General features: G+C 42.9%; 1 protein-coding gene and 2 long non-coding RNA genes across 4 annotated transcripts in view; 2 read left to right on the forward strand and 1 right to left on the reverse strand.

Annotated features, from left to right (window-relative positions):
* Positions 1-61,419: 61,419 nt before the first annotated feature.
* Positions 61,420-111,596, reverse strand: EMB (embigin). The gene is made up of 10 exons (XM_061617577.1): positions 111,371-111,596; positions 96,125-96,205; positions 91,406-91,468; positions 84,721-84,916; positions 83,857-83,945; positions 73,367-73,506; positions 67,526-67,805; positions 65,425-65,458; positions 64,438-64,513; positions 61,420-63,276 (listed from the first exon to the last, which is right to left on the reverse strand). Exons 1-9 carry the CDS (start codon positions 111,579-111,581, stop codon positions 64,456-64,458), a joined length of 1,152 nt encoding a protein of 383 aa, XP_061473561.1. The 5' UTR covers positions 111,582-111,596; the 3' UTR covers positions 61,420-63,276; positions 64,438-64,455.
* LOC133380397 (uncharacterized) lies at positions 111,051-116,458 on the forward strand. The gene is made up of 3 exons (XR_009761437.1): positions 111,051-111,117; positions 111,250-111,779; positions 115,046-116,458. It is a non-coding gene; the product is annotated as an uncharacterized LOC133380397 (long non-coding RNA).
* A 12,383-nt stretch (positions 116,459-128,841) lies between these two features.
* The window catches only part of LOC133375670 (uncharacterized), an 11,788-nt gene continuing 1,770 nt past the window's right edge, over positions 128,842-138,859 (forward strand). For both annotated transcript variants that reach the window (XR_009760294.1, XR_009760295.1), the window contains exons 1-4: positions 128,842-129,089; positions 129,871-130,103; positions 136,357-136,442; positions 136,981-137,085. This is a non-coding gene — a long non-coding RNA (uncharacterized LOC133375670). The remainder of the gene's footprint in view (positions 129,090-129,870; positions 130,104-136,356; positions 136,443-136,980; positions 137,086-138,859) is intronic.

Below are 138,859 nucleotides of genomic sequence, written 5' to 3' on the forward strand. Positions count from 1 at the left end.
GCCTCCTTCCCTACAATACCTTCTTGGGTATTGAGATCAGCAGAGGGGGGCATTTTGGTAGTTTCTGCACCCTCAGAAGCTCCGTGGGTGACCTGGGAGAGGGCATTCTCTATTATGGTTGTGGAACTCACTCCCCATTGAAGTGTGTCTGGCAATCACATTGTACAGTTTTAGGCGAATGCTGAACTCGCACATCTTCACTGTGGTCTTTGGCATTTGAGAAGCACATTTTTAGGACCACCGTATTTTGCGATTTCAAGTTGTTTTTAATTGTTTTTAATACTGTGTTTTAAAATTGTTGCAATCCACCCTGGGTCCTTTGGGTAAAGGGTGAGTAATAAATGATGAGGGTTATGGTGATGATGATGTCTGAAGGGAAGACTATGCATATATAACTTTTTCTATATAGGCAGCCTCCACTCTATCAGAAACTCTCCATGGTCAGGGTAGCTGACCCATTGAAATGAATGAACCTAAGTTAGTCATATCTATTGATAGGGTCTACTCTGAATAGAACTAGCTTTAACCAGGACTAGGACCACACAGTAAGTTTTAGGGCTAGTTGCCACACAGCTGGTTGTCTTGCCAATACCACTTCAGAATGAGGTGGCATCTCACATTATTTAATTTTGCTCCATAGGGGAAAAAAATCCCTTCCACATCGAAAACTAGATGTCAGGGAGGAGACTAGGCTAGTGTCCTTCACTTTCACATCTAGTTTTCGATGTGTGGACTGAATATTTTGCATGCACGTGCATGATTCAGTGGCATGAGGCCCACCTGAAGTCTGAATGGAGTCAGCCAAACAGATTTCTCACTTCAGTAAGAATGAGATCTTGGCTACCACAATATATTCCATAGGTGGAATCCAATTATTTCATCTGTAATATATTTTCAAATATGTTTCTTTGCTAAACATTTGGATACCTCTTAAAATATTGTAACCAAAGCTTGCATGATGGTTCCTGAGATGGAGCAGCATTTTGTCTATGTTTGGATGCCAATTTGAAAAGAGTGTGGACTAAACCTTTCAAAACCAAACTTTTAGCCACTGATTTAAAAACTACACTTTCTTTGGTGTCTTAGAATTCCCAGGCAATGCCAAGAAAAGGCTGCTGTTTTGCAACAGTCCTAAGTCCTAGATTACAGGATACAGAAACCCCATACTGAACTATATTGTTACAATATCTTTGGTCCCAACATCTCAGAGAGAGTGTGTAGTGATGCAAATTTAGAGGGGTGTGTGCGCTTGTGTGAGTGTATTTGTTTAACAATATAAAGATAACAACAATGGAAGAGGGCTTATTTCATTTATTATTTTATTATTATATTTACATCCATCTTTCCTCCAAGGAGTTTGAGGTTAATGGGAGGAAAGAGGTACAGAGCAAGGCTTTTCTCAAGACCAATAATAGAAAAGTTTGTTCTTCTTTTATGAGAAACAAAACATTGCACATGGAAGGAGGGAAGAGACATTGCTAAGAAGGGAAATAGATGACACATCACACGGTGTAGTGCAGATAATACCACCTCCTTTCAGACTTTTAGTAGCAGGTTGTGCATACAATCTGGCTGGCCTTTACATAAGCTAAGATGCATGCTTACATTCATCCAAACTTACATGGTGAATACATTGTAGTGCGCTTGCATTTTAGTAGGGATGGGGGGGAAATTTGATTTGGTTGATCAAATGCACACTTCCTGAAATTATATGAGAACCAAAACACAATCATCCTTCAAAATTTGCAAAATTTCTTCCCCATTTGGAGCTTGGATTATTCAAGGGAGGGAAAGGGAAAGAGAGAGAGAGAGAGAGAGAGAGAGAGAGAGAGAGCTGTACTGCTGTGCTGTGCTGTGCTGTGAGTAGAGGACAGCTACATGTGGTAATTTTTCAAATCACACGTAGTTCTTTTCTTAAAGAGCAGCTGAACCCAGGTACAGGGGGTTTATATCTGGGTAAAAAGTAACTTGTGAACACCCCCAAAAGAACAATGTATTCAAGGGGATATTAGAGGTGAAAAACCCAGTGTCAAGGGAAAGCTGCCGAAGTTTGGAGCAAACAGGATTGGTCTGCAAAGATGGAGAATATGCAGAGCATTGAAAAATCTGGTGCTAAATCCAAATTCAGTGGAATTCTTGCCCATCCCTATTTAGTAGGAGAAATTTGCACTAAAATGCTAAAGAAGTTTCATGAGGTTTTTTTTAACAAAATGCAAATTGTTAGAGAACTGAATTTAAGACTGTAAAAATAAGAAACTGAGAGAATTGAAATGGACAGATCTTTCAATCACTAATTGGGAGGCAAAGTAACATGGTTTAGTGCAGACGATGCCACAATCCTTCACAGTTTTTAGTAGCAGGTTGTGTGTAAAAACTGCCTGACCTTTATTTAAAGTAAGATGCATGCATACATTCATCCAAACTTAGGGTTATCCACAAAGAAGCATTACTTTGTACTAAAGACACTGTTTTTACCTCCATTTTCTATTTGCACCATCCACATTAAGGGCTCAATGCCAGCTGCACACAGTGTTTTCTATTCACACTTAGGGGAAGGATCACTCATGCAGTTTCCTAATGATGTGCCCTCTAATTATACATTTCCACTTCCTCTGGTTGCTAAAGTGATCAAGCATGCTCAGTCTATTCTACAGCTGCAGTAGGTTCCTTTAAAAAAAAACCCAGAAGTGTGAATATCTGTGCTTTCCCTGGTAGGATACAGCTGAAATACAAATCTTTGTTTGACCAGTGTTATGCTTTTGCACACAAGTTGAGGGAAAAATAAAATAAAGGCACTGTTTGCAGCAACATAAAAAAGGCCAGCAGAATGGAGGAGAGCAACTGGAAGTTGCTTGTCAGCCTATAGGAAATAAAATCAAAGGGAGTGGGTGTGGAAAGGGGAACAATTGACATACCCACCTAAAAGCAATGAAGCAAAGTGTCTGCAAGCACTAGAGAAAGGGAATGGGTTTTTTCTTCCCTTTTCATATTATCAGTGGGTTGGGATAGTACAGATTTACATGGGGGAAACAGCATGATAGCTTCTGTTTGCCGGTGTCATGTCCCCCTCAGAGGACTCATCCGAGGAGAAAGAGGAATGGGAGACTGCAGACTCAGGAGAGGGGACAAGCAGGGAGACAGCCCAGGACCCTTCACCAGACCAGAGATAAGCCCCTGAGGGAGCCTGCCTCTCAGAATCAGGAAGTGACCAGGAGGCTGCCTCTTCCCCAGCAGAAAGAAGACACTAATAGGTGTTGCAGCAAGGAAGGCAATCAGGGCAATTAAGGAGCAGGAGAGCTCACAAGAACACAGGCTGATTGAAAGCACCTGGGCCAGCACGCAGAGTACAAAAGGCTGGAAGGAAAGGGAGACTCCTTGCTAGAGTCAACATCAAGCCTTGCTACTATTATGCTTTTCCCATCACTTTGGGCTCCAAGGCTCCAAGTTCCTACTTTCCTGTCCCCTTCTTTGATGGTCATATCTGTGGTTTACAGAGACAGGTGGAATACCCTCAAGGCCACATAAATGAACCAGGCAAAACAGTGTTGGCAGATTTTTATTTTTTACATCTCAAGGCAAACAGAAATGTCATGTCACTTCACAGCCTACAACCTCTACGTTATAGGTCAGGGACCATCTTACTTTACTTTCTGTAGGACACAACTATATGTGAGGTTGTGGGGCATTATTTCTCACTGTGATATTCTTCTGCTCCAGTGACACCAGTCACCTCATTTGCCTCAGTATCTCGCACCACTCCACTAAATGGTGAATCTGCTCCTTTAATGAGTACATTTTAGTTTTTAAAAAGCTGGAATCCTCTTATTAAATCTTATTTTACAGAGATATATTAAGGACATAAGGAAAGACCTGCTGGATCAGGCCAAAGACCCATCTAGTTCAACATCCTGTTCTCATGGTGGCCAACCAGATGCTCATAGGAAGCATTTGTTTCCATAGTGGAAACAATTTTAAGAAGAAGAAGGAGAAGCAGAGGCAGAAGAAGAGTCCTTATGAAAATTCATCAGTGTTTTAGTGTGGATTTCTCCTAAGTAACTTTGCCCAATATACACATTTCCCCCCAGTAATTTCCCCTAAGATAATGCATTTTGTATGTTATTTTCAGTAATATATACATGTTAATGCACACTTTACCCCAGTATATGCAATTCTGTACACATTACTTGGCTGGAGAACTGCACCGCAAAATTCAAAGAAGTGCAAATTGCAAAGGATGATGGTTTTGGTTTGCATATTTTTTCAGAAAGTGTGGATTTGATAGATTCACTTTTAAATGCAAACTGAATCGAATTTCTACCCAATCCATAGCTGCAGAGCACAGTTTGAAAGCTATTTATGTTTCAATATACTGACAATTTTCTCTTAAGTGGGTTTTCGAGTCTGTGTGTTCATGTTCTGCTACCTGCAGTTCTCAATAGCTTTCCTTCATGACATAACCTCTGGCTGTTGCAGAGATGTGAATACAGTGGATTTCAGGTAATGCTTAGTCACATAAGATCCTCCGTGGCGCAGAGTGGTAAGCAGCGGTAACACAGCCGAAGCTCTGCTCATGACTGGAGTTCGATTCCAACTGAAGGAGGAAGTCGAATCTCCGGTAAAAGGGGTCGAGGTCCACTCAGCCTTCCATCCATCCGTGGTCGGTAAAACGAGTACCCGGCATATGCTGGGTGGTAAAGAAAGGCCGGGGAAGGAACTGGCAATCCCACCCCATATATATGGTCTGCCTAGTAAACGTCGCAAGACATCACCCTAAGAGTTGGAAACGACTCGCACTATAAGTGCAGGGACACCTTTACCTTCACTTTTTAGTCACATAGTAGCAGCATTTCCTCTTGTTCTCTGTTTTGAATCACTGGTAATCAGCTTGTTTGAGCTTTCAAGAAGAGAACAAATAGAATGACTCTTGACAATAACGGATGGCAGTGAGTGAAAATACAGGATGCATAGCGCTGGTGTGTTTGTTTATTAAGTATAGTTTGTATGTAAAACATTTCCTTTGAGGATCTGCTTTTTAGAGTTTTGCTCTATGAAAATTTTTACTGGGCTTGGTAAGAAGCCAGGTGTTCCCCCCCCCAAATTTCTTTAAATCCATGGTTTCCACCAGTGGGCACCAATGTGCCCACTACTACTTCCTGTAGAACCTACAAAAGTTTTCAGTAGATATATCCTTAAAAGTTCACAATATGTTTTCTGTTCCTGCTCAGTTCCTGCTTGCACTGGCTTGGTTTCTCCTACATTGAACACATCCCCTTAAACATGCCACATTTAATTGAATGCCAGGACTAGATGTCCACCCTCCCATTTGTTCTGAACATAGGAGAGGTGCAATGAGCTTCGCGTACAGAATCATAGAACAGTAGAGTTGGAAGAGGCCTATAAGGCCATCAATTCTAACCCCCTGCTCCATGCAGGAATCCAACTTCAGAGGTGGCTGTCCAGCTGCCTCTTGAATGCCTCCAGTGTTGGAGAGCCCACCACCTCCTTAGGTAATTGGTTCCATTGTTGTACCACTCGAACAGTTCGGAGGTTCTCCTGATGTTCAGTGGAAATTTGGCTTCTTTGTGATTGAGCGTGGTAGTGGCTGATGGAGGTGCCTGTTTTACCATTGATAGGGATGGCTGAAGGAAAAGCATGTCTGCAACGTTTTGTGGTCCTGGCCCTTTTTCTGCTCTTTCAGATGTGGCAGCTATTTTGTATTATGCAACACCCCACAGGAGTCATCTTGCATTATGCCTACCCCCTCCCCACCATGGCACCCATTTTGTGACTGATGCCCATGGTACTTTCTCAAAATTCCAAATGTGCCCACTGGCCCAAAAAGGTTAGCCACCCCTGCTTTAAAGTTTGTGTGTCTTACAGATTTCGATGGGACAGGAAAATGCTTGGCTCTCATTTCTCATATTCACATATGAATTTTTTTCTATATTACAGAGAGAGACTGATGAAGGTTGGTGAAGTATACTCAACTGGTTCTTTTGGACAGGTTATCTCTCTTTTGTAAGATTAAGAGCACAATTGAGTTTACTGGGGCTTACTCCTATGTAATTGGGAACAGGATTGAACTTGATGGCATCTAATTCTGAAAAGGCATGTGTAGGATTTCACTGTTAAATAGGTCCTTCGAAGAAGGACATGATGCACAGAGTGCTTATTATGGCTTGCTACAGCCCCCTTAGGCAGACAACTGTCAAGGCATTTTGGGGTGGGCTTGCTGAGAAAGTAGATGGATGGCATTGCTTAAGTGTCCACAATATCTTTGCAAGGGAGGAGGATGGGAAGAAAACCAGAACAAATTGATCTCCTCGGCTGCCCCACCAGGTCCAGTGTCCACTAGTGGTGGACATGACGAAAAGTAAGCAGAGTGTTCCCAGGTGCTTGTAGGTGATACAAGAAGCCTCTAGCCATACAACATCCCCACAGCCCTTCTACCAATGTACCGGTTTCCAAGCAGCCCTAAGCATGTGCCCAAGGACTACTGGTGACTACCTCCCTAGATGGTTGCTGGTGTCATCTGGTAACTCCAACAGACTGAAAATGGTCAGGCTGCAACCTCTGAGGATCATTTGAAGAAAATGCCACTTGCATGTGCATTCTGGAACCAAATTTTGTTGACTTTGAAAAACCTACCTCTTCCACTAGATGAAAAACCTACCTCTTCCACTAGACTTCTAATGCTGTGGAATCCTGAGGCTAGGTCACAGACACATGCATAAAGAAGAACACAATGTTTATGAAATTAGCTAGCTAGCTAGATAGTATAAGAACACACAAAAGCATGCTTAGGAACCTCACACTCCTTACACCTTAATTTTACATACATAAAATTCTCTCCTTATTTATCTTTTTACAAAATAGTTTCACAAGTGTTCTTACAGCTTTGATAATATAAAGAATGTTTGCATTCAGTTTTGCTGCCTTGAACCACTACCCTACTAGAAACAGTTTGTGCCAGAGTTTTTTGTGGGAACGTTGTCATATAAGATCATAGTATTTCAAAATCACATTTTATTTTCTTTTTAAGGAGAGAAAGGATTGTCCTAGTGTGATGTGTTTATCATTTGAGACTCGGGCTATTATCTCAATGGATATCTACTGTTTGCCTCTTCCTCTGACAACTGGTGGATAATCAAATCTTATTAAGATCATTCATGGCTTATCATTGCAGAAAATGGAAAACTGAAAAATTAAAGAGATTATTTAAAGTGACAGAGTACTGAAAAAGTGGTGGTGGTCCAACCAATTTCTGACCTTTTCCAGCTGGACTACAGCCCCACAAGGTATGAGGTAGGTATCAGGGAAATGACCTGGCAATCAAAGAGCAACCTGAAGCTCTGGTAGCAGGGATGTGATAGCAGGGATCAGGTCTTAAAGAGAGAAGAGAACTAAATCCAGTGCTTCAGTTAGATATTAGGAACCATAGGACCTGGGAGAGCTCTCTTGGATATGATTTCACAACATGCAGAACTCAATGAAGTCCTGTCACCTAGCAGGAGCTAATGAATGACCAGAACCCCAACCTGGATTGCCCCTAGGCAGGAAACCCTTCTCCTTGAGATTTAGTTTGCAATGTGCATGGAGGCTTTTGCTCTCTGTGGATGCATGTGTGGATTTATGATGGAGGAACATTTCTTTATGTCATTTTTCCACCCTGCACTCTGAAGTGATACGTAGGAACATAGGAAACTGCAGTATACCCCTCCCTCCAAAGCCAAAGCAGGGCAATAAGAGCTGAGCAAACTCAGCAGGCACAGAAAGTTGACTGATGGTTGGAGGTGTTGCAAATGGAAAAGCTGGGAGGAGAGTCCCAAGCGTTCTGTGTCACTTCCCCAAATGTTCCATCCCTGCAGACTCAGACACAGACTCTGACCTTGCCTACATTATCAGGATTTTCGACTGTAAGGAGGTAGGCTTCTGAGCAGAATATGATTAGAAACTCTCTTCAGGCATTTTTGCTCAATGTGGTTAAAGGGTGGAGTTGGCAGGCAGTGGAGACTGATGGCTCCAATATCAGTGGGGCAGTGAATCTGCTTCAGGTTCTAATCCAAACTTTTGAGGAGCTATCCAAGGTGCTGAAGCCTATTCCCCAAAAAACCACACACCCCACACCTCCTAAACAAGGCCCCACCTACACTAAACCTTTAACGCAGTATCATACCAATTTAAACAGTTATGGCTCCTCCCAAAGAATTCTGGGAAGTGTAGTTTGTTAAAGGTGCTAAGACTTGTTAGGAGACCCTTATTCCCCTCATAGAGCTACAATTCCCAGAGTTCCCTGGGAAGACGGATTGACTGTTAAACCACTCTGGGAATAGGGAACCCCTTGCAACTCTCAGCACCCTTAACAAACTACAGTTCCCAGGATTCTGTTTAAAGTGGCACAACACTGCTTTAAAAATATGGTGCAGATGTTATTTAAACACAGAATGATGCTTCAGCATGCCATGCCACTGAATTATTTTGAGGATGCTTTTGAGCCCTTCCCCATTTCAGTTGTTGGCTTCCCTACAGATTTTTTTGCACCTGTGTGTACCTTGGGCTTCCTCCATGTCTCTCAATGCCTTCTTAGCAGGTCTACAAATGTATTTGATCCTGCAGTTCTTTCAGCCCTGTAGCCTCCCCCCAAACCTGCCCCACCTAGAAATGTGGCTACCCCACCTAACAAGGAAGACCGGCTACAGGGCAGGGTTCTGTGTGCACTCACTGAAAAACTCAGACAAAGAGCTCATCATATAATAAAACTATTGCTTGACTATATCACTTTGAGGGAAGGCCCATAGCTCAGTGGTAGAGTATCTGTTTTGCACGCAGAAGGTCTCAGGTTCAAGCCCCAGCATCTTCAGCGCTGGGAGATAATCCTGTCTGTAATCTTGGAGAGTTGCTGCCAGTCAGTATAGGCAATACTGAGCTAGATCAGAGCTTGGAAAAGTTACTTTTTTGAACTACAACTCCCATCAGCCCCAGCCAGCATGGCCACTGGATAGGGCTGATGGGAGTTGTAGTTCAAAAAAAGTAACTTTTCCAAGCTCTGAGCTAGATGCACCAATAGTCTGAGTTGATATATGGCAGCTTCCTATGTACCACTTCAGAATGCAGATGAGAAAATCACATAATAAACTGTTCCTCCATAATAAACCCACATATACACCCACAAGAACAAAAAGCTCCATGTACATTGTCAGTATCATGGCTGAAATCCTGAGCAGCAGCTGTTCACACTGCAACGTTTTGTTGCAGTCCTTGCATGTAACATTCAAACAATGTTGTCAATTTACCCGGCCTTTCAACTGTGATGCAAAACACTGTGGGTGAAATTCCCAAGGAATGACTTTTGCACAATCCCACTGAAATGAATGTTCACTTACTCCTGTGCAAGGTATGAATACAGAGATGCTATAAGACTTTCCAAGCCATGGCTTCTCTGGCTAAATCTAAAGCAACCTTCCTAGTTTGATTGTATTTCAACAGAACCTGAAAGCTTGATTTCACCTATTTTGCTTTTATTCCCTCACCCCATCTGCCCTTAATTTATTTGTAGAACATTTAGAAGTCTAACTAGGAATGTACAGCAGATCAGACGTCATAACACAAGCAAGCCATTTGTATACGTAAAGATGTTCAAGCCCTCCTTTGGAACTATAAATACATTCAGACCTTATTATTCATTAATTGCCAGAAATTCTCCTATTACAGTTCTTGGCCACATGGTTATCTGTCAGACTACCTAATGAAAGTATATTTTTGTTTTGAACGAAAGGTGAATGTGCACGCACTAATCTTTGCTTAATTGAATGGCATGAATAGAATTGATCTAGAGCTACCTTATTTAACCCACTGAAAAACTTGTGTAATGTCTGAGGTCAGATTCATCCTCTTAATATCCACTTTGACCTTTGCAACACTAGTTAGCCTATACGGTTTCGGCCCAGTTTATCTGAAGGAGCGCCTCCAGCATCACCAATTATGCCGCCCGACGAGATCAGCCATACAAGACCTCCTCTCGGTCCCACCAGTTAAAATAGCTAGGCTGGTGCGGACCAGAAAGAGGGCATTTTCGATTGTGGCCCCCACCCTCTGGAATTCCCTTCCTTTCGATCTTCGCCATGCCCCCTCCCTGATAGGTTTCTGCCGGGCCTTGAAGACCTGGCTGTTCAGGCAGGCCTACGGGATCTCCGGGGTAGATTAGCTTTTAATGCTGTTATTAACTGGAAGGGTGGTGTTTAGATTAATTATTGATTGTGGTCCTCATTGTTTTTATATTGTATTTTACTGTGTTATGTACATCGCCTAGAGTGGCCATTTGGCCAGATAGGCGACTCATAAATATTTATTATTATTATTATTATGATTTAGTTCGCACAAGGTGTCCTCCCCTCCTCCTTGGAGGCACACACACACACACACACATTGTATAAGTGCTATTTAGGTACAAAAAGATATTTACAGTGAAATCCTAAGCAAGTTCACTTAACCGTAAATACTGCTGAGTTCAATGAAGCTTACTCCCAGGTAAGTATGTTGAGTACTGCAGCCTTGATCGACTGCTTTAGGACACTCCTTGGATAGAATGTATATTCCTCAAAAAGATTTATTTGTTTGTTTGTTTTGTATCTCTCCCTTCCTCCCAGAACTACCTACCTTTACAGGGAAAACTCTACAAAGATGGCACCACCAATGTCTAGAGGGCACCCTGTTGGCTACCCCTGCTATACCCTGAACAAATGTTATTGCTGCCAGCAGCCTACATAACCACACTGAGTAAACCAGTGGTACATTTAAACACTGGTCTGCAATCCTGCATATACATATGAAAATCCCAGCAATTTTAAATAGGATCTATACATATATATGTGCATATTGCAGATAATTTATGTGGCTATTACTATATGTATGTGGTATTTAAGAAAAATACTTTACTGTGTCAAACTCTTTAAGATCTTGCTCGGTCTACAAATAAAATGAGTTATTTTATTTTGATTAGGGCTCTCACGAAGAGATAAAGATTGTCTCTACTTTTCTAATTATTTTAATTATGAAAAATGGAAATGGACTGCCTTCAAGTTGATCCCGACTTATGGTGACCTTATGAATCGTGTTTTCATGGTAAGCGGTATTCAGAGGTGGTTTACCATTGCCTTCCTCTGAGGCTGAGAGACAGTGACTGGCCCAAGGTGAGCTTCATGGCTGTGTGGGGATTTGAACCCTGGTCTCCCTGGTCGTAGTCCAACACTCTAACCACTAAACTACATGGCTCTCATTCTAATTATAATTCTGCAAAATTATGTTGAGTGTTCTTCAGCATGGCAGTATGCAACACATTATTACTGTCTTTCTATATTTTTGCCGCTCTTATGGAAAAATCCCTCCTTATGTTAACTGAGAGAATCTGATCATTACTGATAAATATTGCATCATAATTTAACTGGACAATGATTGTGTTTCCTCAGGGTCAGTTATTCCAATCAATCAATAACTCAACCATAGATTTAACTGACAGACAGCACAATCCTATGCGCATCTATTTAGAAGTTAGTACCACTATGTGTAGTGGGGCTTACTCCCACGTGGGGATGGGTAAATCTGTCAATTTTGGTTACTCTCTGATTTTATTTTTTCCAATCTTAAGTTCGGTTCTTTTCCATATCAGTTTGCTTTTTTTAAGTCTTCATGAAAATTCACCAGCATTTCAGTGCAAATTTCTTCTAATATACACATTTTTTCTGTTTAATTTTGCCTAATTTTTATAAAGCATATTTTACCAATTATTTATATTTTCCCAAATATACTGCATTTTTGTATGTTAGTTTCACAACTATGTGAACTGTCATGCACATTTTACCCTAGTGTATGCATGTTTGTACACATTACTGGAAATCTGCATTGCAAATTTCAGAGAAATGGGAATTTTGAAGGATGGATATGTTTCAGTTGACATTTATGATGTTGTTAATCATGTTTTGGAAAAAAAATACTAAAAAATTTGCAAAATGATAACAAAAAAGGCCACTGACTATAGCCACTTGCTGTAAGGCTCTATGGAATCTGCAAGCACAGAGCAGGGGCATTCCAGAGAGGTCTCTGCTATATAAAAAAATAATGGTGAGACAGGGACCTGTGAGCTTTCCAGCTTACCAAATGGGGGTGGCAGTCAACCCTATAGAGACAGAAGTCGTATTTATCCTTTAAAGGAACACATGGAGACATAAAATGTGTAGGGAGCGGGGCACCATGAACGGAGGGGTCTTTCCTTAATGCTAAGGAGAAATGGCTTCAGGGATTGCTCACTAGCAGTGTTCTTCAACTTTGGGTCCCCAGATGTTGTTGGACTACAACTCCCATGATTCTTTGACCAGTGGCTAAACTGGTTGGGGATTATGGGAATTGTAATCCAAGAAGAACAGTGCACTAGAGAAAGCAGAGGCTTTATTTTTCTTGTTGTTAAATAGGTTTGTTGATATGTTTGCCACCCTGAGCTCATTTGATATATTCTCCGCATCATCCCAGCTTCCTGGTTACTCCTGTGTTATTTCTTGCTAGGGTGCATGGGATTTTCAGTTTCTTATGACTCCCTATTCTATTCTATTCTATTCTAGTCTATTCTAGTCTATTCTATTCTATTCTATTCTGGACTTCATCTGTTCCAAATTCTTCTCCATGACTAAACCAACTAAGAGGCTTCCTCACACTTATTCCTAGCTCAGTGAGGTGCTGCTTTTATGGAACAGCCCCAGTTCAGCTTCCAGAACTTTATGCACAGTCTTTCAGAAAGTCTGTGTTTGCAGAAATCAGCAAGCTGGATTTAGTCATACCCTCCTTGCCAAATAGCTGATTGGTGTGGCTGTACAAGTGTACAAACCCAGTAGTTGGAAGGGTGCACAGTTAGATATGGGCCATTCTTATTAGAAAATAGTACTAGCCATTTCTGCTATGTAGATAAGAGCTTGATTTTTTTTTAAATCTTACCATTGTAATTGCTTGCATTAGAATTAATATACTAATATTAGTATATTAATATTATTTCTCTCCATGCATTCTCTCCATGCATTCTCAATCACATGGAGAGAGAAAGTGGGGCCACATATGCTCATCTCCCCATTATGCCCCATGCTGGCCCTTCCCAATACTTCAGTATGTTGGAAGATCTGAAAGGGAGAAGCCTGTCTAACACACACAGACTGTCCCTGTGGACTAGAACCTTGAGCATGCAGGCTTCCAGGTCATGGACACAGCCTATGTGCATTTGATAGGCTGCTCCCTTCAGAACTTCCCTAACAGTGCAGGAGCATCTATGGTGTGGGCACACCAGCACAAGACACAAGAGTATGAATGGAGTGATCATGTACAGACCCACTGTCTCATGTTGAGATCACATGGGGAGAAATGCCTGAAGAGAGCTAAAGTCAATATAATTGGATTGCAAGAACCTGGTGTGTACTTTCAGTGTACCAGAAAGATATAAGACTGTATTGCATAACTTAAAAGTGAAAAAGTCCTCACTGTTTTGTGCTTATAAAAACAGCAATTATAGATCCTCTAGATCATGATATTGCTTGTTTTCTTACTTTTTAGCTCCAACTGTCCAAACAGGGAACAAAGAATCTGTCTCGGGTTTATTTCACGTAAGCAAGAAAGCTGGCAGTTTCAGAACTTGGCTGTCCACCGGAAACCTTTAATGTGCACACCCAGTTCTTAATAAGAAATTCTGTTTTTCTACTTCTCTTTTTTCAGGTCCACATGTTTACATGCTAGCTTCTCATCAGAGACAGAACTCATGCCATTCATGAATTTAGCATTTTAATCAGGTCAAGGCAGGATTCTTTTGATTTATCATGACTGTGTTTCAGTATGCAAACAGCTTCTTTCCATCAAGAGTCTGTTATTACTCCCTCTCATGTCGGAATGAGTGCTGTAGCTTATGTTGCCAAAATGGCATCACCCATATTGGGAGATGTCAGCAAGCTTGGGAAAATCCCAAAGTTTGCAAAGCATACTCAAGTGTCCCCCCCCAAAAAAAGCCCCTGCCCAATGAGGTCTGAGCATTCTCTGGGCTATATTCTAGGGACCCCAAGGTTTTTAGAAATATATCAGGGATCTTTCAATAATAAAATCAATAATGGCCAAGAAGCTCTCCTGAAAACCAGCTTGTTCAACATTAGTGATCTTTACTATAGATTTACAGCTACAAGGGCATACTGAGTATGTCCTAAGACACCTACCCCTATTCATAGAGTGATTAAAAGACCTAGCAAGGGTCCAGCATGACTTGTTAAGTGGATTACTGTGTTGCAGTGGTAAGTTTGAAGTGCAGGGGCTCATCTTGATAATCTCCATCATTATACCCCCAAGAAAAGTCCAAAAATACAACCAGTTGTGCTGAACCATTACTATACACACATACCAAGGAGGAAGGAGCAGCAGCGATTAATATCTACTTTATTCGGACCAGCATGGCTGTAACACAGTCTACAGTTTCCTGGGAGTAAGCTCCATAGTAGTGCTTACCTCTGACTGCATAGGTTCAACTTGTAAAACATACTAAGCTTTAGCAAAAGAACTTCAGACAGCTGAAACACCACCTTTAACTTTTAAGTTGAAATGAAAACAATCTTGCAAAGAAGTATTGCTATTTAAACTGCTAACATGAAATAGGGACCCTATCAAAGAAAAGAAATATCCAGCCTTTATTTAATTATTTTCCTCATCCTGTGACTTCCTCTATTCTAATCTGTCACCAGCAAATTGGAAAGACTTATTATTACCTCATTCACTTGCTGGGGCACAGAGGGTCTGTGAATTGCCCTGATATTCCAGCAGATGATGTCATCACTCTTGCTCTGAAAAAGGTCCCAGAGCTGGAAGCTGTGCTTCCCTGCGTTCCCCCTCCACTACACCACTCATGGATTATGCTTGGTAGCAATGAAAAGACTTGTGTGATGGTCTGTGTATGCCCCTTTTCCATCAACATGATTGGTGTACATCTCTAGAATGGCAACAGTGAGAGTCTCTCATATAATCTCAGAATGGACATACCAGATGCCAATGTAGTCAGAATGCTAAGAGAAAAAGAGGCCCTCTAGCCTGTAGTCTCAGTTGGAAACAAAACTGGAAATTCAGAACTCCAAAAGCAGTAGAGAAATTCTGAAGAGGAGAATTTTTGGGACATGCCTAATATATAGACAATTGAAAAATGAATAGCATTCTAGAAGGCTGCTGTATACTATGGTTACTGAGGATTTATGCATATTTAAAGTACCATTAATTTCTATGGGACACAGGTGCACCTAACAGTTTGCATCAAATCCTTATGGTTGCCAAGCAAGTTCTGATAATAGCCACTTTGAGCCTAGTAGTAGTAGTAATGTAGTGATTAGTATAAATTGGCACTGCAGTGGTGGCTTCAGAAACTTGTGGGCACCGTTTTGGCTCATTCATATCTGCATGCTTATCAACTGATGGCTTCAATAACTTCTTGTCACCATATTGGCTAGTTCATATCTGCAGGTTCATCAGTTAGTGGCTTCAACATCAAGTGATGACTTACATGTGTGAATGAACCATGACAGATGTGTATCATTGAACTTACATAGCACTCCATGCAATAGTTTTTGGTGGAGTCGGGTCACATATTTCTGTTCTGTGTTAGTTCTGCATGCACTCGATCATAGATCCATTCAATCCTGTTCTTTGCATTTAAAAAAAACACTAACAACAATTTAAATGGTATCCATTTTGTACTCATTCACCTCCTAAATACACATTTTATATGATGTTCAGTGCCTAAAATATGCATTTTTCTATGCATTTTCTCCATTAAATGCACAATTTTGAACCACAACTGCTTTGTAAATTCAGAGGAATGGATTTGAAAGCTGCATTCTTAACCACATATAAATCTGGGACTTGCGAATTAGGTTAGTTTGCTTTAAAGTGCAGACCAAACACATTTTTCCTTCATTCCCAGCCACAAAACATTGTGTGGATGGCAGACTTTATGCATTACTATGAAAAATATGAAAAGCAAGTAGGCCCTGTAACAAAATGTTGTAGTGTTAAGTACTTTGCTTAAGAGCTTCAGCCACTCCATCCCCTCCCCCTTCCTCCTCATTTTTGTCTCCCCCACCCATCCAAAAGTTAGTCAGCATTCTGTGCCACTGAGCATGCTCATAGGGGGGGGACTAACTTTTTTAAAAAAAACTTATACCAACCTTGGAGTTCCACATTGATACCTCCCTCTTATGCATGGCTGCTGCCATGTCGAAATTGACTTGAAGGCACATACCAACAACAACAAAGTAGTGAGTCAATGGCACTCACAGTTTGGACATAGGTAATCACATTTGTCACTCACATTTCAACATAATTTTATTTCTTACAGTTTGTCTGAATGCAGCCTGTAGGAAACCATCTTCATGCAGCAACCCAACACTGAAAATTAACAGCAGTCAGCAAGATCTTACAATGAAAACGTTTCCATGTAAGTGGGTTTCATGAATAATTTCAGCTGCCTACTGTGTGATTCATCAGCGACTCTTATCCAATTTATAGTGAGCAAAAGCATCTTTTAGAAAGCAAAATGCTATCTATCCCCACAGTCCAGATTCTGAAGGAAAGACAGCTAAAAATAAACTTTGTAGAAACCAGAACAATTCCCACCATTGTATTTGTATTACACAATCTGTATTGGCAAGGGTGTTGTTTTGGTGTACATTGGTATTTTACAATCGGGGTCAGCATGCAGCGAGTGTAGGACTCATAAGGAATTTGCTCACAGCCATGCCTGCTTTCAATATTAAACAAACTGAGTCAGCAATTGTTAGTGGTCTAATTGGGACACTGGTGAAACCTTAACAGGGATTCTGTACAAAGAAAATGATAAGTTTTTATTGGCTTATTCATTACCATTATCCACAAAGATCCACCATTATCCATTATCATCCATTATCCACAGAAGAAGGTGTTACACTGAAATTGTAGAATTTAGGGATGGGCCAAAGTTTCTCAGAAAAGAACATTCTGATACATTTTCTGAACATGCTTCTTTCCGCAAAATGGCCTTCCCTGTATCACTGCCCACAAACATAATTCCACCTTCCAGCCCTCCTTCCTTGGCCTGTTGCTTCCATCAACCACCAGTATGAACTAACAAGGGAGTTTTATGTAGCATTAACAGAGTCAAAATTGGTCTGATGAAGATAATTCTCTGAGATATTTTCTTTTCTACCTCTAGTTAAACTGTTGGAGAATTCTGCTTGTCTGCCTCCCCCCCCCCCGAGAATAGTCAGAGAAATGCTTCCCATCCTCAGTCTTGTCACCTGAAAATAGGATGGCGAATTTGGGGAGGCCACTTTTGTCACTCTGCCTCCATAGTCGGGCTAACTTAATTCTGATCAGACCACTTCGGTTTTCACGACATCAAAATCACCCTTAAAGAGGTGGAACTCTTCTCTCTCGCACCTGCTGCAAAGACTGCTGATGAAGTTCAACAGCCGCTTTTCTGGGCTGCACAGAAAGAAGCATATATTTTTCTGATATCAGCAACCTCTTTAATGCAGCTGTATGAATGTGGTCAGCTGACCTCCTTTTTGTTTAACTCTTTCATTTCATGCCTGACCTAACAGGAAGAATGTATGCTCTGTGGTAAGATGTAAAGAGAAGCAAAGTTTCAGCATGCACAACACCTGTTTGCTAAATAGTTTTGCTGCACTGTATATCTGTTTATTAAACCTGTTTAGGCTTCAATCTTATACATGCTTATATAGGAGTAAGCCCCAGTGAATTAAGTGAAGGTGCCACCAGACTGTTGCTCTTTTCAGGAGGGATTCAATTGCATACCATCAAATGCAGGATGCATAATTCATTGTTGTTGTTATGTGCCTTCAAGTCAATTACAACTTATGGTGACCCAATGAATCAGCAACCTCCAATAGTATCTGTTATAAACCACCCTGTTCAGCTCTTGTAAGTTCAGGTCTTTGCATTTGAGGACCTTTTCTAGTTCTCTCATAGCTGCCCTCCCCAGTCCTAGCCTTCTTCTAATTTCTTGACTATTGTCTCCATTTTGGTTAATGACTGTGCCAAGGAATTGATAATTCTTGACAAGTTCAATGTTCTCATTGTCAACCCCCTCACCATGTTAAGGTGTGCATCTTAGGGGGGGCATAATTCATGCTTCCCAAAAAAGCTTCCCCCAAAGATTGGACTTTTTACAATAGGGGAAGTGACAGGAAAATACACTGGAAAGTACTGGGAGACAGCAGTAGTTTTAACGCAACATCATCTAACCTCCTCACAAACAAATCAGACTGAATGCTCATGAAGGAGGTGACATCATGCATTCAATAAGCAGAGTGTCTGGAAGTACCCTGGGAATTTTTATTTCTGAGCAGATGCATCTTGGTTTGTACTGTTTAGTCACTCAGTTTCGTCTGCATGCTATGAATGTTGGCTTGGCACACTTACATTGCAAATAATGCTGTTATGTAATGTAACTTCATTTCCTGAATCATTTTTCCTTTCATTTTTAAGAGAACAGAGGGGCCAGTGAAGAGAAAGAAAGCCTTGGGAGTGAGTTCTTATGCATCAGTCAGTTACAGAAATGTTCAATTTATCAAGGATAAGTTGTCATTTTTTCACTATTAAGCTTGTTCCTGTTTGGGTGCATGCTCTGCAGTGCACTATAAGACAACCAGATGATGTTTTAATATAAGATTTATGATTGATACTCAAACTCTTAATGGTAGGACTGACAAACCTATGAGCCTCCAGATGTTGTTGGACCACAGCACCCATCATAACTGACCATTGGCCATGCTGCTTAGGACTATCTGGAAGTCCAATAACATCTGGAGGGTCACAAGTCCACACCCCCACTTCCTACTGTGGATCCTACTGTTGCATCTGCAGAGCTTAGCAAGATGGAGTGTCCCTAAAGCCTCAAGGTAAATTGTTTCCCACAGTTGGTAGCAATATACAAAATTAGTTTCCACTTCATTTCACTATTAGCACATTTGGTTATAACTCAGACTATCCTTATAACAAAGGTACTTCTTTCGGCGACTTCCGGGAAGGGTGACTTCGCTTGTGCCTGCTTTTGGGACGGGCTCCCGCCTCAAAAGAAGCTTATTCAGATATAAATCAGTCAGAACATTTTTTTTTTGACTGATGAAATTTCTCCCGGGCAGGGAGAAACGTAGAGATCAACCTCAAAAGCCTGTTTTTGTTGGGAGGACTGGATTTCATTAATTTATGAGATAAGGTCCAGCCAACAATGCCGGACGGACTTTCGAACAAGCTCTATCTGTTTAAGCGATACGTTTATCTTTTCTTTAAAGAGAGAATGGACTAACAGGCAAGCACCCTTCTTTCTATTATTTTTTTTACTTGGTTTAAATTGTTGCAACAAAAGGAGATTTGTCAGATTGATTGGCTTTGGACAACTTCTGGGTGAGCTATAACTCTTCTCTGTTATTCACGAAATTAACAGCTTATCTCTGTTTCTGTCGCAAAAAGCTGTCCTGGAAGTGCATTCTAAAGATATAAACAGAAGAGGGATTTCTATTCCTGATTTCTATTCCGAGGAATATTATATTGTCTGGGACTATTCTCTTTTTGGTCTATTTTATTTTGACGAATCTGCTTCTTTACGACGCCACTAACTGTTTTGATGCTGGGAACTAAATTTGTTTTGCATTCTTGAACATAGAGAGATAAGGCAGGCTGCTCTGTTTATACTGTGATGTCATCAAGCCTGGAATATTAACCCAATTGTTGCTGAAATAAGAAGTGGTTCTTCTTTATTTTTGTTTTGCTTTGTTTTCGTGGTTTTAAAAATGGCAATCAAGAAAGTGGCTGAGAATCTGGAAGTAACTATGTTTCAGAAAATAATGGACGAGATTGAGATAACGAAACAAACCCTGCGACAGGGTAGTAAGGAGCTGAAAATTGAACTGAGCAAAATGACGCAGGAGCTTAAAGAAATAGGGGATCCTGTGAGAGAGGAGAATGAGATCAGAGATGAGAAAAGAAAAAATAAAGGGAAGATACAAGCCCTGGAGATTGGAACAAATGTGGAATTGGAAAAAGATCTGGAGTTTATGGATTTTAGAAATAAAATCTACTGTTTGGAATTTAACGTTATCTCTGAAGAAATTAATGAAGATATTAGAGATAAAGTTATCAATGGCTTGGATAATCTTTTGGACTGGAATGACGTGATGGAGTTTGATATAGAGAAAATCTATGGAATTAACTGCAGCCATGTGACAATGGAAAAACTCTCAAGAGATGAGCCAGTGCATTTTGTAAAAAAGAAGAACAGAGATATGACTTTACAACAGTATTTCAGCAACTTATTCAGAATGGATGGCAAGAAAATATTTGGGATAGAGGAAATTCCCATCAGACTCTTATTATATGACTATGGCTACGACAGCAAGATTATTATGGAATACTGATAATGGAAGATTGGACACTGAAATTACTGGACTTAACAGGACTATTGAAGATGGAAGATGGAACTAATAGGGATAATGGAATAATGGCTATTGAAATTATTGAACCTAACAGATTTTGATGAGATGGATTAATCGAAATGTTTATTTGGACTATGGTTATGACAATAAGATTATTATAATTATTAACGAGATGGATTAATCGACATGTTTATTTGGAGAAAAATTGATAGATATATTTCTTAAAGAATTGAAACCTCTCTGACTTTTTGTGGAAAGAATAAAGTAATGTTTATGAGATTTGATGATTAATTAAGATAACTACTGGAGGAAAGTGATTTTATAATATGATTTAAGAGACAGGATTGTTATATATTGTAGACCTATAACTGATTTGATCTGTGACAAATGGGAAGTCAACATTTTATTTTTTTTTGTTTAATCATTTTTGTTTTGTTTTGTTTTTTGTCTTTGAATGTTTTATGATTTTGTTTTGTATGTTTTATGAAAATTTGAATAAAAATTATTGTAAAAAAAAAAACAAAGGTACTTCTTTCAAGCTAAGTGTGCATAGGATAACAGACTGTATTTGCATGCTAAATTATTATTATAGTGTTTAGTGGTTTATACACACACACGCGCTCGTGTGTGTGTACATGTTCCTCTTGCATTTTATTTCAAAAAGAATGAGCTCTTTTTCGCTTTGGACAATTCCTTTTGCAATAAAATGCAAGTTTGTATTTAGTTTTGCAAACATTTTATAAATGTTTAAATTTGGGTTTATTTTTTGAATTAAAAAAATGTGAGGGTGGGTGGAGGGAATGATACAATACCCTTCATTATAAATACAGATAGATAGATAAATGTACTGCCTTCAAGTCAATTCCAACTTATGGCGACCCTATGAATAGGGTTTTCATGAGGCTGAGAGGCAGTGACTGGCCCAAGGTCACCCCGTGGGCTTCATGGCTGTGTGGGGATTCGAACCCTGGTCTCAATAAAAGAATAAAGATACATAACAAAACAACAATACAATCAAAAGGGCAGCAGATAAAAGTAATAAAAAAACAGCACAGTGCAAAATAGAACACCTTGGGAAATGGAAACATCTTTGCCTGGCGTTGGAAAGACAGCAAAGTGGACACTAGGTGGAATTTTATTATTTATTACATTACTGTCCTAGCTTTCTGTCTAAAAGTTGAATGTGTCATATATGGTCCAACTCATTTTATGCTCATAGCATCCCTACTGGGTTACCCTACAGGGGTGTAGTTGTCTGGGGGGTGGGTTCTTAGACCCTTTCCTTTTGGGGGAGCAGGGCCCCAGCAGGGTCCCTATGTCTCCAGCATCCTGTGAGCCAATCAGCATGAAAGGTGAGTATGTTAGCCACTGAGAAGAGTCTTCTAACATGGTTCCTCGTCCTTTCCTGCTGATTGAAGCCAATCAGAGTGAAAGGTGGTGAGTCAGCCACAGAAAAGACTCTTCTGAGTAGCTTACACTCTCCCCTTTCATGCTTATTGGCTCCTAGGAATGATTGTTGTTGTGGAGAAGGCATTAACAAGGATCTCATTCTCAACTCAGCAGCATAAATATAAAAAATGGAGAGGGGGTATGGCTGTGACTAACAAGAAAGGACCCTGCACTTCTGAATTTGCCATTACACTACTGGTGGTCTAGTCAGAAAGGTGTTACTGATCCGAGGTTACCCTGTGGACTTCATGGGGTTTGAAGACAGGTATCCCCGGTCTCAAGTCCAACACTAACCTCTCTATCACCATCATCAAGTTTATTCCCCTCTGACCATCTGCATGACTTCAGATGATAAGTGAACAGGGAGGCAGGTCTCCAAAAATGGTCTCAGTGTTGGCTTGTGAAGATGGCTTATTGTAGAGAGAATGGGCTGAAGTACGTAGTTTGCAAACTGCAATCATCTATTTAAGGCACAATCCACATATTCTGCATGAATCCAATAGCCCTTATTTTATGAGGTCCATCAGAGCTCAAGTTATTCCCATGTCTTGTTACACTGTCAGGCTGCTGGCTGATAACCCGGGAAGGTTGGCTGATGTTTCCTTAATGGGAACTAATTAAGACATAAATTGGGAATCTCTCTTTGTGTTTGAATGAGATGACTATTGGAGCTTAGTGGCCTATCCACTTTTGGGAAGGCAGGTGTGTGTGTGTGTGAGAGAGAGAGACAGAGACAGAGAGAGCACAATTTGGCAGATATGCAGAAAGAACTGTGAATTGGATGATGTTCATCTCCTCTCCCTGGGCAGTTGATGTTGCCTAGTGGACCTGCTGTTTTGTAGGGATGCTTCTTTGCCTTTGTATGCAGACAATCTCAGGTTCAATCCCTGACATCTCCAGGTAGGACTGGGAATGTCCCTTGCCTGAAATTCTGGAGAGTCACTGTCAGTCAATATAGATAATACTGAGCTAGATGGACCCATAACCCAATGCGGTGTAAGGCAGCTTCCCATATTCTTCCCATATTGCAAAACCAGCTGTCACATAAATTTCCGCTTGTGTCACTTTCGTAATACCTCTTCAGGGTATTTTCAAGGACAAATCTTTAGCACTGGGGAACAAACAAGAACATGCAAGAATCACAACACTTAAAGCAGTACCCAGGCTCAGCCAAGAAGGCGAAAGCAGTGCATTAAAACTCTTTGCTGTCTTCACTAATGATCTTAATTCTATGACAGCAAATAAATAATTGGAATGAAGCATCCTGGCTGTAAGACTAATTCATTAATAGGCAAAAAACCTTGCAGTTTAAGAATGTACCCATAGCCCACAGATATTTCTATCAAACTTTAAAAAGCAGAGAAATTGGTGAATGCACCAGGTAAGAATTGGATCCTGTGCAAGTTTGCTAAGAATGAATTGATCATTTGCATGCTTATTGAGTTCAATGGGATTTACTGCTATCCAATCATGGTTAGGATAGGTAAAACTGACCATGGGGGAGGAGGAGGGGGAGGAGAAAGGGTAAGGAGTGGATTGGAGGGGGCAAAGAAAGGGGGAGGGCAGTTTTGATCATTTGCATGCTCATAGAGTTCAAGGGTATTTACTCCTGTGCAATCATGCTTAAGATAGGTAAAACTGACCATGGGGGGGAGGAAAAGGAGGGGGTGGAGGGTGGAGGGTGGAGGGGAAGGAGGGGATTGGAAGGGGAAGGGGAGGGGAGGGAAGGGGAGGGGAGGGAGGGGCAAAGGAAGGGGGAGGGAAGGAACATGAGGGAGGGGATAGGAGGGAGAAGAAGGGAGGGTGGGTTTGATCAGTTTATTTATTTATTTATTTATTTCAATTTATATACCGCCCTTAGCAGAATAGCTCTCAGGGCGGTGAACAAACAAGATAAAATACAATATATCATAATAAAAATCATAAAAACATATACAAACAAACAACAAAAAACACTACAAAAACACAATACGACAAAAATTAAAAAATACGGATTAAAAGATTAAAATGGTTAAGAAAATTAAAATGCCTGGGAGCATAAAAAGGTCTTTACCTGGCGCCAAAAAGATAGAAGTGTAGGCGCCAGGTGTACCTCTTCGGGGAGGCTGTTCCACAACTCAGGGGCCACCACAGAAAAGGCCCTAGATCTAGTAACCACCCTCCGGGCTTCCCGATGGGTTGGTACCTGGAGGAGGGCCTTAGATTCTGAACGAAGTGAACGGGTAGGTTCGTATCGAGAGAGGCGTTCCACAAGGTATTGAGGTCCCACGCCGTGTAAGGCTTTATAGGTAAGAACCAGCACCTTGAATCTCGCCTGGAAGCAAATAGGAAGCCAGTGCAGACGCGCCAAGACAGGTGTTATATGCGAAGACCGACTGGTCCTCGTCAGTAGTCTGGCAGCTGCGTTCTGCACCAGCTGAAGCTTCCGAATTGTCTTCAAGGGCAGCCCTACGTAGAGCGCATTACAGTAATCCAATCTTGAAGTTACCAGAGCGTGAACAACGGAGGCGAGGTCGTCCCTGTCCAGATAGGGGCGTAGTTGGGCTACCAGACGAAGATGGTAAAACGCATTCCGTGGTGCCACCGAGGCCACTTGGGCCTCGAGAGACAGGGAAGAGTCGAGAAGAACCCCCAAACTATGTACCTGTTCCTTCAGGGGGAGTGTAACCCCATCCAGAACAGGGTTAACATCCACCATCTGAGCAGGGAAGGCATTCACCAACAATGTCTCGGTCTTGTCTGGATTGAGTCTCAGTTTATTAGCTCTCATCCAGTCCATTATCGCGGTCAGGCAACGGTTCAGCACATCAACAGACTCATCTGAAGAAGATGAAAAGGAGAAATAGAGCTGCGTGTCATCAGCATACTGATGGCAACGCACTCCAAAACTCCTGATGACTGCACCCAGCGGCTGCATGTAGATGTTGAAAAGCATGGGGGACAAAACCGACCCCTGAGGGACTCCGCAATGGAGAGTCCAAGGTGTCGAGTGATGTTCCCCAAGCACTACCTTCTGGTGCCAATCCGCGAAGTAGGAGCGGAACCACTGCCAAGCAGTGCCCCCGACACCCAACTCCGTGAGTCTCCTCAGAAGGATACCATGGTCGATGGTATCAAACGCCGCTGAGAGATCAAGGAGAATCAACAGAGTCACACTCCCCCTGTCCCTCTCCCAACACAGGTCATCATACAGGGCGACCAAGGCTGTTTCGGTGCCAAAACCGGGCCTGAAACCAGATTGAAACGGATCTAGATAATCGGTTTCATCCAAGAGCGCCTGGAGTTGGCTGGCAACCACCCGCTCCAAAACCTTGCCCAAAAAAGGGACATTCGCCACCGGTCTATAGTTGTTTAAATTATCTGGGTCCAAGGAGGGTTTCTTTAAAAGAGGTCTCACTACTGCCTCCTTGAGGCTACCAGGGACCACTCCCTCCCTCAAGGAGGCATTAACCACCTCCTTGGCCCAACCGGTGGTTCCAGCCCTGCCAGCTTTCACTAGCCAAGATGGGCAAGGATCCAGAACAGACGTGGTCGCCCGAACCATTCCAAGCACCTTGTCCACTTCCTCGAGCTGCACCAACTGAAACTCATCCAATAAAGAAAGACAAGGCCGTGCTCCGGACACTTCAATGGATTCATCTGTCACAACATCAGAGTCAAGGTCCCTGCGGATACATGCAATCTTATCTTGAAAGTGTCCAGCAATTTCATTACAGTGGGTCTCAGATGTTTCCATAGTATCGTGGAAAGCTGCATACTTTTTGAGTTCAATGGGATTTATTTCTGTGCAATCATGTCTGAAAATGGAAATGGACTGCCTTCAAGTCGATCCCGTCTTATGGCGACCCTATGAATAGAGTTTTCGTGGTAAATGGTATTCAGAGGTGGTTTTACCATTGCCTTCCTCTGAGGCTGAGAGGCAGTGACTGGCCCAAAGTCACCCAGTGAGCTTCATGGCTGTGTGGGGATTCAAACCCTGGTCTCCCAGGTCGTAGTCCAACACTGACCCAGGGAAGGGGCAGGGAGGGGAGGAGATTGGGTGAGTGGGCACTGGGCAGAGGGGAAGCCCCTTTCTTTCCAAAAGGAAAACATTGTGAACAGTATCATTGCTTTTCACTGTTTCCCCCAACTTTTTATTCTACAGCAGGCACATGTAGCCTCCCACCCAAATTTAAACCAAAGCTGTCCCTGGCCACATCCATACCAGCCCTTTATTTCACTTTAGACAGTCATGGCTTCTCTCAAAGAACCCTGGGAAGTGTAGTTAGTGAAGCGTGCTGAGAGTTGCTAGGAGATGCCCGTTCTCCTCACAGAGCTTCAACCAGAGTGGCTGCCTGTTAAACCAGTCTGGCCACTTGAGCTCTGTCAGTGGAATAGGAGTCTCCTCTCAGCACCCTTCACAAACTACACTGTACGATCGTAACTATATGTATCTATCTTATCTGGAAGCCACCTTCAGTTCCAGTTTTGGGAAAAGGGTGGGATAAAAATAAAGATAATAAAGATAATAAAGATAATAAAGATAATAATAATAATAATAATAATAATAATAATAATAATAATAATAATAATAATAATAATAATAATAATAATAATAATAATAATAATAATACACTTCCCAGGATTCTTTGGGGAAAACCTTGACTGTCTAAAGTGAAATCAAAGTCTGGTGTGGGTGTGGCCCCCTGATTAGCCAAGTGAAGCAGCTGTGAGTCTGGCTTTCAGAACACCGAGCATGCCCAACACTCTCATTCACTATCATGCAAAATTTCTTAAATTAATTAAAAATCAGCCACGCATTTTTAAAACTTTTAAACTGCAGAACATGAAGGTCAGAGTATGGGGCAAGGTCAGTAATAGGATTACAGGTACTCTGTGAACTTGGATGATTTTTCACGAATTTCAACAGATTATGAGACCTCACAGAAAAAAGTCCAAAAGAGCTCTGAGGTTTTTTCCTCTCGTTTTAGACGTTGAACTCTTTATTCTCTCTGTTTTGTGTATCACCATGTAAATTTAGAGGATTGTAAAGCAAGTGTTTCTGAGTTCAGGACTGTAACTTTTGTAAGGTTTTATTTTGAAATGAGCTTATTGGAAGGATCAGAATGGCATGGGGGGTATTTTCAATTTAACATTGCGGAATGTGAAAAATCCATGCTGGCTATAGTATACAGCCACTCTCGGCTGTATAATAATATATTAGCCTTATTCATGCATTGCTACTGTGTAGTGTGGAAGTAAATGACCAAGACGTAGAGGATTCTGGGTATCTGAAGGAGTTAGTTCTGTCTGTGAATGTCTGGAGAGGGTGAAGACTCCAGAGTGTGGGAGGGCAAATGATGGAGTGGCTGGCTAAGTGAGCATGTCTTTGTGGTTTCTTGTATGCCCTTGAAGTGTATTGTTTATGACAGCATAACCAGCTTGAGGGTGTTGCATCCCTGGTTAGCAAGTGCTCCTTAACAAATGTCCTAGCTACTCCCTAGCAAATGTCCTAGCAATTTATAGATAATCAGGGTGCTTTGAACTAAAGGAATTTCCTGTGTTTACACATGCTCCAAATGTGAGAGTTTTTATCGCCTGAAGTTTGTGTTCCTTGAAGACTATCAAGGCCTGCACCATTTTCTAGAAAGACAGAGTCAGTTGCAGTTTTCTGCTTGGCTCTCCGGCATTGTATGCTTTGAATAAACTTGTAATCTGCTTCAGTTCAAATTGCCCACGAGTGAATTCCTCCACAGTAGGACAATCATGATTTGAGGCAAGGGTGAAGCTATGCTCCTGTCCCAGCCCAACATGATTAACACAGAGATGGGCTTTTTCACTGGCAACACCAGTGTTCTGGAATTTCCTCCCTGCTGAAATACAAGAGGCCCCATCAATACTGGCATTCCACCAGCTCGTAAAGACACACCTTTTTAGGCAAGCATTACACTGAGCTTGAACTTCCTGGCCTAATTGTTTTAATTGCTCTTTGAACACTTCTGATTGTCACACTTTTGAACAGGCTTGTTTTATTGTAAAATAAGTGTATTTTAATTATGTATTGATTTTCTAATTCATTTTTTTAAATTTGTAAGTCACTTAGAAGCCATTTAGGTATGTAAGCGGCATATTAATTAATTAATTAATTAATGACAATAATAATTTAATCATCATCAATGCCATCATCATTATTTATAAACTGCTTAACATCCAAAAATCTCAAAGTAGTGCACAAAGGATAAAAGGCATACAATGCCAGCAACCAAAACAACATACCGTAAGACATACCATTCAAACTTCACAATGACCAGTAAGATTAAGTAAAAATGCATGACCAACATATTATTGGCTGTCCTTGTGTATTTATTATATTGATTTTCCACTAAAAGTCCTTATGTATTATATATATATATAAGGTATAGGAGCCTGATTACATCAATATAAGCTAGTTTATGGAAATGGAAAAGGATGGCCTTCAAGTCGATCCCGATTTATTGGCATACAAGCATCTTATAGTAAAATTATTTTCTTCCTCCTTCCTCCCCCTTCCAGAGATTATGGGCAATCTGCCAGCTTGCCCGCTTTTGATAAACAAAATGGAATAAGGCTCAATACTGTCTGGGAGCTGTGCCAGGAGTAACAGCTTCATATTGAGTATTTGACACCTGCAGTTAGCTACACTAGTTGGTTCTCTCACAGAAGGCAGAGAGCAGGTCTCTCACAGAAAGCAAATGAGATGCCATCTCATGGAGAAGGCATTTGGACTGATGACCCTGATAGGCAAGGTTGGGTCACTGATAATAAATCCTAGAAAAGGAGAATTTGCACAGCAAGCTACCAATGCTTATTACCCTGGTCGAAGATGCTGCTGCCGCCGAGGACTGTCCCACACTGGGTGAGATAATTCCATTTCTCTCTGGATAAGATATAGAAATGTATTGAATTGTATTGATATAGATATGTACTAATATAGAACCGTACTGATATATACATATAACATAGCCTGACTGATTCTGACTTAATGGCCAAGACCACTCTATGCATTACTAGTAAACATGTTTAATGCTTAAAGAATAAATATTATCATAGTTATAAAGACAATCTGCTGTTGAACTCCCAGTTATTTTACTGATCCCTTCCAAGTCAGAAGACTTCTTGGGAGAGATCTCCAACCACTAGTCTGACTATTCAATCAACTGCTGTTGCTAAAAGTGTATGCTTAGGCACGGACAAAGTCTGACATATAAGGAATCTGAATACCCTCAGGGTAAAGGGAAGAATGTGAGAACCCTCGATCCTGTGTATTCATAGGAAAGAGGCTATCCAGAGGGTTTCAAACAGCTAATATAGGAAGGCTTGGGAAAAGACAAATTTCAGAATCATGCATCATCATGAAGAGGGCCTCTTCCATTGACTTCAAAGATTGGGAAGGTCTGTAAAGGAGAATGTGTATCTTAGGCAACCCCATCTCAAGTTACTTAGGGAGTTATATACTTGCAATAAAACCTTAAACTTGGCCCAGTAGCATATTGGCAGTCAGTGCAGTTCCTTTAACCGTACTGTTATTTGCTGGTGATAGCCAGCAATGTATCCACTGCATTCTACACCAGCTGAAGCTTAAGGGCAGCCCCACATTGACTGCATTGCAGCCATCTGATCTTCAGGTTAGAGTTGCCTAGCCAATGCCAAAGACTACCCTCCCCCTATGAACTCACTGAGTGTAGATGTCTGTAAAATAACCCCTATGCATGCCCAGGTGGTCATGTGTAGGTGCTCCATATAAATGGGATGTCTGCACAAATGGGTGTCCAGATTGCATGGAGCCCCTGTATGTAGACTCTTGAGTGGGGATTTCTTTACAGGCATGTGAACTCAACATGTGGATCTTAGGTGTGGGTCTAGCCCCAGGCTCCTGCTCATGATTGCCCTGCATATGAATAATACATAAATAGGGCAATTATTGTAGTATCTTTGTGGGAATTATTCAGTAGTTTTCAGTTGTTTTATACTGGGTTGAAGGATGTATTTTAAACTGTTGTAACCTGGCCTGGGACCTCCAGTGGAAGGGTGGGTAATAAATTAAAACAACAGTAATACAGCAAATTAATAGTGCAGATATTTAGCAATATGATGCCAGAAGAAAACTGGCATTCATTTCTGCTATAGCCTGTTAATCAACTCCTAATTTACTTATTGCAGATGATTTTTTGACAGAGTTACTGTCACCTAGATGGTAGTTGTGTAAGTTTAAAATTAATTCTGAGCCTCACACTGGCCGAAGCACCTGCTCGAAACCAGACTGTGTTATAACATGAAGTGGGATACAACATCAGTGCAATCACCTCTATAAACATCATCTGTTGCCTCAATAGTACAACAGAAGTGTGATCCAGTCATTTTATGAAATAATAACTGTATTGTTTTTAGTTTACTGAATTTGTAATCTTTTGTATTTTATCTTATTTTATTTTACTGTATACCATTTCGTTAACTTTTGGTTGTGAAGCGATTATAAATCTGCAAATAAATAAATAATGTCACACAGACACAAAAGGCTGTTTCCTTTCAAGAGAACAGAGTCGCTTTCCTAAATGCTGAGGTGCACATAAATCAAGGTGCCAGAATTTTTGAAAGCAACAGCTAACCTTATTTACCAGAGCAGCATATAGATCAGTTTTACTGCATATTATATGTGAGCTGTAGCAGATTACAGAACACAGCATAGATTGTTAAATCAGTAAATTCAGTAAATCAGTAAATTCCACTTAAAATATGATACCCATTGGCGTAAGTATTGGAGTGGAGGAGACAGATTGCCTGCCCTTCACAAAACACTTGTGAAGGGAGGAATGTGCAACATTTCCATTCTGAAACCTATGCCAAAAGGTTGCAATTTGCATGCCTCAAACAAAGGCCCTCACTCCATCTAAAGGCATGCAAAGGAAAGAGACCCCCCCTTTTTTTTTTTAGTTCCAAGCATAGATAGATGATTTGTGAGAGAAAGTCCGGCCACTTTTATGTAATGCTTCGACATGGAATTAAGGACATCAGGTTCGGCAACTAGATTAGAAAATGTGCATCCTCAAAGCTTTCAAAGCTCATTGCTGTAACACACTCTCAACGTAGGCTCAGGAATATCCCACTGCCTACATTTCAAGGGAAGAATGTGTCGCACAAATTATTTCAAAGAATAATGAATAGATAAAGGTATTGAATATTGGCTGTGGTACATGATACTGTTAAGAAAGATGTCTGGTTTTTTTGGTCTCTTCTTGATTACCTTGTGACAAAGGACAGGCCAGGTTCTAGAATTTTGTGGGCTGCTGTCTATTATAAAGGTCACTGAGCCAAAGGCTCTGTGCAGATCACAATATGTTAACAATAGAAACCCTATTACTGTTATTAAAACTAGGGCCGAGTTGAGCTGGGGGTGTACTTTTTGCAAGCATATTTGGTGGCATCTTTTCCTCTCAGTGATGTCTTGATGATTGCTTCAAAAGAGATTGCCTTTGGAATTGATTTTTCAGTGAATCCTTTAGGGCTAAATGGAATAAAGATATAAATGAAACTTATCAAATGAAGTATGGGCTTTTTTTTGTTTTCTAGAGAAATATGTTTCTCTGTGTCATTAAACATAACATGAGAATTGCTTACCAAATAGTCTATCAATGGTATGTTAGACCATGGAAAATGTGTGATACATATATATACACACAAATACACACACATACACACATACTGTATAAATCTTCCATGGTGTGATGTATCATTCATAGGCCATTTAATAGCAATTACATTTATTGTTATAAAAATACATAGTGTGTGTGTGTGTACACACAGATACATATATACAATCTTCATCAACTGGTGCCCTCCAGATGTTTTGGACTGCAACTCCCATCAGTCATGCTAACTAGGGCTGATGGGAGTTCAGAACATCTGGAGGGTTCCAAATTGTGAAAGGCTGATACACACACACACACACACACACAGATACACACACACAGTGGACACACAGTGGACACACAGTGCTTGTTTAAATTTTGGGAAACATATTCATCCCCAGCATATTCAGTTATGTATTTATTCATGGCGTCTAGGATTTCTTTTGCAATGTTTGACAGTTTTCTTACTGGTTAAGAAAAGTATGGTACTCATCATTACATTCACTCCATATCAGAAGTCTGGCAAAATGTGTCAACAAATTTGTGAAGTTTGGAGACCACTGACCAATTCTATTTCTAAAATATTCATCTGTGATGACTATTTAAACATAATGTGTATGGTGCTTCTGAATGAATTAGTAAACCAATTAATATAGTTTGACAATAATTAATGATTTTCAGGGTAAAAGACACTCTTGATTTTGAATTATTTAAATGTATATATAATCATTGGGCCTGTAAATTATATTTTAAAAAAAGCACTTTCCTTAATCTGGAAAATCTGCTTGGCTGCATAGTGTCACAGAGTCATCCTGTTTGCCATGTGACTGCCAGCTGATATTGCTTGTGTGACAGATCAGGGAAGGTTGTACTACAGTTGCATGCAGGAAGGTAAAACTGTTGTCGGACCAGGAGCAGACTGGGGAAACTGTGACAACCCTGTCCCTTAGGTGAGGGAGACCCAGGTTCAGAAACAAAGGTTACTGGGTGATCTTGATCCAGGAACTACCTCTCAGCATAATCTACCTTATAGTGTTCTGATGATAAAAGGAAGGCAACCATGTACCCTGACCGTTTTAGAGGAAAGGTAAGATATAATACTACATTTCTTATAATGAGCATTCATGTAGTTTTATATATTCACTAATAGGCAAAAAACCTTGTGGTTTAAGATGTAGCTATAGCCCACAGATATTTCTATCAAACTTTAAAAAGCAGGGAAATTGGGCAGCTATAGTGAATGCACCAGGAGAGCAGGAGACCTGCCCTCCTCTCTGATATATTGTACTGCCCTACAAATTTGTCAAAATGCAAACACAATTTGGGTTGGCCTTTCACAGCCAATATACTTCCTGTGTAGCCTGGAAGCCTCCCACCCAAATTTAAACCAAAGCTGTTCCTGCCCACATCCATAAAAGGTAAAGGTGAAGGTGTCCCCGCACTTGTAGTGCAAGCCGTTTCCAACTCTTAGGGTGACGTCTTGCGACGTTTACTTAGCAGACCGTATATATGGGGTGGGATTGCCAGTTCCTTCCCCGGCCTTTCTTTACCGCCCAGCATATGCTGGGTACTCATTTTACCGACCACGGATGGATGGAAGGCTGAGTGGACCTCTACCCCTTTTACCGGAGATTTGACTTCCTCCTTCAGTTGGAATCGAACTCCGGCCGTGAGCAGAGCTTTCGGCTGCGTTACCGCTGCTTACCACTCTGCGCCACGGAGGATCTTGGCACATCCATACCAGACCTATATTTCACTTTAGACAGTCATGGCTTCTCCCAAAGAATCCTGGGTAGTGTAGTTAGTGAAAGGTGCTGAGAGTTGCTAGGAGATGCCCTGTTCCACTCACAGAGCTTCAATCAGAGCAGCTGACTGTTAAATCACTCTGGCCACTGGACCTCTGTCAGGAGAATAGCAGTGTCCTCTCAGCACCCTTCACAATCTACAGTTCCCAGGTTTCTCTGAAGGTAGCCATGACTGTCTCACGTGAAATCAAAGTCTGGTGTGGGTGTGGCCCCCTGATTAGGCAAGCCAAGCAGCTGTGAGTCTGGCTTTTAGAACACTGACAGTTGGTTCTTACTGAGCATGCCCAACATTATCATTCAGTTCAATGCAAAATGTCTTAAATTAATTAAAAATCAGCCAGGCTTTTGTTTAACGTTTAAACTGCACAAGATGAAGGTCAGAGTTTGGGGCAAGTTCAGTATTAGGATTGCATGTCCTCTGTGAACATGGCTGATTTTTAATGAATTTCAACAGATTATGAGAACTCTCAGAGAAAAAAGTCCAAAAGGGCTCTGTGTTCTCTCTCTCTCTCTCTCTCTCTAGACTTTGAACTCTCTATTCTCTCTGACTGTTTTGTGTATTGCCATAAAAATTGAGAGGGTTGTTAAGCAAGCATTTCTGAGTTCAGGACTATAATTTTTGTAAGGTTTTGTTTTTAAATGAGCTTATGGAAAGCATCAGAAGGGCATGGGGGGTATTTTCAATTTACATTGCGGAATGTGAAAAATCCATACTGGCTATAGTATACAGCCACTCTCGTGACTGTATAATGTAGATTTCCTCAACTTTTTTTTTTGTGCTTTCACTAACACACCCTCCCTGATGACGATGGCCAATTGCACAGTTATTACCAAGCCAAGTGAGACAATTATCAACAAAGCTCCAAGTAGATATGCCAGAATGTTTATTAAAATGTTCACTACAAGACAGAAAAATATGTAAGTATGGGCTCCTACTGGGAGGAAGGGTGGGATCAAACAATAAACAAACAAACAAATAAAGATAAGTTGCATCATTTTCCTAGGTGGAAAGGAAAGCATTGCAAACATTAAATATGAACAGCAAGGAAAAAATACATAGATTCATCTCTAGCTTTTCTGAAGTACTTAGTATGTAGTTGCTTCAGCATTTGTTCTCACTGAATTTCTGCACTGCCTTTATTAAAAAAACCAGAAATATTTAAGTTTCAGAAGTGAGGAGGAAAAACAACATTTGTTCTTCAGTTGCTCTTAACAGATATGCTGTGACAATGAAAAATCTGTTTTACAAGAAGGCAAACACAATATGCTTTAACTGATGTGAGAAGTGAAATATGAAAATAAGGGAAAGAATTCTGTACTTCAGTTATGGTAGCTAAGGCTGTGTATACAGTTGAGTTTTCTCAATGCGGAATCATTCATAGTCATCCTCAACATACTGCTTTCAATCTAGATTTATTCTAGATCTGCCAACCACAAAGATGTGTCTGGTAACTTGATACATATTTGAAAACACTCCCCTTGATTAAGTTAACCACGCCTTTTCCTCCCTGCACGCGGAAAAGAAAGTAGTGATTAAGATGTTGGTATGCACCCACCCACAGTGTTGGGGAAGTGTTAATACCCCCCCATTCCTAGGACCACCTACATCTCATTTCAAATGTACACACTGTGAGGTAATGCAGAATCAATCTGCAATGAGCTTGTATTTTTGGAATGAAACCAGTTTCTCAAGAAGCACTTCTCAGGGGCAAGTTTATATAAAGTTTAATAAATAAATAAATAAATAAATAAATAAATAAATAAAGCTATCAATGGTTGCTAGATACTATGGCTAAGTTCTACCTCCGTTGTCAGAGGCAGTATGCCTGTGAATACCAGTTGCTGAGAATCACAAGTGGGGCGAGGGTTATTGCACTTGTGTGCTGCTTATAGGCATCCCACAGGCATCTGGTTGGCCCCTGTGAGAACAGGATGCTAGACTAGATGTGCCTCTGACCTGATTCAGCAGGGCTCTTGTGTTCTTTTGATGGACACACTGGCAGAGCACCTCAGATATGCCAGAAGGTGAAGTTCTAGTGATAAAAGCACACTAGCAATACAGTCCAAACTGGGCAGGGTCATGGGCAAGACATGGGTGGCAGAAGGAAGAAGCACTTGCACTGGATTCTGTACCTCTTCAATGGTGCAACTTTACACCAACAACCAGCCCCAGACCAGAAGTAAGAAACATCTTTCCAATTAGCTTCAAGTTGGAACAGGGAATTGTAAAAGCCTTCATGTTGACAACCACCTCACATTGTTGCCATAACAGAGCAGAGGATATTGGTGTAACTCAGCACTCGATCATAGCACACCACCACCAGAGACCGGAAGGCTTCCAAAAGCAGGTGGAAATATCAAGAATGCAATGATCTGTAGACCACACAGAAAATGAGCAATCGTTTTTTGCATGCACATTATGAACATTGTCGAGATGGATTAAAATCACATAGCAGGGCATTTATGTAAATAATTACAAGGTATAGATGCCTTGATCCAGCTAGGACTTCCACACACTCACATTCTAGAAGGAGGACAAACACATTGTGGAAAGAGATGCTGCACATATAACCTGCTCCATTCCAGCAGATGAGGCTGTAGGAGTGTTGCCCTCTGACAAATCACCTCTACCGTCAGTCATGGAGGGAAGTATGGGGGTCTGAATTTGGTACCTCCTCCTGGGCTCTCTCCCCCTCCCTTAGTGTGATAATCAGCTTCCTGAACATAAGAACATAAGAACATAAGAAGAGCCTGCTGGATCAGGCCAGTGGCCCATCTAGTCCAGCATCCTGTTCTCACAGTGGCCAACCAGGTGCCTGGGGGAAGCCCGCAAGCAGGACCTGAGTGCAAGAACACTCTCCCCTCCTGAGGCTTCCGGCAACTGGTTTTCAGAAGCATGCTGCCTCTGACTAGGGTGGCAGAGCACAGCCATCATGGCTAGTAGCCATTGATAGCCCTGTCCTCCATGAATTTGTCTAATCTTCTTTTAAAGCCATCCAAGCTGGTGGCTGTAACTGCATCTTGTGGGAGCAAATTCTGTAGTTTGACTATGCTCTGAGTAAAGAAGTACTTAATGCCACCTGTTTGTGGCTTCAACACAGCTCAAATAGTAAGTTCCCAGGTTCAAGCCCTGGCACTTCCACTTAGAAAGATCAGGTACCAAATGACGAGAAAGACCTCAGCATGAGATCCTGAAGGACCAGTCAGAGGTGGGCCATATGGGTATATAGTGTGTCCTATGTATGAATGTATGAAAGCTGCTTCATACGTTCTAGCTGGGTGTGCATACAGCTGGATCAGGGCCAAAGTATTCTTGAAGAGGCCACTGTTTGGAAGTACTAAAATGTTGCAAGATCTCAGCAGGAAGTTATGGGATGTGAGGAGGAGTAGGTGTGCAGTGTGATCACTTCAAAACTTTGACAGATGCAAACAGTATTGAGAGTGGGATCATGCATGACTGTCCTGATAGCATCATGAGCACACATCATCATGAATGTGCAGTAAAAAGGATGTATGGACTGGAGGGAACCTGATGCTCAATTTAAATTATTATTTATTAAATTTATATCCCGCCCATCCTCCCAGTAGGAGACCAGGATGGCAAACAACACCACCAAAACACTCTAAAACATCATAAAAACAGACATTCAAATATATCAAAACAAAACATCTTTAAAAACATCTTTTTAAAAAAAGCTTTAGAAACATGACATATAAATTCTCTGACCTCAGTCTAATTGCTGGAGTCCTGGGAAGTCAGTTCCTCCCCCCCCCCAACTGCAAATGTTCCCAGAGTGATACTCTTTATTATTATTATTATTATTGTTGTTGTTGTTGTTGTTGTTGTTGTTGTTGTTGTTGTTGTTGTCTTTATTTATACCCCGCCATCCTTCCAAAACTGGAACTTGTGGCAGCTTCTAGATAAAAAACACATATAATTAAAACATGCAGAGTCTAGATTAAAATAAAATTAAACTAATTCCAATATTAAAACCATTCATACTTATAGCTCATCCATTGCACTCTGGGTGCGTTGACTCCTGCAATTTCCCCAAATGCAGGAAACTGCATAATTTGTACAGGCTTCCCTGTCCAAATGTGCATACCTATTTCTGTGTCAGATACTGATGTTGTATTTGAAATACTCATTTCAGGAATGATTGAAACCCAAATATTCAGACTGTGGCAGAAAAATCCCTATATGAAATATCCAGCGTTTAAGTACCTTACCTCAATTTTATGTCAGTAGTTTACTTTCCCACCTCTTTCATTTCCTGTGTAATACATGTGAACTCATAGCTGTAAAATAAGTGCAGTTGCAGTTCATGTCAACATGCCTTTTAAGAAGAGACCTTACCCCACTCTGTACCTGTGTTGGAATTGTTAAGATGTTTGTAAAGATTTGTTTAGTTAGTGTTTTATCGCTTGTTTGTCATCCTGGGCTCATTCTGGGAGGGAGGGAGGGCAAGACATAAACAAAACAAACAAACAAATAGTTGGTGCTAGGGACAATATAGCTATATAAGATGTATTAAACCAAGTAAAGTGTTATTTGTTACTCACCTTGCTTTTACCTTGGATTACAGCTGAGGTGTCTTTCAGCACTCCTAAATTAGTAGTGGCATGAACATGATCTTTAATGTGACCACTTACAGCCCAACTATCCATCCTGGAGTTCCCTTCCATTTTATTAATACCGGCAGTGGTGCATTTCATGGAGCAGAAAAGCCACTTCATACTCTGTATGAGAAACGGGTGATGATCACAAAATGTCGTCTTGCTTTTGAAGGGCCAATATATTTCTTTCCAAGAAATAAGGGGCATGAGCTACAGTTGCAGATAATAAAAGTATACTGCCCTTGGGTGTTTGCAGAAGTATTTACTATCTGAGAAAAACTGAGACCTTGTCAACGCCTGATGATGGCAGCCAGCCTGTTGTGTGATTTTTTTTTTCATTTGGAAGCAATCACATTTCATCAGAATTTCCCCTCCTAATGGATTCAAGACTTTGTTTTGGTTTCTGTTAGATGGAACAGTGAGAAGACTGATTCGATTACACATCCGTTGTTTTTAATCCTGCTGCAGTTAAACGGGGCACCCACTCACACAGTTCTTGCCAATTATTTTTGGAGTCAGGGAAGGAGATGCTGATATGCTGGAAGGTCTGGAAGCGCCCATAGCTAGGTGGTAGAGCTCATGCTTTGCATACAAAGGTTCAATTCCAGACATCTCCAGCGAAGGCTGGGAAAGGCTCCTGTCTGAAATCCTGAGCCAGGATGGACCAAAACTGAGCTAGGCAGACAGGGGGTCTGACTTGATGTAAGACTGCCAATCTAGAGTGACCTTGTGCAAAGGACAGGAGAAGTCCAGCCTGTCCTTCTTCAGGCTGGAAAAATAGGAGATGTCAGTGACTGGTGTTGTCTCGCCAGCCAGAGTGATTGCCTGACTAAAGATTAGTTCTTATACCCCTCTCCAAGAAAATAAGCTGTTTTGCAGAAGACTTGGTATAGTAACCCATAGAAGACAGAAGCATAATTCAAAATGTAGCCCACTTTTATATTTCACTTAACTTGAGAGCCATACTATTTGCTAACCATGGAGGGGGGAAGGGGTTTGCCACGTTTCTAACACAAAAGGTGCTTCAGCAGTGGTGGCTGGTAGCTCCATGTCAGCAGAGCAGTGAAATCCGCTCTGGGTTTTAGTCCAAACTTTCAAGGAGCTTCAGACCTTGGACAGCTCCTCAAAAGTTCACACTAAAACCTGGAGCTGATTCCACTGCCCTGGTCACTGAAATATCGCAAACAAGTAATTGGCAACAACTTTTTGTAACTTATCAGATTTCCCTGAATTGGTAAATCTGGATCAAATGGGGCAAAACTACATACTGGCATTTTTATGACATTGCGTGGATGCTGCAAGAGTTTTCTTGTACCTGGTTCTCTGTCTCTTTTTTCCCTCTGAACTCCATAGAACGCTCTCCCTTCATAGGAAGCTGCCTTATACAGACTCAGACCGTTGCTTCATATAGTTCAATATTGTCTACACTGACTGGCAGTGGCTCTCCAGGGTTTCAGGCAGAATTCTCTCCCATCCCTACTTGGAGATGTTGGGGACTGAACCAGGGGCCTTCTGCACGCAAAGCAGAGGCTGCCCCACTGAGCTGCCTTCTTTCTCTGTTCCCCATCTCTGCTAACAGTCCCTGTTTGTCTCTGCATCTCATAGGACTCTTCTTTTTCTGCATCATTCTCATCATAGCACAAGCTCGCTGCCTCGCTCTCTCTGGGTAGAGACGCACTCGCTGCTCTGCCGCTTCTTGTGTGTCTCCACCTCTCTTATCTGAAAACAGGGGAACACAATGCTAGTTCAACCCTGACCCCTTCTCCTGTAAAACCTAGTAGGAACAGCTTGAGTGCTTTTTTTCAGCTTCAAAGAGATTTTGCAACTGATTGGCAGATCAACCCGTTCTCCCTCCAGGTGTGTGTTGGCGTGTGCGGTGATTTGCGTGTCAGCGCGTTACTACTGAAAAGCAAGACGTCCAGAAATCCACAGACAAAGAACTTGGTTAAGAGTCTTTTACTTCAGACATTATGGCTTACAGCATGCAAGTGGTTTCACTTTCCCCCACGACACCTCCTAACAAGAACCTCTCCACTCTGAAACAAAACCCCCACAGAAGGCTGGCAGAACTTTTCATAAGAACATAAGAACATAAGAACATAAGAACAGCCTGCTGGATCAGGCCAGTGGCCCATCTAGTCCAGCATCCTGTTCTCACAGTGGCCAACCAGGTGCCTGGGGGAAGCCCGCAAGCAGGACCCGAGTGCAAGAACACTCTCCCCTCCTGAGGCTTCCGGCAACTGGTTTTCAGAAGCATGCTGCCTCTGACTAGGGTGGCAGAGCACAGCCATCATGGCTAGTAGCCATTGATAGCCCTGTCCTCCATGAATTTGTCTAATCTTCTTTTAAAGCCATCCAAGCTGGTGGCCATTACTGCATCTTGTGGGAGCAAATTCCATAGTTTAACTATGCGCTAAGTAAAGAAGTACTTCCTTTTGTCTGTCCTGAATCTTCCAACATTCAGCTTCTTTGAATGTCCACGAGTTCGAGTATTATGAGAGAGGGAGAAGAACTTTTCTCTATCCACTTTCTCAATGCCATGCATAATTTTATACACTTCTATCATGTCTCCTCTGACCCGCCTTTTCTCTAAACTAAAAAGCCCCAAATGCTGCAACCTTTCCTCGTAAGGGAGTCGCTCCATCCCCTTGATCATTCTGGTTGCCCTCTTCTGAACCTTTTCCAACTCTATAATATCCTTTCTGAGATGAGGCGACCAGAACTGTACACAGTATTCCAAATGCGGCCGCACCATAGATTTATACAACGGCATTATGATATCGGCTGTTTTATTTTCAATACCTTTCCTAATTATTGCTAGCATGGAATTTGCCTTTTTCACAGCTGCCGCACACTGGGTCGACATTTTCATCGTGCTGTCCACTACAACCCCGAGGTCTCTCTCCTGGTCGGTCACCGCCAGTTCAGACCCCATGAGCGTATATGTGAAATTCAGATTTTTTGCTCCAATATGCATAATTTTACACTTCTTTATATTGAATTGCATTTGCCATTTTTCCGCCCATTCACTCAGTTTGGAGAGATCTTTTTGGAGCTCTTCGCAATCCCTTTTTGTTTTAACAACCCTGAACAATTTAGTGTCGTCAGCAAACTTGGCCACTTCACTGCTCACTCCTAATTCTAGGTCATTAATGAACAAGTTGAAAAGTACAGGTCCCAATACCGATCCTTGAGGGACTCCACTTTCTACAGCCCTCCATTGGGAGAACTGTCCGTTTATTCCTACTCTCTGCTTTCTGCTTCTTAACCAATTCCTTATCCACAAGAGGATCTCTCCTCTTATTCCATGACTGCTAAGCTTCCTCAGAAGCCTTTGGTGAGATACCTTGTCAAACGCTTTTTGAAAGTCTAAGTACACTATGTCCACTGGATCACCTCTATCTATATGCTTGTTGACACTCTCAAAGAATTCTAATAGGTTACTGAGACAGGACTTTCCCTTGCAGAAGCCATGCTGGCTCTGCTTCAGCAAGGCTTGTTCTTCTATGTGCTTAGTTAATCTAGCTTTAATCATACTTTCTACCAGTTTTCCAGGGACAGAAGTTAAGCTAACTGGCCTGTAATTTCTGGGATGCCCTCTGGATCCCTTTTTGAAGATTGGCGTTACATTTGCCACTTTCCAGTCCTCAGGCACGGAGGAGGACCCGAGGGACAAGTTACATATTTTAGTTAGCAGATCAGCAATTTCACTTTTGAGTTCTTTGAGAACTCTCGGGTGGATGCCATCCGGGCCCGGTGATTTGTCAGTTTTTATATTGTCCATTAAGCTTAGAACTTCCTTTCTCGTTACCACTATTTGTCTCAGTTCCTCAGAATCCCTTCCTGCAAATGTTAGTTCAGGTTCAGGGATCTGCCCTATATCTTCCACTGTGAAGACAGATGCAAAGAATTCATTTAGCTTCTCTGCAATCTCCTTATCGTTCTTTAGTACACCTTTGACTCCCTTATCATCCAAGGGTCCAATCGTCTCCCTAGATGGTCTCCTGCTTTGAATGTATTTATAGAATTTTTTGTTGTTGGTTTTTATGTTCTTAGTGATGTGCTCCTCAAATTCTTTTTTAGCATCCCTTATTGTCTTCTTGCATTTCTTTTGCCACAGTTTGTGTTCTTTTTTATTTTCTTCATTTGGACAAGACTTCCATTTTCTGAAGGAAGCCTTTTTGCCTCTAAGAGCTTCCTTGACTTTGCTCGTTAACCATGCTGGCATCTTCTTGGCCCTGGCGGTACCTTTTCTGATCTGCGGTATGCACTCCAGTTGAGCTTCTAATATAGTGTTTTTAAACAACTTCCAAGCATTTTCGAGTGATGTGACCCTCTGGACTTTGTTTTTCAGCTTTCTTTTTACCAATCCCCTCATTTTTGTGAAGTTTCCTCTTTTGAAGTCAAATATGACCGTGTTGGATTTTTGTGGTAATTGGCCAGTTACATGTATGTTTAATTTAATAGCACTGTGGTCACTGCTCCTAATCGGTTCAACAACACTTACATCTCGCACCAGGTCCCGGTCCCCACTGAGGATTAAGTCCAGGGTTGCCGTCCCTCTGGTCGGTTCCATGACCAACTGATCTAAGGAATAGTCATTTAGAATATCTAGAAACTTTGCTTCTTTGTCATGACTGGAACACATATGTAGCCAGTCTATGTCTGGGTAGTTGAAGTCACCCATTACTACCACATTTCCTAGTTTGGATGCTTCCTCAATTTCATATCTCATCTCAAGGTCTCCCTGAGCATTTTGATCAGGGGGACGATAGATCGTTCCCAGTATTAAGTCCCTCCTGGGGCACGGTATCACCACCCACAACGATTCTGTGGAGGAGTCTGCCCCTTTTGGGGTTTCAAGCTTGCTGGATTCAATACCTTCTTTCACGTATAGAGCGACTCCGCCACCAGCCTATATCTCCCTGGTTGCCTTGACAGCAGGTACTGGCCTTGATGGTCCGTGCCAAGGCTCTCTGCAAGGCCTTGCAAGCAGCTTAACCCCTGCCTTGCTCCCAGGCTTGATGGAAACTCTAGTGCCATCCATGCCTATGGGTCAACAGCCCCCACCTTTCCATCAAGACTTAAACACATTACATTACATTGCATTACATTACAGTTACATTTCATTTTGCAATTTCAGTACATTTTCAGTTCAATACATTATTTTTCCAGTTACATGTTTATTTACATTGAATATTAGACCACTGATTCCTTTCAAACTTTATTCAAACTTTGGCTGTACACAAGTTAGGTATAACGTTTCTGCATCCATTTCAAGTTCCTTGCACATACCCGGGCCGCTGACTAAACCCACTGTAAATCTGTCAGGCGGCTTCCCAATGTTAGCCCTCTCAGAACGCCTCAAGGCAACTGGAGCTTCGGCTCCCACTGCACCATCACCAGCCGCACTTGTACCTGGCATGGCTTGCCCATTTGCTGTCAGATCATCAGCCTTTCTTTTCTTTGTTTTACGTTTGCCCCAGATCAATTCATTTAAAGCATCTTTTAGTGGAATTTGTGTTTCTTCTGTTTTCACCCCTTGTGTTGGTGCATTGTCTGACCCATTGAGCATAACTGTTTGGTTCTGGTCCCAAGGCTTGTCTGAGACTTTAATGCTTCTGCTCAGCACAACCTGCTGTGTCTTAGGAACCCACACCCTGTAATAGGCATTCTGGAAACCCAGCACAAACCCTTCCTGTGCTCTGGGAGTCAGTTTGCCACGTCTTTTCCCCTGTGGAATGTGAACCCAGCAACGTGCTCCGAACCTCTCAATGTGGTGCACCCTCGGCTTTTTGCCTGAGAGTTTTTTCATATGGAGACATTCCAAGTGCACTGTGTAACACCCTGTTGTGTATGTAATTCGCATACAGAATACACTCTCTCCAAAAAGAGTTTCCCAAGCTGGAATCCCCCAACATGGCTCTCAATGCTTCCTGAAGGGATCTGTTTTTCCTCTCCGCAAGCCCATTACTGAACAGAGAAAATGGGTCTGTGAAATGCTGTTCTATTCCTTTATTTTCCAGGAACTCATGTAATGCTTTGCTCGTGAATTCCCCCCCCCTGGTCTGAACGTATGGCTTTCACAGTAACGTTATGCTGCGTTTCAACTCTCTTGATGAACAGACGCAGCTTCTGTTCTGCCTCATCCTTTCTCTTAAGCAAATAAACATGACAGAACCTTGAAAAATCATCCACCATGACCATAAAGTACCTCGCACCTCCTCGTGAACTCTTTATTGGCCCTGATAGATCTACATGAATGAGCTGGTAGGGAGCGGTTGTGGTGCTTTCCGCCTCCCTGTTTATGGGTGCAATTGTGGCTTTCGCTTCACGACAGGCATCACAATCAATCAACTGCCCACAATCTGTCAGTTTCAAGTTTTTGCTATGTGTAGGGGTTTTCTTAATGGTTTCATAGTTTGCATGCCCCAGCCTTCTGTGCCAATCATGCACGCAACCTTTGTGTGCTTGTCTCTCAGCACTCAACACAGCACACTCTGCATGATTGCTCTGAATGACGAACTGTGAATCAATAAGGCTCCCTTGCATGCAGACCTCACCCACTTTCAGCACAATACATTTGTCTCTTTCAAACAACACTTTAAACCCAATATTCACTAATTTCCGAACAGACAGAATATTATTGGCTAAGTCAGGTACACACAAAACATCCGTGAGAATGCCAATCTTACGTAATTTCACCGTTCCTCGTGCCATCACGGCTCTCCTGGAACCATCCGCTAATAACACAGAGTCCTGCACTGCTTTCGACGTGTGAAATAAATTGGGGTCTTTTATTAGACAATGGGATGCTCCACTGTCACACACCCAATCCGTCGCTTTAGTTGGAGGCTTCCCTTCGCTGACAAAGTTCACGCTTGCCTGCCTCCAGCCTCCGTCTCTGTCTTTCTGCTTGACTGCATAGTTCCTTTGGATATGCCCACGCGCTCCACAAAAATAACACGTTTTAAGACCCTGCTGCTCCTTGAAGCTTGCCTGCTTGCTTCTGATTACTTCTCTCAGCTCAGTCTGTTTCTTCTCTTGTCATCTCTGCCATTCCTGGTTAAGTTTTTCTTCAACAAAGTCCAAGTTTAAGCCTCCATCGGGCATCGCCTCCATGAACATCACAAGATTATTCCACGTCTCATCCAGTGAAGCCAACACCAAGTAGACTTTTTGAAGATCACTATGCTCCATATCTCTATCTGCTAATTCAGCAAATAAACGCCTGAATTCAGTGAGATGCTCAGCCATGGTGCATTCTTCCGTTAAACGCATCTGGTACAGCTTTCTTGCCAGACACAGTTTGGACCCTGCTGTCGTTTGAACATGAACATTCTGTAACACATCCCACATACCTCTTGCTGTGGTTTCGTCTCTGACATAAAGCAATTGAGAGTCAGAAAGTGCCAAAGTAATAAACGCCTGCGCCTTCTCATCTTTGCGCGTCTAAGCCGCCTGAGGAGCCGCCGGTGGGGTGGTGTCGATTACTTCAAATAAATCCTCTTTTATCAGGAAAGCTCTCATCCTCAGCTTCCAGCTGGCGTAATTAGTCCCTGTAAGCCTTTCCATCGGCATACCTGCAGACATATTAACAGCCATCTCTGCTCACCTCTGCCAGGCACGATCAAGCAGCCTTCCAGAGCTCTGGCTTAGTCCTGAACAGTCTTTACTCTGTTGTAGAGTGCGCTGGATCTGGGCCCATAACCCTGTTGGCGTGTGCGGTGATTTGCGTGTCAGCGCATTACTACTGAAGAGCAAGACGTCCAGAAATCCACATACAAAGAACTTGGTTAAGAGTCTTTTACTTCAGACATTATGGCTTACAGCATGCAAGCGGTTTCACTTTCCCCCATGACACCTCCTAACAAGAACCTCTCCACTCTGAAACAAACCCCCCACAGAAGGCTGGCAGAACTTTTCCCAGCCTATATCTCCCTGGTTGCCTTGACAGCAGGTGCTGGCCTTGATAGTCCGTGCCAAGGCTCTCTGCAAGGCCTTGCAAGCAGCTTAACCCCTGTCTTGCTCCCAGGCTTGATGGAAACTCTAGTGCCATCCATGCCTATGGGTCAACAGTTTGGCCAATGGAAATGCTTTGCTGTAGGCGAATAGTGTGCTTACAGCCTCTGTCTCTTGCTCCCTATCTCCCATCTTTTTCCCTTTCTCTTTCCACAGATCTCTCTGCACCCAACCTCTTGGTTGTTCAGTTTTTTTCCTGTAGCCTGTATGTACTGTATCTTTCTCTTTGTGCCACCAATTAGCTATTCTTCTCTTTTTTTTTTCCCAGGTCAGTCTTTGCACCCCAATTTCCTTTATTCATCCTTCAGCCTATTGTTCTGTTCTGCTTCTGTCAGCCTCCCCACCATCTGCTCTCCCTGTCCTCTATAGTATTTTATTTATTTATTTATTTTTATTACATTTATACCCCGCCTTTCTTTTCATGATTGAAACTCAAGGTGGCTTACATGTGGTTCCCAGGCAGTCTCCCATCCAGGCACTGACCAGACCTGATCCTGCTTAGCTTCAGCAGGGAGCTGGCCTTATGTAGCCTGGGACCATTTTGTGGTAACAACAAACAAGGATTTCACACTATCCCAGCAATTCATACATGAAGGACATCTCAGACAGAGATGTACCATGTATTGTACCTGGCTGGGGAAAAAATTGCATCAACTCCATCCCATGACTCAAAATTCATGGAGAGGTAGAGCAACATGCTCCCATCTCCATTGTTAACAGGCCAGTGAGGACTACAGATATTCCCACACATAGTACCAGAGCACAAACTATAGATCTTTGGAACTGGACCAGAGAGCCACCTAAGCCATTTTGACATATAAGTGGTGTGGAAGAAACAGAGCTTCCCATTGTGTATAAATCCAGATCTTGCCTGAGGCACTTTATTAAACAAAGGAAAGCAAAAACAAGCAAAACAAAACCAAGCAAGCGGCCCCTTGGAGAGAAATTCAGATAAGCATAACTCCAAAGTTCTCTGCCACAGAAAATATTCTGCTTACTCTTATAGCAAAATTTCTAGGGAGTACAGAAAGCAGATTTCTATCATTACTTAAATATTTCTCAATTACTTGCGAAAGGAACACCCGAGCTACTCACATGTGCTTATCTATTTTGTGGTTTTCTTAGGTCGAACATCAACAGTTTTCTTGGGACATTCTGAAACACACCTTGTACATGTTCTCTGCAGCATATTTCATGTCATTCTTCCCATCATTCCCTTCGTGTCTGCAAGGTTCTGACTAAAGTTTGAGGCCCGTAGAATTTTAATTCCACAGTGGTATAAATAAATAAATAAGACCCCCCCCAGGGTGTGAGGAAGTACTACAAATGCTAGTCCCCCGATGTTGCCACGGCCACTGGCCCATGCACAGCGATATGTGCACATAGGGCCGTTCCACATGATTGAAAACCTTGAGCCAACCAGGATTCCCATTTGTAAAGAATGGCCCCTAAGTTCATGCATCTGTACATGAACAGGACCCTTTCTTAGTTGAGCATATGATCATTAGAAGCCGTGCCTGGGGGCCAGTGGAGAGTGGCCCATAGGAACGGCTCCACTTCCCTCCATGTTTTTGGCGTAAATGTGGAGGAAGGAAATATTTGAATAGTTCCAGACTCACACAAAGGACGATATTGGCTAGTGGGCCTTATTCAGTTCAGTTCCAATTATTCAACTGATGTATCACTTCATACTCTCAAAGTGATTTACAGGGAAAGCAGCCTACAAAGTATACAGTACAAATCCATTAAAATGACACAAATATATTTAAAAGTGTTCCTTCACAAAAATTGTCCAACAACATCATATTCCTCCAAATTATGCGCAGGTCTGCCATACAATGATGGCTTCACCCCATATTGTGTAATTCTTATGACACTAGGTGTTTTTTTAGCATCCTAAATACAGCTCAAGCCCTCCAAGCTCTTTATGTGCAAAGAATTCCCACTGGACACATAAATGTGAGATATTCATGTAAACACAAAATACAAATGGCAAAGAATGGGGCTATTGGGCCTTATTTAGCCATGATTTGAAACCCTGTGGTGCTTTATCTCAAAGTAAAAAATAATTTCTTATAATGCTTCTTGTACTGGTCCAACAACTGCCTCTGCTTAGAAAGTTTCAGTAACAGGAATTAGACTTTCAGAGAGTGAAGATTTACTGCCCCCAGGTGACCATGCAGGGGTTTATTAGATTAGAAAATATAGTATTAGAATAGAAAAGATAGCAAATCCTTTTTAACTTTGGTTTAAAATGGGTGACACAAAGGCCATGATTAAGGATCATGAGCGTGGAATGTTGCTACTCTGTTTTTTGAATAAAGAAGTGAAGTACCCTTCAAACTGGATCCAAAAATGTTGACGGAGGAATTCAGTGTCCAGAGGGGAATTGCAGAGAAGAAACAGAAATAGAGAGCTATTCTCGGTCCTCAGATTTTCCAGTCTTGACATATTTATTTATTTATTTATTATTCATTATTTTATTTATACCCCGCCCTTCCTTCCAGCAGGAGTTTATCTAATTCCCCCAAATCAAAGAAATGTGTATATATTTTTGCTGATCTATTTGCAGTCGCCCTAATAGATGTGCATATTTTGCTGAGCTATTCCTCACTGCAGTATTAAATGTGTATATTTTGATGGTACGTGCATTCAGTAGATATTATCCCAATTTAAGGCCTGTGTGAGTGTAAATTACTGGCTAAATCTGTCAAGGCATGCGGTTGCTACTATCAAAAGTTCCTAATTCATAAGCCTCTTAGAACATATGTGTGTGAAGCACATATGTGACAGCCACCACCCTGGGTCCCGGGTCACCTGGAGAAGCGAGAATGGCCACGACCTAGTGTACTTCTCTCTTGTACCCTCCCTTTCCCTATTGGGGTACTTGCTGCTGTCAGACAAAGATTTAAATGTTCTCACAAGGGTGCCTCTTCTCAAAAATATGTTCTTATCTAGCTGTGATGGCTGTGCTCTGCCACCCTAGTCAGAGGCAGCATGCTTCTGAAAACCAGTTGCTGGAAGCCTCAGGAGGGGAGAGTGTTCTTGCACTCGGGTCCTGCTTGCGGGCTTCCCCCAGGCACCTGGTTGGCCACTGTGAGAACAGGATGCTGGACTAGATGGGCCACTGGCCTGATCCAGCAGGCTCTTCTTATGTTCTTAAACAGCCTACAAATTGTCCTGGGGTCTCTCTGAAGTGTTATGTCTCTTGAGTGTTAGGGCTTGGGACATGAGGGTGTTTAAAATAAGCAGAGATGACAGAGAACAGAAAGAAAACTATGAGGCTTCAGGAAAGATGCAATACAGAAAAAAAAAAGGAAATCAGTATATTCCCCTTTGGAGCAAATTAACAAGCAAACAAACAAAAAGGATTAAAACGTCATCTGCTATCCCTGTTCTGTAATAGTCTCTCCCTCAGTGGCGCAGAGTGGTAAGCGGCGGTAATGCAGCTGAAGCTCTGCTCACGGCCGGAGTTCGATTCCAACGGACGGAGGAAGGCGAATCTCCGGTAAAAGGGGTAGAGGTCCACTCAGCCTTCCATCCATCCGTGGTCGGTAAAATGAGTACCCGGCATATGCTGGGGGGTAAAGAAAGGCTGGGGACGGAACTGGCAAAACCACCCCATATATATGGTCTGCCTAGTAAACGTCGTAAGACGTCACCCTAAGAGTCGGAAACGACTCGCACTATAAGTGCGGGGACACCTTTACCTTTTACAGTAGGAGTTTCCTACAGTCAAGTAGCAGACCTTTCATTGCCTGTTTCCAGGCACCTTCTTTTTACAATGGGACCTGCCTTGATCAAAGGCTTTGTTATCTCGGGAATCCCACCTTGAACTGAAAAACTCCAGATGGACCACCCTGCAGTTATAGACTCCCCTTGTCAATCAGTACTCATCCTAGCATTATTCAACCAGCAGGAAATATTTATGCCCCAGTCACAGACAACAAGAAGTTTGGAGCTTTTAATTTTCCCATCCAAAGAATGTGCTGTTTATCACATACGCAATGGAGTTTTCACTGCCTTGATATTTGAGCCTCAGGATAGGTCATGTGATCAGCCAGACAATGTCACTCAAGCAGGTTAACTCTATAAACCCCAAACAAATAAACAAGGAAGATATGCAACAGACCATATAAATAGTTCATGTAAACAAAGCCCAGAAAGATATGTATTCCCATATAATATGCAGTGGTCCATTGAAAGCATTGCCCATATTAATGGTCCAGGACAGCAATGTCCAATTCCTTCACAACATCTCTACCAAGAAGCCTTATAAATACTATCACTCTTGCAACACAAACTCCAAGCACAGATCTGTTAGGAACAGGGAATACAAAACATCTCCTGCAATCCCTTTATTAACACCTTTGAAACAGCATCATGATACCCAGCAGAGACGTGTGAAACAGGACACAAGGCATCAGAGTGCACTGCTTGATAATCAATGAAAGAGCCACAACAAGGCCTTTTCGTCTTGGATGAAACCAAACAGTGGCCCTAAGTCAATAAAGATGACCCAAGCACACAACTCCTGCTTTCTTTCAATAAATTATGACCAGTTTGATATCTCTCTCTACCTGCCTCTAATTACTAGTGAGGGTGTTTGAATATTAATTGGCTTATTGGGGTAGACTGACACAGAAGACCCATCCCGACATTTGTTTGCAAGACTGCAGCTTGCTTTGCAAAGTAATCCTTCGGGGAGTCGGGCATATTGTTCTGAACCTCTGGGCAAATGGTATAAGTTAACCAAAGAAATCACTTTAATTTCTGCCGAGTCCACTGAAAGAGACGGTTTACAGGATCACAGATTCCTATGCTGCCTTCAGGTCTGTCAGCTAAAATTAACGACTAGATGCAAAATGACAAAAGATTGTTGTGGGCTGCTGCTGTCAGACAAAAGAAAGTACTATAAGGTCATCAAGGTTATCTCAGTTGACAACTTATACTTCATTAACCTCTGGCTAGACTATTCAAAAGGGCCATGTAAAGGTCAAGTACACTCAGCAAAGACTAAGCAGTACTGTATTAAATTATTTTTCAGGGCCAGTCCAAGGAGGGAGGAACTTTAAAAAAAAGGGGGTTTCAGTTATCTAATGAAATTTTGCCCTCCAAAACACTCAACATCTCTGTAAAACACAGGAATTATGTTTTATTTACTGTTGGATGAAAACCTTTAGCCCTGTGATCTTAGCTATGTCTAATGTGGTGTCTTTAAAGCTTAATTAGTTTCAGGAAGAAAATGCCCTGAACAACTGATTCACGACATGTTAATAACAGGGCTACAATGTTTAGTTGATTAAGGCTCCTGCAATTCAATATGATGTTTGTAATTTTAAGTTCTTTTTAATTGTTTTAATGATATTTTTTATACTGCTGTAAGAGCCAGTGTGGCGTAGCGGTTACAGTGTTGGACTACGACCTGGGAGTCCAGGGTTCAAATCCCATGAAGCCATGAAGCTCACTGGGTGACCTTGGGCCAGTCACTGCCTCCCAGCCTCAGAGGAAAGCAATGGTAAACCACCTCTGCATACCGCTTACCATGAAAACCCTATTCAAAGGGTTGCCATCAGTCAGGATTGACTTGAAGGCAGTCCGTTTCATTTTCAACCTGCTGTGGGACCTCAGGGTGAAAGGCGGGTAAATAAATAAATAAATACGTAATACACACTCAGTTGGGAGCAGGGATGGCTTGGAGGAGTAGCAGGAGGTTGTGGGTGCTCCCTGAAAATGTTTCCCAACATTTGTAACCAAGTTTGAGAGGAAAGTTGTAGTTCATCCCAATACAAGATGCTGCGAACTTTGCTCAGCCCAAGGGTGGGGAACCTCAAGCCCCCAAGGCTCTTGTCTTTGGCCTTTGGGAGTCTCCTTTTCTCCCCAGGCCACGCCCCCCACAACCATGCTTCAAGATCCTCCTTGAGTAGCTTTGTTGTTGAATTTGTTTATTGTATTTAGTTTAACAATTTATATACCACTCAGTTATAATCGTCTAAGCGGTGCGCAAGTAACTCAATGCAATAAGATAAAAAGAAGTTAAAACTATAAAATCAGAATTCAGTTAAATGCCTGTTGGGGGGGAAAAGTCTTCAGTAGATGGCAGAAGTTCAACGGGGAGGGGGCTATCTGACCTCAGCTGGAAAGGAGATCCATAAAATTATTCTTGAGCTCCGAAAATGACTTTTGCTTGCCTGGAATGGAGGACAGAGAAGGGTATGTGTGTGTAGAAACTAGCATACTGTTTGTTGTTGTTATGTGCCTTCAAGTCGATCACAACTTATGGCAACCCTATGAATCAGTGACCTCCAAGAGCATCTGTCATGAACCACGCTGTTCAGATCTTGTAAGTTCAGGTCAGTGGCTTCCTTTATGGAATCAATCCATCTCTTGTTTGGTCTTCCTCTTTTTCTGCTCCCTTCTGTTTTTCCCAACATTATTGTCTTGTCTAGTGAATCATGTCTTCTCATCATGTGTCCAAAGTATGATAACCTCAGTTTCATCATTTTAGCTTCTAGTGTTAGTTCTGGTTTAATTTGTTCTAACACCCAACTATTTGTCTTTTTCACAGTCCATGGTACCCGCAAAGCTCTCCTCCAACACCACATTTCAAATGAGTTGATTTTTCTCTTTTCCACCTTTTTCACTGTCCAACTTTCACATCCATACATAGACATTGGGAATACCATGGTCTGAATGATCCTGACTTTAGTGTTTAGTAATACATCTTTGCACTTGAGCATACTGTACAAAGGTAAAATTTACATTGATTTCCACCCACTTTTGCCTCTGCCTCTGCCCACCACTGGCCTGTGGCTCCCTAAAAGGAAAGCAGCCCTTAGTCTGAGAAAAGGCCTCTGACCCTACCTAACAGCTATTGCATAGTGTTTCTATATTGCATATGCCCATGCTACCTTACCCACTCGCCTCCATGTAATCATTGTATTTTATTCTTGCTTGCATACACTGTTCCTTATATTTGCCCCTTCCCCCAACATTCATTTGTGTATAATACACTTACATTCTTTGTGGATTATACTTAGGTCTTTTATAAACTGAAATGCCTCCACTGGATTTCTGTTAATGTATTCTGAATAAATCCTTAAAACTGATTTCAACCTCTGGTCTTTTTAGGTCTCAACCTTCTTGCTCAATGGGGCAAATTTAAGGACCAGGACCACGATTTTGAAGCACTTGATTGATTGATTACTTACTTAATTATATTTATATCCTGCCCTTCTTCCCAGAAGGAGCCCAGGGCAGCAAACAAAAACACTAAAACACTCTAAACATATTAAAACAAACATGTTTAAAACATTAAAACAAAACATCTTTTTTTTAATTAAAACAAAAAAGCTTGAAAAAGCAATTCCAATACAGCTGCCCAGGCAGGCAGGAGTCAATCAGAACTCCTAGTATTATAAAAGAGTAAAAAATGTAAAAGAGTAAAATTTAAATAGAGCACTCTAAATCATGGGAAGAGGGTGACATCTTCTGGTCAATGAGGAAATGGTATGGCACCTTAAATTCTCTATACTTGCTGCATACTAAACAGTACAAGATATAAACAGAAATTCTCCTAATTGTACAATAGACATACGCATTCACCCATATATATTTGTCAAGGATTATCATTCTTTACATAACTTTATTTTGGGGTTGAAGCAACATCCCTAAGGGACAAAGTATCTCTTCACCTAAGTTCCATCATGGATCCCATAGTTAAGGTCTTCTGTCCATCACTTTTAAAGCTTGCTTAGATAGATACATGAGCTGTACATACCATGCAGCATTGCAACTGAACAGTCCTCTCAGCCAGTTAATTTTCCAGCTTTATTGTGGGCCAATGTGGAGGTTTCTTTAAAACAGTGTAAGCAACATGCATTAATTTTATAATTTGTTAGAAGTATTGAATTAAAAGAATTAGACTGTCTGATAACGCAATCCCATACTTGTCTACTCAGAAGTAAGTCTCATTGTTTCCAGGGGCAGGTAAGTATGAATAAGAATGCAGCCTGACTCACCAGTTGTTGCAATTATTTAGGATTCTGGTTTTAATTAGAATGCTGCATTTTGTACTTTTAAACTGTGGGGAAATTATGATCTATATACATATGGAGAATTATTAAACGGAAGCCACATCTGAGTATTGAGACAGTTCTATGGTCTGAATTCTGACAAATTAAATCAGCCTTCTCCAATGTGGTGCTCTCCAGATGGTTTGGAGTTGAGATGTCCCCTCAGCCCTCATCATTGACCTTGTTGGCTGGGACTGATGGAAATTATAGTCCAAAATATCTGGAGGCAACAAATTGAGGAGGGCTGGATTAGGACCACAGGAAGCTGCCTTCTGCTGAGTCACACCATTAGTCCATCTTGCTCAGGAATATCTAGACTGGCAGTAGCTCTCGAGGATTTCAGACAGGAGTCTCTCCCAGCCGTACCTGGAGATGCCAGGAATTGAAACGGGGACCTTCTGTAGGCAAAGGAAATGCTCTCCCACTGAACTATGGCCCTTAAATCATATACAATGAGAGCAGGAGTGTAGTTGCGGGGAGTCATAGCCCCATTACTTTTTTGGGAGCATATTTCCAGCCAGGTCCCTATGTATGAGCCAATCAGCATGAAAAGGGGAGTATTTTAGCCACCGAGAAGCATGAAAAGGGGAGTATTTTAGCCACCAAGAAGAGTCTGCTTGGAGCCAATCAGAGTGAAAAGAGGTGAGTCAGCCACTGAGAGGACTCTTCTCAGTAGCTAACACACAGCCTCCCCTTTCATGCTGCTTGCCTCCTAGGGATGTCTGTTATAGTGGAGTGTGGACTCACAAGATGACAAGCAGAGCAAGGGAAATGAGGGAAAGTGGAATAGGGAGCGTGGCTGTGAGGGGGTGTGGCATGACTATCATGGAGGGACCCTGCACTTCTGAATTTGCCACGACACTGCTGAATGAGAGTAATGGATCAAGGTCACCAGCTCAGAACGTTAACTCTCTCTCTCTCTCTAATATATATATAATCGTCTCCAGAAGGTGATGCTTGGGGAACATTACTCGAGTCCCTGGGTGCTCCAGTATGGGGTCCCGCAGGGCTCAGTTCTGTCCCCCATGCTTTTTAATATCTATATGAAGCCGCTGGGTGAGGTCATCAGGAGTTATGGAGTGCGTTTCCAGCAATATGCTGATGATACGCAGCTCTATTTCTCCTTTTCATCTTCTTCAGGTGAGGCTGTTGCTGTACTGAACCGCTGCCTGGCCGCGATAATGGACTGGATGAGAGCGAACAAACTAAAACTCAATCCTGACAAGACTGAGATGCTGTTAGTTGGAGGGCCCTCTGCTCAGATGGTTGATGTCAGACCTGCCCTAGATGGGGTTACACTCCCCCTAAAGGAACAGGTCTGTAGTTTGGGGATCTTATTAGATCCGCTTCTGTCACTTGAGGCTCAGGTAGCCTCGGTGGCACGAAATGCGTTTTACCAGCTTCGGCTGGTAGCCCAACTACGACCCTATCTGAACCTAGCCTCAGTTATTCATGCTCTGGTAACCTCTAGATTGGATTACTGTAATGCTCTCTACGTAGGGTTACCTCTGAAAACGATTCGGAAACTTCAGCTAGTGCAGAATGCTGCGGCCAGAGTTCTTACTGGGACGAAGAAATTCGACCACATAACACCTATTCTGGCCCAACTGCACTGGCTTCCAATATGTTTCCAGGCCAGATTCAAAGTGTTGGTCCTTACCTATAAAGCCCTTAACGGCACTGGACCGCAATATCTGATGGAACGCCTCTCTCGCTATGTTCCTACCCGTTCACTCCGCTCGACATCTAAGGCCCTTCTCTGGGTCCCAACCCATACAGAGGCCCGGAGAACAGTAACAAGATCTAGGGCCTTTTCGGTGGTGGCCCCCGAATTATGGAATGCCCTCCCAGATGAGATACGCCTGGCGCCTTCCCTGTCATCTTTCCTGCGCCAGGTAAAAACCCACCTCTTCACCCAGGCATTTTAATGTATTTTATGCTTTTAATCTTACTTATTTTATTTCTAGTTTTCTTTTACTTTGTTTATATAATGTTTTATATTGTTTGCGCAATACACACTTGCTGTATTTTAAATATTGTGGTTTTATCATGTTGTACACCGCCCTGGGAGCTGCTAGCTATAGGGCGGTTTAGAAATGCAACTAAATAAAAATAATATTGTTTTAAGCAATCTCCTAAACTTCCATTGTAAAAATAAATAGATTTACATAGGACAGGACCTGTCACCCTCCAGATATTGCTGGACTCCAGTGCCCACCAGCCCCAACCAGCATGGCCAATGGTCAGAGATGATGGGAGCTGTAGTCCAACAACATTTGGATGCCCCACCGCTGGTATAGTAGGTTGAAGACTAGACCTTGACAGTCATTCACTTTGTCTTCTCAGATATGTCCCTGAATGTAAGTCATGATATTGCATCATTCACTGATCAAAGAGAAAACACTTCTAAATTAATGGCAAGCTGGTATACTACACCCAAATAAAAAAATAAGGTACACATAGTGCTTTACATTAGAAATGCCAAAGGGAATTTATTTCACATGCAGTAGACCTCTCTAGTAGCTGTGAAACTGAGCAAACCTCTTCCCCCCCCCCCCGTTATTATGAAGAGGACAAGTGGCTTTTTAAAATTTTGTCTTGATCCATGAATCTCTTTGCTAACTTACATAATGAGACACACTGGTTAAGTCTGCAATCCTGGGGTCCCTGGGAGGGCCATCGGATCTGTCATTTTGCCCTCTCCAAACTGCTGCCCCACCAATGTCTTTCAGCAAAGAGGAGTCCTGAGGGGATGCTTGAGGGGGAGTGCATATGAAGGATCCAAAGTCCTTCCCCAAGCTTGTCCCTATATACTATGCCAAACCCAGAGCTGATGTAATTTCTCTCCCACAAAACCAGTGGGAGGAAAACTAGTTGAGTTGGAAGGGGCCTAAAAGGCCACTAAGTCCAACCCCCTGCTCAGTGCAGGAATCTAGCTTAAAGCATACCTGACTGGTGGCTATCCAACTGCTTCTTGAATGCCCCCAGTGCTGGAGAGCCCATCACCTCCCTAGATCATTGGTACCATTGCTGTAAGGAGGACATTTTTCCTGATGTTCAGTTGGAATCTGGCTTCCTGCAACCAGTAGTGTAGTGGCAATTTCACAAGTGCAGGGACCCTTTATGATAGTCACAGCCATATCCCCCTTTTTTGCTGCTGGGTTGAGAATGAGATCCTTGTTAATGCCTGCTCCCACAACAGATGTTCCTAGGAGCCAATAAGCACAAAAGAGAGTGTTAGTTACTGAGAAGAGTTTTCTCAGTGGCTGACTCACTTCTTTTCACTCCGATTGGCTGCAGTCAGCAGGAAAGGACAAGGAAACATGTTAGAAGACTCTTCTCAATGGCTAGCACACTCCCATTTTATGCCGATTGGCTCGTAGGATGCTGGCGATATAGGGACCTTGCTGGGATCCTGCTTCCAAAGAAGTAAGGGGACTAAGACCCCAAGACCCCGGATGACTACACCCCTGCCTGCAACTTGAGTCCATTATTCTGTCCTGCACTCTGAGACGATTGAGAGATCCTGACCCTCCTGTGTGGCAACCTTTCAAGTGTTTGAAGAATGCTGTCATATTCCCCCCGTCTTCTCTTCTCAAGGCTAAACATGGCCATTTCTTTCAGTCACTGCTCACAGGGCCTTGTTTCCAGTCTTCTGATCATGTCCCCTTCCCTTCATGAACCCAGCAAAGCACAGGGAAGGTTCACCCACCTTTGGCAGGGCGACTGCAACACACTGTGCCACCTGAGGCAGGCAGGCAGGCAGACCACCTCACTTCCTGTTACACTAGCTTACCTTGTTCTTGCCACTGCATTACCGGTAGGAAACACGACAAGCTCAGTGCCATTCTCCGAGGAAGGGGTCAAGGTTAGGAGGCAGGAGAGAGGGACGGGAGGGACAGCAGTGGCAGCAACCAGCAAGAGGGAGCAGCCACAGTTGTGGGGGCAGCAGATGGGGAGGGGCAACATCCTCCCCCCTTTCAATTTGCCACCTGAGCCACATGGCTTCACGTGGCTCATGGTAGGGCCAGCGCTGCCCTTCAGTTCTCCTTTCAACCCACCCTCCCCTTTTGGATTAAAGTAATGCAATCTGGTTATTCATGTCACAGTACGTTACAGAACAATATAGAGGAACAAAGGAAGCGGCTTTATCCTGAGTCAGACCATTGGCTCATCTAGTTCAGTATTGCCTACACTGACTTGCAGCAACTCTCCATGGGCGTCTCTCTCAGCCGTACCTGGAGATGCTGGGATTGCACTTGGAACCTTCTGTATACTGAGCTATGGCCCTTCCCGTAACATAGAGCTGAACCAATTCCCCCCCCAAGACATTTGATGAAAGCATCCCACCCGTTTTTTGTTGCCACTGCTACGTTGCCGACAGCATTGGCGATGGGGCTCCCAGGAATCCCAGAGTCTGGGAGGCACCGTTCTTCCCTCAGCATCTTTTCCCCAGGAAGTCTTGGGCTAAGAGCCAGAAACAGGGTCCTGACTCTGATGGGTTTCATGTTGATGCCAATGGCATGCAATGGCAGATGCATGAAAAGCCCCATTGTAATGGCCCATTTGAAAAACTGTGGACTATTGAAATGGCCTGCTTTCATTTTGAAAAACCCGAGACACCATTTAATGGCATTCCCTCTCACTTAACACAGTTGTTTCAGCAATTTAGTTTGGCTTACCCATTTTCTTTGCCTTTTATCACACTCGAGAGAAAGCAGAGGCTTACCTAGTAGCCCCAACCCAGCCATTCTGGAAGAATACCGAGTGATATTTCTATCCTTGCAGCTAAAGCTCCCAAGACACAAAGAAAGCTCAAAGCTACAGAAAGGTAGAATTATACTTCAAAAGCCACTTCTTAAATCTGCAGGAGATTCAGGTTTATTTTATAGCTTGTTTTATATTCCATCATTATAGATGAACTTTGGCACTTTAGGATTAGATCTCACACACAGAGCTGCAACAAAATTTTGCAGTATTGAGTGCTTCTGTTCACTCTGCCATGATACCTGGTTTCCCCCCCCCATTTCTGCACGGCCAAGCCAGTCAGCATTCTGGGGCCACCCAGCATGCTCAGTCCTCACTGGGCTATTTTGGGGGTCCTCCTCTTAGGATTTGGGGGGCTGTTTTTTTGAAAAAATATGTTTTGTACTTCAGTAGACCGATTCCTCCTTCTTAAGTCTGGTTGATACCATTTTGACTCCATAAGTAATGGCACATACTTCCTAAATACAGGGGTGGTCATTTAAGCATCACTAGAAGAGAGAACAAAAATTACCAGAAGAAATCGAAAGAGGGCAAAGTTTTGCATAAAAGTTGCATATGCTAATTTGTATAGATGCAAATTTATAAAAAATCCTGTAATGTAAATGGGAATACAACACATCTCACCATTGTGGTGAAGACTGAAATGTGGTCTGTATGCTTGCTCAGTCTGCTGTCCAGGTTGATGGGCAGCATCAAGGCCTCTGCTACTCATGGTTCGTCCTTAAACTGGACAAAACTAGATAAAGTCTCTTTAAACTGTTTTTTATCTTCAAACTGGAATTGGAGAGGACAGTCCTTCAGACAAACAACTCCTCAAATAAAGGACTGTCCTCAGTAAAGTAGAACATTCACGCACCCTACTTGAACATCAGAAATGGTCTGAAGCCACAACACAGCAATCTTGCCAAGGCTAAACAAGTCTTAAGTATATGGAACAGCACAGATAGCTGCTTAGGAACTCAGTTATCTCTGCTGCCTTCAGTTCCATGGGGAGATTTTTATTTGGGATATTTATATACCATACATTAATATAACTATATACAAGCAGAAATATGGAATATAAATAAAAGACCTTCTTATACATTCTGGTCAACATAATCTACAGTATGTTTTTGATTTTATCCTTTGTAAAAGAAATGGCACTTTTGATGGTCCCTCCATGAACAGGATTGAGAAGCTGCAGCAACAATTATTTTTATAAAGGAAATCTGAATAAATCCATGTTTGGGGCTTTATCCATTTATTTGGTTCACATCTTCAGCTGTTTATTTCTTTTTACTTACATTTTCAACTACTGCAAATTCACCTAAAATCATTAAACCAATTTCCTTCTGTTTTATTAAAAACCGGTCTGATGGGAATATTTTCTCCTGCTGACATCACAATCAGCAGCTACCTTATCCAGCATGGATTGCAAACAAAATGTTATTCTTTTCTTGTTTGCTCCGGCTTGTAGACTTCATATCCCTCTTAAAGGCCAAAATAGCAATTTCCACCATCGCTATCAACAAAAGCATACTTGTCCTTTTCTTACGTTTCATGCAGTTGACATTTAAATCAAATGGTGTTTCTCCAAATACAGCAACATTATGCAGTTTATTCAAAATGTTACTATGAACAGCAAATTGTTTTAAATACGCTTGTAATTATAACTTTTCCTTATCAGTCATCAACATTGATTTGGTAAAGACAAGAAACTGATGGTTTGGGGACTTGTTTACACCTATGTGCCATCTCAGGCACAAAACCCAGTAATTTTTGGCCTTGATGCCAATGTACCCATGTAGCCCTGTTAAAAAGGCTCAACAATCATGTCAATCACATCTTTGGCAGGAGGGAGGGAGGAAGAGAGACTCCAATGCTTTGCTAACTTTCTACCAAGGTTGGGTATCCACAACAATGGCAGCTGGATGATGTCAGCTTACAAAGCATCATCTATGGACATGGGATTTTTATAAGGAATGGGTTCCCATTCCTACAACAGAAAAGGGGCAGGGGAGAAAATAGAGAAATGGTATACTGGGGTAGTATATAACTTAAATATACTTTGGTTTAATTATAAGATATAGGGAGCAGGAGGAATAGGGGAAGGGCCATGTGTTGCACTGTTTGTTGTACATTTTCTGTTCACGTTCCACATGTACACCTATCTCATACCACTTACATCAGCCTGCTCTTAGCTGGACTGGCATAATCCTAGCTAGATGGTTTTTATACAATCTCTCAGAATTTCAGACAGTATTAAGAGTTACTCTTATCTTTTTATAGGCCAATTGCCCAACTCATTTTTACAGCTTTGCTTACTTTGTTAGGAAATGATCAGTGCAATCTTTTAGAAACCTACTCAGAAGTGAGCTCAATGGGACTTACTCCTAGGTAAGTATATATAAGATTTATTCTTCTGCACTAAAATGCCATTATGTTGTCAGAATAATTTTCTGATTCTATGACATTTGTTAAACATGCATGAGAACTCATCCCTTTTAAAAACAGCATGGTGTAATCATTTTCTTTCTCTCTCTCACACACATACATACAAATTTGATGTACAGAAATTGCAAAGATGTTTAATAATCTTTGTATCACATATGTGTTTTAAGGCATCAATAAATATCTTGAATTCTACAGAGCTTACTTCCCATTTGTTCCTTAAAGCTCATGAAAACAAGATGACATCCTTTGCATTTCATAATACAAGTAGATTTTAAGACATTGATACATCTTTAGCAATATTTAGAATGAGAAAATATTGTCCTCCAACTTGATCTCTGCAGGATCTGGAAGACCTGAAGCTCGATATATATTGCAATTGTACAGGTATAGACAAGGAGCCCCTCACATCTGTTGGTTTCCCTTCCCAGAAGCATCCATATATACCCAGGCTTCTACGAAGTCTAGAACAATTGCATAACACTGGGCAACATGTTAGAATGGAAGGTTTTGGATAACTTGAATGTTCAAAGATGGCACAGTTACTGCCTCCACCTGTAGATGTCGCATCATTTGCAAAGATTCTATACATTGAGAAAAGCGTATGCATAAGCAGCTGCTCTTTGTGCATAGGCTCTCTCAATACTGATAGCCCATGCCAACATGTGGAAGCCCGGAAGTGGTCAGAAGCATGTCTAATGCTGTGGGGTGGGGCCACCTGCACAACTCCACTTCTGGAACTCCCGTTATGCTTCCTTTCATAAGATTCACAAGTGAAGGAGACTAAAGTCTCAAGAATGTACAATTATGGCTTGATTGTGTCAAGTGTTTGTGCAAGTTTGAGCACCTTGAACATTATTTGGCAGAGGCTGTCTTTTATTTGCTCAGGTTTAGGAAAGAAGTGGGTTTTAAAAATAATAGAACAGCTTTACAAAAACCTTGTGAGCATTAAAAGACAGACAATATGTGACAAATACAATGTCTGCATCAGTTTCAGTGGCGGCATTTACAACAAATCAGGCAAAGATTAATTTCAAGGTTCAGAGTTCTTCAACTATGCATCAGAATGGTGATTTTGTTTAAAATATTAGAAGTATTTTGACTATTCTTTTTTTAAACAGAGTGATACTTGTTCAGCTCTTTAATGAAGTCGTAAACTAATAATGTACTATAATTACCAGGGCTTACTGTTTGGCTGGCCAGCTCCTTGTTCACAGTCAGTAAACAATACTTCTCTAGCCAGCCAGACCTGTCAAGGACCCTGGAATTACTACAATGCAAATATTTGAAAGTACATATTACAATTGGTTAAAAGATCACAACTGAAAATTCTAAAAGCCAGGGACCTTTAATTACTATCAATTACTATCCTAACATAAATGATTTCTCCAAACATGATAACAAGTAATTTGGTTTGTTTTTTAAAAAAAGGGAGGGGGGATTCTTGCCATTCTAAGAGCAGTACTTGACCCACACAAACTTTTCTCAGTGGAATATGGCTATCAGACGGGCTGAAGAGCTAATATACTATTATAATTCTCAGTGTGAATGGTGAACCTGTTCTATCTTTTGCTCCATGGCTGGTATGGATTAGTCTGATGCTGCACTGCTTTCCTAGCTTAACAGAATCGATGGAGGCTGGAGTAAATTCTACAATTAGTGCTGGGCTTCATATACCAAAATAAAGCAAGACTCACAGCTAAAAGTTAAGGTTAGGTTATTGCTAACTGTAGCCAAAAGGCTCAAATTGGTATAACCAAAAGAAAACATACATCCACATGGGTCCAGTCCATACTTGTACGACGGCATGTGTAACAGAATCTTTTAATACATTCATTACTAAAAAGGCATTTTAAAGCAGTATTATTTTATACACACATCTAAAAGGCCATAATCAGAAGCCAAGTAGCTATGATTCCATGGTTTGAATCTCTCTGAAGTTTTTCTGATGTGTCTGATTGCCATACATTTCCTTCATCTAAATAAAACAAAACACACATGAATGCATTTAGCAGTACCCATCGATCCAAAAATAGCATCCTAATTTACCGATTAATGCCCATCACTTCTTAGAAGTCCTAGGTTTCAAGAGCCCAGATTCTATAGTCAAGGTATCCCTGCCAAAACATTTGGTGAGTTATAGTACGATAAACCTGCACAACTTGAGAAACAGTTTGCCAGCCTTGATTTTAAAAAGAAAAAATAATAATATTCTGACGTGTGTGTGTCATGTTTTATACTCACTTTTTTTTTTTTTAAATCAGAATACCATAGGAATAAAATGGGGGTTTCTGCTGCCTTAAATGTATTTACTTGGGAGTAAGCAGCATTTTTGTAGCAGAAAAGGATAATATAATTATCAAATGATGATCTCTTTATGCATGCCCAGCCAGCTGCCCCAACTATAAAATATTTTCAAGAAGTATGGTCACCTGTGTCAGCCCTAATGGGCCCTGGCATATCCACTCCAGGCCAGGTGTTGACACCAGGCCTGTTTTCCATTGCCCCACCCATTATCTGCCACTCTCTGTGGGTGTACATTGGGGGGCTGGGCTGTAAGACCCTGGACACCAAAGGTCCAGCCCCAGCTATACCAATGCATCTGACACCATATATTATTAAGAGAACTGAGACAGGTCTGACCTGTTGACGTGCTGTATTAAGCCTGACTCCACTCAAGCTGTCCCATCTTGATGACATCATCTAGCTGGACAGAAGGTAACTTTCTTCTATTACAGGAAGGATGGAGCAAGAAGACACCCTCCTACTTTCTCTCATTTTTTGGATATATGATTATAAAGGTTGGAAGAACGAGCTTTGCCTTCCTATCTTTGCCCCACTGCAAAGTTTCTCTGTTGAACTGCAAATGGTAACCAGCCTGAATCTCATGGTGACATCTCCTAAAATATCCTTGTCTTGTCAGAATAACTTCTTGTTTACAGAACATCCTATAAGTAATATTTGCCATCACAGGGTATCAACTTGTCCTCTTTTCCTTTTCAAAGCATTTTCTACTCATTTCAATGGGGCTGGGTGGAGTTGCACATTTTGAAACTGCAATGAAAACAGGCGGCCCTGATTTGCTTCTCCATTTCTTTACAGTACTCCCAAAATTCCCTCACATTCACTTTGAACTTACCGCCCTTCCACGAAGATCTTAAACTTTTCTGTGTCTGGTGGTACTATTTTCCACTCCATTGGTGTCTTCCGTTCTCCTGTACAAAAGAAACTTCTTTATATTTGCCCCTTTGGACATTACAAATAATAACTTTACATATGTTTGGAGCAGTCATCTCTGGGTAAGGCTTTTCTTTTGTTCACTCTCATGTGGGCCATCTTGGCTAGCAACCAGAGACAAGTAGGGTGCCCAGGAAGAACATCATGGCAAAGGGGAGACCAACCTGGTCCCATCTCTCAGCCTGTGAAAGTACATCCGCTCCCATGCTTTCCCCTCCACATTTGTTTTTCCTTTTGCAACATGGCTATTAGAGAGTGTGAGACTGCAGTTAATTCTGTATATTAACACTGTGTTGTAATAACTACTTGTCTGGAAAAGGATCATAGCTCAGCAGCAGAGCACACACTTTGCAGGGGATGAACAAGTAATCTGACCTGGGCACCTTCCTATGCCTGCTGGAGGCAGGATGCCTTTGAATACCAGTTGCTGGGAACTGCACATAGGGAGAGTGCCGTTGCACTTTTCTGGTTTGTGGGCTTCCCAAGGGTTGGCCACTGTGAGAACAGAATGCTGGACTAGATGGGCCTTTGGCTTGATTTAGCAGAGCTCTTATGTATTTACTTGGGAGTAAGCAGCATTTTTGTAGCAGAAAAGGATAATATAATTATTATGGTCCTGCATTTTCTGCCTAGCAATTTGATAGCCACTGTCATAAAAACACACAGCTAAATTTGGAATTCCTACATTTAGGTACTAATTGCCATCTATAAAGAACAGAGGTTGTTTTTCTCCCTTGAAAATGATTAGACACTGTTAATGGTTGCAATCCAACACCTACTGACCTCAATGGCCAAAGATGGGTGGCTTTTAGTGGAGCTGGTTTTCACCACATACTATTTAAACATTATAATGCTTTATCTAAAAATGCAGAATGAAGTGGTTACTTACAGTGTTTCTTCTTGATCAAATTCTTTTTCAACTTCTGTGAGACAAAGAAAATCCAATGATTATTGTGTTTTATCTAATGTATAAATAACTGCATTAATGGGAACATAAGAACAGCTGTGTCATGTTAAATCAGGCCAGTTCTAAATGGCTCCCATTGACATAAGAGAAGGGTGGCAGCTGGAGACACAGTTGAGAGACACAGCAAACCTTCTGGTAAGTTCCAAGTGATAATTCTTTTGTCTACTTTGGAAAATACCCAGTTTAGGTATTCAGAAGGTGAATCCTCTAACTGGAAGAAGATATTTTTCTACATAATGCTATGACTTGTCTAAAGAAGGAAAACATGTCCTCTAAGCTCTAGACAATACCACCTAGTTTGGCTTATGTCAGTTCTTTCCCCAGTGCAGGGATGGCCAACCACAGCCCTCTAGATGTTGTTGGACTTCAACTCCCATCAGCCCCAGCTGGCATGATCCATCGTCAGAGATGATGGGTGCTGTAGTTCAACAACTTCTGAGAGGCCATAGGTTAGCCACCTGTGCCATAGCAGCCCATCTAAAATTAATCTCCAATCTTGCAAATTTAAAGGCCACCACATTTCCGATTCCTTCTCTACCTTCCCACAGATCTCCAAGTTGCAATTAATGCTCGAGACAGTTTTTAGTTTGTAAAGGGAAGGCAGCCACTGCCATTACCAATTTTATCTTGGTTATCTTGGCAACCTGTGTACACAGGGCACAGTCTAACATCTGGAACCTGTGCCTTCCAGAAGTTGTTGGATGCCATCTCCCATCAGCTCAGCCAACATGGCCAATGGTCGGGGATAATGAGAGTCAGAGTCCAACAACTTCTGAAGGGCCACAGATTCCCTGTCCCTGCTCTTACCTAATAAGATTTATGTATTGCGATCCTAAATGTGCCTAGCCTGGGAGTAAGTCTCATTGAACTCAATGGGACTCACTAATCTGTGAAGAGCTTTCTGTATTACCATCCACACAGCCCACTCTGAAGTACATCTGTTTGGAGTCAAATTCCACTGACTGCAACGGGCTTATTCCCAAATGCGTATATATAGGACTGCAGCCTAACACTGTAACATACTAAAAACCGGGATTTCGAACAACACCACTCGCCCTTTTAAAAAAAAAGTATCATCAGACATAAGGAAGCGTCCTGAGAAACCTACTTCACTACTTTGCACTTTTATTAGACCCTAATGAAAATCACAATGTCACCAGTTGGAGTGTGGATTTGGATTTATATCATTTTGCCGTGAACTGATGTTATAGCTCAAATGAAAGGCTGACCCTAGCTGTACTGAGTCAGTTTAAAGCCAGATGTTCCTTGTTTGCCCATCAGATTAGGCTTACCAAATGCTGAATTTGGAATTTGTCAGTGATTGTACTGTTGTCAACATTTACTTTGGCAGAGGATACTACCTGCTACAGAGAAGATTATTCTAGCTGTTTTTGCAGAAGCTACTGTTTTGAAGAAACCAAAAAGTCTGCCTTAGATAGCAGGTTGACCAAATATATTTTTGGAGAAAAAAAATATTCACCTAAACCTGTGAATATCTTCTATCTTCAAATGAATATGTAAAGATGCTCGTCATTAAAAACCCATTGTTCAGACTCATTGATATGCTCCTTTTTTGTTATTTGACTGACTTTTCCTAAACTCTGCAAGAACCAACTTGAGGTAGAAGTGTGGAACTCTTCTCTTCCAGATAATCTCTGTGCTACCTATTACTGGTTAAACCAGCCTTCCCCAATGTATGCCTGTCAGATATTTGGACTGTAATTTCCATCAGTTCCACTCAGCATGACCAGTGGTCAGAGGTAATAAAAGCTATAGTCCACCAACCTCTGGATGAAACCAGGCTGGGGTAGTCTGGGTTTTCCCTCAGAATCATAGAGACCCCTGGAAAACGTAGTTGTACAGTGTAAGATTTGTAGCAAAAAAAAACTTTGCACCTGCACTAAACTACAGTTCCTGGGCCTGACTGGATTGGGAGGGGGAGGGAGAAGCCATGGCAACCTAGGAGAGAACGCATCACAAAAAGTAATGAAAAAAAGAACACATTATCCCTTCCATATCTTACCGTCAGGAGTTTCTTTCTTTTTGGAGCATGCTTCATAGATAAAAATAATAGCTACAAAAACGATGACTTCAGCAACGATTGCAAGAAATGGTTTGAGGGGTGTTATATAGGTGAGGACTTTGAGAGACACTTCCCCGCTGCTTTCCCCTAGTGGAAATATGGCTTCACACATATAAACACTAGTATCTTCTTCCAAGAGATCCAAGATCTTCAGTGATGTGTTGTAATATTCTTGGACAATGCTGTACTTCTCTGACATAAGAGTAGCATTAATAGCAACCTGATGCAAAAAAAAAAGCAAAACAAACAAGTTCAAAAGCTTTAGTAGGTTGTTATAAATGTATTACTACTACTGCCACTAATTGCTGTTAAATATTATATAATTAATACTTATTGCTGTTATATCCCATCTTTTCTCCAAGGAGCTCAAGGTGGCACACATGGTTCTCCCCATCCTCATTTAATCCCCACAACAACCCTATGAGGTAAATTAAGCTGAGGAGTGACTGGCCCAAGGTCACCCAGTGAGCTTCATGGCTGAGTGGAGATTCAGGTCCTAGTCCAACACTCTAACCATTACACCACACTAGCAATGAATTGTGCATCACTGGAAATTGATAAATGTAGAAATTTATATGAGGGAATGAAATGAAACACCCTGACAGGAAAATTAAATACGTAATGGAAATGCAGAAGGAAAAAGAAAATGGTGAGCAATTAACAAATACTTCATCAACAGCCAAGTGTCTGAATGTAAGCTTATATTCTCCTTGGCCACAATCTACATCTAGCCCACAGTTCTTTCAACAAGCCTTTTAAGTAGAGACCTGATCCCAGTCTGCATCTGTGTTGGAATTACTCTAAGATGTTTTTAAAGGTTTTTTTTTAAAAAAAGATGTTTTGTTTTAATATATCTTAAAGTCTTTTGTTTTTAAGATGTTTTAGAGTGCTTTCCCCACCCCTCCTTTAGGACCTTAACGTGGTGAAGGGGTTTGAGAGTGTCGAAGAAGCTGAGAGTAATGCCATCAGGAGTCTAGACCAAGAGACTAGATTCCTAGCAGGGGCACCCAAGGCAGAATGGTCAAAGCTGAGACACCAGACTAAGATGCATCCAAACTCAGAGGAAGGCAATGGTAAACCGCCTCTGAATACCTTTTACCATTAAAATATGAACAGAGTATCCAAAATGCAACACGAGATAGTGCTGGAAGATGAGACCCCCCCCAGGTCAGAAGGCACTCAATGAGCTACTGGGGAAGAACAAAGGACAAGTACGAGTAGCGCTGTGACTAATGACAAAGTTGGGTCAAAGCCGAAAGGAAGCCCAGAGGCTGATGCGCACAGATGTGAAAGGAGAGTCCGGAGTCGTACGACGTACACAAAAGGAACATGGAATGTGAGAAGCATGAACCAGGGAAAGTTATAAGTTGTCAAGCAAGAAATGGAACACATCAACATTACAATACTTGGCATAAGTGAATTAAAATGGACGAGTATGGGGCACTTTCAATCAGGCAACTACAAAATATTTTATGCAGGAAATGATAAATTAAGAAGAAATGGGGTTGTTTAATAGTGAGAAGTGATGTAGCAAAAGCAATTAGGAGCTATAACGCAAGGTCTGAGCGAGTGATATCAATGAGATTAAATGGGAAACCTATGTCGACGCTCCAATGGCAAACACAGGAGAGGAGGAATTGGAGAGATTTTATGCAGAAGTACAGGAAGAAATGATCACACACCAAAACAAGATCTTCTGATAATTATGGGGGACTGGAATGCAAAAGCAGAGAACAGAGAAGAACTAGAAATTGTGGGGAAATGGAGCTTAGGCGATAGAAATGAAGCAGGAGAAAGACACTGAATTCTGTGATGCCAATAATTTGTTTCTTGCAAACACATTTTTTGAACAACCGAAAAGATGACTGTACACGTGGACATCACCAAATGGTCAATACAGGAATCAAATTGATTATATAATTGGTAGGAGAAGATGAGAAATCCCATTCTTTCTGCGAAAACAAGACCAAGAGCAGACTGTGGTACAAATCATGAACTGGCAATACTGAAAATCAGAGAAAGAACAGAGAAATCAGAGAAAGAACAAAGCAATCATAATGCCAAAATACAATTTAAATAACATCCCAGAAGAATATAAAGATCAAATAAGGAACAGATTTAAGGCTTTAAACTTAGTTGATAGAGAACCAGAGGAACTATGGAGTGAAGTCAGAGACGTTATCAGGGAAGAATGCAAAAAGGCAATACCTCTTGTTAAAAAGAGAGAAAGACCTCAATGGATGACTGAAGAAACTCTAAAAATGGTTAAAGAGAGAAAGAAAGCAAAAGCAAAGGAGATAGAAACATGGTCAGAACCCTAAATGTAACACTACAGCAACTAGTACCTAGGGACAAAGACAACTATTACAATCGTTACTGTATAGAAATAAAAGAGGACAACAAAAAGGGTAGAACAAGAGCCCTCTTCAAAAAGATTAGAGAAATGAAAGGGAAATTTAAACCAAGAGTAGGGATGTTGAATAATCAACAGGGGAACACACTGACTGACTGAGATGAAATAAAAGGAAGATGGAAGCAATACACTGAAGAACTCTATGAAAGAGATGCAAGGATGACAGATTCATTCAAGGAAGAACCGGATGATGAAGAACCAGAAATTTTAGAATGTGAGGTGAAAGCTGCTCGTAAAATACTTGGAAGAAACAAATCACCAGGAACAGATGGCATACCAATAGAGTTGCTACAAGCTACTGAGACTGAATCAGTCCAAACGTTGACAAACATTTGTCAAGAAATATGGAAAACTAAACAATGGCCCACAGACTGGAAGCATTCAATATATATCCCAATTCCAAAGAAAGGGGATCCCAGGGAATGCAGTAATTATCGAACTATTGCCTTAATATGCTCAAGATTCTACAACAAAGGCTCTTACTATATATGGAGCAAGAAATGCCAATGTCCAAGCTGGATTTAGAAAAGGAAGAGGTACCAGAGATTATATTGCAAATATATGTTGGATAATGGAACGGACCAAGGAATTTCAGAAGAAAATCACCCTGTGCTTTATAGATTACAGTAAAGCCTTTGACTGTGTAGCTCATGAAAAACTATGGAATGCTTTAAAAGAAATGGGGGTGCCACAGCATCTGATTGTCCTGATACACAGCCTATACTCTTGACAAGAGGCTATATGAAGAAACCGATTGGTTCCCAGTCGGAAAGGGATGTATTTTTTCACCCTATTTGTTTAGTCTATATGCTGTATATTCTCTAAGATACACACCTTAACATGATGAGGGGGGTTGAGAGTGTCGAAGAAGACCCTGAGAGCAATGCTGTCAGGAGTCTAGAGACCAAGAGGCTAGACTCCTAGCAGGGGCACCCAAAGCAAGTGGTCAAAGCTGAGACACCAGACTAACTCAGAGGAAGGCAATGGTAAACCACCTCTGAATACCTCTTACCATGAAAACCCTATGGACAATGAGGACATTGAATTTGTCAAGGATTATCAATACCTTGGCACAGTCATTAACCACAATAGAGACAATAGTCAAGAAATTAGAAGAAGGCCAAGACTGAGGAAGGCAGCTATGAGATAACTAGAAAAGGTCCTCAAATGCAAAGATGTATCACTGAACACCAAAGTCAGGATCATTCAGACCATGGTATTCCTAATCTCTAGGTGTGGATATGAAAGCTGGACAGTGAAAAAAGTGGATAAGAGAAGAATCAACTCATTTGAAATGTAGTGTTGGAGGAAAGCTTTGTGCATACCATGGACTGCAATAATAATAATAATTGGGTGTTAGAACAAATTAAACCAGAACTATCACTAGAAGCTAAAATGATGAAACTGAGGTTATCATACTTTGGACACATAATGGGAAGACATGATTCACTAGAAAAGACAGTAACGCTGGGAAAAACAGAAGGGAGTAGAAAAAGAGGAAGAACAAACAAGAGATGGATCGATTCCATAAAGGAAGCCACAGACCTGAACTTACAAGATCTGAACAGGGTGGTTTACCACAGATGCTACTGGAGGTCGCCGATTCATAGGGTTGCCGTAAGTCATTGTTATGTGCCTTCAAGTTGATTACAACTGAGTGCTTTTAGTGTTTTTGTTTGCTGCCCTGGGCTCCTTTCTGGGAGGAAGGGCAGGATATAAATTTAATAAATAACAACAGCACACCACAAACTTAAATCTTGGGGTTAGAGACTTGTAGTGGTGGTAGTGGCTTCTTAAGATGAAAAAAAAGCTAAGCCGTCTCAAACTTACAGTGCCCAAGGCTCTTTAATAAACCAAAACAGTAAGCAAATGTGATTTACAAATGATTTAAGGTTAGGTGTGAATGTACCCACAGAGTGGGATTTTGCCACAATATGGGGGGCACTCAGTCTAATAATTACACACAGGTCATAAACAGCATAGGTTCATAGAAAAATGGGGAGCCTGGCACCTTACCTCTGATAGAAGCTAAAAACCACCACTGGGTAAAGAATGCCTCATGCATCTCTCCCTATGACATACCTTAATTCCTCAGATATTACAATTGTAGTCAACTTAATATGTTGGGAGGGGGGCTTCCATAAGTATAGGAGCCCCCCTGCTTTGGACAGTTGTGCTCTGAATGTTGGAGCGTGGCAAGAACAACAGCCAGGCTGTGGGAATGGAGGAAATGCTCACCCCCTACTGCTCCTCCTCAAATATTGGTTTACCTTAGGCTGTAATACCTCAAGAGAGCTTATGTGAATTTGGGAGCACATACCAACAGCCAATCACAGCAAACCTCCTGCTTCCAAGCAGTTGCACCGGCTAGTGATTCTGGGTTATTTTTTCAATGCACACACTTGCCCTTCCCACCTGCTAACTCCTCTTCTTGCCCCATGGGAAATGCCTCAGTATTAGGAAGTACAGATGGCTATCAAGTGGAGGAGGGCTCCAGTGACAAGAAGAGAAGCCCATTTTACCTTTCATCCAGCTGGAAATGATGATCTCTGAATGCCTTTTCCAGCAGGGAGTAATGGTTAGAATACAAGCACCATCACCCACCCACCCTTTCTGGGGTAGAACGATCAGGTCATTTCCAGCTGGAGAAGTGCCAGATAGGGCCTTCAACAATACAGCTAGGGACCAGGATAGCTGAAAGATCATCTCACCCCTTATATACCCAGTCAATCACTGAGCTCTGCAGGTGAGGGCCTCCTGCAGATACGATCTCACCACAAAGCCCATTCTGCATGACATAGGAATTGGGCCTAGTGTTGCTGCACCTACCGTTTGGAATTCACTCCCCTTAAATATTAGCCAGGCACCATCTCTATTGTCTTTCTGTTGCCTATTGAAGACCTGCTTTCAACAAGCCTTTTAAGTAGACACCTGTATCGCAAATTGCATCTGTGCTGAAATGGTTCAGTTTTTCTGTTTTTAGGATGCTTTCAGTGTTTTGTCACCCGGGTAGCTTTTGGGAGGAAGGGTGGGATAATTTTAACAAACGCATATGCGCACACACACACACACACACACACACACACAGGAAGACGCTTATTGCCTGCTAACCCTTTCTTCTTTCCCCAAGGTGAGATTTTTGTTTTCAGGAGAGAAGGAAGGGATGATCAAATGATTGAAGGGAGGCCTGATCATGGTTGGTTCTGCTTGCCATCATTTGAGAAGGAATGCCCACATGTACCAACACCCCTGCATCCAATGTTCACCCCATTTCTAGACTGCATTTGAATGACTTTACTAGAAAAGTACTATACAGCGTATGTTTTTGAGTTTATTGATTTTCCTTGATCAATGAAACAGAACTTTACCTGTTCACTTCCATTCTTTGTATACCAGACCCAAGATGATGAGAAATAACGGGAGGTTTCATTGCCAACTACACACGTCAGAACTACAAAATCAGCTACGTAACTGACTATTTGCTTAGATTTTCCATGTACTTCAGGCACTAAGAAAAAACAAATAACACGTATGTAATGACATATCCAACTGTCTACATTTCATATACACTGACAGTGCATATACAATTATTGAGTTAAGCACATAATAAGCAATCATTTCTTCATGGTATTTGTCATTGCACATACGATTTTTAATGTTTGCATCAAATTAGAAAATTGTTTCTGGCTGAATTGGCAGGTATAACTTGGCATCTAAAGTTCAAAGAGTTCTTCCCATTCACAATAATTCTCCTAATTCTGCAAGCAAAAAAGAAAGAGGTGGGGGGAGAGAATGGGAATGAATGCAATGGACACAACAAGTGTATGGTAAAGAAGGGCTGCAAAAATTGGAGTCGAAGGTGCCTGAGTCTTTGCCTACGTGTTACAGTTACAACTAGGAGAGCAGCCCAGTTCTGTGCATTTAGAACCTTGAAGCCTCCCTCTCTATAAGGTAGGAGTGAGAAACCTGTGCCTCTCCAGATGTTGCTGGGCTACAATGTTCATAATTCCCGACCACTCGCCATGCTGACTAGGACTGACGGGAGTTGGAGCACATCAACATCAGGAAGACCGCAGGTTCCCATCCCTGGCTCTAAGACAAAGAAAACTACAATTGCCCAGAAGAGAATGTGGCGCTTGGGCTCAAAAGGTTTCCCTACGCCTTATGTAGCTAACCAAGCCCAGCATAAACAACCAGTTACACAGAGGCCTGGTCTGTGATATTTCCAGGACTGGCACCAGACTGTAGCAGGCCCTCAAAGGTGGCAGCAGCACAGTGGCACTACAGCTGCTGTCATCAGCAGCTTAAATAGGCCTGGCTGCATCAGCGCACTGCTTGTGCATGCTTACCATCACCCAAGATGGCAGCAGGGGGGCTGTTGACACCACTGCTGTCTTGGGTGATGGCAAGCGTGTGCATACAGTGCACTGCAAGAAGTGGCATGGCCAGCCCATGTAGGCAGCTGGAGAGGTGTTGCCTAGGAGAGTGGCTAAAGAGATGCAATCCACGCTAGCATCAGGCATGTGCCCCGTGACCTGATTCTGGTGCGGATCGCATACCAGGAGCTACATCCACCCAGCCCCAGCCGTAGGGACCCTCAGCCAGTGCCCAACCTGGCCACCAACTGGTGCTGGGCCTGAGTATTTCTCACCTTGGACATTCACACGGATGACCCAGTTCACACTAGTGGTTAGCTACATGATGCTGAGAAGGAGCCTGTGCTAGTCCTTCACCTTGCTGTTAAAGCACTTTCCCCAGCTGAATGTATGGGCCAGGGCAACTGGACAAAAAAGGAAAAGAGAAAAGAATCTGGCTCGGAGAAGCCAAATATGATCTATGCATTCATTGCATTGAATCCTTACTGTACTTCCTTTGCTCACATAAATAGGGGATCAGCCAACGGAGAAGTAGAACATTGTCAAAACATATTGCTTGAAATTCAACAGCGTATTAGAGCTCGGCATACAAATCATGAAAAAATGTATGCGATTAGTATCGCCACTTGTCAGTCTGATTGATACTTGTCAGCAGGCCATGATCCCTTTTGTCATGGTTCTTTTATTTTAAATGAAATGTTCCTTCTCAGCATGCACCATTTTGCTGCTTAGAATGTATGACGACGCATAGCTCTGTGGAGGTGGCAGCCATAATGAGGTGGGATGGAGGGGGAACCATGACATGGGCAGAGCCACCCCTTCTAGTTTGAAATGGTGCAGCTAGGTACTGATCCCAGGGATGTGTGTGAAAGGCCTTCAACAGCCATATATGTTACGTCAGTTATGAAGCACACAATTTTTCTCTTCTGATCACCTCTCTTATTTCCGATTCTCCATGTCACAGGTAGCCAAGGTAGTGCCCTTCAGATGTTGTTGGACTATAACTCCCATGAGCCCCAGCCAGCATGGCCAATGGCCAGGGATGATGAGAGCTGGAGTCCAACAACCTCTGGAGGACACTCTTTTGGCTATCCTGTTCTATGCGATCATGAAGAAGTGGGCACATCTCTCAGCACGATGTCTGCTAGTTTCTTCTGGGAATAAGCAGGGCACATGAAGAATGCTCTGTGGGGTATTATTCAAGTCAGAATTTGCCTTGGTGCTGCAGTGTTATTAGAGTTAAGAATATGTTTGAACAGTACACAAATAAGTGGATGGAACCCAACGATTGAGTGCCATTTTATCACAGGTTAAATGAAACATTTGACTGGGCCATAATGAATTCCTAATCCTGTGAAACAGTCATCTTTCAGGAAGACAGTTAGGGGTGCTGCTTTCCACAGGCATCCATGCAACTAGCATAGAAAATGGATTTATTTACAGCCCAAGCACAAAACATATTTGCTTAACTCTGAAATAGTTAACTGCATATATAAAGGCAACACATCATTAATATTTAAGCAACATCCATCAATGTGCATCATCAGCTCTATATTTAGTCACGTCTTAATAATTCAGCAACTTGCATGTTCAGCAAAATATCATCTTATGTCCAGGTACCTTTCTTTACAATCCCATTTCAGTAAAAAGGGAAAGCATCAGTAAAAACTGTTGCCAATCCTGGGCAGTTTTGAAGGAGAGGGTAGAAACAGAAAACAAAACAAAAAGTCAGGACATTAGACAGAAGTCCAGGAACTAATATAAAATTTTAAAAACCACAAACAAAGGTTAAAAATTTTACATTCTTAACAGTATGCTCTCTCTTAATGAGAAAAAGATATTTATCTTTGAACATGGGCTTGCTGTTTGCTCTAAGTGGTATGCTTGCTTATTTGTTGTTATGTGCCTTCAAGTCGATTACAACTTATGGTGATCCTCTGAATCAGTGACCTCCAGTAGCACCATGCTTGCTTATAGGACTTGATATAATTGCTGTGCTGTTCTAATAAGATTGTTCTACTGCATATTTTTTATTATGGATGTTTATGTTTTAATGTTTGTGTCATTGGTTTGCATACTCGTAAACCACTTGGAAGCCTATTTTGGCATTAAGCAGTATAGAAATCAACTAACAACTGCTAGTCTGGATCTATTAGGACCCAGGTGATTTTTAACATATGCAGCTGCCTTCTTTGGGAACTGCATATGACTAATGCAATGTGGCCACTTAACTACCCTACTTGCACACTTACCTGGACCATTCTCTACAGGAAACCAACAACATTTGTACCTCTTTACCACATATACCTTTGCAGTGACCGATCATATATGTGAGAATAACAGTGCCAGTGACCTCAAGAGCCACTGTAACAGATGGGGTAGTGCAGATGAGTGAACTTGGATCTAACCACCATCCCTCAGCCTAATCCACTTCACAGGGTTGCAAGAACAAAATGTGCATGGGGTGGAGGGATAGGACTCTATGCATCCCAAGTACCTTGGAAGAAAGACTGGATACTCAAAGTAGAAAGGATAAAGGTCCCATCTGCACTATACATTTGAAGTACTATGATACCTCATTAAACAGTCATGGTTTCCCCCAAAGAATCCTGGGAACTGTAGCTTGTTAAGGGTGCCCAGAGTGGTTAGGAGTCCCCTATTCTCCTCACAGAGCTACAATTCCCAAAGTTCCCTGGGTAAAGGGATTAACTGTTAAACCACCCAGAGAACTGAAATAAAAAAGGGCAATAGATGAACAGGCAGGGTGTGAAATATGCAATTAAACCCTTAAAATAAGCAGGCTGCTTAAATAAGTGATCATTAGGGGAAATGTTTTCCAATACATTCACAATGGAAAGTCCAACACAGAGTTCTGCCTTTCAACAGGACATCACTACCTTTACATAGCAGAGTCTCACAAATAAGGATGAAAGCCCCACAGTTTGGTTTGGAGGGGTTTCAGAGTTGCCCTCCCTCCAAAAACCAGGACTGGGGGGAGACAGACTTGGAAAATTTCCATAAGCCAAAGTAAGCACTTATGTCACCCTGCCTGTCTTTTGACCTTTGACTCCAGATGCCCAAAGCTATTCCCGCCCCAGCATCAGCAGTCACTCTCTGCTTCCACTCTTACCCGCTTTCCAAAAGCAGCAGCAACAAAAAATGGGACGTTCCTCTTCCCAGTCTGTCTCTCTTTCCCCCTTTCTCCCACCACCGTTGCCTAGTGTTAGAAATGCTGCTGAGCGCAGTGCATTCTGGGAGAGTATTTCATTTAAGGCAGGGTCACCAACCTTTTTGGACCTGGAGCACATTTGGAAATCTAAGGAACTGTTGCGGGTACCACAAAATTCCTCTTTCACAGAAGACAAGCTGATGTTCAGAACTATTCCCCCCAACAGGCAAGACATCTACTGTCCCCCCAAAAAAAACCAGGCATCCCCCAACCCCCTCCATGAAACACTTTAAAAAAAGATTTTTTTAAAATATTAGTAAAGCCTTGGTAGATGCCATGTTATGCTCCCCACTCCAGGTTTAAGGCCTCCAAAATTTACTACTCTCAGAATCCCGTTCCGCGCCTGGTACCAGCCGGGCTAAGGGGCGAGTTTGCGGCTGCAGCCGAAGCCAAGGCCGCCATCGTGGGGGATATGTGTGTGCACGCAGCACACTGGTGCACCTGCGTGACACACAATAGGAGGCGGGGCTGCTGAAGGCCATTTAAGGCCGCTCCGCCAGCCTCCCGCCCTCCTTTGAATTTTGGCGGCGAGGCTTTCGGCGCGGCAAGGCCTGCGGCGCGGTGAGGCCTTGCAGCATCGGGCGAAGCATGCAGCTCGTCAGCCTTGCAACGGCGAGGCTCCGGCCGAGGGAGGCCTTACAATGGGGAGGTTTAACGGCGGCGGCAGCAGCAAGGCCTTCTGAGGGCGTGCGTGGCGCATTCAGCGCACGTGGAGCTCTCCGGCACACGTGGCTTCCCTTGTATTTTCTTGGGCGGCGTTGAGGCGGCGAGGCGCCTGGCTCGGCGGGGTTGAGGCTGCCAGCTCTTGGCTGTGGGAGGCCCTACAGCGATGGCAGCAGCGGAGCTCCTGGCCGGGGAGGCCTTCTGGAGGTATTGAGAGCGGCCCAGTGGGGCGTGGCGGTGGTGGCAGCAGCAGCTCCCTGGAGGTGGCAAGGCCTGGAGATGGCGGTGGCAAGGCCTGGAGACGGCGGCAGATCCAAGGCATTACGGGCGGCTCAAGAGCACAGGCGAGGCGACCTTTGGCTGCGTTCTTTCCTTGAGGGTTCCTCAAGGGGATCCCCGTGGGGGTGGGTGGGAAAGATCATCAGCCCCTCACCCCACCACATAGTAGGGGAATTGGGTGCTGGGCACCAGCTCCATCACACCCCCTATTTGGTCACTTGGTGGCCCAGGAGGCCTGGATTGTCTGGGGCTGGACAAGGGAGCCAATGGGTTGGTGACTGGGGGGGTGCAGGATGAGAAGAGGGCACAGTCCAGCCGGGCTGTGAAGGTGCTGGGTCTCCCTTTAGTGCTTCCTCACGCTTACCACCTTTCCTTTCTGGAGGAGGCACTCCCCTGGCTTCTGCAATGGGGCATAGGCCGGGGGGGGTTAGCGGAAGGGAATAGACCCGGCTACACGCTTAATCCCAGGATGCCACCCAAAAAGGGCCAAGTGGGCCAGAAGGGCAGGGCCCCCAGGGCGGAGGGTAGACGCCCACCCCCAGCTGTGGAGGAGTGAAACATAGCCAATGCACTTCATGTGTTTTATTGCTAGGATTATTCTACCATTTACAGGGGTCTCGGACCCTGGAGATGAAGGAGTGTAGCTCAGTAACAGATCACTTGCTTTGCATGCCGAGGGTCCTCAGGTTCAGCCCTCAGCACCTCCAGTTAGGGCCAGGAGATACTTCTATGGGGGCCCCCTCGCCCACTACAGAAAGTGAAATAGGAATAGACTCCTTTTCTTGATACTGAAGAGTATTTTTAGTTTAAACCGAATGTTCCTTTTCATCTGCCAATTACCTAGACTGGGGACATTCCAGAGGCAGCTGGACAGCCAGGGGTGGGGATGCTTTTGTTAGGGATGTACTGAAACGGCCATTCCACTTCCACACTGTCTTTGCAAACCAGGAAAATTTGGAGAAGGGGTTAGTCAATTAGGGAGAACTTGAAGATGAGAGGGGCAAAATTTACCTGTACCCTAGAAAGATGCTCTGTTATAACGTGGCAATATTCTGAGATATATTCTAAAAGATAATGGGGGTGATGTTTCATCCCAGAGCATTTGAGGAGAAACATATGGTGGCCATCAGTTGGAGGCCATTTGGATTGGATCAATGCAATGACATTACGAAGAGCAGATGCTTTTTTGGGGAGGGCAGGTGGCAGCTGGAGACAGAAAGGAGGCTGCAGGAGCCAGTAGGGATCCCAGTTAGTGCTGCAACCTCACCTCCAAAACTACCTCAACCCCGCTAACGCAAAGGGAGCTCATCCCCTCTTTTCACTGTCAAGCTTCCCCTCCCCAAATACGTTCTTCAAAACCCAGGTAAGAATATACAAACCTTTCCATTAGTTAAGTCCTATAAACCTCAGTCCAGAGACCCATTTAACCTGTGATATTCTGAGTAAACATACTTAGGATTCTGCTGTATGGGTGCAATCATGTGCACCCTTCCGTGGGAAGAAGTAACAATACACTCAGTGGGATTTTCTCATAAGTAAGTACGCATAGAATTGGTCCAAGTCATATTTCTCTGAGTAAATTATTTAAACATAATGGAATTCTTTTCAGTAATCATGTACAGGCTGCACATTTGCTTGCATCTTCTCTTTAGCTAGTTTGCAAACTGGCTGTGGATGAGATGGCCACCTTTTTGCAGGCCACTAGTCCTGTGCTTTTTGGGAGTTGTTTGATCTGCAGACATTGGAGGATGACATTGCTCAGCTCCATGCCATCTAATAACTGCTGCATATGAACCCGCAATTGAAGTCACAACAGCAAGCCAGAAGGATAGCAGAGGCTGCTCAAGGAAAGTGTCAATTTCCAGCTAAGCTCGAGGTGCTATGGACCTTGCTGGCAGACTGCCCAGTTTATGGGGAGACTCAATTTATGATGCGGTTTTTCTTTATTAGGTGGTTCTTCTGGATCCTATACTGTGGCCCCTGGCTTGCCCTTATGGCCGGCAATCTTAAATCAATCTTAGGTACAGACGCACTGGTCCAGGGGACGATTGATAAAGACATACAATTGGGCAGGGTTATTGGCCCCTTCCCATCATCCCCTACCTCTGCTCTCACAATGCCCCCCCCATAGGGTCCAATGTGGCAGTGGGCGGAGTCTACCTGATTCATCATCCATCATACAAGTGGGGTCAGTCAGTAATGGCTTCATACCAGATAGACTATGCACAGTGCACTACACTGCATTCCATATGGTGCGCGCCTGTGGCAGAGGTGCCTTATGGGCAAGGGTGGCAGCTAATCTGCCTGCATTGCCGGATGTTGAGTTTTGCCTTTTAGGTCAACTATGCAGCAAAGCATTACCTATGGGCTGCTGTATTCTTGTATGGAGCACTTCAGCTCCTTCTTGGAAGGGACAGTCAGGAGACGAGAGGGCTCAGAAGCAGTGGGGCACTATGTTCATGATTTACGGTTCACGGGTAGGGCAGACTTTGGGTGCATGTTAGCACCTGATGGCACCGTTTATGACGTGGCTATGAACTGGGGGGTTCCTTTGGCAGCTGGGAAAATGGAGGATCCTGCCCTAGGGTTCACCTTCCAGGGTATTAAGATTGTCTCTTGGACCCAGAGCTGCAGACTGCCCGAGAAAAGGGCTTGAACCATTGCAGATCAAGATCCTGGAGTTTTCAGGGGCTGGGAAAGTGTTGGCTTTCTGCCCTTCAGGTGTTGGGGGCCTTCGACGGTGGGGTTTATGGTGCCATAACAGGGATGTCACAGCCTTACCACAGCTTCAGGGTTTGTTTTGTTTTTGGCTGCCTTATGCGCCAACCTGAGGCGTGCCCCCCCCCCTTTCCGACAGTGTGTCAATGGTGTTTTTAGTTAGAGGAGGGAACGACTCTGGGGAAGAGAACTGCTAGTCCCATACCACACACTGGGAGATGAGGGAGGGGAGTCAGATATGGCCATATGCCTATCTGTTGCCCCAGCATGCTCACCAGCTATCAGAGGGCAGGAGGGGATTTCTGGGAGTTAGGGGCCGGCAGGGGCTATGCAAAGTGTGGCCTATTCCTATGAATCACGCGCAGGAATTCATCATGGATGGTAGGAGTAAAGCCTGTCCATCAGAGTGTTGCAAGGTAGGCTGGCAGGGGGCCTTTGGGACCATTCAGATGGTTTGGGATATGTCATGTGCTGGCCGGCTTGCCCATGCACACCACCGTACCCTTTATCCTCATCCTCCGTGTTCACCTGACCCGCCAGGGATTGTTGTTCAGGGAGGTGCCCTGTGACCAGCAGTTGCGGGCAGCGGCCCTCACACTTAACTTTGGAGCCTTCCGGATGGAGGGCGGGAGTGTTTGGGTCCAGGTCAGACTTCCCTATGAGCCATCCTGCTGTCCGAAGTTTGTTTCCAGGCAGACCAGGGGCACAAGAGGCACACCATTATTTTATCCTGCCCGGGACTGGACACTTGTCCTGTGAGGGTGTCACAGTGTTTTTTGGCCTGTAGCTACAGGCCCGGTTGTCTGATACTCAGGGGAAGGGATCTTTCCTCATAAAAGTTTTGGTCTAGCGTTGCAGAGCCTGGCAGCAGACACATGGGGTTTGGGGGGACATGCTTCTATGGAATTGGGGCTGGGGAATTGCCTACCTGGGCAATTGGTTTGGTATATGCAGGTGTAGGCCGTCGGAAGGTGGAATTATGGGACACCTGGAGTGCATTCACCCCTGGGCCGAGTCTGAAGGTCCAGGACCCAACTGTTCACGATTGTTTCTGTTTTTGGCAGGTTGCTGGACGGGGATGGAGCAGATGCGCAGTCTACTCTGCAGCCATGGCATGATCTTATAGGCTGGCCTTGGGGCCGCAAATGCACATTGGTTCACGGCTGGGCCTCTGATGGTGGGCCACGGATTGGTGGCTGGGTCAACAGAGTATGCACTGGGATGGTCTCCTACCCATGTTGTTCCAGCAGGGTTGAGTGCGGAAGGTCCCGCAGGTGGTTGTCATTCCCCTGGGTGGGAATGACCTTGGTTACTCAAGGGCAAGGCCCTCAGTGGCAGGCATGTGAGGACATGCGGTTGAGGCCATGATAGCCTCTGGTTGTCTGCCGTGGTCAGACATGGAGGGCAAGGCCCTCAGTGGCAGGCATGTGAGGACATGCAGTTGAGGCTACGATAGCCTCTGGTCATCTGCTGGAGGGCAAGGACCTCAGTGGCAGGCATGTGAGGACATGCAGTTTGTGAGGCAATGATGGCATCTTCTTGACGGACCTGCAGAGGGGTCTGCATAAGATTCTTACTGGGTGTGGGGTAAAGGGAGACTAAGCAGAGGCTTGTCCCCCTTTTGTGGCAAGGAAGTGCGGGGGAAAGGTTAAAAGGGAAAGGGCAGCTGGGTGACACCTTTAGGCACCTTTGGCGGTCTGGGGGCCTGCAGCTCAGGGCTATACGGCCCAGGAGCAGAACACGGGCCGCCTTTGGGGCCAACGTGCCTCATCTGCTCGGAGTTTCAGGGCTCCGGGGGGCGGTGATGTGGGTTGGACCCCCTACACATCTTCAGGGTGTGGCCTGAGCTGGGGTCTGGCACAGGGCAGCCCCGGGCTCAGGCAAGGGTTTGGTTGCCCTATGGCTGCAAGCAGGCTTTGCCTGGATCATCAGAATGCTCCCGCACTTGATTTCCCCTCTGCAGGTTCATTATTCTAATTGATTCCGTTTAATAAAGTGGCCCATGATTTAACCCAATGAATGGTGTTTGTGTTTTATTTCGGCAATAGGCCGCAATCCCGTTCCGCGCCCGGTACCTGCCGGGCTAAGGGGCGAGTTTGCGGCCGCAGTCGAAGCCTAGGCTGCCATCGTGGGGGATGTGTGTGTGCACGCAGCGCGCTGGCGCGCCTGCGTGACACACAATAGAAGGCGGGGCCGCTGAAGGCCATTTAAGGCTGCTCCGCCAGCCTCCCGCCCTCCTTTCAATTTTGAATGAAACACTTTAAAAAAAGATTTTTTAAAAATATTAGAAAAGCCTTGGTAGATGCCATGTTATGCTCCCCACTCCAGGTTTAAGGCCTCCAAAATTTACTACTCTCAGAATCTGCTATCTGGCATCACTTTCCTAGCCAGCTCTTATAATCTTATCACATGCAGTGTTTCTGACACTGGGAAATGGTGGAGGGGAGGAGAAGTGACAGTTTCTAATTAGAAGACTGTATTCTTGTGCACCAACATGAGCACAAATGTCCATCGAAATGATAGCCCAGCAGTAAAATCCTGCAATTAGATTTTGTCACTATGAATAAATATGATAAAAGAAATAGGATCTTACCTTGTAAGTGAAATGTAGCATTAATTTCTGGTTCGGTTTTATAAACACAAGTGTAACTTGCCATCTGGTCTTTTGTTTCAACTCTTATCCTTAAAAGAATAGTTACACTGCTATTACAACACACCTGATTTTTTAAAAATGCACAATACAGTAATAAGCAGGATAATAGCATTACAGTATGAAAGCAGAACTGATAAAACAATGATATTCCAGATTCATGGAAGACTACATACTATAGCATGTTCAACAGATTCAGACTTATCATTTGATGGATGTTGTCTTTTGTGTGACCAGACCAGACCAATTACTACAGATGGGACTTTTGTTGTTGATCTACCCATCAAGGGAAACTTATGGCTGCCACCAAAACCCTGTACTGAAGTGTCCCCCCTCATACAGGTAAAACCAGGAGTGTGTCCTGAAGATGTTACTAGACTACAACTCCCATCATCCCCAACAACTGACCATGCTGGCTATAGCTGATGGGAGTTGGATTCCAACAACATCTGGAAGATCATATGAATCCCACCCTGGGTAAAAAATTAACCTTGCTGTTATGATGTTGCCACACAATTGGCTGTCACTGCTGGGAAATGTATGTCATTATGACATAGTGTAGTGTTGCTACACATTATGAATGGAAAAGGAAAACTTTGCAGCAGCAGTCCTATGCCTCCTGTAAGTTATGCCCTCAAATAAGCTGTTTTATATCAAAATCATTTCTCATATCCTGCAGAACATCATAATTGTGTTGGATAATCAACCGGTGAAAAAAGTAAGCAGCATTAATATACCTGTATGTATCACACTTTCTTCCTTACATAAGCTTTAAACTATACCAGGCACATGAGAAAAGACACTCACTCATATCGAGTGCACCAACTAGTCTTGGTTTGATTCCTGTAGAGGATGTCCTCTTTGATTGTTTCATTTCCCATCCTCCAAGCAACCTCCATTTTTTCCATTTCCATGGATGGTTTGATAGCCAAACTACACAACAGTTCAAGCTCAGCTGGACTCTCTAATATAGTATCTTTTACCAATGAATCTTTGGGAAATCCTACAAGAAACAAAAAACAAGTTATTGGGTTAAAAGAACGTCATTAAAATATGAAATTACACAAACTTTTTTTTAATCCAACTACTGGCTTCAGGTTAATCTGGATTTAAGACAGATTAATTTTGCAATTAGGACATTAGACCCGCTCTACATTTCTGAGACTGTGCAGTTCTACCAAAAGCCTATACTAATTTTTTAAATTAAATTTAATGGGACACACTTCCAAGTAAATGGCCCTAATCCATAGATAATCACACACAAAAGGGTGTTGCATCAACTAAACAGACAAGTCTTGTAGTGCAAGGTCCACCAAGCAGGTCAAAGTGCAGCTGAATGTGGCCAGGAGAGACCAAGATAAGTCTGGCTAATGGAGCATTCTATATGCTCAAACCACACAGCATGCTTGACCAGGAAGCATTTGGAAGAGTCAGCTCTTGTCACCTTTGGCCTATGGATGTGCAAGAGGTTTCTTTGAAGTCTGACCAGTCATGCCATATCCTCTCCTTTAGCCTGTACTACTGTAAGTGGTGGAACATACATGAAATCACTACCACACTGCATGGATACATCCCAACCACACTGTAAAGTTTATGAAGATCACATCTGTATCCATTTCATGCGCATAGCGCAAAACACCACAAACCATTTGCCATCCAATTTGTTGGTCTGTTCATCTGTTAAATTTATACTCCAAATTTTCAAGAGTTTTTTCCAAGTCAACCATTTTTCAGTGTATGCATTCAGCAATGGAACTGAGGTGTTCTGCATGCAGTTTGCAATCCACTCTGTGCATGGGGATCTGTTCCAGCGTATTAATGTTTTCTGCTGGAACAGGGAGATGTTTAGAGTGAATTAGGTATACTCTCTTTGATCATGCTATTATACAAACCCAGTGACGCACCAAACATGTTTTAAATTATTGTGTTAAGTCTTCAGATATGACTGGGGCTAACTGAAAAATAAAATAAAAATTAAGGTAATTTTTACAATAATTTACTTGATTTGTTTTGTTCTACTGTTAAATATTAAAAGATTTTATTTCCTAAGAAATACTTGAAATCGTATCTTTAGAACTTTTGTTTGGAAATCATACATTTGTCAATTTTTATCAATTCAGCTGTTTTTTTAGTTCAGCACTGTCCACTTCAACCGACAGCAGCTCTACAGGATTTCAGACAGACATCTTTCCAGCCCTGCTTGGGAGATACCAGCAACTGCATTTGGGACTTTCATGGAAAGCATATGCTCTACTACTGAGCTATAGCCCTTTCCGTAAGTGTCCAGTTGTGCAAATATGGTTTTTAAATTTATTATCACATTTATATCCCACCCTTCCAAAAGGAGCCCAGGGCAGCAAACAACAAGTGATAAAACATCTTAACATCTTTTATATGTTGTCTCAGAGGGACTGAAAATTAAGAAGTATCTACATTTTCATCACTGCAGAAACAAACAAGCAAGAACAAAGGGCATTTTATCTTTTTCAGGTCACTGATCTGAGAACATGCCCTGTTATTGTACTGCCCATGAGGATATAGGCAAAGGAAAGAAAACAAACACCCTCAAGTTTTTTTTTTTATATATACAAGCAGGAATGTAAGCAAGTAATTTTATACTCAGTTCCTTTCACATGCAGAGGAGTTGCCTGCCAGGTTGTGAGCCTCTGCTGTGCTGCCAAGAAAAGAAAAATAGCAGCTTCCAACAGCAGGTGCCCAGAAACTGCTCTAGAAAATCCACATTCTGTTCTGGGAGGAGGGGTTGCCCTGTTGACTGTGGCCTGTTTCTGACATGGAACACAAACTCTGGCAAAAGAAATGCAAGAAGACAATAAGGGATGCTAAAAAAGAATTTGAGGAGCACATTGCTAAGAACATAAAAACCAACAACAAAAAATTCTATAAATACATTCAAAGCAGGAGACCATCTAGGGAGACAATTGGACCCTTGGATGATAAGGGAGTCAAAGGTGTACTAAAGAACGATAAGGAGATTGCAGAGAAGCTAAATGAATTCTTTGCATCTGTCTTCACAGTGGAAGATATAGGGCAGATCCCTGAACCTGAACTAACATTTGCAGGAAGGGATTCTGAGGAACTGAGACAAATAGTGGTAACGAGAGAGGAAGTTCTAAGCTTAATGGACAATATAAAAACTGACAAATCACCGGGCCCGGATGGCATCCACCCGAGAGTTCTCAAAGAACTCAAAGGTGAAATTGCTGATCTGCTAACTAAAATATGTAACTTGTCCCTCGGGTCCTCCTCCGTGCCTGAGGACTGGAAAGTGGCAAATGTAACGCCAATCTTCAAAAAGGGATCCAGAGGGGATCCCGGAAATTACAGGCCAGTTAGCTTAACTTCTGTCCCTGGAAAACTGGTAGAAAGTATTATTAAAGCTAGATTAACTAAGCACATAGAAGAACAAGCCTTGCTGAAGCAGAGCCAGCATGGCTTCTGCAAGGGAAAATCCTGTCTCAGTAACCTATTAGAATTCTTTGAGAGTGTCAACAAGCATATAGAGGTGATCCAGTGGACATAGTGTACTTAGACTTTCAAAAAGTGTTTGACAAGGTACCTCACCAAAGGCTTCTGAGGAAGCTTAGCAGTCATGGAATAAGAGGAGAGGTCCTCTTGTGGATAAGGAATTGGTTAAGAAGCAGAAAGCAGAGAGTAGGAATAAATGGACAGTTCTCCCAATGGAGGGCTGTAGAAAGTGGAGTCCCTCAAGGATCGGTATTGGGACCTGTACTTTTCAACTTGTTCATTAATGACCTAGAATTAGGAGTGAGCAGTGAAGTGGCCAAGTTTGCTGACGACACTAAATTGTTCAGGGTTGTTAAAACAAAAAGGGATTGCGAAGAGCTCCAAAAAGACCTCTCCAAACTGAGTGAACGGGCAGAAAAATGGCAAATGCAATTCAATCTAAACAAGTGTAAAATTATGCATATTGGAGCAAAAAATCTGAATTTCACATATACGCTCATGGGGTCTGAACTGGCGGTGACCGACCAGGAGAGTGACCTCGGGGTTGTAGTGGACAGCACGATGAAAATGTCGACCCAGTGTGCGGCAGCTGTGAAAAAGGCAAATTCCATGCTAGCGATAATTAGGAAAGGTATTGAAAATAAAACAGCCGATATCATAATGCCGTTGTATAAATCTATGGTGCGGCCGCATTTGGAATACTGTGTACAGTTCTGGTCGCCTCATCTCAAAAAGGTTATTATAGAGTTGGAAAAGGTTCAGAAGAGGGCAACCAGAATGATCAAGGGGATGGAGCGACTCCCTTACGAGGAAAGGTTGCAGCATTTGGGGCTTTTTAGTTTAGAGAAAAGGCGGGTCAGAGGAGACATGATAGAAGTGTATAAAATTATGCATGGCATTGAGAAAGTGGATAGAGAAAAGTTCTTCTCCCTCTCTCATAATACTAGAACTCGTGGACATTCAAAGAAGCTGAATGTTGGAAGATTCAGGACAGACAAAAGGAAGTACTTCTTTACTCAGCGCATAGTTAAACTATGGAATTTGCTCCCACAAGATGCAGTAATGGCCACCAGCTTGGATGGCTTTAAAAGAAGATTAGACAAATTCATGGAGGACAGGGCTATCAATGGCTACTAGCCGTGATGGCTGTGCTCTGCCACCCTAGTCAGAGGCAGCATGCTTCTGAAAACCAGTTGCCGGAAGCCTCAGGAGGGGAGAGTGTTCTTGCACTCGGGTCCTGCTTGCGGGCTTCCCCCAGGCACCTGGTTGGCCACTGTGAGAACAGGATGCTGGACTAGATGGGCCACTGGCCTGATCCAGCAGGCTCTTCTTATGTTCTTATGTACTAGGAGACACAAACTAAAAACACACATGCACACAGCCAGAACAGGTGCCATTTTACTATCCCAAATATATCTTACAACATTTTTAATTATTTTGTTATTCTTACTGGAGGTTATTCCTCTTTTGTAAAAGATCCCTGCCCTGGGATCAAGGAATGTTGGGGTAGAAATTACAATAATAAATATTTGAACAGTACCAGTAGTCTGGTGCAAGCAAAGCCTACAACAGGGATAAAACATCAACAGATTGGGCATGAAGGACTGTTTCCTCCCAAATGACCCCTTGCACAGTTGGGTCAACATAAGAGACCTAGTGCCATGTCCACCCATCATCTTAAGTTTCTACCTTGTGGTAGAACGGCCTGCTCAGGGATGTCCACCTGGCTCCATCACTATTTTGGTTTTTGATTTCTGATGAAACATCGCTCTTTAGAAGGACCAATGGGTATGGACAAACTAGTGAAAAGCTTTGTTGCAGAATTTCTTTGCTGCTGCCACGGTTTTGCCTGTACGCTATTGCTCTCCTGGAATCCTCCCTCCCTGTCAGATAGCACCAGCCTTTACACCAAGGGAGGCGAGAGCTCACCCCTGCTGCTTGGACTGATAGCCCTTTTGGGAATGATTTCTGGGAGTCAGGGCTTAAGAGGGAGGAGAGAAAACATTTTGCTTGAAGAAATCTGGTGTGTCCAGCATTTGGCATTTTTGAAAAACTGGCTGCTTTTATTTTTGTTGACATTTCACTGTATGGAAATGTTTTTCATGTCTGATTCATAAGCTCCAATAGCTTATTTTATAATATATTTTAAATGTTATAACATTTGTATTATCGAAATTAATTCTTTGTTTGGATTGGTATATTGTGTTTGAATGGACATTGGACTAGTACTGTAATGTTATATTGACAAACATTGTTTTCTGTTGTGAGCTTCTGAGGAAAAGCATCATACAAATCAAATAAATAATAAATATGTTAGACAGGTTGTTTATTCACTTATGTTTGTGACTTTTTTCCTAATTTCACTTTTTATATAGAAAGTTAGAGTATAAATTAGGTAAGATTATAAAAATAATTAATCACAGTTCCACAGGGTTCCGTTAAACTAGTCTTCCTCCATATACTTCTGAAAGTAGTATTTATTTTATTTAAAGCATTTTAACCCCACTCTTCGGCCTAAAAAAGGCTACTTGAGCAGCTTACAACTATCAATATTAAGAGGGATCCAGCCCACAACAGGACCAAAAAGGAGAGCGAAACTACCGTATATTCCGGCGTATAAGACGACTGGGCGTATAAGACGACCCCCAACTTTTCCAGTTAAAATATAGAGTTTGCCCAAGTTCTCCCCAGGAGCCTTTTGTGGCTTCTTCCTCCTGTATCTGGCCGTTTCGAGTCAATTCGTCTCAGGCTCTGCCGAGGCTTCCCTCCTCAGGGCAGTAACACAGTTTCGAGTCAATTTCATCTCAGGCTCTGCCTAGGCTTCCCTCCTCACAGCAGTAACTCCGTTTCGAGTCAATTTCATCTCAGGCTCTGCCGTAACTTCTTGAGCCTCGCTGCCTTGCCTTCCTCGCAGTGACGGTCTCTCTGGACGGCGGCTGCGACTGCTTCCACTCCCGCTGCTTTTTTTTTTACTTAATTTTCCCGCTCTTTTTCAGCACCCGGCGTATAAGACGACCCCCGACTTTTGAAAAGATTTTCCTGGGTTTAAAAGTCGTCTTATACGCCGGAATATACGGTACCTCTGTTTCTGTCCTGGCAGAAAAGGAGAAACTCAACAAACTGGTTGAGGAAAGAGTTTGCATGAAGTAACCCAGAAAAGGGAAGGAACAAAACCACAAAGCTCGGGCTGATGGAGTCTTGTGGGTAACCTCGGACATGCACTGTTCACTGGAGGTTCCTGCACAGATGTCTATAAGCCATACTTTGCATTCAGGACTTAGACAAATATAGCAAAACAGGTTTGGCTTGCATTAGGGCCAGGTTTGCTGCACTTAACATATATATTTTTTCTCAGTTTTCCCTCTGAGCAACCTGGGTAATTGGCCAAATGCCAGGCCTCACTTATTGCAAGCATTTCACAGAGATAAAGCGCACGATAAGCCGCAGCTTGACTTAGTCAGCCCCTATATATCCGAGAAGGCAGAGCCCAGCCATCCACCAAAACCTACTCCCAGACACAATCCCTTTAGGAGAGTTTGCTGGAAGTATAATCAAGGTAGATGTAGCAGTACTAGATAAAACAAAATAGTCTCATGGCAAAAATAAACATATGAACATGAAGACTGTCAAACCCAGCTCAGCCTTAAATGTAAGCAGTCCTCCCCCCTTGCCCACTTGGCTTTTAGTTACTCCAACAAGTTTTGATCTATTGTTCTGGAACTCCTTTCCATAACCATGAGAAACTTACTGTGATTCCACCACCACCACCCACAAAAACAAATTAGCCTAAATTCTCTGCTACCAAACAAGATTTAAGATTTTTAGTATTTTGTACTTAATGTTCTAACAGACAGTTAAATTGTAATCTGATGACCAGGTCGTTTTTTAAATTGTATTTGCTGTGTTTTTACTTGATGTGCACCGCCCAGAGAGCTTGCTATGGGTGGTATAGAAATTGAATCAAATAAATAAAATAAATTAAGATAAATATTAAAAAAACACATACCACTTATGGTTATATTGTCCTTCATCTGTGGCAAGATGGGTGCTTGGCTAGCGCGAGGTGGATCTGCCAAAAAGAAAGAGTTGAGACTAGGTTTACTTTCATATGGATCAGAATAGGATTCAGCAGAAGAGTAATCTGGTCTTTTAACATCCTTTAATTGAATGGATCACAGCAGCAGAACTACATTTTATAAAGAACAGGGACTACCACTGAAAACAGCCTTGTGTAAGCTTTCCTCCCTGTCCTTATGTAATGTTTAGTTCATGCTATGATGTCATTATGCTATATATTTTCCGCCACACATTGGCTATGGCTAGTAGGGGAGGGGCAGGGGGGAAAAGGGAACAATGGCCTGGCTTGCACCAAACACTGAGGATAACCCTGAGGACTGCACAGTCATCTGCCTCCAGCAGAGCCACAAAGAGGGGATTGGAAGCTTCCACTTCTGCTTTAGATTAAGCATCGTTTAGTGTTACATCCAAACCCTAAACTGTGGCTAATCTTCTCTGGTTAGCAAATGCAAGCTAGCTTCATAATTTATTGTCTGAAAGCGACTTATTTCAACTAACCACAGTTAAGACCAGAGGTTTAACTGTGATGTCCTCCCAATGTTGCTGGACTACAGTTTCCAGCATTCCTAGCCACTGGCTGTGCTGGTTGGGGCTGATGGGAGTCCATGTTCAACAGTATTTGGAGGACACCACATTGGTTACCACTGGTTAAGACTAACTGAAATGTGTCCAGACTTGGGCTTCACAATATGCTGTGGTTAGTGAAAAATAAAACATAACTTCCCAACTCTTCCTCATGGCCATCCAGGTAGAGAATGAGAAGGTGTGTTAGCCCACAGCTCACCGAAACTTGACCTGCTAATGCTAAATCACAGAGCGAGTGCACCCACGGTGTAAAGACTTTGGAAAAATTCATTGAGATGTTACAAAGCAGTGTGAGAGAAGACTCGTTACAGGGATGTACAGGGAAGGAGGCAGCATGCTCTGTTCATCTTTTGCATGTTCATTAGCGCATCTGCATCATGCCTTCACACATAGGCTTGTGTGCACATCACCATCTCTCCACTCAATCAGGCACCCTACAGGCACGTTAGCAACTCAGGCCCTGGGCTCCTGCTGGGAGGAAGGGTGGGATATAAACCAAATAATAAATAAACTTGCAGATGTGTGAAGGAACACATAAAACAGTGAGGCAAGCCTGCCATCCCCCACCAAATGTACATTTATTGACCGTGCAGAGGAGCCAATATCATCTGAAGATAAACCCAAAGTGATGTGTGATTATGGCTACTCCCCCCCTCAACCTGGCAGCCTTCAGGTGTTTTGGATCACAACTCCCATCCCAGCCAACATAGCCATGCTGGTTGGAGATATAGTCCAAAATATTATTTATTTATTTATTTATTTATTTAATTACGCTTTTAAACCGCCCTATAGCAACGAGCTCTCAGGGCGGTGTACAGCAAAATAAAACCACATTTAAAAAATGAACAAGTGTGGATTAAAACATACAATATAAAACATATTTAAAAACAAAATTAAAATACGAATAAAATAAAAATACAATTACAGTTAAGTTTAAAATAAAATTAAATTTAAGTTTAAAAATTTAAAATGCCTGGGCGAAGAGGTAGGTTTTTACCTGGCGCCGAAAAGATAACAAAGAAGGCGCCAGGCGTATCTCATCTGGGAGGGCATTCCATAATTCAGGGGCCACCACTGAAAAGGCCCTAGATCTAATTGTTGTTCTCCGGGCCTCCCTATGAGTTGGGACCCGGAGAAGGGCCTTAGATGTCGAGCGCAGTGAACGGGTAGGTACATAGCGAGAGAGGCGTTCCATCAGATATTGCAGTCCAGTGCCGTTAAGGGCTTTATAGGTAAGGACCAACACTTTGAATCTGGCCCGGAAACATATTGGAAGCCAGTGCAGTTGGGCCAGAATAGGTGTTATATGGTCGAATTTCTTCGTCCCAGTAAGAACTCTGGCCGCAGCATTCTGCACTAGCTGAAGTTTCCGAATCGTCTTCAAAGGTAACCCTACGTAGAGTGCCATTACAGTAATCCAATCTAGAGGTTACCAGAGCGTGAATAACTGAGGCGAGGTTCTCCCTGTCCAGATAGGGTCGTAGTTGGGCTACCAGCCGAAGCTGGTAGAACGCATTCCGTGCCACCGAGGCTACCTGAGCCTCAAGTGACAGGAGCGGATCTAATAAGACTCCATCTGTCTGGAGGTTGGGAAAGGCTGGGTTAAAACAGTGGAATAAGCAGGGAAACTCTGACTCCCTAGCCTACCTCACATGATTATTGACAGGATAACACAGGGGGTGGGGCCACATCTTTGATACCACTCCCTGTGCTGCTTAGCGGAAGTGTAGGACAGAAATGTAATTAGGAATATAGCTGCTTTATTCTGGACAGGCCACTGGTCCACTTCACCCACTTGGTCACTTCTGAGGCCCAGCAGCTCTCCAAGGTCTTTGGCCCACCAGGGGGTCCAATCTTGGCCTGCCAAGCCATTTCCCCCGAACCACACCCATTAGCTGATGTCACTGGGTGATGGTAGTTGATGGGCGGGGCTCAATCCTGATGTTGCTTCGTCAGGGTATTCTCTGCAAGGAATATGCTGGTGAAGCAGACCCCTCCCCCCACCCAGAGGATCAACTTTCGACAGGTGGTTGGGACTAACCACCTGTCATTCACCTGACATTGCCATGACATCAGAGGGACAAGTTGGCCTGCAAAGGGGGAGAGAGATAAAGGTCTGGTCTGGTCTGCTGAGCCAAGGTTTCCCTCACCCCTGCCTGAGCCTCCCCTGTCATGTTTCCCATTACCTACTACTTGATCCTTTAAAAAAAAAAAAAAACTGGATATGTGGGGGATTAAATCTAATAAGCATTCCTTTGAAATGAGCAGCGGCCTAAGGGTACTGCTTTAATTACAAGATTATTTACAAGCTGTCACTGCAGATTACTTCCCTTCTACAAATTATGAAACAAACTAATGGCTACATCAAATGCATAAGTGCATTTAACATGCACTTTTGTTAAAAAAATGTAAATAGTTGCCATGGGGAGGGCAGAATGAAAACCATGGCAGACAGGCAGAGCTTAATCCTTACTCCCCGCTGAAAAAAATCCTTCCCTGCTGTGCTTTTATTTGCATTGGGAGAAAAGCTCTCAGTATGGCATAAGGATTTTTTCCTATGAATGCAAATAAGGTGGGGGGGAAGAGATTTTTGTTGGAATTCTAGCAGATTGAAAAATTGCTAAACGCCCCCTCCCTGCCTGCCACAGTCTTGATCTGCTTGCAGTTTCCTCCCTCACCTCCACCCCCATGGCTATGTGCACATTAAATTCAGTCACACATTTAAAGCAATGTTTAGCTTGGCCCTGTACAGCTGTGATCATGGTCAGAGGTACTGAGGAAAAAAATGCATTCCAGAGATTAAGTCTATGTTTCTGAAAATAAGAACCACCCTAATTTTTCTTTTAATGTTTTAGAGCATGAACTAGTCTTCTGAACCTGCAGGGAACTGGCTCCTTTTCATTAGTTATATAATATGCGCGTTGCAGGTTTTTTCCTTTTTTTAAAAAAAAAAACCCTCCTCCCTTCCTGTTGATAAGACAAACATTTTGGAGCAAGGATTATCCTTTATTTTTGGAGAAGCTGGAAAGGCAATTGTTTGTTGGGACACCTTGGCCAACAGTTCCGCATGGGAAGAGAAGCCTACTGGATTCTAAGACGGAGTTTCAGAACATAAAAGAAAAACCCTGCGGGGCCAAAGCAAAGGACCATCTAGTCCAGCATCCTGCTCCCCACAGTGGCAAACCAGATGCTTCCCAGAAGCCCACAAACAGTGTGTGAAGGTGACAGCCTACCCTACTACAGGAAACCTGTACAGGAAGCCTCAACGCCAAGGAATAAATGTAACTGTGGGCCAGCTGACACAATGGGCACCATCAACTTGTAAAGCATTTCCTGGGCTGGGCTACTTCGGGCTATAGGTCAGATGTCCAGTCAAAATTGCTTGAACGTCCAAAATGCAGCCAAAATGGTTGAAAAGGTCACTGGATTTCCAGAGGCCATAGTCCCAAGGCCTAGACATCTCTGTGCCTGCAGAGTCCTCCACACGCCAGCCGGTCTCCGTGGGGGTGAGGAGGGCAAGGGGGAAGAGACAAAAGGAGGCTGGGGTCTGGTTCATGTCATCTCAGGGTACATTGTGGCTTGCAGGCTTCTAAGCCAGCAAAGGGGTTTGGTAATAAATCTGGTTTGTCTGCATTTATTAAGAGGGGAGGAGGAGAGGGTGGGAACATGCCTATCCCCAGTGTAAAGGATGTGTGAATTACAGTCTGAAGTTGCTACGTGCTGTTTTTTAAGTCACTAGGGGCTGCAGCACATGTTTGTTTTACCTAAACAATATTATCAGCAAAACCACCCAGTGAACTCGCCAGGGCTAAAAAATGCAATTCCATCAAGACATGACAAGGTACAGGCTTCTCCTGGAATGACTGACATCGACACTCCTACGGGTAAAGGTAATGCACAAGGTGTTTCTGAGCCTTATCTTTCTCTTCTCAAGAATTGGAATATTTCAGACTGAAAACTCCCTGGGAGTGAAATTAATCTTGTGCAATCATCACTACGGGTAGGAACAGCAGATATGTGAAAATAGTTGTAAGCCCACCAGAGAAGAGCAACAGCTTCTTACCTGTGGTGGAAGTTCTCTGGTGCAATATTTCATCGTCGGAAGTGCTCTCCTGGCTGAGTGTTTCTGTAGTCAAAGTGTCAGCTATGTTTTAAAAAAGAAGGTAAAAAGTAACAGCATAAATGACATCATTGTGCTTAATCTTTTAATGTCTCCGTGGCCATGCAGGCTACAGCCGTTTTCTTGTTGGCATCTGCGAGGCAGATGGTGCTCTCATGACCCACCCAGGCCACATGGCTGCCACTGTTTCGCAATGTTTTGTTTTATTTATTTATTTTAAAGAGTGTTTCTGGAAATCCTGGAAACAGAGTGGACCCTTCATCGAGACACAGTGAGCAGACCTCCAAACTCCTTGATGACAAGTTATGGACAGGGACATTTCAAGATACAGAGGCTGTGTAACACACCATACATTTAAAGCACATGGCTTCTTCAAAAGAATCCTGGGAACTGTAGTTTGTAAGGGTGCTGGGAATTGTAGTTTTGAGAGAGGTAAACTTTGGTTCCCAGGATTTTGGGGGGAGGAAAGGCATGCACATTAAAATGTATGATATGTATGAAACCTCAGGTGCCTGGGGAGAAGGTCAAGATGGTAACCTGCCCCCTCCTATTCCATGTACAGGGAAGACAACTGGGCTAGCAGTTAAATCTTACTGAGACAAAACTGAATCCTCCATCGTGCCTGAGGGCAGCAGGCTATTTTAGAGGACACAAGGCAGGCCGCACGTCACACACAGCTCTTTGTCCAACACCTTGCCACATCCCTGCCTTCCAACATGCCACATCCTTTCCAATAGTACGACAGGCCCTTGTTATGGAAAATAGATACTGCGATACCTGTTTAAGGCTTTTTATCTGCTGAGCCTTTTTTTATGCACTAGAAGGGTGGGGAATAAATCTTACAAATAAATAATGTCAACACTTGATCCTATAATTAAGTGGTTGCTAGACTGAGGAAAATAGGGTTCAAATCCCTGCTCAGGTATGTATGCATCAACCAAAGTCTCTGGAGGAAGAGTAGACTAAACAAACCATTTTTCCATCCAACTGATTTTGGATTATCAGAAATGTCAGTGCAGCCATACAGACTTCTAATCAAGAAAGCTGTTGAGCCATATACATTGCTGTAAATTCGCAGTAGATGCCAAATGGATCGGAACAAGATTTGAAAGAAAATTAGGCTGAATGTACAACACCCAAATCAATCAAATGGCTTCAATAGCAAGTCATCTGTAGTCTTGATCGATTCAGAAGACATATTGGGACTCTGGAGAAAGAAAGCCTCCTGCTAGCCCCCCTAGGGATGACTTCTGTCAGGCAACTTAGTTCCAGGGCATTTAAAAGCTATTTTGCAAGAGCTAACACACTTAAGTAAATAATTAATGGTTATGACTAACAGTATGACAAGTACCGTGACTAGCTGTTATGGCTGGGAATGAGGGGGAAAAAGAATCCCCACCCCCCGTTGTCTACAGTAAAAATGGAGTGGAAAGATTATTTCTGGACACTTCTAGGTTTCCTGGGAACTGTATAAATATGAGTCAAGACTCAGATCTCACAGAGGCCTTTTTAAAGAGGGATAAGAATGTCAAAAATTGGCAAGTAGCTCTGCATAGACAGCACAAAGAGTGGTATTCAATGCTAATCTTACTGAAAGTAAACCCACTAAAGTTAATAGACATGGCTAAGTTAAATTCATTTATTTCCATTGATCTACTCTGAGTAAGACTTAGCTGAATACAACCCAAAGTTAACAAAACTACATATTGGAACAGCTACATGTTGCCCCATCATTTTATCCCATTCATGAGCACCCATCCTTGGCCCAGTTTTCATTTTTTTAAGGGTAAAAAGCTCAACAACTAAAAGGCTCAGCGGCAGAGAATCTGTTTTGCATGTAGATGGTCCCAGGATCAATTCCTGGCATCTCTAGGAACTGCTGAGAACATCCTTTATCTCAAACCCTGGAGAGCCACTCCCAGTCAGTAAACAAACTGAGGAAGATGGACCAATGTACTGACTCAGCAGAAGACAACTTCCTCTGTACAGATTAATTCCTTCGCAGCCAGATGGACGACTAATGAATTCAATAAATAAATAAATAAACAAATCTTCGCCAGATATGAGGAAGGAACAGGAATGGGCTACTTTTGAAAAGCCACCGCCTACACAAATGTGCCCACTGACCATACCTGTCCAGCCCCATATGTTAATAGGGGCCATATCCTTCCAGCATTATTAATGATATAGCTACATGCACACAGGAATAAATGTATAGTGTGAATGTCGGCTGTATTTCCATAGGGCATTGTGGCCACATTCATATCATACATTTATTCCACTTTAAACAGTCATGGCTTTCCCCAAAGTAGTTTGTTAAGGGTGCTGAGTGGTGTTAAGAGACTCTCCGTTCCCCTCACAGAGTTACAATTCTCAGAGTGGTTTAACAGTCAGTCCCTCTTCCCAGAAAACCCTGGGAACTGTAGTTCTGTGAGGGGAATAGGAGTCTCCTAAAAACTCTCAGTATCCTTCACAAACACTTCCCAGGATGCTTTGGGGGAAGCCATGACTGTTGAACAAGTGGAATACGAGTGGAAGAAGTGTATAGGATTAATGTGGCCACAGCGTCCTGTGGAAATACAGTGATGTGCATGTAGGAATAAATGTATAGTATGAATGTGGACTGTATCGCTAATAATGCTGGAAGGATGTGGCTCTCATTAACACATGGGGCTGGATTGTACCCTGGTTACGATCTTGGATGCCATTTGTCCATAATATTCATGCACACCTTTCCCTCCCAGGACTGGCTGAAGACATTTTGCTGTCTGTACACAAGATGACTAACAGTCATTGCCAAAAGAGTAGTGTCCCCTACACCCCAAATGCATCCGAGAGCACAGGGCAAGTCAAGTGGTACACACAGCTCTGCCTTCCAAAACCTTGCAGGTGCTCTCCACTCTGACCATCTGTTGCCTCATTCTACCTAATAGTAAGGCTCTTCCGTCCAGATTCAGCACTATATTCTTCCTCTTACATTTTTTTGGTGATTTTGCTGTTAGAATATATTTGCATGAAGTGGAATCTGGGGGAAGTGGATGGCTGTCATTTAGCGGGGGGGGGGAGATATTATTCCCCATTCATTTGCTTTGTTTCACAGCCCAACAAAAAAAATATTTTTTTTAGTTGCCAAGGATGTTTGAATGACTTTAGGGTATTTTGGGGGCGCTAAATCCAAAAATGACATTAGTTTTGCTGAATTGGCTCTAGGTTTTGAGATAATGGATACCCCTCAAATGACAATTGTACCCCAATACGACCTGTAGCTGCTGACATATGCAGCAGGGTTTGGTCTGTCTTTTTACTCTTGAACATTGTTTTGCAAGTTTATCCATTGCATATAATATCATATTGATACTTTTTTTTTTTTGAAGAGGAATATGAGTTCGTCACAAAGAGGCTGCTTAAACAATCCTAATGCATTCTGCTACGTTTGTGGTGAACAGGGCCGGTTCCAAAGGGCAGCCAGGTTAGGCACTGGCCCAAGGGCCCCGCAGCTCTAGGAGCCCCCCGCGCTTCACCTACCTTTCTCTGCTGTTCACACAGGGTTGCCATCAATAAAGATGGCGGCCGAGGTTTCCGTAAGGGACTAAAGCCTCTGCCGCCATCTTGGTTGATGGCAGCAATGCTCGCGCTGCATGCCATCAACCAAGATAGCGGCAAAGGCTTCAGTCCCTTACGGAAACCTCAGCCGCCATCTTTATTGATGGTAACCCTGCACAAACAGCAGAGAAAGGTAGGTGAAGCACTGGGGATGGCGGGCGGTTCGGAAGCTCGTCTTGCGATCTGCAGAATTGCGGAAGGGAAGCAGAGGGGCCCGGGGCAGGCTAATGCCCAAGGGCCCCTGCATTCCTGGAGCCGGCCCTGGTGGCAAATACACTCTGCAAAAACAAAGAAAAAATATCACTGACTTTGTAAAACAAGCATTATCTTGCTTATTTTGGAGTGAAGCTTGGAGATCAAGGTAAGTCTTGGGCTCCCCATAAGGTTTGCAAAACCTGTGTAGAGTGCCTACGACAGTGGAAAAATGGAGAAAGGAAACGTTTAAACTTTGGTGTGCCTATGGTGTGGAGAGAGCCACAAAACCATCACGATGATTGTTATTTTTGAGTTGTGAATGTGAAAGTCTTCAATCGCTACAAGAAACGTAAGTGGGAGTATCCTGATTTGGACTCAGCAAGGTGACCTGTGCCATACAGCGAAGACGTTCCCATACCAGTGTTTACCTCACTGCCTGACCTTCCATTGTCAGATGTTGAAGAAATGCTGAACGTGGAGTGTAGCAGAGGTGGTAGCCCTGGAAGTGGATGTGAAAAAAGCTTTCAACACCTGAGCAGTTCTCCCAAAGAGAACTCAATGATCTGGTACAAGACTTCAGTCTGTCAAAGCAAGCATCTGAACTTTTAGCATCCAGGCTAATGGAAAAGAACTGTCTACAGCCGGAAGCTAACATAACAGCTTATCGGACAAGAGAGGAGGGACTTCTTCCATACTTCAGCCAAGATGAAGAACTTGTATACTGCAATAACATTCCTGGACTTCTTCTCCAAATGGGACTACAGGAATATCGACCAGAAGATTGGCGGCTTTTTATAGACAGCTCCACCAGAAGCTTGAAATGTGTTTTATTGCACAATGGTAACCGCTATGCATCTCTTCCAATTGCTCACTCAACAAAACTTAAAGAAGAATATGAAAATATCAAAATGGTCTTGCAGAAGCTCTGCTATCATGAGCACCAGTGGTCTATTTGTGTTGATCTAAAGATGGTGAACTTTTGCTTGGGCAGCAAAGTGGATACACGAAGTACCCTTGTTTCATCTGCTTGTGGGATAGTAGGGCAAAGCAAGATCACTGGAAAAAAGTGACATCGCCTTCAATGGAACACATGACTAGGTGCAGCGAACATCATTAACAAGCCATTGGTTGACAGAGAAAAAATCATTCTCCCACCACTCCATATCAAGCTTGGACTGATGAAGCAATTTGTTAAGGCCTTGGACAAAGATGGCAATTGCTTCAAATACATTTGTAGATCGTTCCTTGGACTGACTATGGAAAAACTAAAAGCAGGAATCTTTGATGGTCCTAAAATTCGTAAACTCATCAATGATTTGAATTTCACTAAATTTATGAATGACGTTGAAGCTTCTGCCTGGTGCAGTTATGTCTCAGTTGTCAAGAACTTCTTGGGTAACAACAAAGCTGACAATTATGAAGAATTGGTACAAAACATGCTCGCTAACTTTAAACATTTGGGTACTAATATGAGCATAAAGGTACACTATCTCCATAGCCAGTTAGACAGATTCCTGGATAATCTTGGTGATTTTAGTGAGGAACAAGGGGAGAGGTTCCATCAGGATATAAAGGTGACGGAGGAAAGGTATCAAGGCAGATGGGACAGACACATGATGGCAGACTACTGCTGGAACCTCCAACGTGATTGTCCTGATGCCCCACATAAAAGAAAATCGTACACACAGCGTTTTTCTATGCATTAATTGTGATTATCTGAATCAGCTTCCTTTGTTTTAATGTTATTGTACTGAATACAACGCCATTAGGTATTTCATGTGTTTACTTTTGTATGATTTGAGACAATTTCCATGTTATTTGTGGGTAGGCTATGCCTGACCATTAAATTTTTTGAATTTGTTATGTTTTTCAATGGGGGCATCCATTATCTCAAAAATTAGAGCCAATCTAGCAAAACCGATGCCACATTCGGAACCAGCGACACAAAGTTACCCTAAAATCGATCAAACATCATTGGCAATAAAATTAGTGTTGACCAGTGTTATGCTTCCTGAACAGTAGCTGAGTGAGTAACAGACTGCTGTACTGGCTGCTGTAAGGGGCAAGCTGCACATGAACATGATTTTAGACACTAGTCTTGCACTGCAGAGTCACACAGTAGATGAAATGATTCACTTCTTGCAGTTTGGAGCCTCTTCTCCATATAATGTCAAGAGTACCTGCTATTCTCATTCTCCTCAGCAACCCACCAAGAACATTTTGTGCTGGCGCCAGCCTGATGAGATCATCTCAGTTAGGTCCCCAAAGCAGAAGAAAGACAGAGCGTCTTATCTGAGATCATCATAGCCAATGAAGCCTTAGTCAATAACCGACTGGGAAATTAATCAGCCTACTGCTCTTTTCTGCAATGATTCATGCCTGCTTGCTTCTAAGGAAACAGGTTGCCTGCTGTCTATAAATCCAATTGGCAATTGCGGAGATTGTGTTTTTTCATAGGAAGCTGCCTTATACCAAGTCAAATCATAGTGTTGTATTGTCTCTACAATCACTGGCAGCAGCCCTCCAGGATTTCAGGCCGGTCATTCCCAGCTACCTGGAGCTGCTGGGGAGGGAATTGGGGATTTTCTGCATGCAAAGCAGATGGTCTGCCACTGAGAAACAGTCCTTTCCTCTAGCGCAGCCTTTCCCAACCAGTGTGCCTCCAGATGCTGTTGGACCACAACTCCCATCAGCCTCAGCCAGCATTGCCAATGGTCAGGAAAGATGGGAGTTGTGGTCCAACAACATCTGGAGGCACACTGGTTGGGAAAGGCTGCTCTAGCATATCAAGTACACCCAAATTACTACCAATAGTTCCCCGTGCACACCATAGTCCTGCTTAACACCTAGTCCCTTAGAGCTTAACGTGTTCCACTGATAATCAAGCTTCCTTCTACAGCATGCATAGTCTTCCTGTCCCTTTTTTTCATAGCCACATCCTGTTTCTTGGTAATATTAGAGTATCAAGAGGAAATGAAAGGAAATGCTTGAGTATATCTAAAACACTTTTAATTTTAAGCATACCTAAAATATAACAAACTATCTACAGGAAACTGAAGTTGTATAAGCTTTTAAACTACTTGCAGCTGAAAATATGCAAGACCGCAAGGTTGACTTTTTAATAAGAGTTCGTTATTTTTCATAACGTTAGTGGTATGCACAGGAACTGAATGTCTTATAGAGCGATACCTGAAGCTACAATCCTACACACTTAGTTGGGAGGAAGTTATGTGTAGGATTGCACGGCACAAGGCTACTAGGATTGGGGCAGCACAAAGCAGAGATGAGAGGCAAAGAAACTGGGTTGTGGGTATAATTCTCTTAGTGCTAATTATTTCCACATCTTTACTGTTTTGCAATCATTCCCCACAACAGCCACAAGAGAAAAATCCATTAATCATTCAAGAGCTATGTACAGCTTTAAAAAACAAAAACTCCTGAGGCTAAAATTAATTTGCCGCTGCTCCCCCCCCATTCTTCACATTGACCTCCCTCCTTTGTCACCATGCTCTGAGAATATGCTTCACATGTAAAAGGTCCCAGGTTTAATTCCATGGCATCTCCAGGAAGACCCAGGAGATGTGCCAGTCAGTGTGGACAACACTGGACTAGATGGAACAATGGTCTGACCCAGTGCAAGACAGCTTCCTGCCTATTTCTACCAGCTGGTTGGCCTCATCAAGTAAGGAAGTGACACCAAGGTGACACTAGGCATGTAAATTGCAGATAGGTTTTGCTCTAGGGTGGCATCACTTGGTCCAAAATTTGTCCTAGAGGCACTCTGCCTGCAGTCTGCACAAACATTGACATTGTGGAGGTACTTCCCTGCTCCACCGCTACAAGACTGGAGGTGCCATTTATGCATCCCCCAAAAATGAAATACATATCCTCCCTCCCAAAAGGGGACAGATTTATATAAAATTATATGTGCTACGTTTGTGTATATATGCAAATTTAAAAATAATTACTATTATCTATACAGAAATACAATAGATCTCACCAGGAAGACTGGTCAAGCACACCAGCAGGACCACTCTGGGGCTTTCTGCCAGTGTGTTTGCACTGAGCCAACCTCCCTGTCACCTTACCCCTCCACTTCCTGATAAGCAACAGGGACCCACCTGCCAGGAAGCTCAGGTAGTGGCTCTAACACACCCGGCAAGCTGCTTCTGCATCTATGAATGCTCAAAACAATTCATTTCAAATCAGTCATTTCCCTTTAACCCAAAATGAATTCCTTCAAATTTAGGATACGAGATGGGAGCAGCAAATCTCAAGACCGAAGCTTTTTGCATAGATGCCATTCATTTCAAATAAGATCTATGTTCAGAAAAAAAAATCCCATTGGATAGCCCTCTGCACAATAAAAGCACACGCATCAGAGATTGTACATCATTTCAGTTGTTTTTAATCTGGCTCCAGAGCCGGTATCAGCAGGAGGCCTTGTTGGGCATCTGCTGAGGCCCACAGTCCTGCAGGGGACTCTCTGGAGACTCTTTCCCTTTCTCCTCTTTGCCACCTCCACTCACCTACAGTCTCAAAGCATGGCAAGTAATGACAAGGCTACGAAGATACAGCAGCACTCTCCATTTGCCTTGCGCTCTCCCCCAGGTGGTTCTACAGAGTGGGTCCAGAGGTAGAAGGCAAGGGGGTGGGCAGCAGTGCCTTGGACAAGAAGAGATGGCACTGCCCCCAAGGACCACCCAAAACCTTGAGCTGGCACTGATTAGCTATAGGGTTTCATTATGGTTGGAATGGCTTTATAACGATGTATTGTACCGTTGTAACCCACCCTGGAACCCTACGGTGAAAGACAGGTTAAGAAGTCTTTTTATAAATAAAGAATTCACACCCCTAAGCTATGAAAGCCCAGGAGGCTTCAAGCCAAAACTGCAAACGTGTTTACAGTTAGGGCGTCACTCACACTGCAATAATGGGCTTATAATGCCTTAAACCAAAATAAGTTTATGTGGCCTTAAAGGTAAGTGAGTGAAGCAGCTGCCATAGGCAGTGGATGCTGGGTGTTGGAGAACAGAGCTGTGTGCGCCATGTAGCCTACTCTGTGACCCCAAAGCTAGCCTGCTGCTCTCAGGTGCAGTGAAGGGCACTGCCTTGACTTCAGGGCTGAAGTAAGATTTCAACTGCCAATCCAGTCAGCTTCAAAGTGAAGTGGGAGCCATCTTATCCTTCACCTGCAGGAGCAAAATGTGTTGCGCTGATCCTATTACCTATTTTACTGTAACATTTTCATAGTTGCTTAGAGTTCCAGATCTCATGCAAGCCTACATTGGGGTGGGACCAGCAACATAAACCTTTCTGTCCCTTCTAGACCTGGAGCCCCCTTCCCATGGATAACACATGAACGAGCCCTGGGATCTTGATGTTTTTAATGGCATGGCAAGTATCATGCAGAAAGGCTGAAGAGGACTGAAAGGTGGTTGACTGTTGGAAGATTCAGGACAGACAAAATAAAGTCATCATTCACGCGACAGATAGTCAAAACTGTGGAATATGCTTCCAGAAGAGGTATTGATGGCTACCACCTCAGATGGCTTTAAAAGAGGATTTAGACCAGTTTATGGAGAATACTAACCATGATGACTACGTTCTACCCCCACTTTTGGAGGCAGTAAGCTATTTTATACCAGGGGAATGCAGGGAAATGACAGGTGAGGAGAGCACTGTTGTGCTGAGGTTCTGCGAGCAGGCTTCCTGTGGGCATCTGGTTGACCACTGTGAGAAGAGGATGCCGGACTAGATTGGCCATTGGCCTGATCCAGCAGGCTCTTCTTATGCACTTACAGTTCTAGACGGGCAGGCTTCAATAGCTGAGCCTGCTTGCTGAGATGATACAGATATTCAGTCTGGAATCACACTGATTCAGACTGATTTGGATCTTAGGGCAGGAGTAAAGGTAAAGGTGTCCCCGCACTTGTAGTGCGAATTGTTTCCGACTCTTAGGGTGACGTCTTGCGACGTTTACTAGGCAGACCGTATATATGGGGTGGGATTGCCAGTTCCGTCCCCGGCCTTTCTTTACCCCCCCAGCATATGCCGGGTACTCATTTTACCGACCACGGATGTTATTAGGGGCACAGCATGGCCTGTAAATCATATATGTTTTATATGTTTATATGTTCTTAATGATATATACTTACTTTTATCTGGAAGCCACCTTGAGTTCCAGTTTGAAAAAAGGGTGGTATATAAATAAAGATAATAATAATAATGATAAATCTTGTAAGTTATTTCAGAGGCAGGGCCATTTAAAATGCATGCCTTTAAAAAAAAAGTTCCAAAAAAAAAAAGCTCTAACCTAGACAAAATGTCCCTGGTTATTAAGATCATATGAAGAGCCCTGCTGGATCAGACCAAAGGCAGAGCTTGGACACAGGAAAGGGCAGAGCGATCCAGGCCTCCTTCCCTTTGGCAATTGTCACCCTTAATCGCTACTTTTAAGAGGCTATAGCGAGCGTGATTTGGCTGAAGTTTAGGAAAGCCAAAGAATGGGGCTTGTGGTTTACAGACAAATAACTGGGTGTTAGAACAAATTAAACCAGAACTATCACTAGAAGCTAAAATGATGAAGCTGAGGTTATCATACTTTGGACACATAATGAGAAGACATGATTCATTAGAAAAGATAATAATGCTTGGAAAAACAGAAGGAAGTAGAAAAAGAGGAAGGCCAAACAAGAGATGGATTGATTCCATAAAGGAAGCCACAGACCTGAACTTACAAGATCTGAACAGGGTAGTTCATGACAGATGCTCTTGGAGGTCACTGATTCATAGGGTCACCATAATTCATAGTCGACTTGGAGGCACATAACAACAACAACAACCTTTTCTGCCATAGTTTTGAGTGCTGACCTAAGGTCCATCTAGTCAAGCATCCTGCTTTCCACTAATTCAAGCCAGAAGCCTCTGGGAAGCCTACAAACAGGGCCTGTAAAAAAAAAGCCCTCCCCAAAGTTGCTCTTCAGTCGCTCGTGCAACAAAGGCATCCCATCTCTGAGCCTGGAAATTCCATGTAGCCATCACGATGGGCTGATAAGACTAATCATTCATCAGTCTTCTCTAAGCCTCTTTTAAAGCTGTCCTGCATACTAACAACAAGAACAATAGAACAAAAGTGGACAAAAAGGGATGCATCAGGAAGCTTGAAGAAACACACGCACAATCTTTGGGGAGAACTCTAAGGAGAGAACTCCAAACAGTCCAATGAGGACTCAGTGGCAGGGCTGTGGAGTCGGAAGCAATTTTGGGTGGAGTCGGAGTCAGTAGAAATGTACTGACTCAGACTTCAAAATAAAATTAATATTTTAATATTAATATTAATACATTAATATATATTTGCCATTTATGAAGGAGTCAGAGTCGGACAGTAGAAAAATAGAGGAGTCGGAGTCGAAGGTTTGACATACCGACTCCACAGCCCTGCTCAGTGGGCACAAAATACCAACTGACTGTATTTGGGGAGAGCAGAAAACCAGGGAAGATGGAGTGGAGAACAGGCTGGCTGGAACCCTGAACAGGAGCATGCCATGCTGCAAAATTTTGTTGCAGGCCCCTTCGTCTAAGGTAGTGCCCATCTTCATTCTGCGGCAGTGACTTCCATAAATGAATTATCCTTCATTGTGTGAAGTAGTGATTTGCATTTCCTAAATCGGCTGCCAATCAATTTCATTCATGGACCCCAAATTCACTATGCATGAAGCCCTTTCTCATAGTAAAGGGCTACTCCTCCTTCCCACTCAAAATTATTCCTTGGTGTCACTACACAAGATCAACTGTGAATTGCAGATGAATTTTTTTTAACAACTTTGCCATCCGTAGATACCCTCAGCAGAAATGTTACAATTTGAGGCAGTCAAAGCAACATGTCAATGCAAATAGATCAAAACGGAAATGGACTACCTTCAAGTCGATCCCGACTAATGGCTACCCTATGAATAGGGTTTTCATGGTAAGCAGTATTCAGAGGGGTCTGAATCCCCACATAGCCATGAAGCTCACTGGGTGACCTTGGGCCAGTCACTGCCTCTCAACCTCATGAAAACCCTATTCATAGGGTCACCATAAGTCAAATCCAGACTAAGTTGCACTTAGCTCCCATTGAAATCAACTTGTCCCATTGAATGCAGCAGGACCCAAGTGCAATATACTTAATCTGGAGGATCTATGTGTGGTTTTACAGTGTCTTCACAATTTGAAATCTAGTTGTTTGCTAGTTGGAAATTGCTGGCTGTTCTACAGGAAATATCTGATGGCATAACCATTATGCTACAATTAAAAAGAAACACCTGAACACAGGGTAAGGTTAGATATTTTTCAATAGCGTCTTTATAAGCCTAATGAATTGTAATAGAATTCTGGTCTGTAAAGAATGTCGGCATAGACATAATGTGTAATTTGGTGAAACCTTTATCTCAGTTCACTAAACAACAGGAAACACTGAGAACACTTCCTTAGAATGTATTGCGATTCAACCTGCAGGGGTGGGGAGACTGAGATATTGTGCAAAGCAGGGCTTAAAGCAACATGTGTTGAAAAAATAAGGGTAGCCAGGTTAGACTGTAGCAAAATAAATAAAGGCTTGGCCCCACGTTTTGGTCTGAAGGCACATGGGGACACCACCTCACTGAAGCTAAGCAGGTCTGGCCAGTGTCTGGATGGAAGACTGTCTGAGAACCACATCAATGCCACCTTGGGTTCCATGGTGGAAGAAAAGTAGGATGAACATGTATGAAAAATAAATAAATACAGGTGTCTTATGGCATTTGAAATACTAACAAACAAAGAGTTTGCTTCATCAGACAGCTACGGCATTCATTTGGCACATATATAGACTAACACAAAATGGATATAAGAAACTTACTGTAAACAATGGTGATAAATTGCCATTAAACACTAGGTAAATACATGGCTATTGCATGCCTGTTTATCTGCCAGCTGTGGATAACATTTCAGGCTGTTGTGGGCCCTAATCCACAAAAGCTTACTAGACAATAAATCTCTTAATATGCCTCAAGACTGTTTAACATAACAAAGCAGAATTTGTATCTGTTGCTGATATACTGGGAAAGAGGACTCTCAAACCACTTACTAAGAAGACCCTTGTTCTGTAGTGTCCTTGATACCCATCAGGGCCTAACTAGATACAATCATAGAGTTGGAAGGGATCTCAAAGGTCATCTAGCTCCACCCCAGCTGCCACAAAGTCTACTAATAGAAGAGAGTCCACTACAATCTGAGGCAGTCTGTTCCACTGTTGAACAGTTTGCACCATGCGGACGTTCCTTCTAATGTTACATCTAAATTCCTTTTCATGTAGTTTGAGCCCACAGATTTGGGTCCTACTCCCTGAAGCAACAGAGAACAAGCTTGCTCCATCAATTCTGTGCATGTCCTACAAGTATCTGAAGACTGCTATCACATTTCCCCTTCATCTCTCCTCTAAGCTAAACATACCCACCTCCTTCAACTTCTCCTCATAAGACTTGTATAAGGTCCACACCATACATTTCAAGCACATCCAACCCACATTTAAAGCACATGACTTCCCCCAAAGAATCATGGGAACTGTAGTTTAATGGTGCTAGGAATTTGCTGTGAGGGGAAAACCAGAGTTCCCAGATTCTTTAGGAAATTAATGTGTTTTAAATGTGCATTGGATGTGCTTTACATATATGGTGTGGATCTGCCCTTGGTATCTAATCTAAAGCGAACATGTGGCTACCTGTAACTGCTGGCTTTCCAGGAATGTCTAGCGCAAGGGTTCCCAAACTGTGGTCCATGGGCTCTTGGCATGCCTGTGGATTTGTGGTTGAAGATGGGAGATGCCACATCCAGCACAGTAAGCATACTGATTTTTAATTTTATTTTCATTGCTTACATTGTATTTTATTGTACTGCAATTTGAATTCTATGGAATACAAATTACAATACAACTCAATTTAAATTCAAATTGTTATACAATAAAATACAAAATATAAAATTAATTATAAAAATCAATTTACAATTAAAAATCATACAACATCTATGTACCACCCCTTTAAAGTAAAATGAATGTTGACTGATATGGCAACTCCCTATGGTCAAAGAAAAACAATATAACATTTTGACCTTTTGAAATGATGAGTGGCATTTCTTCATCACTGAATGGATACACCACTGCCACACATCTGAAATTAACCCTTGAGTCTCTACTATAATCTCATTTTACACTTCCTTTGTTGGAGATAAAGGCACAGAATTTTTCTAAGGGCAAAGTACATGAATAATATTTGATATTACAGCAACATCTATAAGCTGGATCCACTGATGGGGTTGGGTTGGGCTGGGGCCAGTGAGGGGCCCCTCTGAGCTTCTGGGCCTTAGCCAGTGCCCTACTTGGCCCACTATGGGAGTTGGGCCTGGGGAGAGGGCTGTTGTTCTAAGATCCTGCTTGCAGGCTTCCTACAGGCATCTGGTTGGCTACTGAGAGAACAGGATGCTGAACTAGATAGGCCTTTGGCTTTAAGTCATCAGTTCTTACTCTTGGGAGGGCAGAATTGAATACAGTGGGGTCAACTGGCAATGAAATGCAAGTTTGCGACCAATCACGTACAGCGTAGATGCATCCAAAATAAAGCAATTCACAGCTACAACCACGAGAGATCATCCTGGCATTGCTAAGCTAATTTCGCAGGTAATGCTACTCCCACGAGCACAGTCTTCAGGGAAGAAAACTATTGTCCGCCTGCTCTTTACCACCTGCTGGAATCACCCCATCCAGCTTCTTTCCCCTCCCCATGTAAATAAACTAGGACAAGGAGGCAACTTTTACAAAGAGATAGGAAAGAGAACATGAACGAGTCTCCTAAAAGGGGGGGGGGAGTTGGGGAACCCCTTGCATATTTTCAAGTTGTATCTGAACAGGGCTCGGTTGATTTTGTTTTTAAAGATGCTCACAGTCCTAAGGTAGGAATTAACCTTTGTAGCTTTTAGGGGCGGTGGAGTAGGGGGCGTTCAGAACGCTACAAAGCAAACAGCCTAGATTAGTTGTCCTGAAACCAAGCAGAACATTACTTCTCTGAAGCATCCCACGTCTCCCGAATAAATTAACCCCTGGTTGGGGCCATTTCTTAAAAACAGTAATAATTACTCTTCTAAAAAAAAAACAAAACCTTGAAGCGTTTAGTCCCTCCCTTGATCTGGGAATACTAATAATCTGTCTTTTGTGTATTTCTCTTTTTTTTCCCCACCTTGAAATAAACCTTCCCAAGGTGACTGATCACCTTGGGGACAGAAACGCAGCGACGACCATCCTCTTCTGGACGTCTGCCTAGCCTACCAGCGCCCCCGAGATACGCAAGGGAGACCGATAGCGGAGATTAACAGCGTTACCTGCAAGAGTGCTGCTACTGCCAGCATCCGAGAAACCCGAAGCAGTAAGGAAAAGAAGGAGCTGGAGGGAGCGCGACGCCACGGAGGAGCTCATGTTGCTTGCTACCGGGACAAGCTTCAGCAACAGCAATGCAACGAGGCTTGGATGCTTGCTCAGCAGCGCCCCGCCTGGCCGCTCAAGCAACAGGGCCTCGTTTTTTGAAACAGCCATTGCCCTGACGCTAAACTAATAACAGGAGCCTGACGTCAAAAGGATCCATCGACGAGCGGATCATTTACCGGGCTGGGCCCCCAAGTAAAAACAGCAGCAGAAAACGAGAAGAAAAATCTGGCCATCGCAAAGTTATTTAGAATCCAGAGCCTTTCTGGGAACGATCAGGGAAGGACCATAGCTCAGTGGTAGAGAATGGTAAGTGTGCTTGTTTGTTTGCTTAATTTATATACCGCTTCGTATTTCAACAGAAACCTCCAAGCGGTTTACAAATGCCAACGAAAAGGAATTAATGCAAGAATCAAGATAAGAAATAGAATACAAATCCCACTTTCAAAACCAAACAATGCTAGTACTGCTACAGGCAATAATAAAAGTCCATGTTTTAAGTAACAAAATGAAAGAAATATCTTTTAAACAAAAAGTATATACAAAAAAAACACATGATAGAATCATAGAATCATAGAGTTGGAAGGGGCCTTGTAGGCCATCGAGTCCAACCCCCTGCTCACAGTAGGAAATCCACAGCTAGAGCATCTCCCGCAGATAGCTGTCCAGCCTCTGCTTGAAGACATCCAGTGAAGGGGATCCCACCACCTCCCTAGGCAGTCGGTTCCATTGCCGAACCGCCCTTGGATTGCCAAGATCACTCACCTGCAGTGAATTTTATTTATTTATTACATTTATATACTGCCCCATAGCCGAAGCTCTCTGGGTGATATACAGCAATTAAAAACATTAAAAACAAATATACAAATTTTAAAACAAAAAAACAATTTAAAAACACAATTTAAAAAATTAAAAACAATTTTAAAACACATGCTAAAATGCCTGGAGAAGAGGAAAGTCTTGACCTGAGGGCAGCTGTGTTGATTCATTATTACAAGTGGACACATCTGGCAGATCAGCAGTACAAGACTCAGTTGACTGCAATCCTACAATAGTTTACTGAATAATGAGTGAGTCCATTGGCCTTTCCTTGGCCTTAATTTACCAATAAACTGAAGAATGAAAAGTTTATTGAACGCAGTGGTACTTACTTCTGACTGGCTAGGTTCAAGTCCTGAAATACATTATGTTTTAACAGAAGATTTTCAACCAGCTAGAAAACAACCTTTTAGCTTTTTATGAGAAATACAGTCATGCAAACCTGAAGCAGGCACCCCATTAACAAAAAGTATCTAATCTCTGTGTGATTTTTTTCTCAGTAGTTGACTTATAACGGGTACTAAATCTGCCACAAGCAAACTTGGATACCTCATTCAGTGCCAGGTTAAGGAAGATCTCATCTGTTAATGACCTGGAACTCTAGTAGATGATGTCATTGTTCCTGTTCTGGGGAAAAGGTCCTAGAGCCGTGCTCCCTGGCATTCCCCCTTCACAATGCCACTGTTAGCAGACAACTTGCTTTTCACATAGAAGGTCTCAGGTTCTGTGGCATCTCCAGCTAAAAGAATTGGACTGCAGGCAATGGAAAAGGTCTCTGAGACTCCAGAAAATGCTGCCAGTAAGAGTACGTAACCTGACTAGATATTTATTTATTTAAAATATTTCTATCCCGCCCTTCTACCCTATAATAGGGCACTCAGGGCGGCTTTCAAAAATAAAATCAAACACGTACATAATAAAATTGTAAACAATAAAATCACAAAAACATTAAAATAAATTAAAATACATAAAATACTATATATACACACACACACGTATATAGGGAGTGGTACTAAAGGCAGGTTCCTAGGTTAGACTCTTATACAAGTTTACTCAAAAGTAGGTTCTACTGGGCTCAGTGTTGGGCTTGCTCCCTGATAAGTGTGTTTATATTTTAGCCTGAATGGATGGATGTGCACACGAAAGGTACAGGGCAGAGCTTGGAAAAGTTACTTTTTTGAACTACAACTCCCATCAGCCCCAGCCAGCAATGCCACTGGATTGGGCTCATGGGAGTTGTAGTTCAAAAAAGTAACTTTTCCAAGCTCTGGTACAGGGTAAGTCAAAACAACAGCAACAGTGCTAGGTTTGGAAAGACAGGTCTGGCTTCCTTTATGATATCTGTTATTTTTTGTTTTTTATGCTGCTCTGCTAGCATTTAAGCTTTTTTACAAGAAGTCTAACGTGTCTGTAACTGTAATGACTGGATTGACAATGTTGCCATTTTATTCTGTTTTGCTATAGCCATTTTGGGACGACCTTGAACTTAACAAGCAGCATTTTTTAAAAAACCACTTAAATAAATGAATCTGTTCAAAAAGACTGCCAGCAACCTTTGTTTACTTTTCATAGAATCATAAAGTTTTAAGGTATATTTAATCCAATATTTATATCTAATCCAACCCCCTGCATCTCCAAAGCAGGATGCAACAACTGTGGCATTCCTGAAAGACAGCCATCTAGTCTCAAATACTTCCAGTTGAAGGTATTGTTATAGGACTGGGGGTTGTTTGGATGGCATCTCTGAGTTCCCTCCAAGCCCATGGCTTTTATGTCTGTAAGGTGGGATTCTGTAGCACAGCCTTTCCCAACCAGTGTGCCTCCAGATGTTGTTGGACCACAACTCCCATTAGCCTCAGCCAGCATTGCCAATGGTCAGGAAGATGGGAGTTGTGGTCCAACAACATCTGGAGGCACACTGGTTGGGAAAGGCTGCTGTAGCAGAAGGTACAGGCTAAGTGATCAAGCCAGTCTTCTTGTTAACTTAATTGCTCTAACCCAGCCTGTTAAGCAGCATTTCTACATAACCAAAGAGTTGGTGATGTTTCCCTAGAAAAAACTAGCTACTAATGCTTCCTGAAAGAGGGAGCAGACTTCCCCCATCACCTGGCTGGAGGCCACATCATCCTAGGTATAGGAGGTCAGGGGCCAGTCTTTAGCTCAACCAGTCTGGAGCTAGGAGCTGGGAAGACACAGAGGCTTCACTTGCTATCTGTGCTCTGAACTCCCTTAGAAACCTAATGGTGGAACAAGATCTGATGGAGTATTAATATTTCTTTCTTTATTTCAATTATATCCCATGTTTCCTCCAAGGAGCTCAAGGTGGCGGACAAACTCCCCCCCCGATTTTATCCTCACAACAACCCTGTGAGGTAGGTTTGACCAGGAGACATTGACTACCACAAGGTCACCCAGTGAGCTTCATGGCCGAGCAGAGATTGGAACTCTGGTCTCCCAAATCCCAGTCCGACAGTAACCACTATGCCACACTTGCTCTGTGAGTCCCTACTAGGTTATACATGGGTAAATTAAACCATATATAATGGTTTTATGTATGTAGTGAAGACACTATGGTCTTTAGCGCCTTTCATTCCAAGGAAACAGAAACCAAGGTATGTCCTGGCCCCCCTGGAGTCTCTCACTGTGCAGGGTGCACTAGCTGTTTTTACAGAGGCTGCCGGGAGGATGGGCTCATTAAGGCTAGGCAAGGAAATAAACTCTAGCTCTGACTTCTGTGTTTGATTGGGCCACCACAGATCTAATCTCATAAATCTGGATCATAAAGAAGAACCCTTCTGGACAGACAATGGTCAGCCAGGCAAGCAGGGCATGACGCCACCAGCAACAGCACCTTCTCTTCCATCAGCTTGTATTTAGTGGCTCAGCAATCTCTGAAGATATGATAGACCCATTCTCCTTGAATTAGCCTAATCCCCTTTTAATGCCTTCTAAGCTGGTGCCCATTACACCTTGTGATGGTGGAATTCCAGGCATTTCTTTTGTGTTGTATGTACTTCCTTTTGTGTTAAACTGGCAATCTGTAGTGTTGTGAAAGGGGGAGAAAAATATATTTGCCCTTTTTTACCATACAATTTCCTAAACTTCTGTTATATAGATATCATATATATATATATATATATATCTTGCAACACAATCCTATAAACAAAAGTAAGGTCCATTGAATAAACCCATGTAATTGTAGCCTGAGGCATTGTCTCCAAAAACAGATGTCTCAAATGCATTAGCCTTTCTTTGTATTATGCTTCAACCTCTGGATCATTCAGTGTTTTGATAATTTTGGTTGCCATATCCTCTATCATTTCTAGCTCTAAAATATCCTTTTTTGTGGTGAGGCAACCAGTACTACACAGAGTATTCCAAAAGTTACTCCACCATAGATTTCTATAAAGGTATGACAATACTACCTGTTTCAATTTCAGCCCCATTCTTAGTAATTTAAGAATGCCTTTTCCTGCCACCAGACAGAATTTTTCATTGAGCTGGCCAGTTCAGACCCCATCAGTGCATATGGGAAGTTTTTTTGCCCCAATGGGTATCACGTACGCTTTTTTCATTGATTTAACACCACTGCCCATTTAAATTGAGCCATCTGTAAACCTTGGCTAACTCCTAACTTCAAATCATTTGTAAATACCAATAGCATTGGTTCCTAATATGGATCCTTGAAAAACCCTGCTGTTTATCGATTGATTTGTACCCACTGATTTTAGTTCTCAGGTGTATGCCATCAGTATCAAGAGTAAAGAGAAAAACATTCACCTGAAGTTGATGCAGTGTGGATAGGCGCTGATCACTTGAAATGACAATACTTAATCTTCATGTTCAGTGCAGGACATTGTGACCAGATACTTGTAACAAAGAAAATATTGAAATTACTTCTTTGTATTATTGAAACTGTGACTTGATGAAGTGAAACAAAAATGTTTTTAAATTTAGTTAGCTAGGAATATTTGTATGCTGCCCTATAACCTAAAGTACTCTTGGTAGCCTTTTCTAAGGGCTCACTAGGATTAAGCTTTGACGTCTGTTTTAAATGACAGAACTCAGCCCTGAACATGTGAAGTATTAATAAATATAAGAATATCTCTGAGTGTGTGCAGAGTGATTTATTCTTCTCAACTCTTGTCTCACCTGTGCTAGACTAATAAGGTAGGGTTCATTTATATGTATGTATCAATATGACAAATAGGTGTTCAAATATATGTGAAAATACAGGTTCACGGAAAGCTGGTGTTGGTGGCTGTGATTTTCTTTTGAGTGTATAACCCATGGCAAACTTAAATTTGGTGCTATTTATTGTGTGAAATGGCCCTTAGAGGGTACTGTTTTCTGGCACATTTGGTTTCTGATATAACTTTTTTTTTAAGTATTTAACCTGACTTTTAAAAAGACCTGCTTCTCCCACTCTTTGCAGCATAGCTAATGAGGAACTATATACAGTATACAATACATTAATTTCTGACAGGCCAAATTCAAATCAAATTCTTAAGGCTTCTGGCTGCCTATTCCTTTGACAAGTAGATTCTTAATTAATAGTCTGCATGGAGCTTGCTGGTGTTTCATCAGTGGGAGCTGATTCTTAGGAAATGAGTCTCCTTAATACCTGGGGAGCTCACTGTGTTTATCAATGAGATACGCATCAGAGCTTGGAAGAGGCAACACCCTTCCAGCTGAGAGGAAGCAGCAAAGGTGGAAGGGGGGGTTGGAGATAATTAGGGGAGAGTTTCTGTCTGCCAATTGTTTAACAATAGCAACAGCAATATAGTTTTCCACCTAAATTAGGCTGCTGAGCAGGCTTAGCAAGAGTAGACTTTTGTGTGAAAGGGTTGTGAGCTCACTGAGCTTTGCGGATACCATGGACTGAGAAAAAGACAAATAATTGGGTGTCAGAACAAATTAAACCAGAACTATCACTAGATGCTAAAATAATGAAACTGAGGTTATCATACTTAGGACACATAATGAGAAGACATGATTCACTAGAAAAGATAATAATGCTGGGGAAAACAAGGGAATAGAAAAAGAGGAAGGCCAAACAAGCGATGGATTGATTCCATACAGGAAGCCACAGGCCTGAACTTACAAGATCTGAACAGGGTGGTTTACAACAGATGCTCTTGGAGGTCACTGATTCATAGGGTCGCCATGAGTTGTAATTGACTTAACAGCATATAACAACAGGCCCAGAATGTGTTCAGAGGCACCTTGTTCTCTGATTCTAACTCTGTGTCTGTGGCACCTGGCTCTGGTTACTAGCTCCTGGAAGTTCTAGTAAATAAAACAAAGCACATTCAACAATCCTGAAGTCTGTCTATGGTTGCTCTACCTGGAGTTAGCTGAAAGCAGATTGCACATTATTGGGGGAATGCCCAGGATGCTTTTACTTTCTGGGAGATTCTTTGTCTTGTAGGATGGTCTGCCTGTATACGTTTGTAAATAAACCATATATTACAAAGGCAATGTAAAGTCTGCAGTTTTGTCTTAACTAAAGGAAAACCAAATCTGATAGTCGTGTTCTCTGGAAATTCCTGCCACTTGGGAACATAGGGTAGAAGTGCATAACAGCTTATTTTTTATTACAAGAGCAGTGTAGGAAAAATAAAAGAACCACATATCTATAGGAAGTGGCAGAGAATGAGATTGCCTCCAAACTCTCAGTATTTTGCAGGGGGGATTCAGGTACATATTGGAAATTTAGGTTTGCACAATTAAAGTGTGATGAGAATAATTAAGTGTGTTAAAGTGTTCTGGCACAATATATCTAATTTTTCAAAGAAGTCACTGACTTCTTCCAGTTAGGTAAGTAACAGGGAAATGAACAGAAAATTGTAGGATATTGACTGGAAGATGCATGACCTCTGCACAAGTCAGGTTGAATGCTCATTATCATATAACCTCCCTGCAAACAAAAAAGAACAAATGTTCAATAAAGAGCAGATGTCATAGAACCTCTGTGAAAGTTTTTTGCATGCAAATCAAGATGAATTGTCAATAAACAGGTCATCTGGAAGAGCCCTGAGTATATAAGTAACATATAATAATGTGATTGGCTCTCTAGATCCAGTTGCCACTTGGAATGCAATAGATGAATTCCCAAGGGATCCCATCAATAATTTAACATGTTCAGTGCAAAATAAGTCCAGCAAGGACTGAGCACAAGCTGCCTCTCTACCTCCTGCTCTACAAACAGCCGGGAATGGACAGCTTGGGCTGGATTCTTAGGGTGGTGTAGTGGTTAGAATGTTGGGCTAAGACCTGGAGACTAGGATTCAGATCTCACATCCAGGAATGACCTTCAACTAGTCACTATCTCTCAGCCTACCCTACTTCACAGGGTTGTTGTGAAGGGAAAATGGAGAGGGGCGAAGCATGTCAGCCACCTTGAACTCCTTGGAGGAAAGGTGGAATATAAATGTAATAAATAATCATTCACAATAAAGTCTGGCAAGTATTTTGACCCCTAAATATGTTGCAACATAGAAGTAGAATATTTCCATTCATTCTTTTTGAACACTTATACCCACACACCCTCCTCCACAGCTGTGGGTTTTAATGCTAAATCTCTGTAGTTGCAATGAATGGATTGTTATTTTGCACAGTAATGTCTCCAGTGAGCGCTGTGATGTTCCTGCTTGTAGGGTAAATATGGTAAGTGCTGTTTATATAGAAGACATATGGTAAGTGGAGTGAAAGAGAAGGGGGGAGTACATGAGCAGTAGAATGCTGGATGATTGGCTGAGCGTTTGAATGGCTGGGAGTATAAATGGAAGAATGACAGTTGAATCTGGGTGGATGTTGGGAGTGTGGAGAAAGAGGTGTTTGAGGGTGGAGGTCAGGAGTGTGGAGAAAGAGGGAGTTGGAGTTCTGATTAATAATAAGTCAAGTACAAAACAGGAATAGATGAAACCATACGTTTGTGAAACATTCTAAAACTAATCTTGTTATTTCTGATCTTTAATAAATACTTATTTGGTTTACCAAAGGCCTGATCCTTGGCTGGGGGATATACATACCAGAAGGGAGGGCAAGGTAATTACCAAGGCTGAACAGAAACAGTATCTAATGGTGGCAGCGGTGAAAGGAGGAATAATAACAATTCAAGTATCCAGAGCAACCCAGAGTTGTATGCGTTATCTATAAAGATACAAGGGGGTTGGGAACAGCATAAGCACGCAGTCACAAAAGTAACCAGCTAGAGAGAGACTCAGGCAAAGTCTCTGGGAGTATTGGTTATAGGACGAGACTGGTGGTGTTGCCTAGCAGGGGAATCTAGTGAGATCTGTGCTAGAGCGGAGTGAGAAACCATATAAAGGACGGTCCGGACTGGTGGTATCCCTGGTGGTGCCTAGTGAAAGGCAGTAGCCACAAGCAGGTGGGAACCTGACAGGGAGAACCAGGGAAGGACGTCACAAGCGCTTAAAGTTCTTTCAGCTCATTTTTGTACAAAAATTCCAAGGCAACATGGAACTGTTCAGACTTATTTATAAGTATAATCCATTAAACCCCTCACTTTGGTATCTATTGGAATCAGCCTCTTGTGACATCAAATATACAAGGAGAGTAGCAGTGACTAAAGAACAAAGTAAACTTTAAATGAAAGGATTATATAGAAAAGAGAAGCAATTAAAAACCTCTAAACCAGGGATCATGAATGGCTGAGGTCCAAATACAAAGGCCCATTAAATGGCCTCGAAGACTTCCCATGCAGTCCTAACAGTGTAAAACATCAATAAGACTTTTAAAGAAGCTGTATTGCAATCCCTATAAACAAATATATGCTAAATAATCAAGGAAAGCAGACTGGACCGATGTGATTTAATCATGATCTTCATATATAAACCCTCTCCTTGAACGTTCACTCTCTATCCTAAAGAGCATCAGTATAACCTTTAGGGTATCTTCAGGATGTGGTAAATCTTGAATCTCATGAAGGTGTTAAGGTCAAGGTCTGTGCAGTGTGAGAGCCAGTGTGGCATAGTGGTTAGAGTACTGGAATGGGTCCTGGGAGACCAGGATTCAAATCCCTGCTCAGCCATGAAGCTCACTGGGTGACCTTGGGCCAGTCACTGTCTCTCAGCTTTACCTACCTCACAGGGTTGTTGTGAGGATAAAATCTGGGTGTGTAGACCATCTTGAGCACCATGGAGGAAAGATGGTGCGTGTGTGTGTGTGTGGAGCAACCAGTTGCAAAGCATTTTAACATCGAGGGTCACAGCCTGTTGGACTTTTCCATAACAGCGATAGAGATGCCAGCAGATCCAACAGCATTGACCAAAAGGGAGAACTTTTGGATTTACTCTCTGGACACATTGGCACCACATGGCCTGAACCTGGAGGACGGTACCACCACTACTTAGCTTCTGCAAATGAAGCCCCTCTGAGCATTCCATCCTCAAAGCTCTATAACTGCCACCTCGGTAACAGCATTTGTATGTTAGCAGCTGATGAAGGCGGAAGCTGAAACGTTTTGTTAAGACAATAAAAACCTCTGTTTGGTTAATCACAATGTGTGTGTATATATATATTTAAAATGTACATAGGGGTTAGGGTAGATATTCTGATGGCTAAAAGTTGCATCTTTGTGAGCTTACCCATGGCAAAAGCAAACACTGTAATGCCCTGAAGCTTTCATGTTTGAGCCACCTAGTGGTCAAAAGACCAAACAGTTGTTTTGTCAAACATGCTCCTGGAAAGACGGTGGTAGGAGTACTTTGCGTTTCTCGCGTGGCTTCCATATACACATGCAGACTATGGTTTGGTTCACATAAAACTGAGCAAGGCCAATCTTTTCATTAGGCAGAGTGAAGCAGCTGCCATAGGCAGTGGATGCTGGGTGTTGGACAACAGAGCTGTGTGCTCCATGTAGCCTGCTCTGTGACCCCAAAGCTAGCCTGCTGCTCTCAGGTGCAGTGAAGGGCATTGCCTTGACTTCAGGGCTGAAGTAAGATTTTAACTGCCAATCCAGTCAGCTTCAAAGTGAAGTGGGGGCCATCTTATCCTTCACCTGCAGGAGCAAAATGTGTTGCGCTGATCCCATTACTTAGAATCATTTTACTGGAACATTTTCATAGTTGCTTAGAGTTCCAGATCTCATGCAAGCCTACACTGGGGTGGGACCAGCAACATAAACCTTTCTGTCCCTTCTAGACCTGGAGCCCCCTTCCCATGGATAACACATGAACGAGCCCTGGGATCTTGATGTTTTTAATGGCATGGCAAGTATCATGCAGAAAGGCTGAAGAGGACTGAAAGGTGGTTGACTGTTGGAAGATTCAGGACAGACAAAATAAAGTCATCATTCACGCGACAGATAGTCAAAACTGTGGAATATGCTTCCAGAAGAGGTATTGATGGCTACCAACTCAGATGGCTTTAAAAGAGGATTTAGACCAGTTTATGGAGAATACTAACCATGATGACTACGTTCTACCCCCACTTTTGGAGGCAGTAAGCTATTTTATACCAGAGGAATGCAGGGGAATTACAGGTGAGGAGAGCACTGTTGTGCTGAGGTTCTGCGAGCAGGCTTCCTGTGGGCATCTGGTTGACCACTGTGAGAAGAGGATGCCGGACTAGATTGGCCATTGGCCTGATCCAGCAGGCTCTTCTTATGCACTTACAGTTCTAGACGGGCAGGCTTCAATAGCTGAGCCTGCTTGCTGAGATGATACAGATATTCAGTCTGGAATCACACTGATTCAGACTGATTTGGATCTTAGGGCAGGAGTAAAGGTAAAGGTGTCCCCGCACTTGTAGTGCGAATTGTTTCCGACTCTTAGGGTGACGTCTTGCGACGTTTACTAGGCAGACCGTATATATGGGGTGGGATTGCCAGTTCCGTCCCCGGCCTTTCTTTACCCCCCCAGCATATGCCGGGTACTCATTTTACCCACCACGGATGGATGGAAGGCTGAGTGGACCTCGACCCCTTTTACCGGAGATTCGACTTCCTCCTTTCGTTGGAATTGAACTCCGGCCGTGAGCAGAGCTTCGGCTGCGTTACCGCTGCTTACCACTCTGCGCCACGGAGGACCTTTAGGGCAGGAGTAGCTAATCCTTTTCAGCTGGGGAGGGCACATAGATGGTCAGCCAGCCCTCCATGCCATTGGTTGGCATGGCCAATGTATATGTGCATGCACACACACACAGGAAACATAGACAGACATGCAGGCACACACTACTCCCTCCCTCTCTCTCTCTGGTTAGCCATCCCTGCCTTAGGGTGCAATCAAAGTGAAGTCCCATTATCTCCAAGGGAGAGTTAAGTATGGGCTTACATTTTCTCTCACTGAAATATACAGAACTTGAGGGAATAAGAAAGAAGCTCTGAAGGCCCTATCAAGCTAAATGATGGGACATAACTGAAGTAGGTAGTTGGCAAGTTGACCACTGTGAGAACAAGATGCCGAACTAGATGGGCCTTTGGCCTGATCCAGCAGGGCTTTTCTTATGTCCTTAATTAAAAGTGCTGAATTTACTTTGGCTGACTTGTACCCGTGGTGTATAATATATCAGGATTTGATAGGACTTATTAATGAAATAAAGCCCAAGTTATGAAAACAACCACACAATATGGACAGTATTGATTGGCTGATTCTTCATCAAATGTATAAAAGCCTTAGGAAGATGGAAAAGCCACAACCGCAGAGCAAGATGGTGTAGAAGGGGGCACTGAGGACCCCCCAGCCCAGCCCAAGTGGGGTGGCCTTGTGAGTCATCTGAGTCCTCCTCAGGGCAACACTGGGACACAGATGCTACATGCAGGAAAAAAATTATTTGTATGTAGATTATGGAGAATGTTGGTGTTCAGAAGATGTCTACAGGTAACTTTAACCTAATTCATACCTCAGTTAGCAGATCCTTTCTTGGTAAGTTCAGGAAGTGATAGTCAATTGCAACAATAGCAGCTGAAAGAGGAGAAATCAGCAGAAAAGAAGTGTGTGGAGGTGGACCTGTGTGCCATCATTTTGCCCTCCTGGGAAACTCACTAAGCGTGCTGTAGCCTGGAACTGGGAATGTGAAGTGCAGATTTATTGACTATGGAAGGAGACACAGCTGTGGGTAGCCCAAGGAAACTCCATAAATGCCCATAAAAGCAAGCCCTGCCAAGGATGGATGGAGGTGGGCACTCGCCACCAAAACGGATCATCCCTTAGAGGAGTTACAGGGGCAGAGGAGTCACCCCTCCTTGATTTCCATCTACCATGGCGAGGCTGAACCCTAGAGCGGTGGTTCCCCAACTTTCCCCTCCCCATGGATCGCTTGAAAACCGCTTAATGATTTATTTGCCTGTTGTAGCAATTGTAATGGCCTGTGCTAGATGCTACATGAGTTTTAATTGTATCTTTATTCTTTTATTTTTTATATTCTACAGAATTCAAGTTGTAATGCAATAAAATACAATATAAGAAATAAAAGAAGCAATAACAATACAATTAGAAATCAATATGAATAATTATTGTGATGGATGTGCTGTTTCCCTTCTGCAGTCACAAAACCACAGACTCGACACGGAGTCTGAATGAAGGCCATGGACCACCATTTAGGAATCCCTGCCCTAGAGTGAGAGACTACAGTAAGGTCAGCAAGTTAAGGGGATCCTCTTTGTTATGAGATTTCTGGGTGGCCTGTGAGATTCTTTAGCTCCTGGGTGGAATTCTGGATGAGAACCAGGATGTTGAGAGGTGCTGAGTGACAATGTTTGTCAGAAAGGGAAGGGGTTACCCTCAGAACTTAATTACAGTGCTGATAACAGTATATATTTATTTGTGATTTGTATTGATGGTTTTATTATATATTCTCCTAATATTTGTGTGCTTTTAAAATTTGCTATACACTACTTAGAATGGAGACAATAGTCAAGAAATCAGAGGAAGGCTAGGACTGGGGAAGGCAGCTATGAGAGAACTAGAAAAGGTTCAAATGCAAAAATGTATCGCTAAACACTAAAGTCAGGACCATGATATTCCTGATCTCTATGTGTGGATGTGAAAGTTGGATAGTGAAAAAAGCGGATACGAGAAAAATCAACTCATTTGAAATGTGGTGTTGGGGGAGAGCCTTGTGCATACATACCGTGGACTGCGAAAAAGACAAATAATTGGGTGTCAGAACAAATTAAACCAGAACTGTCACTAGAAGCTAAAATGATGAAACTGAGGTTATCATACTTTAGACACATAATGAGAAGACATGATTCACTAGAAAAGACAATAATGCTGGGAAAAACAGAAGGGAGTTGAAAAAGAGGATGGCCAAACAAGATGGATTGATTCCATAAAGGAAGCCACAGACCTGAACTTACAAGATCTGAACAGGGTGGTTTATAACAGATGATCTTGGAAGTCACTGATTCATAGGGTCGCCATAAGTCGTAATGGAATTGAAGGTATATAACAACAACAAAACTTAGACATATGTGACATATTAAGCGGCATAGAAATGATCTTTATTCTAGTTAGTTTGTTGACAAAGAAGAAACATATATTTGAATGAGAAGCCTAAAGAATGTTTTCTTCTCTCTGACCTCACCAAATATTCACTTGGAAGATGCCGTGGAAGAGTTTTCCAGCTCTTTAATTAGCTGAAAGAATCCTTTTAGGGGAATCCACCAATCTTCAGTTGTCTTTCCCTAAACACTCCTTTGATCAATGTATAACCTGAAGAAAGCTTTCCTTCCACACAACAATAGAGCTCCTACAGAAACAAAACAGAATAATCTCTCCTTAGCAAAGAGTATCCTCTGGCAAAGTAAATGCTGATTACAGAACAGACAATAGACCTTGCCAGGCGGGCAGCCCCACCACTCTGTAAGTCGCCCCACCACTCTGTAAGTCGTTTGGTGACAAGTTGGTTGGACTGCCTTCAAGTCGATTCCAACTTATGGCGACCCTATGAATAGGGTTTTCATGGTAAGCGGTATTCAGAGGGGTTTTTTACCATTGCCTTCCTCTGAGGCAGAGATGCAGTGACTGGCCCAAGGTCATCCAGTGAGCTTCATGGCTGTGTGGGGATTCGAACCCTGGCCTCCCAGGCTAGGAAATTCTGGCATTGGGTCAGACTGAAGTCAGATGGCCACAGTCCTTATTTCTGTGAAAGACTATAGATGTCTATCAATATTAGGTCGGCACCTTCATAGTACTGTTTTCAACACCTTTTAAAAAAACTATTTTGTTTAGGCAAGCCTATCCAGATGAGTAATTTTTCATGTATATTTGTTTTTTAAAACTACTGTTACCTACATTTTCATAACTGTATTATGTCTCCTTGTTTTTAAAGTCTGCTAAATGTGGGCTAGATGGAACAACTATCAGGTGGATCCATAGTTGGCTCCAGAATCGTACTCAAAGAGTGCCTCTCAATGGTTCCTTCTCAAACTGGGCGGAAGTAACGAGTGGGGTATCACAGGGCTCGGTCCTGGGCCCAGTGCTCTTTAACATTTTTATTAACGACTTGGATGAGGAGGTACAAAGCATGCTTATTAAATTTGCAGATGATACAAAGTTGGGTTTTTTATTGTGCATTCATTATGATTTGTACTCACAATGGTATTGAGCAAGTTATAAGCAATCTTGCTTTAAATACTGTTTACACCTGCAAGACTTTCAAGGTGGACATACTGCTTTGTTTCCAATCAGTGCATGTCCTATAAATTTCTGCTGAAATCCTGTAACTTTTTATACCACAAGCACTCTGATTTATTTTTTTGTCCCACTTTTGTCGTGCTGTGGTCCATATGATAATAATGCAATAACTCTGGAGAAGTATCACAGAACAACTAATAAAGTAGAATGATGTGCGGATGGTCCAGTATAAATCTACCACAAATTAACTATTATTGCAAATATTATTGCAGTTACATGTTGCAAAATATGCACATTAAAAAAAACAGTCTTGGGGAACTCATTTGCTACCTGGAATAATTCCTAATGAAGGAATGGAAGAGAAGGATAATCCTGGCATGTGTTGTGCCCATATATATTGGAGACAAGATACATTTACTAAAGAATCTAAGGAGGGGGCTCCAACCAGAAGACCTCTAGAGCACACATGTGAAGGAAATGCTAACAATGTTGTAGCATTTTAAAACATTATTGTCAATTGTTGTTAATCATGTTTTTAAAATGCCCAACTTCTTCTCCAATGACAAATTAGGATAAAAAAAGAGTCACTCGTTTTTCAGAGACTGTTCTCAAACAACAGAGGCATTATCATTGTAATTTTCGTTTATTTATTTATTATTACATTTATATCCCACCTTTCCTCCAGGGAGCTGAAGGTGACATACACAATTCTCCTCCCTCTCCATTTTATCCTGACAACAACCCTCTGAGGTGGGTTAGGTTGAGAAACTATAATTGGCCCAGAGTCACCCAGCAAGCTTCATGACTGAGTGGGGATTTGAACCCTGGTCTCCCAGGTTCTAGTCCAACACTCTAACCATTATGCCACATTGGCGCAATCTCATGTGTCTCCTGTCATGTGGATTGGCCATTACTTAAGATCTTCTGGGGAGGGTGTTCTCTGTGCTCCTCTTAGTAGCTGAAGCATGGGACCAAAGTGGACATGACATTTGTCATGTAGTTTGGTCCTCCAGAGCTGTTTGCCACCCTCTCTTTCCTTTAACCTATTGCTTGAGTGTGCTTGGTTGGTTGGATTGGCATGGGGGAAAGGGCTTTGATTCTTTGACCCTGCCATGCTTCTGAATAATCCCCCTGCCCCAGTCTGACCTTCACAATGTTGGAGGGGATTTATTTATTTATACCACAATCAGCCGTATTCAACTAACTCGTTGCACCAGCAGAAACCAGTGCAAGGATTCCAGCTAGTGCAATGAGATTCCCCTCCTTCTCCCCCTCTGCATCTCCTGCAGATCTGCTCCAGAGGGTCAGGAGAACTCCCAAGACAGCACACGGAGGGAGGAGAGGGGACATTGTTCCGTCAAGCAAGCAAAAATGCTTCCACTGACTGACGGAACAATCTCCTTCACGCTATGTTCAATACAACCCTATGTAATGAATGGTAAAAATACAATCAATGACAGTATGGCTCAAATCCATGCACGTTCCAATCGGATATATCAGGCCCTACTCATACGGCGCTTGTTCGGCTTTTACGACGTTTTTTGGGTGTCAGGCGCCATTTTATTGACGGAGTTCTGCTTTTAGGCGGGTTTCACTTTTAGGTAGGGGTCTGGAACGTAATCTGCCATATGGGTGGGGCCCTACTCTGTGTGTGTGTGTGTGTGTGTGTGTGTGTGTGTGTGTGTGTGTGTGTAATAATATCAGTCATTATGAAAAAGCATTTCAAGCAGTTAAGTGACCTGAAATTCCTGATAAACATGGGGTAGATGTAGGATATGGGGGCCTAGACGGGGTAGATATGGAGACATGTGGAGAGGGGGGTTGTACATCACAGGCAGAAATCAGCAGGTCAGTTAAAATAAAAAACTGCATCTGCATGTCCATGATATGTTTAGATTTCTGCCTGATATATAGCCTGCTATAGGGATGCAGTCTCCATATATTATTATTGTTATTGTTGTTATATATCATTTAATGCCAAAATAGGCTTCTAAGTGCTTTACAAAGTATAAAACCCAGTTAACCCAAACATTAAAATATAAGCATCCCTAATAAAAATAGACAATAAAACAATCCCATTAAAATAACACAGCAACTCAAAGAGGAACCTCGGGTCAAGAGTTCGAAGGTATGCCCATATAAACAGGTGTGCCTTCAAAAGATTCATTAAACAGAGTGTATGACCTGGAAAGGCCTTTCCCCTTCACCTAAAATGACTGGCACATTAGTGAATTGCCACATGGTGGCAGTGTAGGGGCATGCACAATGTAGGAGAAAGTCTAGATCGGCTGAGGCCGGCTGTAAGGCATATGTTGATGCCTTCCTTGCTCCAGCAGAAAGATGTTGTGATCAGGCACGGGGAATTAAGCAGACAGAGTCTCCTTAAAGACAACCCAGCTTCCAGCTCCCCTGTTCCCCTCATTTGTTGGACTCCAACTCTCATCTGCCCCCACCAGCATGGCCAATGGTCAGGGATGATGGGAGCTGTAGTTCAGCAATTTGTGGAGGGCCACAGGTCCCCCACTCAGGTTCTAGGGCCAAACTGGATATGATGCCATGTGTCAGCTCTGCACTGAGACAGCACTGCAGGTGGGGCTGGAAATTCCTGGGTATTTACCAGGGCGGGAAAGTCCTTAGCTGGCAGTTTGGTCGTAAATCTGCCAGGCTACAAGGATGAAGCGCGATAAGGGCAAGTCCAGAAGCGAGGTCAGTAGAGGTCTGGGTTCAAGTGCTAAGGGGTCAGTCCGAGATCAGGTTCAGGGAATCTGGAAACACATGAAGCCACACCTGACGTTGTAGTCACCAACAAGCTGAAGCCAAGGTTTGTCTTTTAAGGAGCAGGTTTGTCAGCAGGTGTGAGCCCTCAGCGTTTTGGCCTTAAGTGGACAGGCCTGCCCCTCTTCTGCCTGACCTTCTGTTGTCTACATTCTGCAGGTGAGGGGGGAGTATCCTGTTCACTGTCTGCGTCTGGCTGAAGGGCTTCAGCTGTGTCTGGGGTGCTCTGCAGCTGAGGGGGAGAAGGAGCTGGTTTCTCAGGAGTTTCCTCCATTTCTCCTTCTGGGTCTGCTGCTTCTGGGTCTGCTGCTGTTACTCCCGAGTCATCCTTGTCTGATGAGTCCTCCGACGGGGCCATGACACCATGCATGCAGTTAACCACTGTGTGAATGGTTTTTTCAAAGTAAAATGCAGGCATCAGGTTAGTTCCTGATCCAGATTGGGAACCTGGCATTTGGTGGGGAGGATGTAGAAGGGTGTAACCCTTTGCTGCTTGCTCACTGTGGTTCTGATCTAATTACCCCCTGGCATGTCTGCAATTTAAGGGGGGGAGGAAATCTCATATTTGTTCCAAAGGGACATTTATCCCAATTTAAATAGGAGGCAGCTCCCCATACCCAAGATCTACTCTGGATCAGGCTAGTTGCTAATTGCATGAATAGGTATTTTATCTAGTTTGGCTCCTAGTCTATACAGTAGGGCCCCGCTTTCCGGCGTTCTGCTGATGCAGCAGCTTTCAATCAGGGGAAATTCCCCATTTTAAAGCCGATTTTGCCGTTTTGCAGCATTTTGCGGCATTTTCGAGTCATTTTCGAGTCATTTTCATGCAACGCGACCCATTAAAGTCAATGGGTTCCGCTTTATGGCGATTTCCGCTTTACGGCAGGGGCCTGGTCCCTAACCCGTCGTATAAGCGGGGCCCTACTGTATATGAACTAGAACGAGCTGGGATGGGTAACTCATGTTTGAATGCTCTCCTTTTCCCTGCAAGGAGAAAACTAGCACACAGGGGAGTGAACTCAGCTGGAAAATCTCTCCCATAGTCATCTGGTTGGCCACTGTGGGAAACAGGATGCTAGACCAATAGCCTTTGGTTTGGTCCAGCAAGGCTCCTCTTATTTTTTTAAGAAAGTAATTAGTATATGCAAATGTATGCAAGTCTGTATAATCTTTTTGTGTGTGATGCATTTCCTCTTTTTCAGTGATGCCAAAAGGACCTGGAGTTGACCCTGAATTGCATCAACTGATTTACTTTCAGTTGTTTCAGCAGGCTTTGAGTCAGGCCATGGCAGGAATCATAGTTCCTATTCATATCCACAATTAATGGGTCATACAGAGAATGTAAAAAAAATGATCAATAGTCATTAGTGTGAAATTAGTTTCACTTTCTTTCCGTATTGCTCTTGTGCTGGGTATGTGCCGAGCAACGTTCCAGGTAACTACTCTCAACAAATAATTGCTTGGTCTAGAGAGCCCTCTTCAATCTCTCTCTCTCTCTCTCTCTCTCTCTTTTTTTCCCACACAACTCCTCTCAACATCCAGGGCACATTGCTTCCAAATTGCATATCAAAGTGCCTTTTTGAGAACTTTCACTACAGGTAGCAATGGAATTATTCACAGGAAAGTCTTATGGGTCTATAAATTCATACGGAGGGTGGTACAGGATTGTGTCCGTAGCCTCAGAGGTAACTTCTATGTGTTCATTAGAAAGTCAGAACAGAGCCTACTCTTGTACAAATGTATACATGTATTCATATATTTTTAAATTAAGAATATTTACATCCCTGAGAGGGGGTGGGTGGGTGGGAACATGCCCCACAGTAGCACTGAGAGAAAGAAAAAAAGGAGAGAAGTGTATACAATTTATACACAAAATAGGCTCTTTTCCGACCTTAAAAGCAGGGGTGGAGAACCTCCAGCCCACAGGCCAATCTTAGCCCGACAGGGGATCCAAATTGCCCAGCAAGGCCAATTCCCCAAACCACTCCCACCTATCTATCATCTGACATCACTGGGTGGGTGGGGATGGAGTTCAATCCTGCTGGGTGCTGTTTCACGAGTGCATTCCCTGCAGGGAACGCATTGGCAAGGCAGATCCCTGCAGAGAGCAGGACTGAACCCTCCACTCATCAGCTAGTGAGCAGATAGTTCAGTTCTGCAGAGTGCTACGTCACCAGTGCATTCTCTGCAGGGAACACACTGGTGAACCAGACCCCTCCTTTGACAGATGGGCAGGACATCATTATATCAGTTGATTGAAAGGTGGGTGGCTTGCAGGTTTCCCATGGGCAACTTAGAGCTGGACTCTGGACTAGATGGGCCACTGGCCTGATTCAGTTGGCACATCTTATGTTCTCCTGGCCCTGCCCACCTTTCAAAATTGGCCCACAGGGTTCGGGTGGGGACATAAAGATCTGGCCCACTTGGTCAAACAGGTTCCTCACCCTTTCTTCAAAGGAGGACATTGGGATGCAGGACCAAGAGCGATCACACTGCCCCAACCCCATGCAAAATCCACAGACGTAGCCACACGAACAGAAACAGCACTTTTGATAATAATGCTTATGAAGAGAGCTGGCCTTACCATCAGGCAAAGTGACGTGGACGCCTCTCGTAGTGGATGCTGGGGGTAAAGGGATAAGATACTGGAGGAAAAGAGCTGTATGCGCCACACATCAGTTAAAATTAAAATTATTTTTTAAAAAATAGCTCCAGTTAAAAACATTTGTTTATCCTGTGATCTCATGGTTGGCAGGATGGGTCTCCTTCAGCCATCAAATGGCTTGGTAAACAGGAATCCTAAAAGTCAGTAATGATGGAGATGTCCTCACAAATGGTGAGTCACTACTGAAAAGGTCCTGTCACAGGTCAGCGCCAACCAGGCAGCCCTAAGCATGAACATACAGTCTCTTTGGCTATTGTCTGGTCAAAATGGCAAGAAGGTTTAGGGTTGCATCCAGCTAACTACTACTTGGAGCAAGCCCACTGAAATCAGTAGACTTAAGTGGGTTATGTCTATTGGTTTCAATGGGTCTACTCTGAGTAGGAGTTAATTGGCTACAGCCCCTACTGTTACACAGCCATATCTTCTGGCTGGTAGAAGGGCACAGAGTGACATTACTATGTAACAATACAAAGTATATTAATTCTTTGCCTACCAACCCTCAACCCCCTTTCACCATCTAAGCAGGCAGGGAATGTTTTGCTTTGCTACTTTTCCACAACACACAGCAATAGTAATTTATCTTGGTGTAGCTTCCCAAATTAGAAGCTTAGTTTCAGAGTGCATAGCATGGTTACACACACTCTTTCTTTCAAAATTTCTCATACATTTACTTAGAGTAATTTAGAATTAATAGGCTTTAATAGGCTTTGTTGAGGGCTTTCACTTTCTTAGGTAATACACCCTAGGGCACGATCGGATACAGCTATTAACACCATAGTAATGCCTAGGGAGGTACGAGCATTAATTATATCATTAGGAAGCAATTGTGGAATATTTTATACTTAACACAGGGATCTTGAAGTTTCATGCTTTAAAAGTTAAGCAGTGCCAAGGTAAATGAATTGTGTTAAATATGTTGGGAGCATCTTGCACATGCTTATATTTCTGCCCCATTGATTTCAATGAGACCTAAAATCACCTAACTTGTAGTACAATCCTATGCATGTCTACTCAAAAAGTAAATCCCACTGAGCTGTATGGCACCTATACGTACCCAGGTAAGTGTGTTACAGGGTTGTATCCAGAGTCTGGATCCAACCTTCTGCTTATGAGGTTGCTGTCTGATCCACCCCCGCCATGGCAATAACCAGGGTTGCAATCCTGTGCATGGTTAGGCAAGCTCCTGTTGGAATCTAGTTCAATGTGTCGTGTTAAATGATAGGTAGGGGAGAGGGACTTTTTCACCCTGAGGGCCGCATTCCCTTTTGGGCAACCTTCCGAGGGCCAGATGCCTGTAGTGGGCAGGCCTAGAAGCAAAGGTGGGCTGGGCTCCTTTGGTGAGTAAGGGCAGGATATAAAGTTTAGACTTTCAGTAACCTCTTCCCTCTGCAAGGGTGGGGGACTTATTAAAATGGTCCGCCCCCGGAGACTAATGGATCCTGAAGGTTTTCAAAGGGCTCTGGGGGATTTTCCGGCTGATAGGACTGGCGCTCCTGCTGAAGCCCTGGTCGCTCTGTGGAATACGGAGATGACCCGGGCTGTAAACACGATCGCTCCTGCACGCCCTCTCCTGTGTAGAGCTCATACAGCTCCATGGTATACTCCGGAGCTGAGAGCGATGAAGCAAGATAGGAGGAGGCTTGAGCGGAAATGGAGACGAACTCCCGACGGATACAATTATGCGCTGGTTAGTGCTTCGACTAAGCTCTATGTAGGAGCAGTGAAGGCAGCTAAAAAACATCATTTTGCTGCCACTATTAAATCATCTCTTTGCCGCCCAGCGGAGCTCTTTCGAGTTGTCCGGGGGCTTCTCCATTCAAACCCTCCGGACACGGTGGAATCATCGGAGACCCGCTGTAATCAGTTTGCCGATCACTTCCAGAATAAGATCTCATGTATCCGCCAGGACCTAGACTCTCAAGTTATAGCAGTAGATCCTAGTGAGATGTCCGGAGCACAGTCTTGTCCTGTTTTGTTGGATGAGCTTCAGTTGGTTCAACTCGAGGACGTGGACAAGGTGCTTGGACAGGTACGTGCAACCACTTCGGTACTGGATCCTTGCCCCTCCTGGCTGATAAAAACTAGTAGGAATGGAACAGGTAGCTGGGCCAAGGAAGTGATAAATGCCTCTTTACGAGAGGGAGTGGTCCCGGGCTGTCTGAAAGAGGCAGTGGTGAGACCACTCCTGAAAAAGCCTTCCTTGGACCCAGATAATTTTAACAGCTACAGGCCAGTGGCGAATGTTCCATTCCTGGGCAAGGTCTTGGAACGGGTGGTTGCTGGCCAGCTCCAGGCGCTATTGGATGAAACTGATTATCTAGATCCATTTCAATCGGGTTTTAGGCCCGGTTTTGGCACTGAGACAGCCTTGGTCGCCCTGTACGATGACCTATGTCGGGAAAGAGACAGAGGGAGTGTAACTCTGTTGATTCTCCTTGATCTCTCAGCGGCTTTTGATACCATCGACCATGGTATCCTTCTGGAGAGGCTCGCGGAGTTGGGAGTTGGAGGTACTGCTTGGCAGTGGTTCCGCTCCTACTTGGCGGGTCGTCTCCAGAAGGTAGTGCTTGGGGAACATTGCTCGACACCGCGGGCTCTCCAATATGGGGTCCCGCAGGGGTCAGTTTTGTCCCCCCTGCTTTTTAATATCTACATGAAGCCGTTGGGAGAGGTCATCAGGAGTTTTGGAGTGCGTTGTCATCAGTATGCTGATGACACGCAGCTCTACTTCTCCTTTTCATCTTCTTCAGGTGAGGCTGTCGATTTGCTGAACCGTTGCCTGGCCTCGACAATGGACTGGATGAGAGTTAACAAACTGAAGCTCAATCCAGACAAGACTGAGATGCTGTTGGTGGACGGGTTCTCTGATCGGATGGTGGATATATACCCTGTCCTGGACGGGGTTACACTCCCCCTAAAGGACCGGGTTCGTAGTCTGGGAGTCCTTTTAGACTCTTCCCTCTCACTTGAGGCTCAAGTAGCCTCGGTGGTTAGGAATGCGTTTTACCAACTTCGGTTGGTAGCCCAGCTACGTCCCTATTTGAGTAAAGAGGACCTTACATCAGTGGTACATGCTCTGGTAACCTCACGTTTGGATTACTGTAATGCGCTTTACGTAGGGCTACCTTTGAAGACAGTTCAGAAGCTACAACTAGTGCAAAATGCGGCGGCCAGATTGCTGACAAGGACCAAGCGGTCCGAGCATATAACACCTGTTCTGGCCAGCTTGCACTGGTTGCCAATATGTTTCCGGGCTAGATTCAAAGTGTTGGTATTAACCTATAAAGCCTTATACGGTGCGGGACCACGATACCTTGCGGAACGCCTCTTCCGATATGAACCGGCCCGTGCACTACGTTCTGCTACGAAGGCCCTCCTCCGGGTTCCAACTCACAGGGAGGCCCGGAGGGTGATGACAAGATCTAGGGCCTTCTCAGTGGTGGCCCCCGAACTATGGAACAGTCTCCCTGAGGAAGTACGCCTGGCGCCGACTCTGCTCTCCTTCCGGCGCCAGGTCAAAACCTTCCTATTCTCTGAAGCATTTTAAGTTACACTGATTTAATTTTAAAAATGTTTATTGTGTTGGATTGTTGCTTGTATTTTAATATTGTTTTGTTATTTATTGTATTTTTATGCTGTTTTATGTTCACCGCCCAGAGAGCTATTGCTAGTCGGGCGGTATATAAATTTAATAAATAAATAAATAAATAAATAAATAAATAAATAAAACTTAATAATAAACAATAAATTCCACACAGTCCTGCTGAGCAAAAGCACTTGGGGGTGAAGTAGGACCAGTGATGGGCATAGCCTGAAGAGAGGATGGGGCTCAGTGAGAGTTCTGAGGGCCAGATAGAGAGAACTGGAGGGCCACATTTGGCCCCTGGGCCTGAGATTCCCCACCTGTGGCTTTGGTAATGATTCAATTTGTACCTCAGTTCAGTTTTTGGCTTTCTGAAAACTACAGATTCTGCTGAAAACCTGCATGCAGTCTTCAGTATCATTAAGTGGGTGTGAGGCTGAACGGAAGCTTTCTTTCTTTCTTTTCTTTTTGCAAATGCAATAGAAGCTATAAAAATGAATGTTGGAGCCTTACATATTTGCCTAAAAAGGTCAGACTCTCAAACTAGCAACATGCGTCAACCAACGCTGGAAAGTATGTAGTTTCAAAAGCCTCGTCTTTCTGCCAACAGCATAGCTCTTCAGATTCAGTTTGAATTAGTGAAAACATGAGTTGCAGTTTCCCTTTTCAGAGATTTGTATCTTTCAATAGAGTTCTACATTAATAGACCACCCATCCACCCACACCCACACACACTTCTTTGAGCAAAGATCTCTCTCAGCTTTGCTACGGAGTTAAAAAGGAAAAGAAAAAAATAATGATAACCAGGAATTGAACCTGAGACCTTATGGATGCAAGGAAATGTACTACCACTAGACCATGATTTCTGCCAAGGGCTACTTTCCCTCAGGGCAGCAGCTGGAATCTCTGGCTTCCAGACCTAATAAGGCCCATCAGGTATGGGGCAGGTAAAGACATAGCTCCCAGCCAAAAGTAGGGATTGCAGGGATTGAAGCCTCGTTCCTTTGCAAGCGCTGCCAATCAGCTGATCTTCAGCATTTAAAATCCCTGTTGCTATGTACACACAATTTGGTTATAAACTGCTTGGGAAGGGAAGGGCTAGAAAGCATTGTGCTTTGGCCACACAGTTTGATTTCAAATTGCATAGGCAAAGGAAGACACTTCACCTGACATCATGGTGATGTCAGATGACTGATAGGTAGGTGCCTCTACCCACCTGTCAAAATGGCCCAAAGGGGTGGGAGGAGGTCAGGATTAAGCTCACTGGCTTCATCCAGTCCCCCACATCTGTCTCTGGGGTAATCTGTCAGAGGCTGCATTCTGGCAGTGGGCAAGGCTGAAGTCCAAGGTGAATGAGGCCAGAGCCAAAGATGGTTGGTCCTAGTCTGCTTTTTCTCTCTGCTAACTCTTCCCACTGGTTTTTTTCCCCTTCCTTTGTAGCCGCAAGAGCACAGGACATTGGATGAAGGGCTACATGTTGTTGTTATGACCCAATGCATGAAACAACTACATATTACTGTTTACTAGTAAGTTACTTCCACTACAAGAAGGGTAGTCCTGTGGTGCACTCTGTTTTTAATGGTCTTACATGGAAGCCTTCTTTGGATGGTGGCGATGTGTCTTATTTCATGTATTTCAAAATGTGATGTCCCAGTCTTGATGCATTTGGGGGTCCTCCTGCTCATTCTGCTAAGTTGGGCCCTGGGCTTCTGCCTCAAAGTCCAACCCTAATGGCTCCACCGCAACACTGTGGAAAATATTACTGTGAAGGCACAATAGCTAACTTCTATCGTTTTCTGAGTAGTTTTGCTGGTACTCAAGGGAACAAGGGAGAGGTGATGTTTACACAATGCGTTGTCATCTCACATTTTATTCACTGAGTGAAAATTAATGTTTTGTCATAGCACATCTGTTTTATCTTCTAATCTTTGCATTTATCTAGCTTTTTCTCATTGCTATTGCTTCAATCAAATTAAAGTTGCTAGACATTTAGTGCTGAGATCATGCAAATATCATTTGATGCTTTTTTTCTTCTGATCACCTCTTTCCTGCCTATTTCTTTAGGGAACCTTGTGTCGAATCTTGACAAGCAGAACTCTGAAAGTCAGGAAATAGGATGCTGGTGGTGTGAATGAAAACAACACAGTCAAACAGCGACATTCCATCCAGGTAAAAATGTCACACTATGGGCCCCTCAAGAATGGTGTTTTTTTGCTGGTATATTCTGCAACGTGACTTTTTGTCCAGGTTTTTTTCATCTGCAATGTTCAGCTGGCAATAGATTTCTTGTTGTTGTTTTGGTCATTATAATTGCTGGAATATGTGGATTTATACTGGACTGTCCACACATCATTCTGCTTTATTACAGGCATACCCCGCTTAAAGTTGCTTCACTTAAAGTCACCTCACTATAAAGTACATGCTCCATACTCCACCATACCCCACTTTAACGTACGTGCTTTGCAATAACGGACACTTAATGGCATGACGCCACTGCCATCTAGTGGCAATTGCAGTGCAGTACATGCATAGATAGTTGCTTCACTTTAAGTACATTTTCACTTTACATACACGCTCCGGTCCCATTGCGTATGTTAAAGCGGGGTATGCCTGTAGTTGTTTCTGCAATGCTTCCCCAGTGTTATCCCATTATTGCTGTCTGGAGGGACACCCTTGTAATAAAGAGCAGCAAAAGCGGAACAAAACATAAACCCGAACATGTGTACTTTAAAAAGTTGCAGGATTTCAGCAGGAAGTGACGACACATGCATTTATTGGAAATGAAACCGTCTGTCCAGCCCAAAACCTTTGCAGGCACAAACAGTGTTGAAAGCAGGATTGCGTATGACTGCCCTGATGCCGTTATGAGCACAAATCTTCATGAATGTACAATAAAAAGGACGTCTGGAAGGGCCCTATATCTGCATGGAAGCTTCTCATGCTCACAGTCAGTGATGTCATCAGGAAAGTACTTTGGGGCAGAAGCTCTCAACCAGGTTCTACAAAATGAGTACCCCAAGCATGGAAAGGCTGGCCTACCACAGTTTGAAGTGATACATATTGCTATCTAACAGAGGGAGTAAGACCATTAAGTCCAGAATCTAAACTTTTTGGAGTCAGAATCTAGGGAAGGCCAGTAGCACAGTGACAGAGCATCTGCTTTGCATGCAGAAGATCCTAAGTTCTATCTCTGGTATCTCCAAGTAGGGCTGGGAGAGAACTCGGTCTGAAACCCTGGAGAGCCTCTGCCAATCAGTGCAGATGATACTGAGCAAGATGGACCAATGGTATAAGGTAGCTTGCTGTGCTTCTAAAATTACCTTACGGCACGCAGTCTGCTGCTGTGATGTTAAGGCAGACCTTCAGAAGAAGTTCCCTGCAAACGGCCCCATCAGATACTCGAAACCAAGCTTTGTTCACTTCCTCTTTTCATAACCGGGAACATAAGAAGGTGCCTTATAGCAGATCAGTACACCTGCACGGCTTTTCAAGTGGGTAGAAAAACTCACAGAAGATAAAGCTAATATGCATGCTTAAGATTCAGAGGCAGTATCTGCATGCCATTTTCTAGGAAGCAACCGTCACATGCTTGTGGGGTTCTCAGAAGCCCTCAGAAGGGTTCTGGCTGGCCAACTGTTAGAAATGGATGCTGAATTAGATTGGCTTTTGAACTGGTCCAGCAGGACTCTTCTTCTGTAAAGTCTATTCCAGGCTTTCCCAACCTGGTGCCCTCCTGTTGTTGTTGGACTACAACTCCCATAATCCCTGATTATTGGCCATGCTGGCTGGGGCTAATGGGAGTTGTAGTCCAAAACATCTGTTAGGATTCCCCTCCATAGCTGGTAGAGGAAATAGGGTGATAGAAGCATTCAGAAATGACACCACCACCTGCAGACTGGTGGTACAGTCCACTCTGTCCCCTCAGAATTCTACCACTTCTGCT

This window comes from Rhineura floridana, chromosome 1 (assembly GCF_030035675.1).
Source record: "Rhineura floridana isolate rRhiFlo1 chromosome 1, rRhiFlo1.hap2, whole genome shotgun sequence".
NCBI classification, from domain to species: domain Eukaryota; kingdom Metazoa; phylum Chordata; class Lepidosauria; order Squamata; family Rhineuridae; genus Rhineura; species Rhineura floridana.

What these genes read in the sequence shown, in the direction of transcription:
- EMB (XM_061617577.1), bottom strand. Translation starts at nt 111,581, where the DNA reads ATGGCTGTTTCAAAAAACGAGGCCCTGTTGCTTGAGCGGCCAGGCGGG. An exon ending in GGACAATATAACCATAAGTG is followed by an intron (nt 84,917 to 91,405) that starts GTATGTGTTTTT and finishes TGTTTCTTGTAG; the next exon opens with GATTTCCCAAAGATTCATTG. An exon ending in AAAGAAAGAAACTCCTGACG is followed by an intron (nt 65,459 to 67,525) that starts GTAAGATATGGA and finishes TTTGTCTCACAG; the next exon opens with AAGTTGAAAAAGAATTTGAT.